The sequence below is a fragment of the Lepidothrix coronata genome, unplaced genomic scaffold (genome assembly GCF_001604755.1).
Source record: "Lepidothrix coronata isolate B3197 unplaced genomic scaffold, Lepidothrix_coronata-1.0 Scaffold164, whole genome shotgun sequence".
In the NCBI taxonomy this organism is placed as follows: Eukaryota; Metazoa; Chordata; class Aves; order Passeriformes; family Pipridae; genus Lepidothrix; species Lepidothrix coronata.
Window position 1 is genome coordinate 414,027 of NW_016690344.1, and position 144,179 is coordinate 558,205.

The 144,179-nt window shown below is 38.7% G+C and overlaps 1 long non-coding RNA gene across 1 annotated transcript; it reads right to left on the bottom strand.

Annotated features, from left to right (window-relative positions):
* Nucleotides 1-120,159: 120,159 nt before the first annotated feature.
* Nucleotides 120,160-124,300, bottom strand: LOC108504456. The gene is made up of 3 exons (XR_001877115.1): nt 124,129-124,300; nt 123,279-123,389; nt 120,160-120,266 (listed from the first exon to the last, which is right to left on the bottom strand). It is a non-coding gene; the product is annotated as an uncharacterized LOC108504456 (long non-coding RNA).
* Nucleotides 124,301-144,179: the final 19,879 nt, after the last annotated feature.

Here is a 144,179-nt window from a genome sequence, read left to right on the forward strand (position 1 = left end):
TGTTTTACTTTAGTTTTTTTTCTCATTGAATGAAGATATTGGTGTAAAATGGGATCATTGCATTGTCAAATGCTGGGGCATTGTCTCACTCGGCACCCACAAACCGTGGGCTAACTGAATCCTTACCTGATGTAGACTGCCTGCAAATACAACCAAATGGAAATGAACTCTGTCACCCCAATTGTTTTAATGTAGGTTTTTTCAGTGGGGATACCAGTTATTGTTTTCAACTTATGAGCAATCTCTTTGAGTTTAATTTTAAATTCTTGGACAATTGTAAAGATGTTTCATTCAGGTAGCCATAATGAAACTTTTTTAATGTGATATGAAGGCTTTTAAAAACACTTCTTTAAAAAGGAGCCCATTTGCATTAAAGAGAACCTTTTCTCTTACTGCTTCTTTTCTCTTACTGCTTCTGTTCTGAACTCCTTTGAAGTGACAACATCTGAGATCTATGTAAAGCTCAAGTGCTGTGTATGATTGCGTGAATGATGTGATATTAAGTGGTTGACCTACCTATTGTAGACTTTGTAAGGCACAGAAATTTTTATTACACAGTGATAAATATCACACTATGGAGAACTGAAGCTGTTGCTTCCCATTTGAAATGGAACCATTTTTAAGCAAACTGTAATATTTTAAACACAGATATTCTTTGCTTTTTCATTGATCTTTTTTTTTCTCATCTCCTAAAGGTACCAACTAGTATTGCTGAAAATCCTGCTCTATATTTGGATAAATTAAAAAATGTAAGAAAAATTATTTAGCCAAAGCTTGCTTTAGTTTAATGACTTATTCCTCCGAGTGTAAACAGGCAGTGTTAAACATGTTTATAGGACCTTCCAGTCCTCACTATATGTTCTGTTACCAGATAACATAGAAAGAAAGCCTAGGTGAAATAGAATTGTAAATTCTAACATTTTGAAAAACCAGTAGGAGCTATTAGTTGTGAGTTACAGGAAGATTTTTAAAAAATAAATTAAGAAAATAAATATTGTCCCATAAAACACTTTGGCATATACACTAAGACCAAAATTGTATAAAAAGAGCCACTGTGCCAGCTGGGTACTGAAGACTCCTGCTCATTCCTCTGGGAGAGGCACCAGGTTCTTCAGTTTGCGGGCTACGAGGGGCAGCAATGAGAAAGAGAAATTTTTGTAAGTGGGGAATTGGAGACATGGAAGGAGAAGGCCAGCTGTGAAATTATTGCAGTCTGTGAGTTTGTGCACGTTTATAAAGGCATCGAAGTCTAAGTCGTACAAAACAGCAGGAGTTCCTTTCCTGCTTTGCGATTTAAAGTTCCCCAGAGATCTGCTGAGCCCTTACAGTCACAGGCATGCAGAGTAAAAAAAGGAGTAAATAACGAAAAGCAGGTGATTCTGCCCTGAGTTTTCCTCAGGGAAAATTAGTTTGAAAAATTTTCCTGTTGTGTTATTCTGGTAGAATCTTTTATGACATCCCTTTCAAATTGTATAGCAGTATTTAAGGTCAAAACACGGAAAAAAAATGTTATATTTTTTTTTTCTGGACAGCAAATCTCTTAAAAGTTCTAACTTTAGTGGAAGTTATTACAAAGTGTGATATGCAGATGAACACAGCTTAAAGGGTTCCTGCAGGTTAGACATTTTCATAGATGAAATTTCTGCTAAATTTTCTGGAACTTCTTTATGCTGGATGTGAAGTGGAAAACAAGTATTAACAATTAGCAAACAGTTAAGTACTAGGGAAAACCTTTCATTAATCAGGATATCTTTTGCATTTCATTCCCATCTTTCAAAAGCTCAGAGAAAGAAAACAAACATGCATAAATGTTCATGGAAAGGACCATAGAAAACCTGATGTAAATGGATAGGTGTCTATATGTGTCTTACGGTAATTTCTCTCTACATTTATAGAATTTAAAGCAAAACCTCCTTTTATTCTGTCCTATTACTTTTAATAAGTAATCATATATCCCACAGTCAGGTTGATTTAATGATTATTTGAAAATGTTATCACTCTGTATCACAATTTTTAATGTTACCAGCCTGAATTTGGAACACGTTAATTATGCATAAGTGAAAACACATTGGTAAGTAATGCAAATCATACCCAGACCATTAAACATAGAAGTAAACTAAAATATTATTTTAGCGTTTGTATTGATATAATGAATTCTTTATTTGCAATAACAGATTTTGAAAAAAGCTACAGCAGCTTGGGAAAAAACCTCAACTTTTAACGGTAAATCTATGTACCAGTTAACAGGATGCCAATGGGAAAACACCACCTGTATCTCATTAATCTTAGCACTCTTTGTCAGTTCTGTCATATAGTGGATTTTCTTTGCATTGAAGTGGAGAAATATTGAATCTGTTGCATGTGCAGGACTGACTACTGCCTAGTTCATGTTTCTGGCCCACAGGTCCTCTTCTGTCTATATAGAGTAGAAGGTGTCTCCTGCTGGTAAATGGGGGATTTGAAAAAGAGCCAAAGTCCAAATGAGAGCATTTTATCAATGAGGCTGGACTCTTGGGGAATTTTTCCTCTCACCTTTGTAGTGCTGTGCTTAATTCTTTTCCTACAGTCATCTGGGAATTGTATTTAACCAATTCACTGTAGAATAAAGACCTAAAACACTGGTGTGGTTTCTTCTGTTTCTTCATGTTAGTTGGAGTCGTAGGTTTTGGTTTTTGGTTAGTTTTAGAGTTGAGGAAAGCTTTCTGGTGAGTGGTCTACATCCATGACCTGTGGCCTGTCCTGACTGATTGCCTGTAATTGTGGGAACCCCTTTTGGAATGAATCCTATCTCAGACTCTTTGAGTGATGGAATTTCCCCAGGCAGAGGAATTTTCTTTAGTGTTTTTGTTTTCTCCCCTTCTGTCTCATATGAAGGATTTGAAAATGAATGCAAGTCTTTAGGCCTAAGCAAGGAAGATGTCTGTCTTGTTCAGAAGTAATGTGTTTTGTGGGAATGTTTACTTCCTTTCTGCTGCACATTTACCACCTACTATGAGCGGCAGCAATGGAAATTCATAGACAAAGTTATGAGCTGTTAATTAGAACAGAAACTGTGGCAGTTCTTTTGCCTTGGATGTGCTTTGCAAATTCACTTTGTATAGATGTCACATTCAGAACTGTTAGGAGCCCTGTTTTTATTGTGTTCTATTTTGTCTCTGAAACATTAAAGGTGAACATCGTACTTAGCTGAGAAAAAAAGATGTTCATGTTCATGGTGGATGTGAGTTCAACTGTATTTTGATTTAATTTCATTTTTTAAAATAAATCAAAAGAACAATGTGCCCTCTAAGAGTTAATGAAATGGTGTAATAATGTATCCTGTACCATTGTGGAATTCACAGTTTCCATTCTTGCTTGCAAGGTCCAATCATGCAGCTCAGAAAAAGTAAAGGAATTTATTTATGTGTACCTTAAAAACCAAGTTTTTTGCTTCCCACAAAACGAGACTTTAACATTGCCTACAGTTGGTGTGAATAGTAAAAGGAACAGGAAACAAAAAAATCCTTTGGAGCTCGGTTCAAGGGGGTCTGACACACTACAAGAGATCCACATGACATCTGCACATTTTTCTGTATGTTAGCACTGGAAAGAGGATAGAATTACCAGGAAATGTTGCCCTGTGGTTTCTGTATTGAAGTGGCTCCATCTGTGCCACCTGTGGATGACATGATTGGAGCATTAGTTCTTGCTCTGCCTTAGCACTATTGATAACTCTGCTTAACATCACCACAGGGGAGGCTTTGTTGGAGGCTGCAGTCACTTTGCCTGAGCAATGGTGTACATTGGCTCCTTCATTCAACTCTTTTTTCTGACATTATCGCATTTCAATGGGCCACCAGTGAAGCCATTCAGTGAGAACATGCAGCGGGGCTCCTGGGTGGCCTGGGACTGAGCCCAGCACCCCCTTTAATGGACTGCCGTCCGCAGCCCATTGAGCTCCATGAACTCCCTGACCAAAGAGAAGTGAGACAAAGATGTCCCTCAGTGCAATGTGTAGGTCAGGGCTGGACAAAGGCAGATAGTGATAATCAAACCTGTTTGATTGCCCCAGTGAAAGGGGATGACTACCACCATGGACCACCGTTCCCGCTGGGGTTGCGCCCTGCGCTCTGCTCCGCCCATCACCTGGGCCTGGGGGTTGCAGCTCTGAGCACTTAGCTGAGTTCTTGCTCTGCTCACAGAGGGCTTTGCATTCCCTTTATGCTTGCAATAGGTGTAAGAATCACTGCAGTTTGCTTATAAACATGCATATAACCCTCTTGTTTCCTGTTCACCTATACAGCATGTACACACTTGTATGGGCGTGAAATGTCAGAAGCAGCTGAATGAGTTAAGTGCAGAATGAAATTTCTCTCATCTGGCTATTTGTGCCTATGATTTTGATACAAGTAACAATCTTTTTCAAATGTTGACCCAAGATTGGTAAATTCAAGATGGAAAATGCCAGATACTTCGTTGTGTCACTCCCTTAAATAACAAATATGCTCAATATAAAAATCCCTTCTGTTGGAAGAGGGTGTTCATTGTTTTTTGCCAGCAATTACAATTTTTTTTTTTTATTTTTTGTTGTTGTTGTTTTGCTTCTAACTTACATCTGCTGGAACTTGCAATTGTTAAAACTACTCTTAAGTTAGCTGAACAACAGTTGGTAGTGATAGCTTTATTTCTAACAGTCAAGGAAAAAAGGTGGAGGTGGGAGTTGGCGGCTCTGAGGTCTGTACTGGCCTACATCTAGGATAATCTGATTTGGATCAGTGTCTTGGGAGCTGTTCCTTCGCTTGGAATACGGATAGTATGCAAGACTACGCCTGTCTTTACATCTCTGTGTGCTCTCCCTCAAGTCCTTTAGACAAGGAGTTATGGTTTTCCATGAAGATTGACAGAACCACATTAGAGCAGATAACAGAGCTGTGAGAAACATCCTGAACGTCAGGTAGAGGTTGTGAGCTCAGTTGTCAAATTTGCTCATTTGATGAACTGTTTGGTGATACATCTCTGCTATTTGTCTGTGTGGATCTTTGCTTTCAACACTGTGAAAATATCCACTCAAAAATTTGTATGGGTGATAAATACCCTGCTGCTAAGGGGAACCATGTATATGCCACTATATGTTATGTATCTTGCATCTCATTTCCTGCTTTCTTCAGGAAATACACTTGGGACTGAGTGATTTGATACCCAGATTATGTGTACTTGTTCCGTGATCCATCTTTCACAGAACTAACCTTGCCTTTTCTAAATCACTTCTCCTGTCTTTGCTGTGCATGTGAGTTTTTCTGTAGCAGCAGACCATATGACAAACTCTTAGCTTCTTGTAAATATCAGATTTCCATTTTGATTGAAGATGAAGGACAGGAAAGAAATGAGTAATTTTCTTTCCTTGAGATTATAGTGCCTTACAGCAAATATTCTCTACTAGGGCTTTTTCAATTTTGTTTTTTTACCAAAATTAAGACAAAATGGACCTAGCCTAAAAAACCTCAGGGAGAAAATGGGAGGCATGTGCATGTAGAGGCGGGAAGAGGATGCTAAAGTGGCAAAAATTAGTTAAAAAACATGGTGGGCATCTCAACTCCATACTTCAATTTTTTCGAATAGACTTTGATTTCAGGGCTGTGAAACATACAGTTGAAATCAATAATATGAGAAGAGGGCTCTACAAAGAAAAGACATGAATTGGAAAGAAGTCCTTTCAGAATGCTCAGGTTGGTTAAAAAGACAAGGGGAAAAGGGTGCCAAAATAAAGAGAGGGAGCCAGGTGAAACAACGGACCAGGAAGGAGATACTTGAGACTGATTTTCTCAGAGGGGATTAGAGAGATCTAATTAAAAACCCCAAATATATGTAGAGTGGCAGGAATGACTGAGCCAGTGTGTCAGCCGTGAGTGTTTGAACCCAGGGGTCTTACTTCCCAGTCCTGTTTTTTTAGTGATAAAACTATTTCCTACATTACATAAACATCCATAACTTTGTATACCTTTCGGCGCCATTGCAGTTGTGCTAATTTACTGCTTTTTCAGGACCAAACAAGAACTCAAACAGCTAGAGAAGCTTTGGAAGAATGAGTGGGAAGACTTCCTTACCTTAGTGCGTTTTGATGATTGCTAAGCAGGTAAGCTAAGGTGCCATAAAATCTCATGTTATTTTCTTAAAACACAAACACAAAGAAGCAGTATGTGGAGCATGTGATTCTGTATGAGAAAACAATAAATGTCAAAATTTGTTTTTATAACTGCAGGTAAATTGGTAACTTCAGATACAGAATAACAAAAACCATATGTCACCCATTGCCTTTAGAATGAGATTTCAGCATCATCAGTAAAGAAAATGATTCCTTTTCCTCAAATGGCTAGTGAAGCCTACAACAGCTCATAACTGACTAGATCAGAGCTGTTTGGGCCTAGGGCAAAGCAAGGACACAAGATTTTGCTACCGATACTAAAAAAGTCATTGTTAAGAGAAGAAATCAATGCAGTCTCTGGGGGGCAGCACACTACCACCTCCCGTGCCTGGATCTAACAACCACTTCAACTTCACACATGATCTTAGAATAATTGCTTCTATTGCTAAGTCTTCAGAAAACTTGGATTTATTTCACCAGGCTTCCTACAGTAAGTACCTTGCATTTATTTTTATACATTGATTATAGGACTATGTTACTTAACATGTGGTGACTTTGCAAATATTACCAGTTTTATGTGTGCTCAGCAGTATCAGTTTACTTCTTCCGTTGTGCCCTTGTCTCCTGTAACCCCTCTGGTATAAAATTATCTTGACGAAAAATGGTTCTGGCCATTTTTTCCCTGCTTCCTGCCACATTGTTTCCATCACTGTAAAGGGTCCTGATTCATGGAAGAGCAGTGCTTTAGAAAGGATGCTTTTTTTTTTTGCTTCTTGCCAAGTTGTTTCTGTATTGGGTGCTATGGGATCTCTTCTGCACACATTACTGGAATCCCAGAGGGGTAGCTTATCTGCTTGACATTCCATAAACCTAGTTAGAATAAAATGGGCCTATGGGATTCCAAGCATATATTTGTTCCTATGATGTTATCAGTAATCTAGAACTGTGCAATGAATAATGAAGAGCCCAGGGGCTGATTTTTCCGAATTTTTTTTTTTGGTTATTAACTGTATTCGAACATGTGTGCTACAATTGAAAAGAACAGGAGAGTAAGGAGCAGAATTTCTCTTCATTCTTCAGTAGTTTCTACAGTAAAATATCCTACTATAAAAGTAGGAAGTAGAACTGTCTTTGTACCTAGATGTTTCTTCAGTTACTAGTAGTGTTTCTCACAACTGAAAATGACCACATAAGAATGATTTCTCTAATTTGATTGATAATTTATATGCCCAATAGGATAGTTTTTTCAGTAGAAAGTTTCAAGAGAAAGGAAAAACTTTGTACAGTCCAGTGAAATTTTATCCATTGGTTTTGGTTGAATACAAATTTTAGGGGTTTAGGGACCATTCACAAGAAGAGCAAGGAAAAACCTCCTAAAACTATAATCAGTAACAAAGACTCCACCAAGTTTGTATAAACCTACATTCAGATCTCCATGTTGTTTGATTTAGGAAAAAAGTTGCAAACCAGGTCTCCTGCACTGGAAGCTTGTATAAAATTCTCTCTTGGATATATGAAAGCTACAGAGATTTTCTTCAGAAAATGTGATGGACTCAGAATTGTTCTTTTCTTTAAAAAAATATTGCATTTCAACACGCAAATTAATTTTTAAATAATTAAAAATTGTCCTGTATAAAACTTTCTGCATCTCTTCTTTTGCTGTGAATGATTGTAAGAATACCCCTTCTGTTGTGAGATCAAGGAAAGATAAGAAATAATTTGTGCTTTAAAAAGTGGACTTTATCTGCATGTGCAGTCACTAAAATCCCCCATCATCTATGAGCCCCTTTTCAGCTGTGGAGATTTTTTGTTTTCTCATGGTCTGCCATAGCATCAATTTTTATACTTTTAAGAACAAATTATCAAAAGGCTATGCTAAAATTCTAATCTTCCATATCACTTCATGGAACAGCTGCAGGTCTCTTAACTTGGCCTTGACAACCATATTTGCCAAATCAGAATCTAATGATTATTAGCTCATGTTATTTCAGAACCTTCAATAGGAAAAAAAAAAAAAGCTTATAACAATACCCTAGATATCTTCACATATTTGGAGTTATTTCAAATGTTACTTACCCTGATTTTGCAAGGGTTTATAAAGCCTGATTTTTAGAATGGTTACAATTCAGCCCTGTAATGATTATATCCCAAGTCACTGCTGCAGGCATCTTAACTTCAGCTCTATCTTTCTGTAGTTTTTATGAAATCCCATGTTTGAATGAAGCAAAGAAGTGAGGACAAACAGAATATTTATAAGGCTTTTATAAATCTAGACCATGACACCTCTTTATTGCTCATCACCAATCTTGACTATAGAACTGTTTATATCCAGGAGTAGTTTTTCCATATATGTTCTATGGTTATAAGCCAAGACTTCAACTTTAAGAGCATGTGAGGGGATTTAGCATTGTGAGAACAGACATATGGTAAAGAAGTTTGTAGAATGTGTCAAAGAAGAGAAGAAGGATGTATAAGGGTCAAAAGTTAGACTGGCAGTGTGAGAAAAGCATGAAAACAGGACTAGAGAGGGTTTGAGAAGAAGGACAGGCAGCAATCATTATTGCAAGTAATTTGTGGGGGGTAGATAGGTATTTATACTGGGAAAGAGATTATGATGCCAGGTTCTGTCACAGTGGACATCAGAGCAAGCAGGGTAAACCACAAGTAATAATTTTGGTTAAAGTAAGAAGACAACATTATATTTGTTACTGAATTAGCAGCTTTTCAAACACTAAATCCCACAATTCATGAAGCAAAAATCCTTCTGAATGCTAAACAACTGCTATAGGCAATTATTTTTGCAAACAAACCCACAAAACAAAATTTCCCAATCACCTCAAACTGCTGCTTTGTGTAACTCACAAAAGCTGGTTTTAATAAGCAGCCTGCCAGTAGGGAGAGCCTCAGAGAATCAGCATACCACATGTTAGCGTGGTGGTTGCAGGTTTTTTCCAACCAGAGACTTGGTGAGCCTGACTAGGTTGGGTTGCAAGCTGCGTAGGATAGTTTGGGGAAGCTGATGTGTAGAGTCTATTAGTTGTATTTAGTACTGCACACTAGTGTATTAGTACAACTAATTAGTGATTAGTTGTATCAGATTGAGAATGTTATTTTAAGCAGGGCTTTCTTTGCCGTCCCCGCTCTGATGATACACCTCCAAGTGGGAAGCCAAAGCAATGTATCCTGCTGGAAGCCCTGGTACTTGACAGGAATTCTGTGAGGGGCATCTGATAGAGGAAACTGTTCGTGAAATGTAAGCCCAGGGTGCCCAGTTTGAGCTCTAGGAAAGATGAGATAAATCAATTAGGGGGTCTAGAAGAAACTGATCATTCACATTTCAATGGAGAGGTGCGTCTTTGTGTCAGAGATAAGGCCATGCCTGAATTCAAAATCACCAGTAAGTCAACTAACATACAGACAAAATCTAGGCTCCATGACATACTTGAGATGAGCTTCCAAGAGAAGGCACAAAGAGATTTTTATTTTGCTTGTCCTTGGTTCTACCTCAACAGCACACTTACGTGCGGCATGTCTGAGTACAGCATTCCTGGCCCATCAGTGTCACACACATAATTTCCCCTTGTAGCAAGACAAAATGTTTCAGACAAAGGATGTGACATCAAGTGCCACGAAGACAAAGAGGATTTACAGTTAGCTTGGATTCTGACTTCTGTATCCCCATACCAACAGTCTCTGCCCCACTCACTGGTGCTGTATGAGCATGAGGACAGCAGCATGGAGCTGTCTCAGGGAGTACAAGAGGGTTTGCTCTCCTGACTCTCCTGGTTTCTATAGGCAATGAGGTCATGACCTAAAAACTCTTTCTGTGGACCATTTTTCGTGGGGGGACAGACTCACACACAGCACTCTTACAAATGTCCAGCAAGGAATTTTTAGCAAGCTTTGTAGCATTTTCATTATTTAGGAAACAAAAAAGTTAACATACTTTTTTTTACAAAATGTTCTGTGGTAGTCTGGAGAATGAGAGTTTATGTTAGTGGCACTCTTGTAGTTTTTTTTGTGGTAACATTTCCTCATGTGCCTGACCGTGAATGTAAACGAGGACAAAGATCAGTGTTTCTCGGGGAACACCGAGTTCAGAGCTCTCCTGTCCCTCTGAGAACCTCTTTTGGAAAGCGATGGCTAAAATATGCTGGTAGACTGTGGCAATGCAACCTCTCCCTATTGGCAGCTTCTTAAGTTTCCAAGGGGTTTTTCCAAACTGTAAAATAAAAGTGTAAAACCAGGAAGAACAGAACTGTTGTAAACAAGTTGGGAAAAGCTCAAGCAGCCTAGCTCTTTCTTGGGACAAAGGAGCCACCATAACCAAATTCAGTGGTTCCGAATTTGTAGAGGAGAAAAATAAAGTGCCAAAGCTCTTTTGGGACAAAGTTCTTGGGTGGATTTGATATGTCACTGCCTCACTGTGGTGTGCAGGACTGATGCGAAAGGTGAGTTGGCAGAGCAGCACTGCACACCGGGTCCTCAGCAGAAGGACCAGGTCCAGCAGACCAGGTTCTCAGAAAGAACATGGGATCAGGAGCACCTGGAGGAGGACAGGGTCACGGAAATTGCTAGAAGCTCTGTTGAGGTGTGATGTTGCTTGTTGTGAATGGTTGGTATATGTTTTTATTTTTCTTTTTAAATTTTGCTTCCAATTAAACAAAGTCTGTTTAGGTCTGCACATCCCACTCTCTGCTTGATAGTGGATAGTGGATTGTCCAGAACTCAAATGGGCCAATTTCATGATGGTATTTGATGAATATTCCCTTGTTTCCTGTGTTGCAGTCTGCTCTGTGGTGGTTTTAGCATGCGTTTCTAAATTTTGTGGGATTTGGAAACTAAAATAGATGTTTTGAGTGGCAGGGTAGCTATTTTCTTGAGCTCAGTCCTGCCTGGCCCCAGCAGAGTGCCCCAGTGTCATTGCAGGGGAGGAGCGGGCTGGGGTGAGCCTGCAAGGCACAGGACGGGCTCCATGTGGCACTGTTGCTATCTCTCGGGCGGTGGCCTTCCTGTGCCAGGTTTCTGGGGAAAACAGGGTGAGATAGGCTTATTTTAAGTGTTTCAGTGATTTAGGAATCGAGCCTGGCCCACACGGCTGTGAGGCAGCAGTGTCAGAACGATTACACAGAAAACTGAATCACTCTGTTGAAAGACCTCCTTAAACGGTTTCGTTCCTCCTGTCAGTGCAAGGGCAGCAAGGCAGGGGATATCGGCTGTAAACCCAGCATGGGAGGTACTTGTTCCACCTTCACTGCACTTTGAGAGTGGAAAAGTTTGGCTTTCCTCTTTAATTTACTGCTCTGTAGCAGTGAAGGGAGATGTTTTGCCCATGTTACCCTCTTTGATCTATTCTGAGTAATTTGCTGCTCTCTGCTGAATCACGAGTATAAATTTCTTTTTTATGACTGTAACCCTAATTTTTTCCATCTAACTCTTTATTTGATTTAACTTATTGAACCATTATTGAATTTGTACTATGTAAACATCTATCTTGGAACTCAAATCTGACAGAAGAGAAATCAATTAGGGTAGGAAAAAACTCTACTTGAGGAGTCTTGAAGGACACTCAGCTATATTTAATATCCATTGTGGGCAGGGAAGCTTCTATAAGGTGACTATTCCCTGACATTGGGAGTGTATTTGCCATTAAATCATAATTGGAATAAGAGATTGTGTTTTATTATCCAGAACTGTTAAAATGTAGAAAGATTTTATTTCTACTGCAGGTCAAAAAGGTGTAATAGGAGGTCATACATATTTGAACATTTATATCTTGAAAAGTGTAGATAGCAAATATTTTTAAATACTTTTCTTCCATATAATACATTGAAGACAAACAACATTATACTAGGTTCATCTGTATTCACAAAAGGGGCTGTATGTTTACTTGAAGCTTTGAATTTGCATGGCATATATCCTATGCAGCCTTATAGAAGAAATATTTCCATTTTAGAATTCAACTTTTGTAACCTTTGGCAACATGTAGTATCAATGGCTCTTTGTTGCTTAAAAAAAGTGAAACTGTAAGCTATCCACAAGGATATGCAGGGCATTGCTATAGCAACACAGCCTCCTTCCCAGCACTAAGAGAGAAGTCATGAATAAAAGATGGGGTTCTAAAGACAACAAAATAGAAAAGGTTGTTTCAACCCTTCTAATACCTGACATTTGCAGTTATTTTGTTAAATGCAAACCAAAAAAAAAAATGTTGGGAAAGGGCATGCTTTTGTTGAAAATATGCGTTTATATATTGGGAATGTCACCAAGTAGATATACACTTTTTGCATACATCAGCTTAGAGAAAGGAGGAGAAATCAGTAGCTGAAGCTGACAGCACGCAATTTCTTAAAATTTACATTAAAAAATAAGTGTCTTAAGTATCTATCTGACTTGAAAAACAGTGTTTGCTTTCTATCTGAATTAACATAATGAAAATATAATGTTGGAAAAACATCACCCATTTTCTGACCAGTACTTGATTTTTTTTTTAAATTGAAATGGAAATTGTACTTCAGAAAAAGAAAAATTCTCAGTCTCAACAAATTTGTATTTTCCTTTAGCTCAATAGATATTATAATGAAAGTAATGCTCAATCTCATTTTTCTCTGTTCCCTGCTCCACTTTCTGGCCCTTAGTATTTTTCATGGAAATTATTAATTAATTAACTGTGAGGCGTAAGGACAGCTGTATGGTTTGAAAGAGTCTTCTTAAAAATGCATGTTATTTGTTGCTGCATTTCAATTCAGATTAAGTCCAAGAGGGACAACAAGACCATTTCCTGAATATGGTCTTGTTTACTAAAATATTCTCATAAAAAATACCCTTGCTTTAGAGAAAAAATATATTACTCATAAAGCACTTTATTTGAAAAGCAGAGGAACATTTACGTATTATAGTATTGTTTTATTTACTCTTTGGAATAATTTGCGGTGTGTATCTGCACTTGGATTTATTTTATTTGAAATGATATCATAGTGAGAGATGACTGTTGGTTATGCTGGCAAATTTTCACTGAGCAATTGTAAATGTGGTGGAGGAAGCAATGTGATCCAGTAGTGGTGTTAAAACCCCCTCATCTGTCAGTCCCACATCTTGACTTCAAAGTGGGTAAACTCACTTCCTTCAGCACTTTTGTTTGCTTTGGAGGTACACTTTGCTTAAAATTATGTCTTTCCACTGTGCAATACACGTATGAGAAAAGATACAGAATAACATTGCTCCTCGCTATTAGAAAACCCAACTGTTTGTTCCCTGCCCCATCCCCATTCCAATCCAGTCACTTTTCTGCCCTTTGATATAGAGCAAACAGACGAGACATCATCCCAGAGGATCCCGAGAAATGCTTTGAGCAATTCTATAGCCTTTAAATATGGCATGAATGATCTTTGGGCTTGCCAAAAAAAAGCTTCTGCAGGGAGCTTGTTAGTTTGGTGTTTCTTTGCATTTGTGCTGCTGCAGAGCTGCTGGTTGTTACCATTGCTCCAAATCCTCTTTGTTCTGCTGGTGGTTCTGCGGTGTGTCACATGTCGCACTGAAAGCCTTCCCTTGGCGAGACCTGTAGCTCTTTCATAGCCCTGGACACAGTCCTCTGTCTCCCTGCGGAATTCTGGTTTGGTTCAAGAGATGTACTGTAAGACAAACTGGAATGGAAAAAGGATATATCTGCATTTAATAATTTTGGAAATATTCTGCCAGTAAATTTGTTTCAGTTTGGACATCTCAGGACATTTCCTTTGATCACAAAACCTGTAAAAAATGTGCTTTTCCAAAGAAATATCTCACCATCTTCTATCACAGATAACCTTCACTTACACTATTGAAGTTTTTCTAAATGAAAAGAGGCACCTCCCTTCCAACTCTGTTCAGCAATACTGTTATGTGACAGTATTACCTTGCAAGATGAGGTGAGGGGGAAAGACAAAATATCATTGACAGTATTTTGGGGAGAATTAAAATTTGCAGGTGTTAGCATACTATTATTCTGATCAGCAAAACTGTTAAGTGCCACTGCCACAAACAGTTACCAATATGATCCCATGCCAAGTTGTTAAGGGTATTTAGTACCATTTTTAGTGCAATTTCATAATGATGCCTTTCTGCAGCCCTTCAGGTGACGGGCATGCTCGGACAAAGAGGAACCATTTCATGTTCTCTTTGCCACTTTGAACAAACCTGTAGTTACCTAATCCTACCATGCCATGATAGAACGCTTTGATTTTTGGACAGCAACTTTAAATTTCCAAGATAATTCTTTGCTATGAATGTCAAAATTAGCCTGTTTTGACTATGCTGTCAAGATTTAGTTTTGTTTTGAGCAGATGTCTGTCTAATGCACACTAAAAGTGATCTGTTTATTTTTTCCTCTAGAGATAATGAGAATGTTTTTGTGTTTATCTTCTACTGTTCTATTACAACTGCGACTAAAGTTGCTCGTACCTATTTTGTGACTTTTTATAGAGAAGATACATGTTTTTCACTTGCTGTGTCCTCTTTTTCTGGCCTGTCTGCCTACACAGGGTCTCTTCAGCACTGAGAATGGTCACTGCTGTGATCCCACTGTCTGTGTACCTGAACACTAGGAAAAGACAAACTACCTGTAAGCATTGAAGGGGACGAACAGATTCCTTCTCATGTTGGCAATTGCTGCACAAATGGATTTTGCAACTCTCTTCATGGGAAAAATGATTAACATTCATCAAACCGTTCCTCGCTGCTACTCGGTGAGCCAGTTCCAATATATGTTCCAATAGTGCTTCTTAAATCATGCATCACTGTCCTAGTTTTTAGTTGCCTCCTTTTGAAGGCCTTTAGAAGATGTGATATGGTTTATTTTTGTCTGATCCCTCATGCACATTCATTCAGTACTGACCTCTCTAAAATTGTGTGAGGCAGCTGCTTCCTCCACTGGGTCCAGGACTGTGTGCTCTTGACCAGAGCAACTTTCTTACTGTGATTATTTAACCAATTAGTAAATAAATTTATTTAAAGCTGCATAAATAACAAGTAATGAAGGCCATGCAGTACATAGCATTGCCTTAACTCTTAATGGCAAGGAAGTTGCAGTCTAAACAAGCTGGATAAATGTGCAGAGAAGAATAAAGAGAGAACCGTGAACATAAAGAGAGAACAACGAAGTTATTCCCAGTAGAATTCATGGTTATTTTTGTTATTAATTAAAACATTTCTGAAGAAGAAATCTCTTGCTTACAGGAATTTCATTCATTCTTAATGAAAAAATAACTAATAATTAGATAAACTGGAAACTGGACTATTCTACTGTTTTCACACACTAAAAAGAGCACATTGTAATGTATTTCTCAATTCATGAATTTGTGGTTTTTTTGGCTAAGAGAAACACTTTTGCCTATATGTAGACAAATCCAGAGTTTCTCAAGCTCATGTGCTTCTGGGATATAGGATTCGTCACATGCTAAGGCAGTTTTTCAAGAACTTCATGGAGAAAAAATTGGCAGAGTATGATTGAGAAGGTTTCATGAATGCCTTGCTAGCACTCTGTTAAAAGAGCCTCCTCTCCTCATCAATAGGTTTTAATACAATTGAAGTTAAATATTTAAGTTGCAGAAAGTGGAGCAAACACCTGTTAGCTTTTGTGCATACATGTGTATCCAACAAAAAAAACTTTCGTTATAATGTTTTACAGACAGACAAAGTCTCTTCAGAGCTTTGCAGCTACACATCCTATTGATTACACTGTGAGTTAATTAGAGGCAAGAGTACTAGGGTGTAGTGTTGTTCTTCAAAAACTCACGATGTTGGCAAGAAAAGGTGTGCAAATGATTGTTTAATACCTGGATAACTTCCCTGGTTTTTGGCTCAACTGGAATCTGGGTCTATATGTGTGCAAAGTTCTTTGAGGACTGCGTTTTCAAGCATTTCACTGATGTTAACATTTTTTAATATTCATCACAGGCCATCTATTTATAAATCCCTCTATGAATTCCATGAAACCACAAATAATGTTCAGGTGGTAAAACTGTAAAATAGGATTTGCAAGATAAATGTGATTTTCACTCTTCTTTCACGGCCCCATGTTCCCCTGGTTGCTGTGCATGAGAAGTACCTCTGTTACAGATGAGTGGTCCAGCACGGCAGAGATGGAAGGAGAAGACAGGAAGAATGACTTGGAGAAAAAAGATATCCACTTTTGTTTTACTTTTACAACAAGATACTGTTGAACAAAACAAGTGCAAAACCAGAGTAAGAAGAAGCTAGCACAGTAAGATATCTGCTGTTTTCTGTAAACTGTAAACAGGCGTGAAGATCCCTAAGCCATTAAGTTTTCTATTCTTATTATTTTAAGGTGACTCCATGACAAGATTGTGTTTGGATACTGAGATATCAGGGGAAAAGGCCTTTATGCCCTGGACACCCTCTTACGAAAGAAATGGGTGTGAACTAGCTGAGGTTGGCTTAGACAGAGGCTGTGTTCCAGGTACCACTGCTACTTGAACACAAAGAAATAAATCAAGAGGGGCTAGAAAGAGGAGGGAAACCAGGTAGATGAATAAAAGAAAACACATGGATATGGAGGAAGAGGAAAAGAATGTAAAAAAAAATCAGGAAAATATCAACAGAGAAAGGTGTAGCAGGAAGGAGAAAAATTGTATTAATTTTGAAAAGGGTAAAAAGGAAAAAAAGGTAATTTTTTGTTCTCTTTAACGAAAAGTTTGTTGCAAAAATATATTTACATATTCTTGAAATTATTTTCAGTGTTGTGTGCACAGATTTGTGGATGCTTGTCTATATCTTAGATTGACTAAATTTGATTTCTCTACAGTCTTGCATGAGGTAGTTGTGTGTAACATTTTATTATATTTTAAGAATATGTGAAAGAAAAATATTGCTTTTCTGTGTGAAGTGCATAGAAGGGGGCTTTGGTTGCAATCCATGTAATTACAGGATGGAAAATTCCTCTTGGCAGTGGCGCTGACATTCTTCAGTTCCTATCATTTAAATTTCAGACGGTCCTGGAAACGGTTGCTAGTTTCATACTCACTTAAGAAAGCAAGAGGCCCAAACATGGTCTTTAGTCACCTTTATTCACCCTTGAATTCTGTTCAAAATTTGCTTTATGGCACAGTGGTTTTAGATCACTCAATATATGTTTACTTATAGGAAACTCTTTTCCCATCCCCTGACTATTTCTGACTGTGCTGGGGTGGTCTTAGTGAATCTGGGTTAAATGAGCAGAGCTTCATTCTGCTCTTGTTTCAGGGGAGCTCACTGAGCTGGGGAAAAAAAAATTGTGGGTAAAAAAAGAGAGAAAAAATTATAAAGCACCATAAAATTATATCCTTGAACAAATTTCATTGTGATCTGGGTGATCCTGATTAACTGGGGAGGTCTCGGATGGCTGGAAGTTAGGCAATGTTATGCTCCTCTACAAGAAAGGTTAGAAGGAGGATCTGGGGAACTACAGGCTTCCAGCTTGACCTTGGTGCTGCAGAAGGTTATGGAACAGATCATCTTGAGTGTATCACAAGGCACATACAGGACAACCAGAGGATCAGGCCCAGACCTCAAGGGTTTAGGACCAACCTGCTTGACCAACCTGACCAGTTCATCCACCTAGTGGGTGAGGGAAAGGTTGTGGATGTAGTCTACCTGGACTTCAGTAAAGCTTTCAATATTGTCTCCCATAGCAGTCTCCTGGAGAAGGTGGCAGCCCATGGCTTGAATAGATGCATTGTTTGCTGGGTTAAAAACTGGCTGAACAGCTGAGCCCAGAGAGAGGAGGTAAATGGTGCTCCATCCAGTTGGTGGCCAGTCACTATTGGGGTTCCCCAGAGCTCAGTATTGGGGCCAGTCCTGTTTAATATCTTTATCAATGATCTGGATGAGGGGATTGAGTGCACCTCACTCAGTTTGCAGACAAGCTGGGTGGGAGTGTAGATCTGCTGGAGGGCAGGAAGGCTTTATAGAGGGATCTGGACAGGCTGGATCCATGGGACGAGGCCAGTTTTGTGAAGTTCAAAAAGGCAAAGTGTCGAGTCCTGCACTTGGGTCACAACAACCCCATGCAGCACTACAGTCTTGGGGAAGAGGGATTGGAAAGCTGCCTGGCAGAAAAGGGTCTGACGATGTTGGTTGACATCGGCTGAGCATGAGCCACAGTGTGCCCAGGTAGCCAAAAAGGCCAATGACATCCTGACTTGTAGCAGAAATAGTGTGGCCAGCAGGGCTAGGGAAGTGATTGTCCCCCTGTCTTCAGCACTGGTGAGGCCACACCTGGAATACTGTGTCCAGTTGTGGACCCCTCACTACGAGAAAGACATTGAAGTTCTGGAGCTTGTCCAGAGAAGGGCAACAGAGCTGGTGAAGAGCCTAAAGAGTAAGTCATATGAGGAGCAGCTGAGGGAGCTGGGGTTGTTTAGCCTGAAGAAGAGGAGGCTTAGGAGAGACCTTTTTGCTCTCTACTAGTACATGAAAGGGGGTTGTAGCAAGGTAGGGGTGAATCTCTTCTCCCAGGCCACTAGTGACAGGAGAGGAGGACATAGCTTGGGTCCAGGGGAGGTTCAGGTTGGACATCAGGAAGAATTTCTTCACCAAAAGAGTGGTCAGGCATTGGAATAGGCTGCCCAGGGAAGTGATGGAGTCACCTGAAAGTGACTGAAAGTGTTCGAGAAACAACTGGATGTGACACATAGTGCTATAGTTTAGTTGACATGGTGGTGTGTGGGCAAAGATTGGCCTCAATGATCTTGGAAGTTTTTTCCAACTTTAATTATTCTGTGATTCTTTGATTTGAAGACTTTGCTTATGCCAAGCTGAGTCATTTGCTGACTTTGACTCATTACAGCAACTCTCAGTAATGTAAAATGTCAAAAAAAGTGAAACACTATTTATATAATATTGAGATTTCCAAACTTTTGAACCTCTTTTCTTTTTTAAATAAGGCACATTGAATTGAAATATATCTTGTTAAAACATTGTTCTTGAAATTTTCACCTGCAGCCTTTGTTTTGCTCCAAATTTACCAAAAGTGACTTTTGTTGTGCTCATACGCAGGGTAGTTTTCTTCAGATAACTTGAGATCTGTCACAGTCATTCATAAAACATGGACAGAGACGACTGATGCTGTTTAGCACTTTATATAAGCAAAAATTTGGTATGATCAACCAAAACTAACAGTCTGTTAAATATTATTATGGCCAGTACAATGTGGCAATTACTGTCACAGAAGAAACATTAGTTTGGTAATTCTTTTTTGGTTATTTTGCCTTTGGATATGCTTGAAAATGAGAGTGCAAAGGTATTTCTGATAAAAAGGTACTGAACCTTTCACACTATGTGCAAAAAGTGAGAACAAATTGCTGACAGATTGAAATAATTTCCATGAGGTCACTCATGTCAATAGGAATATGCAGAATTTTTTGTTGTTTTAATAAGAATTTCTTTTAAACTGTTAAATAGGAAACTGCAATTATATTTTTTTTGCCTTTTTTTTTTTCTTTTTGGTAGCGCAAATGGTAATTAACTGTTAGGTCTGTTTTTCAGTTCAATAACCTGGGAAACAGAGATTGCTGACATGATAACAAGATTCTCTTTTCCTTGCAAGATTTTTGTATATTCATTGAATGATAAAATGCAGTGTTTAATATTTAGCCCAGATGAAATGTTCTGCAATTCCATGAAAAAGGCAGGCTTAGTCAGATTCAGAAACTAAATTACTTTCTAGAACAACAGCAATGAAAACCCTAGAATAATAGATTAAGATGATTATAATATAATATTTCACAAATAATCCCAGATAGCACATGCTTTATTTCACTTTCTTCTTTAATGGAAAGGATTTAAATTATATTTTTATGTTAACTATGTGCCCTACAGTGCACTTATCCATCAGTATTTCCAATTCTTAAGGCTGTATCTTAATCCACAACAGATTATTAAAAATAATAATGAAAATAAAATTAATTTTATCCTTGCAATTATTTTCTAAAATCATAATGATGATCTGTCCTTCAATACTGGCCACAGTGTTCTCAAATTCAATATTGCAGAAGGCAGAAAACCCACAACTTTTTACCCATCTGCCCACCATAATGCAATTTACAACTAGAAAGTACATACAAATGAATAACCTTTCTCAAGAAAAAACAAGTGAAGTCGCCCAAAGGGTAGAATCCTTGCAGAAGACAGTTTAAAGCTATTAGAGATGTCTAAGACACTGGAACTTCTATCAAAATAAGAAAATAGAACACCCTGGCAAGATAACATAAAACTGTTAAGAAATAGATAAAAAAAAAGTTGTTGAGCTTTAACTTGCTAAAAAGCATTAGGACAAGTAATAACAGCATTTAAAATAAAAGTAGAGAATCTGACTCTAGTTCTGACAAAGTGTAAAAGAAACATTCAAGAAAGATAAGGTTTTAGCAAAAAAACCCCAGACAACCCTAAATGAAAGAAGAAAAAGCAAAAAAGAGGTGTGGTTGTTTTATGTATTTTTCTTTTTTTTCAGTGGAGCCTTTCCGTGTGCAGAACAAACTAAGGACCTTTGACTTAGTCATGGAAAAGGTTTAGAACAAAATTATATATGTATAGTAACAAACCAACAGAAATAAATTGTGTTAATCTGAGAAGTCTACCAGAAATCAAAACTAAACTGTTGAATACATCCTGTGAAGGATAACTATGACTGACATCAGCCCTGATACCTGAGGAGTGTAAAGGTGATAGCTGTGAAGCCAAGTTTTTTAAGGAACCTGTACGGTGTGAGATTTAAGTTTGTTAGTGTGTCTGGACTTCACAGTGAGGAGATTGGATAAAATTATTAAAAAGATCAGAGTTAGTATGGTACAAGTGTTTCAATGTATTATAACAGAGAAGTGGCACAACTGGGATATTTAATAGGTGTCTCACCAATGGCTAACAAATTGGACATGGAATAAATTTCTTCCTGAATTAACAATGGGTTAAAGAACAGGGAAAAAAAAAAGGATAATTTTTTTTCCTAAAAGATTTAGTAGGTGAATGGATGTAACTGTATATGTTATTCAACATATTCTTAACTAGACTAGCAAAGGGTGTGAATAAAGAGACAATTTTTGGCTGATATGAAATTATTGAATAGCCAAATCTTACTGTAAAGAGTTATGTAAGGATATTAGTGTTGAGTGGTTGGATGAGAAAAGACCAAATTAATCCAAAATAATCCTCCCAAGGGAAAGACAGTTTTAATAATGAAGCTCACAGTGGTGGGCTCTAAATTAGCAAAGATCTTGAAATTTTCCGATTAATTTTTTTAAGACATAAAGCCAATTATCAGTAGCCATCCAAAGAAAAACAGATTATGAAGCATCAGGAAAAGCATGGCAATTAAAAAAAGAATCGGAAAGCTTGATTATGTATATACTGATGAAATGGGAACATAGTGAATGGTTTGTGGAAGCATAGAGGGAAATAGACCTAGAAAGAGCAGAGAGAAGAGCAGAGGGGAAGATTAGAGATATGGGACAACTTCTGTGTGAGAGATATAACTGTACCAGTACTCTTCAGCTTGGCAAGGAGACAACAAAAGGTGGGTCTGATAGAGGAATGCAAAATTATGAATGACAGGAAGAAACTGAATAGGGAATGATTACTCACTGTGGGGTACCCAAGGAAACTGTTAGGAGCGGGTTTAAAACAAACAAAAGAAAGCCCTTTCCTGCATAACAATATTGCACTTTGAGATTCATTTCCATGGAATGCCAAAACTACAAATAAGTTCAAAAACTGATTAATGATTAAACAATTTCATAAAGGAAAGACCACGAAGAGCTATTAAACATGAGATGGATGATTTTGAACAGAAGTAGCTGGCAACTACTGCTCTACATTCCCTCTTTCATGTGTTCTTTTTTCCTAAACATCAACTGCTGATCACTAGCTGAGAAAAATCTTTTAGTTTTTAGTTTGATCTAGCATATCTGTTTTTATGGGAAACAATATAGAAAATAAGGTTTATTCAATACTAAATATGTAAGCTCTCATTCTGCTATCCTTAAGCAGAATAATAAGCTGCCCAGGCTTATTGCCAGTATTAAAGTTAACAAGGTTTCATTTGGGTGACATGATTAAATGTCATATAACTGAGCACTTCCGAATCAATAACATTTTAATAATAATCCAACCAAACCCTTCCATTAAATGATCCTTTTTAGCCATTTATTATATATCTAGTGGTGTACAAATATTTTCTATGTTGCTAAGAAGAAGTGAAAAAAATAGAATATACAGCTTAAGACTCAATAATTATGGTGTGGATTAGGGACAAATAAGAGAGATATATCTCCACAATCCAGCAAGGGAAGCTAATTCAGTTTTTCTATAGTCTTGCTTTAGTGAAGCAAAAATGAGGAAGGAAGGAATGGTTAAGTATTTTCAATATCTTTATGTTTACAAAATAGTACCAAAAGAACAGTAATCCAGGTGCTTGTTGTACTTTATTACTTTATGAATGTGGAGACTTCCATTCACTTCAAGGGCTGCCCCCACTAAATGTGTTTCTGCAGGAGCAGAAAACAGCCTGGTTGGAGAACATGGGTGTCATCATGGATCTGCAAAGCTAAAGTAACACTGATCCTTTCTCTGTCAAGGTCCAACATGAACAAAACCTATACCCTGGAATCAGTACATGAAAGGTCTACAAAATGTTAGCAGGGTTTTCCTCCTTCCTTTTCTGAGGAGAGAAAATGAGATTCTTCTGCCTGCAAAGATGAGAAAATTACAGTTTGAATTTGCTTTACTGATTGAGAGTATTCTGAAAAAAAAATCCATAAATATTTGAGGAAGAATGAAGCCCTTAGAGCTCATGCAACGGGAGAAATGAGAGAAAATGCAAAGGCTGACTGTTAAAGTTGACATCAGCAACTGAAATATTGAGTTGAACTGTCAAGAATCAAGTGTTCTCTCATTTATTTAAAATTTATAAATAGGTACAATTGTATTATCTGTAATATTCACTTCTGAAAGCTGAAGAATGACAGAGCCCATTTGAGTGGGTGCCCCATCACTCAGTCAGCTTCCTAATGGAGCTGGGACTTGTATTGCCACTTGTTTCCAGGATAAGACGTCTGATAATGTTAAACTCGACACTGGCTTCATGTGACAATGCATGTGCACCTGGACAGGCTCCAGCTGTAAGAGCAGCATGTCTTCTGTGTCAAGTTGGACTGGCTGGAAATACCATGTGGAGGTGGATATTTGTGGTGTCGGATATATTGCACAATGGTAATGGGCTGAATGGTCCTGTCAGGATGTAAGCCTGGTGTATAAGTACTGTCTTGAGCACTATATCAACATCCCAACCTTTGAGACTTGGACAGACACTAAGAACCTTTTCTCTTTCTCCCTGAGCAGGGCTCAGGTGCTGTTGCACATGCTCCAATGTCCATGTTTAGGTGTTTTGAGGAATTTGTGTCAAAAATGAGATGCAAATTGAAAGCAGGTATCAGGGAGGATTAGATTTCAAAATTACTGTCTTGAACTTTCACATTTAAGTTCTTATCTGCTCTGGTATGCTTGATGCATAGTGGTCACTGCCAATTGCTTTCTGATTACATTTGATGTATGTTTGCAGCTGGTGGAATCAAGTAGTTATTTGCAGAAACGTGCTGAAGTCACTTCTTGAACTCCTGGAATGACAGTTTGATGAAACCAGAATAGAAATGGGATCTGCATTTATGCTGGAGTAGGAAAACTCAAAATGGAAAAATTCCTCACGTGCAGTCTAGATGACACAGTATCAATGTAGGTTTGATTTCTGTGGGCTAGTGGAGAGAAAGTGTTGGGGGAAATGAAAGAGCAGGATTCAGTTCCTGTTGTTACTCTGCAATTTTGAATAAAATATACAAGACCCACAGGCTTTGATTCTTCATGCTGCTAAAATGCAGGTAGTAAACCTTGGCCGTATTTGAAAATGATTTTGTATTTAAGACTGATTATACAATTTGGAAATTATTTTAACAAAGAAAATCAGTATTATTAGTACTTCCCCAAAAGTTTAAGAATTGTAAAATAAAAACTTGTCTTCTTGGTGACTTATGTCTGCAAGTTTGCACTGGACTCCTGAAAAGAGTCTGTTTTTTGGGTTGTACAGTCACAGAAATGCTGGCCAACTGAGGTGAATCTGATATAAGTAAGGTATGAACAATAGCTCCCCTCCTACCAAGATAGAAAATACTTAAAAAAGTCATTGTCAATTCTCTTAGCAATATGCAGATTGTAATATTTGAAAATATTTGCTCTCTTTCCCAGCAACACAGTTTCTGCTATCAGAATTAAGATTTTCAAGAAAACAGAGTTGATAGAATTTTTTTCTGAAGTATCCATCCAAAATTGATGCATTAAACAAAGCACTTCTTCTTTCCATTTGCTAGGATAAAAATGGTGGAGATATGGTGCAAAATATTCTTCATGTTAATACTGATTATGCTTTCCCTTACTTTTTCATGTATGGAACACATTTTAACACACATAATCCTCTGTTAATTGTGTGACATTTCAATGGGGCAGTAGAACAATAACGGTGTTGAAGAGTGTGACAGGGAATGGTGTTTTTTTCATCCCCCAGTATTCTCTGGCAAGGTCACTGTCTGAATGGATCACCTTTTGTGTTGTACAAATAAGAGATTTTGTGATGCAGTTGTCAGAAATTATTAAAAAGTTAAATTAAATTTTCTAAATTTGAACACAGGTTTTCTGGCCTTCCTTGTGCGTCTGCATTTTTGATAGTCTTCAGATTTGTTTCTTGATTTGAAAACATGATTTCTGATATATTTCCTCTCTCACTGTGTGTGGTAGTAGTGTTATGTTTTCCTGAAGCTGTTGTTGTTTGTGATGAATAGGAACTATTGGAATAATCCATAATGATGTTAATTCACATTCATTTGTAGTGCTGCTGCCTAGATACATAGCAATCGTTCCAGGAGCCTCCATTCTGATAAGGAAATATATTCATGATGAAGAAATCGCTGATTTTTAACTCATTTGTTCTTTAAGCTCAGAATTACACCATTTTTTTTCCTAATGAAGAGAAGAGAAAGGACAGGTATATGGATAGAGGTTCTGAGGATAAATACGTATGATTTTAGTAACCCCACAGTACTCTGACACATTGGTTGAACACACGACATATATTGTTTTAAACTGAATTTTTTATGCCACAATGTATTTAAATGATGAATGTCTTGGATATCACAATACCAGCATATCACCTATTGCAACACTCCCTGTTCATCCCCAGCCTTTTAAAGTGCTGATTTTTCATGGCAGTAGCCTTTATTTTATCATATTAACAAAATGTTGAGAAGTGATAGCTTTTGGGATTCCCAAAAACTCCAGAACCAGTGACTACACAGACATCAATTTATTTGGGTAGAATAGCTGATGAAGAAATTGACCTGCAAAAGATTGTAGATGGAGTAACTTCAGAATCTATTTCAAATGGATACATTGTGCTTTCCCAAATTATTCTCAGGTTTCGCTAGAGTCTGTGCTGTCTACACATCCAGATGAGATTCACCTAAGAGTATTGAGGAAGCTGATGGAATTGCTCACCGAAACACTTTCCATTATTTTTCATCAGTCCTGGCTAACCAGGGAGGTACCAGACAACTGGAGGTTGGCCAGTGTGGTGTCCATCTACAAGAAGGGTTGGAAGGAGGATCTGGGGAACTACAGGCCTGTCAGCCTGACCTTGGTGCCAGGGAAGGCTATGAAACAGAGTATCTTGAGTGTGTCACAAGACACATACAGGACAACCAGAGGATCAGGCCCAGCCAGCATGGGTTCAAAAAGTCAGGTCCTGCTTGACCAATCTGACCTCCTTTTATGACCACCTAGTGGATGCCCACCCAGTGGATGAGAGAAAGGCTATGGATGTAGTCTACCTGGACTTCAGTAAAGCCTTTGATATTATCTCCCACAGCATTCTCCTGGAGAAGGTGACAGCCCATGACTTGGATGGGTGCCCTGTTTATTGGGTAAAAAACTGGCTGAATGGCCAGGCCCAGAGAGTGGTGGTGAATGGAATTAAGTCCAGCTTGTGGCTGGTCGCTAGTGGTGACCAGGGCTCAGCATAGGGGCCAGTTCTGTTTAGTATCCTTATCAATGATCTGTATGAGGAGATTGAGATTGAGTGCACTCTCAGTCAGTTTGCAGGTGACACCAAGTTGAGTGGGAGTGTGGGTCTGCTGGAGGGTAGGAAGGATCTGCAGCGGAATCCGGACAGGCTGGATCAGTGGGTTGAGGCCAGTTGTATGAGGTTCAAAAAGGTAAAGTATCAAGTCCTGCACTTGGGTCACAACAACCTCATGCAGCACTATAGGCTTGAGCCAGAGTGGCTGGAAAGCTGACTGGTGTAATACAGCCTAGGAATGCTGCTTGACAGTCAGCTGAACTTGAGTCAGCAGTGTGCTCAGGTGGTCAAGAAGGCCAAAGGCACCCTGGTTTGTATCAAAAATGGTGTGGCAAGTGGGGCTAGGGAAATGATCGTCCCTCTGTACTTGACACTGGTAAGGCTGCACGTCGATTCCTGTGTTCAGTTTTGGGCCCACTACTACAAGGACTGACATGCTAGAGCATGTCCAGAGAAGGGCAACAGAGCTGTTGAAATGTCTAGAGAGTAAGTCCCATGAGGAGTGGCTGATGGAGCTGGGATTGTTTAGGCTGGACAAAAGGAGGCTCGGGGGGACCTCTCTACAGCTACCTCAAAGGGGGTTGTAGGAATGTGGGGGTCAGACTCTTTGTCCAGGTAACAAGCAACAGGATGAGAGAAAACAGCTTCAAGTTATGCCATGGGAGGTTAAAGTTCGATATTAGGAAAAATTTTTTCACTGAAAGGTTGTCAAGCACTAGAACAGGCTGCCTAGGGAAGTGGTGGAAACACCATCCCTGAAAGTGTTAAAAAAAGTGTAGATGTGGCACTTGGGTACATGATTTGGTTGTAACTGGCAGTGCTAGGTTAATGGTTGGACACGATGATCTTAGAGGTCTTTTCCAACCTTAACTATTTCATGATTCTATGATTTTACTTTTTGGAGAATGGTATTAATAAAACTGAATCAATTTCTAATCTTCCCTATGAAATCACAGTCTTTTTAGGTAAGAAACTTAGAGCCCATAAACTTTTCCTTTTCCAAAAGTGGCTTTGGAAAATACAAACTCATGAGAACTAAGTAGCCAACTCACTTCAGAGGTCTCTACAATGCAGGTAATATTCTCAGTAAGATAATTACCAGATAATATTCTAAACATAAAGAATATAAAAATAGAAGAACTCGAGAGACCATACTCACATTAACAGAAAATAAGTGTGCAAGACAACAGCAAGCCCTGATACATACCAGGAGGAGCTGAGTACTTGCGTTGCCTCAACACGTGATACAACTGTGGTCATGCAGTTCTGCAGTCCCCACTCTGACTGCTGCCTGAATCCCACACTGACACTTCCAACTATTTCAGCACAGTGTTTTCTCCCCCAGTTCTTTCCACATGTGGCTTCTACTTCCATTTTCCACAGGACTTCCCCTATTTCTTCCTGCACAAACATGGCAAAATGTGATTTGACCTTTTTTCCTCCTCTGTTCTGCCTTTCTCACTGTTCTAGGCTAGCGAGCCTTCCGTCCTCCTTTGTGCTTTACCTGGTGACCACATTTGTACTCTCCACAACATCATCCATAACTTCACACTCTTTCCTTGCAATAAAAGCATGTTTTAGAGTCTATAATGTTCTAAAGTGTTTTATAATGATGAGATTTTCCTTCCCATCTACTTCTTCTCTTCTTTTTGTCTCATATAGATGCTCTGTTACTAAATTCCCTTTCTGTCTTCCAGTTCTGCCCTTGATCCCCTTCATCTGGTTTTATGGTCTGCATTTCACTGATATTTCTTTCTATCACTACAGCTCCTCTTTTGATAGATTTAGTGAACAAGTATTCCACCCCTATCCCTTGAACTTGTTATTCCCTCTCAGCCTTTCATTTGCTCAGATCCTGTTCTATTCTGACTCCTTCTTACCACTGAATGCTCTGGGAAGTATTCCCTTAGAGAAGTTGTCTGATTTGCCTTTCTTACAATTTTTATATCAGTTCTGTATGAACTATATCTGTTTTCCTTAACCGTATTTCTGCGTATCTGCCTGTGAAAACTTGAATTTTAGAACCTTTTAGAAAAGACCTCAAAAACCTGTCTCTCAACTCCAGTTTCGGCTGAATTTGTCCAGATTAGAATCTTAGGCCAACTTTCTTGTATAGCCTCAAAGAGGTCTGTGAACTCATGTTCGATTCAGAGACAGCTACTAACCTTTGATTCTAATTCCAGCCTACAATTTAATTTTACAAGTATAAATGTTGCTAGACCTGTGTGTCAGTGACACACATAGCATGGATTTGCTATGGGTTGTTTTTCCCATTCAGGCTATCTTGATGATTCTTTCTGCAATATTTCAAATCTTTCCTGTCTTTCTACGTAGCAGAAGTTGGCATTATTTTGTGACTCTGTTACTATGGCATACTTTTTGTCTTTCGTTGTAATTTTATTCCTCTGACTATTCTTCGTGTTGCTGCAAAGATCTTACTTCCTGTATTTTTCTTATGTTTAATTCCCTTGCTTTGCAATATCCGTGCCCCTTTGCTTCACTAAACCTAATCTGTTGATTAATTCTCAAGGCTTTTCACAACTGTAGCACAGTTAGGACCTTATCTTCAAGACTGAGGGTGAACACCAAGCTCCAGTTAGCTGTGGAACAATTGCTATGTATCTAGGTAGCAGTACTACAAGTGAATGTGAATTAGCATCATTACAGGTTATTCTAATAATTCCTATCTGTCACGAACAACAACAGCTTCAGGAAAACATAACACTACCACATGCAACCAGACAGGGAATATATCAGAAAGCTTGTTATCAAATTAAGAAACAGATCTGAAGACTATCAAAAATGCAGATGCAGAAGGCAGGCTAGAAAACATGTGCTCAAATTTTGAAAATTTATTAGAAGCTCATCCTTCTTCATCTACTTGTTGAATTTTCTGGCAGACACATTTGTTTTTCTCACCATAGTATTTGTATACCTCTTCCTAAGCTGGAAAAGGGGAATATCCTCATAAGCAGACCCAAACTACTCTATTATCCTCCAAATCCCTGCTTAATATGCTTCTTAACTAAGACTAATACATGACAGTATGAGCAGAGTCTTCTGAGATCAAGCTGAGCAAAGCTGATTGCTTTATCTTCCCCACTGATGTCTGCACTAATTTCCTCTGTACTTTGCAAAGTAAGTTGTCTGAGGCAGAGGCAAGTAGCATAAACAAAGTGCTACAGCAGTGCTGTTGATATGTAATGATTTTTGAAGGCTAGCACTTCTAAGAGATTTTGGGTGGTGGCCTACTGTATGTGAATGCTACAGAACATGTACCTCTGGCTGAAGAATGAAGTGTTACGAGATTGACTTTTGATTTCCTTACTTCTGTGAAAGGTTTATTTTATTTGTATAATAATGGTGTGTATGGATAACACAGGATGATAAATATTGAAATGAGATGAGGAAGTGATTCATATTTCATGGAGTCTGGTCATGACCTTCTTACAATTACTCGAACAAATTACATTAATTACATCAAATTACATGACAGGCAAAGGAAGTTGTCATTAGTATCCATTACATAAAGCAATATAGAAAGAAACTGCCTAATTTTCTGTGGTAGTTGACTGTAAATATGACCACTCTTACAGAACAGCAATACATATTCAGGAGGTGATGTTAGTTTTGTTTGTGTAGTTTTCATAAACTTACATATTTCAGAATAAAAAAGTTGTCCCTGAGTGATAAAGTCAAGGAAGCCTGGATTCCTATGGATTAGAGTCTACTGTGCCCACTGTTGTAGCACCTTTTCCACTTCCCTCTAGGTCTTCTGTAGTATCCTAAAATAAGCAGTTATGTGGGTGCCATACACTGACCTCCTGTCAGTGTGTTAGCACCAGCTGTGTCAGCGTGGAGTGATACAAGAGGAGTTATTAAACTGAAGTAAAACGTTAAAATAATAATAGTAATAATAACGATAATGATAATAAGGAGGAGGAAAAGGAAGAGGAAGAGGAGGAAAAGGGGCATAACAAAAAGAGAGAGGGTAATAAAACGAAAGGAAAGAAATACACAATACAATTCTCACCACCCACTGACCGACGTGCAGCCTGTCCTCGAACAGTGCTCAGTCCCTCCTCGCCAGCTCACCCATGGCATTTTATGGTATGTAACATCCCTTTGGCTGGTTCAGTCAGCTGTTCTGACCAGGCTCTCTCCCAGCTTTTTGTTCAGATCCTCACTGGCAGAGCATGAGACACTGAAAAGTCCTTGACTTAGGGTAAGCACCACTTAGCAACAACCAAAACATCAGTGTGTTACCAACATTATTGTCATGCAAAATCCAAAACACAGCACTGTACCAGCTACTAGGAAGAAAATTAACTCCATCCCAGTCAAAACCAGGACAGACATGTACAAGTTTTCCTAATGCCTGACATAGTTGAATTTTTTACTAGGCACAATGGAAATTCACATTTCAACAAAAATAATTTATTCTTAATTTTTTTTCAGTGGGAGAAAGAAGCTGAAAGACACAGATAAGATCTTGTTCCTCCTTCACTTTGTTTTATAAAGCCTTTCATTTTTTCTTCCCTGTAGTGCTTGAGGTGTGTGTTTTGCTTTTGCTCTTCTTTTTTGTTCCATTATTCATTCTTTAAAAATTTTATCTCCATTGTTATTTTCTGTTAAGAAAAAGAATTTTAATTAAAATCTTTCAAGGTAATATTATTTTAAAAAAGGGAGAAAAATGTATGAAAATAATTGAATAACTCCCTCCTAATACTTTTAAAAAAAGTTTCTGATTGTCTGTGAAGAGTTTAGAGAATGTGACAATAATAATATGTTCTAGAGACTGGTTTAATCCATTATCTCTGTTATTTCATTCTTTTGTAAACAATTTTTAGTCAGCTGAAAGTTTAAGTAGCTTAATAAAAATGGAGACAACTTCCTTTTCTGTATGTCTGAGCAGAGCAGACTCTGAATGTAATTTATACATTAACTTTTAAATTATTGGCAGACTTTTTCTTTAAATGCGGAGCCAGATTTTTTGTCTAGCGCTTGGACTTACGGGCAGTAGATCCCTCAATACCTCTGAGGAGTGGGGTCTGAGACTCTGCTAAATTAACTGACTCTTGGGAGACCATTGTAGCAGCTTCATGAAGGACCATGTGCACAAATAGCATGTACAGGTATTTGCTTGCACATACATAGTTTTTTTCATGCAGTAGGCACGCTAAAAATAAATCAAACTGCTTTCATAAACTCCTGTTTGTTTCCTAGGTAGTTGAATGTACAATTTGATATGTGTAAAAAAACCCAGCCATTAACAACAAATGGGTCTTACTTCAAAAACTGCAATTAATCCCCTAGGTGAGTGATGAAGCAGTCATTATTTGCACATAAGCTCTTTATTTTCAAAAAAGAAATTAAATCTCAAAAAACCTAATATTCAAAAATCAAATAAGATCTCATAAATTAAGTCAGGAATACAATCAAGAAATTAACATGCCCCAAATCTTTGCAAAAGAGACAACAGAATCTTTTGGAGAAGACAGGAAAGGAAAGGTTTGAATGAAGAATTAAAGAAACCAAAAACCAATAAGTTAAGCCTTTAAGAAAAGGATGAAAGGGGTAAGTGCACAGCGGTACTCCAATGCAGCATCATCAGAGGGAGTGGTGTGATTAGCATGGGTGCCTGTGACCTTCTATCCCCCCCCCCCCGGGGCATCTTTGGCATCAGCCCAGGATCAGCCTCAAATTGGGGATGTCAACTCCTCTGTCACCATTATCTAGAAAGCATCTTTAAAAAATTCAAGATTTGTGTATGATTAAAAAAAATTCCCTCTTGTTGTTCAATCGAACACTTTAAAATGATGGCCCAGCACTCGAGTTTGCAGAATAAATAACATATTTCTGCTAGAGGTGCACTGTGTCATCAAGACGGAAGATGCTAAGACAGTCCTGAGGCTGGTGACAGTTGTATTGTGTATTATGAGATTTCTGCAGGAGCTAAATATTGTAGAGATCATAAGAATGGAAAACCTGAAGAAAAGTGTAAGGTTTGTGCTTTGCCTTGCACTGTTTGAAGCATTTGCTGAATTTGTGCAGAGGAAGCTTTTCGTTTCGAGGCTGCCTAACACAACAGGAGAACTTGCCTTGCAAGTGTAATCAGAATTTACAATGGTTTCTATATTATTACCTTTTAAACTATGGTGTTAAAATCCGAGCCTTCAACAGCATAGACTGAAATGTCATATGTACATCTATGATGCATATGACAAAACATGCATATGCACATCTATGATGTGCCTATGACACAAGATACAGGGAGAGTATGGGGCACAGAATTTAGCCATTTCACAGTAAATTAAATAGGACTTCTGAAACCTTTTGAAACTGTATTTTTTTAATTTTATGATTTTTAGCTTGCTTTATAAATGTTAAGACTTGCTGTCCTTTTCCTGGAAATCTATGACACGAAAAGAAAATCTACTTGTTTGATATGTTATTACAATTTTTCTCCAAGGTAGCATTGAACTTTAGTACTTAGTACTATCTGCTACTGTATAATAATTTAAATCCACTTTAATGACTTTTGTAACATAAATGTTTTAAGTATAATAACAATTATTTGAACAAGTGTTTCCTGATTCCAGGCATGTGTAAAGAAGATGGAGTATGTAATATGTCTGACCAGATAACTGCTTTTACAAATTATATTCATTCTTCTTTATTTAGCTGCAAAATGAAGAGAGTTCAGTGTAGTTCAAGGAAAGCATTGTGGTAAACAGACAGCTTAAATGTGAGCAGTGTAAAGAGCAGCAGCTTGCAGAAATATTGCTATAGATACTAAGACCGTATCCTGCCTCGCTACGGACCACACATAATTGAATCATGTTCAATAGAAGGCCATTACAAAACAGTGCTGATTTGCAATGCTAATATGGTGAAGACAGCTGTCACTGGGAATTAAATATGATCATTCAAAGCCTGAATAAATGAGGTACCCATTATCTTCTGGCTCTGCTGCAGCCTGCTTAAAGAACACAAATAAATGATACTGTCTCAATAACCAGCTCAGTTTTTCCTTCTAGCCATAGAAATATGAAGAAGACAGAGGAAAGAGGGAGGGCAGACAACAACATCAACAACAAAAAGCAGAGTCAATTTACAAAGCCACACAGAGAACCAATGCCCTACGACTTCATTTGCAACAGAACAGTATTTGTGGAAATACAGAGAAAAAGCTCTTTAACCAAGCTAACGTGTTCTACTGCAGAGCAGGCATACTTATTTACAAAAAAAAAAACAGTGAAAACCCCCCAAGTGTCTGAAAATCTCAGGCACTGATTTTCCAAAAGAAATCCATTAGAGATGCCAAAATGTCAGATGCACTGGAACAGAGTCTGCCAAGAGTGATAAAGGATAGATTAAGGTAAATTCCTTTTCTTTTTGCCATTCAGTATTTTTAATGGCATAAGGTATTTCAATTCAATTTCAGTAAGAACCATAATCTATTCACACGTAAAATGCTGATCAAGGTAGAAGAAATTTGCATTTGTTCGAAGAAAAAATTTGTGGGAAGTTTGTGCTGTTTCACAGACAGCAAAAACCCCAACAGTGGTAATAAGAAGGAAAAAGAAAAGTTAATATAAAAATGAAGGGTATTTCTACTTCAGATAAGAATGTCACAGCCAATTACTAGTCCCTCATGTAGTTAGTTTAGTCCTAAGTGGAATCTGCCTGTTTGGAGCTGCAGCTGGGCAGTGCATTGAAGAAAACGAATCCAAGTGAGAGCTGTGCAGGGCCGGGGTCTGCATTCCACAGGTAGCACCCTCTGGCTAGTCTGCTCTGTGTCTTGGTTGAGCAGCTGCCTGGGCTGTGGTGCTAGGATGCTGGCAGAGGGGAGCACTGGCAGCTGCGTGACAAGCAATGCCTTGTATGGTATCTAATTACCAACTCAAGCCTATAGGAAATGCAGTGTAAAATTTGCACTTTAAAGGAGAAAGGAGAAAGAAGACAAAGCAGTAACTCCCAGAAATCCTACAGACAGCAGGTATGCATGTGTGCAAGCGCTTCTTTAGATCTGTGATATCCTCAGAGGATAGCAACATATGAAGGACTATAGAGTTGTTTTTCTTCCATTGAAGTATTTGCCCACCCACTGCCACTTCAAAATGTTTTACATTTTCCAATAGGAAAAACAGCTTTTAGAGCCTATAAATAGCCAAAATAAGCTGGGCAAAGTAGGAGGAAAGGAGTTGAGAATAATGATGACCCAGGCCACTGTGTCTTGTAATGCCAGGTCTCAGAGCAAGTGACCATTCTGGGACCTTTGACAGCCCTGTGTAGGTACTAAACAGGCAACAATTTTCGCAGTGGAGTTGGCTGTACAAGTGAGAACATATGCTGGTCTAGAATGGTGAACTAACTGCAAAGAAAATAAAAGTATGAGCACAAGATTAACACATTCACTACATAAAACCAGAAAAAAAAAGGTTTAGGAGGTATATGACTGAAAAATTGCATCTGACATAAGATTAAATACCAGCAAGTGTAAGGTCATATATATGGCACAGAAAAACAAATCAATACGATGGGTACAAAGTGGGGATTATCTCTTTAGAAGTCAGCAAGTTTAGGAATGGGTGGAGTTTTAAAGATAAGAAAAATAAATGTGAAGTTGCAACTGGAAGCACAGTGAATGGTGCTGGTGAAACATATTGTGAGGCAGTGCATGAATGAAAAGCAACAGTGTTTGCAAGACCCATGGCATTAATGCATCTGCACTTGAAATGCTGTGTTTGCTTATATCCTCATATGTACTAAAATGCTTATGAAGTCAACAAGAAGGACATTTAATAGGGGAGAAAAACATAATACAAAGTACATGTGTAATGATGATTAGCACCATATCTCTCTTCTTTAGAAATAGGAGGATTCAGATACACAAATAAGCTAAGCTATGCCTGAAGAATATTTATATTTTTGAAAGAGATCATGAATGTATGAGATACCAGTGTAAAGCAGGTGTGAGAGGATTTTCAAGGCTGGAATCCTTTGGTATCTAAGCATTTTGAAGATAAACTTCACTTGTGAAATAAAATAGAGCAAGGCCAGAGAAATACAGATTTGAAATCACTATTTTAAGTTCCTTCATCTGTCATTTACTTGATAACTATGCGGTTTGCAAACCCATTATCTGTGAGCCACTAAATAGAAGGTCTGTTGTGCCCTACTGTGTGAATATCTTTAATGAATTCTCTATTTTTGTAGTTTCACTTGGGGTTTAGTATTTTTCCTGTTTTAAAGCCCAGGGAGGGAAAATCTTGTACTAAGTGTTTTGAAACTCTGTGGGTGCAATACAGTAGCTGTACATTTAATATCAAAGCCTTTGATTATGTTTAACTGAGGGGTTCTTCTTCCCTACCCTATTCCTTCCAGTGTCTCACATATTTCCTGCAGATTTATGCATTTTACCACTTAAAGAATTTCAAAATACATTTTAATTGCTAGGTAACTTTGTCTGTAGGACTCTGACTGATGCAGGTTTGTTGTTTTTTTTTAAATGTGACTGGAAAGGCCACAGGTGAAACACAGCCAGAGAATTAACCAAGGAACAAGAAAATTGTCACACAATGCATGATCCCACAGTGCTGTGCTTGTGAGTATAACACCTCTCACAGATAAGTGGAATATGTATAGCAAGGCCTTTCAATTCCTCTTCTCTGACTCTGGTCCTTTTGTGGTGAGATTTGGAGCAGGATTCTTCCCATATTTCTTCATTCATTCCATCTCATGAACTCCATGGCCACAGTATTATCTTGTCCTTCTTCTCCTTTTTATTAGGTACTTTTACTACCAGACAGATTATTATGTCCATGTAATCAGCAACTTTACTGCCAATACTACTGCATTTTTATGTAGAGGCTACTGTGTTTGTTTCACAGCAGTAAATGCAAGACTCTTTTGATAGCTTTCTTCTCGGGAAGGCCTTCATGTGCCACTGGATATATGAACAATCTTGATCCTTTACAAAGAAAAGGTAGGATAATTCACAATTCTCCATTGTCAGTAAAGCACTCAGTATTCTCACGTGTTGTAATCACAGATGTAGATGTGGCAAATGGTGAGCAATTCATCCACAAAGTATCCTGCTAGCACTGTAAAATCAACTTTAGTGGTGCCAAATAAATGACTGTTCTATTAATAAATTATTGTTCTATGCCAAAGTGACTAGTGTAGTAGATGAGGGAAAGACTGTGGATGTATTCTACCTGGACTTCAATAAAGCTTTTGATATTGTCTCCCACATCATTCTCCTGGAGAAACTGGCTGTTCATCGTTTGGACAGGTGCACCATTTGCTGAGTATAGAACTGTCTGAATGGGCTGTGCCAAAGAGTGGTGTTAAATGGAGTTACATCCAATTGGCACACAATCACTAGTGGTGTTCCCCAGGGCTCATTATGGGTTCAATCCTCTTTAGTATCTTTATTGATGATGTGGACAAGCAGATTAAGTGCACCCTCACTCAGTTTGCAGACAAGCTGGGTAGGAGTGTAGATCTGCTGGAGGGCAGGAAGACTTCATAGAGGGATCTGGACAGGCTGGATCCATGGGACGAGGCCAATTTTGTGAAGTTCAAAAAGGCAAAGTGTCAAGTCCTGCACTTGGGTCACAACAACCCCATGCAGCACTACAGTCTCGGAGCAGAGGGATTGGAAAGCTGCCTGGCAGAAAAGGGTCTGACGATGTTGGTTGACATCGGCTGAGCATGAGCCACAGTGTGCCCAGGTAGCCAAAAAGGCCAATGACATCCTGACTTGTAGCAGAAATAGTGTGGCCAGCAGGGCTAGGGAAGTGATTGTCCCCCTGTCTTCAGCACTGGTGAGGCCACACCTGGAATACTATGTCCAGTTGTGGGCCCCTTACTACAAGGAAGACATTGGGGTGCTGGAGCTTGTCCAGAGAAGGGCAGTGGAGCTGGGGAAGGGTCAAGAGTACAAGTTTTGTGGGGAGTGGCTGAGAGAGGTGGGAGGTTCAGGGGGGCATTATTGCTTTCTATAACTACATGAAAGGAAGTTGTAGCATGGTGGAGATCAATCTCTCAGCAACAGGACAACAGGAAATGGCCTCTAATTGCACCATGGGAGGTTTAGATTGGATATTAGAAATTTTTTTTCACTGAAGTGCTGGTCAAACATATGAACAAGCTGCCCAGACAAGTGGTTGAGCTACCACCCCTGAAGGTATTTAAAAGACGTGTAGGTGCGGTGCTTAGGGACATGGTTTAGTGGTAGACTTGGTAAACAGTTGAACTCAACGATCTTAGAGGTTTTTTTCCTAACCTAAATGATTCTAAATATCCTCTTGTAGCTAATTTATCAATTTAGGTTTATATTGTTTCAGCATAGAGAGAAATAAAGAATCATAAAGCACTTTATTAAAGTAAGTAAATTTAAATTGGCTCTACCATGTATCAGGAATCAAGCATGTAAGGTGCTTGGAAGAAATGAAACAAACGTTATTGTAATTGTAAGATATATATTTGATTTGTACCAAAGGCGTTCCAAGAAAACTAAAGGTATGCATAACCTAGGCAAAAATTAAAAAAAAACACAGGAAACTGCATGGACATGTTCTTCAGAAGGCAAGGGGTTTGTCCCCATCAATCTGCCTCCCTTTTTACATAAATTACGGAGCTAGTGAATCTTGATTTCAAAAAATTTTGGCCTTATGCTTGACTGTGATACCCTAAGTCCTTCCTATTCCACTTCTATCTCCCTACACTGTTGAAAGAAAAGGGACAAAGCATACATAAACACAGTATTTACCTTTTGACTTAAAATGAAAACACTTGTAACTAAAGACCAGGGAAAAGGTGAGAGGAATGGAGAAACAGGTGATCTTACTATCGGTAGCTGGAGCACTTTCTGCATATTTCAATTCCAAGCTAGGCTGAATACTGTCACGTTCTTGCTATTAGCTCTATTTATTTCAAATTCCTCTTGAATGCTGCTGAAATCCATAGGAAAATTCCTGTTAATTTCCAGACTTTAACTACATTTATTTTCCTGTCTTTTACTCATCTTAGAGTACTAGAATCTAAATTTTCTGAAATACCTTCTTCATGATGCCTAGATCTTATTTCATTTCCTATTTTATCTAGGTATCTAGAACAATTAAAAAAGTAGAGTACAGATAATGGTGATATTGCTTTCACTTAGGAATGGAATAAAATCCCCTTTGGATTATCTTCTTATTGCAATTAAGGAATGCAGCTTGTGTCTATGATGGAAACATAGTGAGGTTTGGTGTTTGTGGGTTTTTTTCAGACTTGCACAACTCACAGATTAAACCAATGTTTGCCATAGTAAATGGTAAGTCATTGATGGAGACTAATTGTGCTGCCCCATAAACAAAGATTGTTGTTAAATTTTGATTTTTATTTCTTAATCTTTACCTATCACTGCAGAACTCTCTGAGAGTTCACTTTTCATGATAAGGCAAGCTTCACTGTTTCCTAAATTCCTAGTGGTGTACTGTCTCATAGCTTGGCATCAGGGCTTCAGGTATTGCCCAGATCTTATTATCATGGTATGCAAGAGATGCACTGCAAAGTGAGTGGAACTTTATAAAATCTTCGAAACCTTTAAGTTAGAGACCTATGTGCTTAGATCTCTACATAGCCTCGCAATTATTGCTCTTTTCCTGCTATATGTGGATGGGTGCAATTGGGCTAATTAAAACCCAGCATCAAAACACTGAGTAGGTTGAATATATTTGTTTGAACTTCTGTTGTTAATCCTGTGCATAAACTGTAATTTATTTCCTTTTCTCATTATGCGTTAGACTGAATGGAATAAGTGTTGTGCTCAAGTGTTTGCACCATGTTGATAAGGTTGGAAACATAGCTATGAGCTGTGTTGCACAGCAACGAGGGTATTATTTTTACATTATGAGACCACAGTAATTTTTGTATGTTATACTCAAAATAGTAAAAGAAACGGTAGGTGAAGCTCTCTCTTCAGTAGAGCTTTGTTTTCATTTTGTATTTTTCAGTCATTTTGTGTCTTTCCCAAATGGTCTAAACTGTATTATTCTTCCTTTCAAATTTAATAACAAAAACCCCCAACAACTTTATACTAATTATCCGATTAGGGGACATAACATGTTCTTTCCGTCCCTCTCTATTTTTATTCTTGTTTATTTTTGAAGTGTGAATGGGGTATAAAATCTATCCAATAAAAGGGAGATGGAGATAATCGAACTCTTTTCATACAGTCCCAGGTAGAAATCAAATCCAAGACCCAGAGGTGAAAGTTGAACTCTGTAACTACTTTACCAAACTATTCTTGGTAATTATCAGCATGAGCATAATTATTAACGTTTCAATTATACCCACAGTATTGCATCTCTCCAAGGGGTTTAACTCCACTGATTTTCATTTTGTCTTATTTTTTTGGTAGACATCCAGTTGGAACGAAGTTGCTGAATAATATTTTTAACACAAAAGGGTAACATACTTTTCAAAATACAGGATCTATATGTTTTGTCCTCAATGACACTTGTATGTTTCCAGATTTTAATTGCTTAGTAACACTGCTTGGCATAGTGAGTAGATTTAAATAGATTTAAATAACTTATTACACAGGAAATAAAAAACTGTATCCAAACTCCTCTCTAAAAAACATAAAGTTTGAAATTGAGATCTTGATTAATAATACTTTATCCTTTAATTTAAAAGTATTATTCACTCTTTGTCCGCTGCTTAATAACTTTTTACATATGTTTCTTAAAATTTACTTGGCCAATGGATGAAGTCAAATAATTTATCTATTTTAAAATATTTTTGGTTATATTTCTAAACTTTTTCTGAATAGTCAAACTTAAAATGCTTAGTAAAATCAGGATTTGTGATGTGGGAACCACATGAGCTATTTCTGTGCCTTTGTTAATTCTATATAATCATCTTTAGTGCTTGTACATTATGGTTGAGTTTGAGTTACTTGGTATGTGAGCATCTCTGAGTAAAGGTACCATATTGTTCTCTATTTATAGGAGTTGTACTTTCAGGAAAGGCTTATGAGAGAGACCAGCCTATCTGGAAGAGGAACGGAGATTTCAACTTGAAGGCTGAGTATAACAGAAGAAGTGATTCTCATCCTAGAGACGTGAACTCTATCATTTTAGCTAACTAGGCAAGCATTTGTTGAAAAACATTTAGATGATAACTTGTAACAGTAATTTAAAAAAATAATTTGAATGAAGGAAAAGTTGTGTAAGTAAGTGTGAAGGATTAGCAAATTTGTGAGAATGTGTTTAGAATATTTTATATGGGCAAATGAACACTAAAATATGCAAAGCTGTTGAGCTCTTGTATCTGCTAAAAACACAGGTCAACTCAGAAAAATTCTTGATAATTGCAACAGAAAATGCAAGTTTGGACCAAAGTGATTATACATTTTTTTCTGTAAATTTGAAAAAGATTTGTGCTAGCCCAAATTTCCCTGAAATAGATTTATTAGAAAACACTACAGCTAGAGAAGTGATTATGTATCTTGAATCTATTGTTCTTTGTCGTCTATAGGTCTATTACCTGCCAGCAAGTCACACTATTATGGGCAGGAGTTCAAGCAGCTGGCAGAACTGTGCAATCTCAAATAGGTATATGGTGCCTCTGAATCATTCTCAGCCTAGCTACCAGGGAAAATGGCATACAAAATTGTATTTTCAACAGTGCCCAGACACAGATTGCATACTGTGTTTGTGACCGATGAAATGGCACATAACCACTACGTCAGCAGAGGATTCATCATGAACCTGGTGGTAATGGGGGACATGAGCTGAAGAACCAATTTATGGGGATTTTGTCACGAAATTTTAACATATACACACTGTATGATACCATTTTACGGCTGTAGCCATTTTGTCTCTCCTGACAGTAAATGCATGCTCACTCCTTGACCCGTCATCTGTGTGTGAGTGCAATGCTGCCTGTCTCCAGGGTGCCTATGCTTAGGAGAATGTTGCAGAGTTGCTGTACTCCACATGGAGAAGTTGCACTGTTCCCAAAACTCACTCATGAGATGAAGGTTAGCAAGGATCTGCTAAAAAAAAAGGCCAGGGGTAAATGATAATGATAGCTGCCTGAAACAGGAACCAGAGCAAATGGACTGACCCTCTCCTAGTAGTACTGATATATGATGGGCAGGGTTTGAGCACATTGGGTGATTACACAAGGCACTTCAGACTATCTGAAAAGTTGTTAAGAAAATTCAGTTGATAGTATAGGTGACATAGTTATTTGTATCATATTCATATATTTTTCTTTTACTGCCTTTTTTTTTTTTTTTCTCTGAAAGGACATCATGACACTGGGAACTTGACACCTAGGGGTAAATGGTGCTATGGAGATCTGTTTAGTTATAGCTCACTAGAAATGGTCAAAGAATAAATTCATTCTTTTGCAAGAACTCTGTTAAAAAACATGACTGAACTAGTGCACAAGAAGTTAGAGTCAAATTGTTCTGTGGCCTTCAGAGAGGCCTTAAGTCAAGCCTATTTTAAAGCATATGATGATCTTGTGCTAGGACTCACCTTTGAGCAAATAAGGACACCTGCCTTATTTAGACAAAACTTCAGTGTTTTCAGCGGGTTTTGCACTGTGGTAACTGCAAAAATCTGCCTGTTGGTAGCAACTGATGTAAAGAAGTTCAGTATTTGCTCTGATATTTTCTTAATTTTAAACCAACCAACCCACCAAAAAAAAAAGCTATCTCCCTTGTTCTGTCAATGTTACAGTGTTATAGCGCATATTCTGATTACATTATGTCATTTATCTGCACAGAAAAAGAGAGTGTGAGGAACTTAGAGAACACACGCCCTGATGTTAGCTAATGTACAGTTATGTTGCTGCTCTAGATGGTTTGGCTATGTATCCATGTGAAACATGGGTTTTGACAGTACATATTTATTTATGTGTTATATTTGATCCTGAAGCAGCAATATATTAAGAAATGACAAGTGATTTACCTGTATGAGTAAAGGGATGAAAACAATATGCTTGGATGACTGGAAAAACATACAGAGGTACTCAGAGCTCTCAGCTCTTCCCATTGTCATTGACAGGAGCTGGTGGTGTTCTGGGTATTTGTTCTTAACCCCCAAACCATAAAAAACTAGACTTGTCATATAATTATACTGGATGAGAACATACAGCAAAATTCAATAATCATCTTCATTTTTTTTTCTAATTTCAACTAATTCTTCTGAACAAGTAGGTATTTAAATAACACAGACTGTAAAAACAGCAGCAATAAGCCAGAGTGTATGTGTCTAGAAACTCTCTTATATAAATTATTGCCTTTTAAAAATCACTGTAAACCATGTTTTCTATAATTATGGCAAACCCTAGAGTTTTACCCAGGTAATAGTAAATTTAGTGTCTTCACCATTATTTTCCTTTTTATTTATTTAACTATGACTAACTTAAGCAGACATGTTAAGTGGGGAAACAGATGTTGTTAAATAACCTGTAATTATGCCTTTAGTCATCTGTTACCATCACAAGGCTTGTCCTGCTACTATGACCAGAAAAAGTGACCTGACTGATTTCACCAGTAGCCTTGCCAGTATCTGATGTAGAATAGATGGCCTTATTAAGCAATCAGAAAAAAATAAATAAAAATCAACCATTACAGTGGAATAGTAATCATCAGTGTTTATAGTAGCCCCACAATGCACAATCAGAACCATGAATTCTGCTAATTGTGTACCTTCTGCATCCAGAGGTGCCTGCAATAGTAAACAAAAGGGACTTGAAAATTAGTGTTTGTAGCAATTAGTTTCTGTCTACAGGCATAGCCCAGTTCACGGAAGCCATGATTCAAACAGGGATTATTATAGTAACTATGGTATTTAAATGTCCTCTGTCATTATTCAGCATCAAATTTAGCATTGCAGGACTAATTTGGATTTACTCTTTAAAATATGTTTGTAGGGAATTTTTAAAGTCACAAACTGCAAACCATTTATTTTACTCTTTTTTATGTTTCCCACATCAGTTGTTTCCTTTTAAAGATTATGAGCCTGTATCAGATTCACTGTGGATGTAAGTGTGTGTGCTACTGAATAGATGAGACTTATGAATGACATAGCGGAGAGTGTTGGACTATTATTTTTCACAGAATGATCTATAATATATGGCATGTTGAGGGATTTCATACTTCATACAAATGTAAGAACTGGAAGTTTATTTTTTATAAACACAGCTACAAATTCACACCAGAGAGCCGTGATATACAAGTGCTTTAGAAGAGAAATTTAGGTATGTAATTTTCTGAGTAAACTGCTAGTGTATTTTCAGATGGACCTCAGTGAAAGCTCAGTAGATTATATTAAGTTGGTTACAAAAAGCCTTTTACCCTTTTCTTTCCTTTGAATCTTTAGCATTTCTGACTTAATAATCTGATAGACAAATCTGTGTTCTTCAGTCCTTACCATTATAAACTCCCTGCTGTAGGTGCTTAAGGGGTAAATTAACAGTAGTACAATTCAAGTAACCTCTTCACCTTTGTATCAAAGCATTAGCTGCATGTTCTTGCTTTGCTAAAGCTGTCCATATGGTTACAGCAGACCTGTGACAAAAGCATACAAAAAATGCTTAGAATTCAGGAAAAGAAACCACGGGAAGATATAGGAAAAAGGAGGCAAAAAGTCTTTAAGTCAATCCTCAGTCTTAGCTCTGGTCTTTAAAGGTTATACTGAATAACGGAAATGTATCATCTGCAATTATTAATAAGTTGCATCCTCATTAGTTAACTACTGTTTAATCCATATGTGATTAACTGTGTGACCTTAAAAGATTGTTATTAATACAAAACATTGCATTATGAAACTATTAAGTTATAGGAAAATATTGGTACTTTGAAGACAATCAGAATGATAAGTGTGATAGTTTTTAGAGATACTATACCAACATTTCCTCTGACTGATTGCATTACATATTGATATTAGCAAGTATCAGTACGTAGTGCAATCAGTCAGTGGAAAATGAGTGAAATGTGAACTAATGAGAGCTAATTGTCTCATATAATAGCAAGGACACAGAATTCTATCAATTAAATTAGTCTGAGTTGAAACAACTATCAGTGTAATAATGTTGATAATATCAACCAAATTAGATGTAATGAAATAAATGGTATGCTAAAGATCAAGGATACCCACCGGCTTCGATTCCTACCTCCTGCTAACTGGTGAGAGATCCTCATGACTTTGGGCTCAGTTTGCTTCAAGTTCTGCCTAATGCACAGCCTGAAACATGCAGTTCTGTACTCAGGGCATAGGTAATGCGGGCTTTGTTTTGATTATCGTATTTTGCATCTGGCAAATGGGGGAAGCCCTCTGGGAGGTTGAGACAGTGAACAAATAGTAGAGATATGTTATTAAAGACTATTGCTATCTTCAGGATAGCTGTTGGTGAAAGCAGGAGATGTGATGGGTGAGAAGTGCTGGCTTGAGCATGCAAGATGTTGAGGCTTTTGTTTTTTCCTTTGGAAACTACTTAAAATGAACATCTGTATTGTATAATTGGTAATGATCTCATCATACTCAACACTGTTTTTTCCCTCCTTGCTTCGTCCCATTATTTCCAGATGCTGTTAGGCAAGGCTCCCAAAGCTGTTCCAAAGTTGTTCACAAACAACTAAATCCACATGGGGACTGATTGGTGAGGACTAGGTTTTCAGAGATACTGAGAACACAGCAGCTCCCACGGAGGCTGAGGGAAGCATTGGGATCATCAGTCTTTCAGTCCTGGTATTTAGGAACTCAAATGGACCTAAAAGCCTAACATCACCCACTTCTAATGATCCAGCTTCTGAAATTTCTGCTTCACTCTGTATTACTGTTTCACCTCCTCACTGATGTCATTCTTTCTAATTCTGTGATTTAGTTCTTGTGACCAAGAGATGCCCATTTAAGGGCCAAATAAATCTATCAGTCACTCCTGTAACAGGATTTGGGATTATTAACAATATGAATTCTCAAAATGAATAGAGAACATTGATCTGAGTTTATGCAATGAGGCAGAAATGCATTTAATTGATTAAAGCAGTCCTGATAACCTGATCACTGCAAATCCCTCCTCAGTTAACATCTTAGAAACATAATCTGATAAAATAAAAAAACAATCCAGAAATTGAATGTTCAATGGATAGTGACATTTTTAAATTTAGAAAGTGAAACAACTTGATATCCAGACCAAGTCTGAACACTGTGAAGGATTCAAAGGTGAAAAAAACAAATTAACTTTGTGATGCAGTGAAATATTATCTATAAAGCCCACTTTCTGCTGCAAGGCCTTTGGACCATGCTATCATGAAAGTATTTGAGCTGGTGAGATACAGTAAAAAGAAACTTACACAAAGAAAGAAGATACAGGAGAGAGACCATAGAATCAAGTGGGCAAAACAAGAGAGAGCAAATGCATGCAACTTCTGAAGTAAAGAAAGGAGAAGTAATGAAAAAAGGTTTGTGTGGCCCTACTTACCACAGCCTTTTTTTTTTTTTTGCTGAATATAGTAAAAAGTAATAGTTTGCACTTATGCAGTGTTTGCTTTGCCAACATTCATTCCTCCCTAGAGCTACTCACAGTTCAGAATAACAGAAACACAGAAAAAAGTCAGGGCCACACAGACTATAGGTACTACCAGGATTGCAATGCATACCTATCTGAAAGTGCAGCTTGGGAAAGCACTACAGAAAGAGAATGCCCCAGCAAAATTGCAAAATTTGGCTGATGACTTTCAGGCTGATCTTGTGAAAATCTGCAACTGTGTATGAATGTTTAAAAATTGGCCATTTTTGACTGGATGGAGGGAATTTTTTTCTCCATGACAACAAAAGCGGACATAAGAGTGTTACAGTTGAACCATCTCACTGATATCTCTTTCAAGAAAAAGTAATTTCCTTGTATTACACAGTCACAGGAAGCAAACGCTGCAAATACCACCATGCTACAGAAAGCTTGTGTCAGAGGAGAGTACGGCACCTAAACCATACACAGTGCTGAAACCACATCACTGAAAAAACTTTATCATCCACTAACAGTGTATTTTATTTATTATTTAGAAAGCATTTGACACCTCTCTATCTCAAAGGTTTGGGAGAATGGTGACAGATTCAACAGCATGTCACTGTACTCACCACAGACCTCTATCATCAGAATCAAACCACAGTGTGAAGAACAAGTGTTAGGGCTGGCTTCCATTAGACTGGGCATGAAAAAACGCCATTTCAACAGAAATATTGAATTTATTTTGAAACTGCTGTGAAAAGATTTTGAAAGATGGAAGGAACAGAAGTTTCCACTGGTATGGCTGTCTTAACTGATCTCTGATGATGACCTGTACTACAGTGATCCCTTCACTTAAGAGTTGGACTTGATGATCTTTGTGGGTCCCTTCCAACTCAGAATACTCTGTGACTCTGTGACTGATGCAATACAGTCAGTTCTGGAGGTGAGAATGGGCAGCTAACCAGGAACATGAACTAACCAGGAACTGTCCTAAATATGTTGAAAATAACAAACACATACACTGACATAAGTCCTAAAGATAAAATGCTATTTAATAGTAGAAATAGAGTAAAAGCAAAAGGGACTCTCAAAAACCTGCTGGCAATCTTATTTAAATTTTGTATGGACGGAAAAAATGTTCAGGAAAGAAATTACAGAAACATTGAGGGAGCAATAGCATAGAGAAGGCTAGTCAACATGAAGATCAGACAGATGATGGATGGACCGGTGAGGTTACAAAGATACTAGTCAAACTAGAGAAGCATCTGGGAACTCTGCTATGACATCATCACAGGTCATGTGTAAATGTGCAGATGTACTTTTTGAAGTTATAATAATGAGTGAATAAATTTGACAGCTAATTATCCTAATACATAAGGATAAATAAAATATTTAAATTGTGTAAATAATTAAATTGTAAATTTAAATTGCATAAATAAACATTTAAATTGTAGAGTCTTATGTGTTTACCAATGGCTGTTTTTAGTGGACCTTCCAGTTCCTTTTTTCCTTTTATTTTTCATTTAGCAAGACTATTATCTCACCCATTTTTGAGTTACCATTAAATTCACCCCCCTCATCTGCCAATAAACTTTCTTTCTCTTTCGTGTTTACTTCCCTATCCATAAAAGCCTTTTTAATTCTCCCAAGCCCCTTTTTATTTATTCTGGACTTGACTGTAATGCTACACTGTGCCCTGGATAAGTAGTTATATTGCCCTAGGAGCAGGCCAGATAATTAAGTAGAACTTGGAGCTCTGGTCTCGCCCTGTGCTTTGCTCCTGAAGACAGAGCTGGATTGTGGTTGCGTGTATGCACTCTAACCAGGAACTTTTTCTGACAAATCAGAGGGAAAACCATTTTGTAGATACAGTGACTGATTTCCCTGCTGATCTACATGCAGGCAATGGGTCCTGCTCTCCATGTCAAACTTCTTGCTAGTCAAGAGAGCAACATGCAGCAGGTAAAGTAATACTTCACTACCTCTGTGAGCCTCAGCTTCAACGCTTGTAATTTTCTTAGCCTTGAGCTAGACAAGAAGTTCTCAATGCTGTGGTGGCCAGCAGGCATATAGGTACTGTCAAAGTGTCATGGTCAGGCAGCCTAGGCAGGGAAACAGCATCACATCTTGGTGCATCATCAGTGGAGTAATGTCTAGGATAGTCCATACTTCTAGTTTTTGTCTCCCCATGTCAGCTTTCTCTAATTGACTCTGAATGTTTTAGACTTGCTTGCTGAGGAAATGGCCCTTCTAGGATTTTAATATATATGTGTGTATATGTCTCCCTGCTACATTTCCTTTCTCCCTTTCTCTTCTTCCCCCTCCTTTATAATTTTTCAGCCTATTTTCCAAATCCACACAGAGGAATACAGAATTCAAAGATGTTTGGAACGTAGGTGGTCAGGTAAGGAAAAGAAAGAAATCCTGTGAATGCCACCTTGAGGAAAATGCTGCAGCCTGTGCTCAGCCTCCATCAGGCATGAAAAAATCCACTGCTTGGTGAAGTTTTCCCTCCCATATGGGTTCTCTGGTATCTAATGAAGGAAAAATTCTGGTTGAAGCATTTCCCATAACTGGGTCATGGGTAAGGGCTTATACATATGCCTTCTCTAATGTCAAGTAAGCTCATGCTGTATGTTAATGTTAACTCAGTCAAAAGAGCAATCATCTATGACACAAAAATCTGTCAGCTTCTTTAATTTAGTTTCACTGTATGCTGAACCACTGCTTTCTTCTTCACTTCTTTTACCTATCTTTATAATCTCAGATATGTCAGTAATACTTCACAAAGCCAGTGTTTAGGTTTCTTTTTCACAGAATCCATCTGTGGCACATACACTAATTCAAATCAATAGCTGCCTTTTTTGAGGGCTCCCTTTCCATCTTTAGGTTATTTTTTAATCAGGGACCCTTTCATTTATGTCTTACTGTTCTGTTTTCAGATAGCTTCTGACTGCTGTTTCTTTATTTTTCTCTACGAATTAGCAGGGTTTCTTGTTCTGGTTAATAAAAGTTTGTAACTTGAGAACCTTCTTATTACATGCGTGATTGTATTTGTTATCCAACAGAGAGATGGGAGGTCAGGTTCTCTCCATAATGGTTTTTACAGGCTGGAGAAATAATTATCCATCCTTGACTGTGTGCTTTGTCGTCAGACCTGTTCTTCCCTCCAGGTTTGCTCAGTATGTGTCCTTCCCCATGCTCAGTGGGGCAGGAAGGTTGCCATATGTGGCCAGTAGTCTGCCCTTGTATAACATTCAGCCTGTTGCACTGTATTGCCATAAAAACCTAAAGCATTTTCTACTTAACTGATGCAACTTACAAGTCAAACCAGTGGGACTAGTTGATCTGTAGAAGGAGAGAGGAGAAACTAATCAGATGTTTTCTCCATAGTCGATACTAATCAAAAATGATGGTATGGGAATGTGTCAGAATATTTGTCAAAATGTAGGATAAAATGCCAGATAATCTTTCCTATATTTTTGCCTCTAGCCTTCTGTCCTGAATACTCTTGTGAAAAAAAAACCAAAAAACCAGCAGGTATGACATCTGACTATGATTTAATGACCTAAAAATATGCTATTGTCAACAACTGTAACCGCTTTCATGGAACCTTCACATTTGGCTGCTGCTGTTTTATCATGTATGTTGTGACTCATTTTGGTTTTTTTCCTACCTTTGCTTTTGTATTACTTTAAAAAGACAACAGAACATGCTGTGAGCTAATGTTTCGCTTGTAAAAGGTTATGGATTAAGCTCAGCTGGTTTCTCAGCCTAACACAGGGTTCATGATTAGAAGAATGAAAACAAACATGAATTGAAAATGTCACTAACCTTTATTGGGCCCTGAAAATCCCTGAGCCTGCATGACAGGAGGCTTTCCTGTTTTCAACAGGATAAAAAAGATTGAAACAAAACAGCACAGATCTTGGCTATTTACATCTTTTAATGAATGCTCTTCACGTTGGGGTCTCTTTGTCAATCTCCCAGTTTTCAAGGGTTTAGCTGTGAAAAGTGCGGATGGTATCACATACTCTTATGGAGTAGACATCTGTCTAGGATGTTTTTCCTCCAAATTATGCCTACTGTAAAGGACAACATTTTAAGCTTCATTTACAGCTATGCATGTATGAGGTAGCCAATTATCCAGTCTGAGTGTTCAATTGCAGAAAAGCTGAATAAAAGCGTCTCTAAATAATGTAACAATTTTATTTCAATAAATTCAATCAGAAAAAATATTTTTGTAAATTCTAGATGACAGAGTTGTTTGAACTTTTAAACTGTTTATTGAAAAAAACCCAACAAAACCCAAACCCCCAGCCCTTTCACTTAAAAAAAATAATCAGTTCTTGCTCTAGTTGCTGTGGAAGAACATGCTCTGTCTTACCAAGGGAAGGAGGAGCACAAAGCCAACTCAAACCGGCCAGAGTGGAAACCAAAAATGCCACTGATCCGGGATCCTTTGCTCTGTCAAAAGTACAGATCCAGGCTCAATATCTTAGATGTACAAACTGAAGGAGACTATTGCATGGTATGATTGCCCTTCCTCAGCACTAACTCTTCCCATGAATTAGGGAAGAATCAAGCATCATGTCTGCCCTTACAAACCCAGATATTCCCTGCTTCCTTATTATCTTACACTGCTCAGCTGACTTTTTTTCCCAGTCAAGCTACCAAAACCACAAAAGAATTACCAAATGTTTTTTCATCTAGAAAGAAGCAAGATATATGTTTCCCTTCATTTCAATTTTTTTAGCTGCATATTTTTTTAGCTGTACCATTGCTTCACTGATTTCATAGGTAACCTGAGAAAATACTTTATGGAGGAAAAACACCAGGGGATCCTGCAACCAAACTGATTTCGTTCACCTGATCTATAAATGTCTGGTGGATATGGAATTTTTCCTCACAAAATCACATTTACCTTTCTCACAAAGCAAAGTGAGGCAATATAAACCCACGCTTAGTACATAATTATTTAACATATCCTACCATTTCATGGTGGAACTCTGACCTGTAACTGAGATTTAATGAAGTGCTTTGGCAGAGAATTAATATTAGGGGGAACATAAACCTGCAATTTTTTTAGTCTCACTTCATCCAATTATAGTTTGTTCTTATATTACATAATCTACTTTACAGTTTTGTTGTAGAGACAAGAGTGAGATCTTACAATAATTTAATGAGGACTAGGGTTTGTAATCTCTAACTCTTTTAGTCTTGCAAATATTGAGGAAAGTCATATTTGATAAAACTTCCTAAGGTTTCTTAATAATTTAGGACCCTAATCCACACCTTCAAAATCAACTGAGGCCTCAGTATCTAAAGATACGTGGACATGTGAGTTCTGTTTATTAAAAGTGATAAACCAGATTAACTGAAAATTAAATAAATGGCTCAAAAACTAGAGTGTTAACTCCTTAAACAGTTGAGCTTAGTTTGAGAAAGGAAGATTTGCAAGGCAGAATACAACGTCCAAGTGTCTTGCCGCACAGTGAATACACATCTACAATCCCACATTCTTTAAGTGGATGAAAAAGGTAGGGAGTATGGTAGAGAGCTACCTAATTACCCATGGGAAGAAATAATTAGGAGCATTAGGAACATGACTACATATCTCATACTGTCAGATGAGTATCATGCCTTGCCAGTTACTAAATTGGCTCTCTGTCATCTCTCCAAAGTCAACTTGGAGAGAAGGAATATGAGTCTCTATAACCCTGTAAATCCGTAATTGTATGTGAAGGGTGGAATGTATCTCTGATGAGCTTCTACAGAACAAGGCAGTTTGATGCAGCTTGACGGTTAAGATGCTGACACGGAAAACAGAAGTTTAAAGGGGATTTGATCCTGCATCCCAGGGAAGCACTTTTGGAATGAGGGAATGGCTGGCTTCTCCTCCTGGCTGTGATTTGTCTGAGGTTAGACATCCTTGGGGTACATCTGACATGTCAGCTCTTGAAAATGGGACAGGTATTAGAAAACATTGTCTGGGAATATCGGTGAGTTTAGATGTGAGATAGACATCAAATTGCTGAGTGCTTTCAGGACTCAAGCACTTCTGCTCACTCTATGCAAAAACTTGGTCTCCTAGGAGATTTCTCTTGTGGAAACTTGAGGAAGTTTTGAGGATCTGAATTTTTGATTTGGGTGCCTAAAGTGGTATCAAGATGCCTGCATACTCCTCTTGAATTCTAATTCATGGAGGCAACTGTTTAAAGATAGTGTGTGAAAGTGCATGAAAGTGCTTTATTTTGATTTGTCAAAGGTTACATGGGCAATTCACTTTATTTTGGTACGCTTTGTCCAGGACACATAGGATTTTCAGTATAAATAGGTTAGAATTAGATTATTGGGCTGTTCAGTAACCTTTATCTATCTATCTATCTATCTATCTATCTATCTATCTATCTATCTATCTATTTGCCTTAATATATTTTTAAACACTGAATATATGTGAAACTAACTAGCCATAAAAGCCCAATGGGCTGAGGTTCCAAAATCACTTATTCATCTCTGTAGGGTTTTTTTTAATGTCATTTTACTGCTGCATTACCTGTGGTGTGGTAATAGAAATGCAGAAAATAAAAAAGTGCTGGCTTTTTCATTTTGTCTTCGGCTATAATAGTTAAAATCTCATGTTAGTTTTCTGGGAAAAAAAGAAAAAGAAAAACATGCTGAGAGCATTTGGAGCAATGTAAAATTGTTTAGTTTAATTTGATAAGCTCTTGAGAGCAGTTTCACTTATTACATGGTGCTATATAATGTCTTGGCGTAGTTTGGACTGTGTGAGAGTGAAGCATGAATTCAGGCATAACTCAGTGACCATTGTTTTCAGTCTTAAAAATACATGAGCACACCTGATTCATAATCAAAGCAAGGAGCTAGCGATACTTGGCATGTGGAAATTACTATTTAACTTGGTGCCAGTTTCTGCTAAGCTTTCCCAATGTACTTTTGTCTCGGCCTGACCACTTTTGACTGTTCAGGGAGAAAGGTTCCCTTCAGCAGAGAACTGAGCCAACTGTTTAAAGAGTGTTTTTTCCCTAATAAAATTTTACAGAACTTTTATGTGAATTTAGTGTTTGTGAAAGGCCCTGCACTGACAGCCCAGGGAACAGAGGCCCTAAGCTCGTTGACAGACCATGTGCAGTGCAGACAGGGGTGGTACCAATGCTCTGGCCCTTCCATACTCACATGTGTTCTTCACAGCCCAAACGTGATTACCTGTGGTAGATAAAAGGTTGATGAGGTCTCTCTCTCTCTCTCTTCTGTCATTTGACTTTCATCTGAGACTGCCACAGGACTGCAGCCAGATTCCAGATGTAGAGAGCTTTCGTGGTGTGGATGCCCGAACATAATCTTCCTCTTCACAAATGTAGTGGGAGTGCTACAGGTGGTGGAGCTGTGGCCCCTGTGGCCCGTGGTGAATACCATGGTGGAGCAGCTGTGCCCCTGCAGCCCATTGAGGACCATCAGGGTTCAGAGACCCACCTGCAGCCCATGGAGGAGCCCATGCTGGAGCAGGTGGATGCATAAAGGAGGCTGTGACCCCGTGGGAGGCCCAGGATGGAGCAGGGTTCTGCTGGAGACCTGTGGAGAGGGAAGCCCATGCTGGAGCAGGATTCTCCCGGGTAGGACCTGTGGCCCCTGTGGCGGACCCACATCAGTACAGCTCATTCGTGAAGGACTGCACCCCATGGAGGAGTGACCCATGGGACAGCAGTTTGGGAAGAGCTGCTGCTAGAGGGATGGACTCATGTTGGAGAGGTCCATCAAGGACTATCTCCTGTGGGAGGGACCCCACGGGAGCAGGGGAAGGACTCCTCTCTCTGAGCAGTGGCAGAAACAACAACTGACTGCAACACCTATTCCCCGTCCCCCTGCACCACCGAGTGGGAGGAGGGAGAACATGGAAGGAAGGAGGGGTGGAAGGAAGGAGGGGTGGGAGGAAGGTGTTTTTAAGACTGTTTTATTTCTCACTCTTTGGCTCTTATCCTGTTAGTAATTAATATAAGTACTATCCCCACTTTGAGTCTTGTTTTGCTCATGAAGGTAATCAGTCACTGACATCTCCCAACATCTCTACTCATGAATTCTTAGCTGGTTTTTTTCTCTCTCCTCTGTCCAGTTGCAGAGGGAGAGTGAGAGAGTGGCTTTAGTGGGTACCTGGTATCTGGCTAGGGTCAACCCACTACAACAAAGTATACAATAACTTTTACCAAGTAGTCTTCTTTTATTGTAATACTGAAACCAGTTCTATAATTTCTTACATTATAGAATTAGAATAGAAATGCTTATGTAGGCATCACCAACACTAGTTCTAACACAAAATGTTGGGTAAATTTGTATTAAAATCACTTGCACCTCAGAAGCTGCATACAGTGTATTCAAATTCTATAATTCAAGACAGCAAAGGTGTTAGGGACTAGAAGCCGTGTCAGGATTATCTTGACAGCACATACACTGAGGCTTTGCGTTTGACATACATACCCTCTTGCATGAGCTGGACAGGCTGTCCCACTGAAGCCCCATCCTGATCTGAGAAGGTCACATCACTCTTTTCCTCTAAAATGAGAAGAGGATTGCTGCTGTTCATTGAACAGCCCAATGCTGGGAGTGATGCCCAGGAATGGGGGAAGAGGCATTGTCACCACCGCCAGATGAGGAAGGCCGTGGGGGATTGAGCAGACCTATCACCCTGGGCTCAGCAGGAAAAGAGGATCAAGCATTTCGGGCAGTTTTAGGCAGGAAAAATAGTACAGGTGATTCAGCAAAGATGTCCTACCTTTAGGTATAAAACCTAGCACAGCTCTGAGTATCCAGAACACTTTTTTACAGATATCTTGAAGGTTTAAGCATTGAAAACTGTTTCAAATTATGGCTGAGTTTTGTGGACTGCTTTTAGGAAGTTAAGAGGAGAAATACTGCCATTTTTCACTTTATTTTGTCTTCTTGTTGAGCATTTTTGAAATTACATGAATTATGATCTGTGAAACAGTTATGGTGAGTTAATTAACATTTTCACTGGGGCTTTAAAACACAGGAGGAATAAAACACCTAGGAATGGAAAATGCACTTTTCCCATGGGCATTTACTGGAGCTCCAAGGAACACTTTCTAAGGAAAAAAACCATCTAAAACACTTATTATTTGTAAGAGTAACATGAAGATTACTGGTTCTCTCGAGGATCTGTCCCATTGTGATCTGAGATTAAGTGCCTTCATATTTTTGTGGTGATTCAACTCTGAGGGACTTGAGTCTTCATTACTAGTTTCCCCTAAATAATAATTTAAAAAGATTAAACCTCAAATAATTTGAATTCAGTACAGCTAACTATGTTTAGAATTAAATGCAACAATTCAATGATATAAATGTATTTTGGGATGATGCTATTTCAATGTATACACAAAAATATTGCTGAATATTTCCTTATTTTTATATGCTCTGTTTGTACTTCTGAAAGACCTACTGTAATCTTATATTAATTTATTAATATTAATTTTGTTGATATTGAGAATTGGGAGAAGAAGAGTTTGAGAAAATTAATGTGATGTCCCTCATTCACCTGTCCACCAAAATCCCACCTATAAAGCAATTCTTCCTGTATGGCACTGAAATGTCTATGTGTTTCCAAGCAGCAACTTATCTTAAACAAGTTGGTTTCATTGCATTTCATGTCATGGTTCCCTCCAAATGCTTCATACACAGTACTTATACATATTTTGTCATTTAGAAAGTCTTCCTAGGTAGTTAAGGTATTTCAAATAATTCTGTTCATGATCCACATCAGGATTATTATTGACTGATGCATAACAGTATCTTGTACTCCTGATGGAACAACATTGATAGGATATGAACCTGCATACACATGCAGTAATGGGAGGCTAATTGCATTTGCTTTAACAAACTAGTTTATTGAAACAGGCTTATTATCAGGCCCATAATTTCCAACCTGAGTTTAATGAGTTCCTTTCTCTTTATTTATCTTTTCTCTCTCTTCTTTCTCACCCTCTACCTTGCACTCTCCTTTCTCTTTCTTGCTCTTTCTGTCTCATCCTCTTACTCACCCCTGCCCTCTTTCTGTCCCTCTGTCTCTCCCTGAAATCATGGACAAGTAGCAGGAGCTTGAGCTACCATCTCTGCTACTGTTTGAAAGATGAGAATGTGCAGATGACACTCCCTTGGATTTGTGTAGCATGATCAGTGACTTTTGAGGCCTCTGTGGCATGCACTGTCCTTGGAATAGTGTCACTGAGGGAGAACTGTCATAAATCTGGGCCATCTAAAAATAGGGCAGCCACTCAGTGACTAAGCTTTCACTGTGCTTTGCTCCCCGTAAGGAGTGCTTACCTGTATTAGGGGCAGCAAAAAGTCCCAGTGCACTACTTACGACCTCAAAATAGAGCTTACCCTGCAAATAAGTGGCTCCAAAGACTTATTCTAGCCCTCTATGCTGGAATAACTGTCTTGCGGCATGAGTGCAATGACTGCATCCTGATGAGGAGTGGTGTCATCTGATGCTAAATGACAAGGGAGCAAACCAAACACAGGAAGGTCTTTGCTGCAACAGCTGCTCCCGCTGCTAATTGAGGCTATGTATCTGTGGCATCATCTCAGTGCCTATTTTAGGCTGTTTCCAGCTGTGAAGGTTTTTGTCTCACAGCTAGTGGTATCTGTGCAGCTGGCAGAGTGAGGTAAAAATAAACACAACGAATTCAGCAAAGCAATGAGAAAAACGTACAAAGAACGTAAAAATAATATAAGCCAAGGTTATTTGGGAGAGACATCTGAGTTTGAGTGGAGAATGACTGATCTTGCATGGAAAAGGGTTGATCACCTTCCTGTGACTGTCAAGAAAAGCAGAAGATATTAATCTGAATTTTGGGTTTATTAAATGTGTTGAAAGCTGAAATTTTCCAATGGCCCTTTCGACAATTCCTCTGCAATGTTCTACACATATGTTTAAATATTAGCTGTGAGGGAAGCATTTTGAAGAATGAGAATATATTTATTCATTTATTATTTTCTATAAACTCCTTGCCTCTTTCCTGAATAATAGTTAAGCAACTACTGCTAGTTAGAGGGCTCTTTGTTCCTCTTTTAGTTTGGATAGTTCTCCTTAAAACCAAAAATTAGTACCATCAAACTCACTTCTTCCATTTTCCCACCTCTCTTCCAGTAATACCCATGTTAGCCCTGTTAAAACTGCATTAGGGGTGGCTGCATAAGTACTGGGCAGATATGTGAGACCCTAACTATGCACTTCCCTTATTTGCAAGGCAAGACAAAACCAACCGATTTTCTCCTGCAGTTTAACATATAACCTGTTTGAGTCCAGCCCCTATGCAGGCAATTTTAGGGGGAAAATTCGAAATGGATTTCCTGATAATCTTTTACAATATTGAAACTTTCTGATTATTGTAAGAACCTTGACTTTGGGAAATTGTCATGAAAAGAGAAAATTTGAGACACAAAAAAACCTATTCAGTGGGTACCGTGTTTATGTACTTTTAAGTATCTTACCTGCTGGTCAAAACAGCTATAAATATGTATAACCAGAATTATTTTAGAATCCACTAAGCTTTTTAATGTATGTAGTTCTGGAAATTTGTCTTGAATTTTAGTGACAAGAAATGTAGATACTTATACAGTTATTCCAACAAATCTCTCCTGTTTTAAGTCTCAACTAAATCAAGGGTGTTTTCCTCTTTGAAATAGAATTTGATCTATTTTATTTCAGTAAGGTTTTCCAAAGGTATTTGTATTTATTTTAAATGCTTTTAGTTGGCTACTGTTTTGTGAAAAATGTAGGTCATGTGTTAATGCCAAAACCATCATGTAGTTTCACTAACTTAGAAAATTAATTTTAGTTTTCCAGAGGGAAAATTCCAACTACAACATGGATAAAATACTTTTAATTTCCTACTGAATTCCCTACTTTTTCTCCCCCTTTACTTCCACGTTTCTAAGTGTTTATTTTTACTGATTTGCCACAGAGTTTTGGATATACCACCACTACTGTGCAGCATTTCCATGGGTGTGGAGCCTGCTCTAACAGTGCCACATTCTAGCCTGGAAATACTGACTTCTGCTCCCTTCAAATATTCAATAAATTTATTCCTGCCTGAACTTAGGGAACTGGCATTCCCAAGTCAGTCACATTACCTAGAATGCAAATATGTGCTACTTACAGACAGACATGAACTAACAGAAAGTTAAAATAAATGAACCTTACTTGCTTTTATCAAGTTGCTTAACTTGATAGCCTTGCTCAACCATTCTATTTACAATGTTATTAAGTGTTTTCTTAGTGCGTTCTGATCTGGTCTGTTTCGCAAGGAGAGACGGTACCTAGAAACACAGAAACAAACATTGCAACAGATTTAAAACAAGTTCATAAAGTAATATTTAGTTAATCTGCAAGTATAGAGAAGTCCTTATTTTGTCTCTTTGTTTCAGGATATCCATTTCTCACAGATTCCTGTAAGACTGGTGTAGAGGTATATTAATATTTTTATATGGCAGTAGAATATATGAAATCATATCTCCTTATATAAGCTTTAAATTGAAGCAGTTTGTCCAACATCACCAAATTAGATTAATTTTAATATAAAATAAAAGCTTTAAAAGTTGCTAAAATGCAGTTGAGTTTAATGGTCTACCACAGTGTCAACCCCGAAACAGTACTGAGTAAAGAAAGAAACTTGTCACACTTCACTCAAAAGAATATTTTAATGTTCTCATTTAGGAACAGCTCAATTATAGATATATTTGTAAATAAGTAGAAGCTTTATATCCACTCTTATCTCACATTCAAACATCTTCAGCTTTAAAAAAAATCCTTTTTCAATTTTACAGAAAAGTATATGAGTGAAGCTCATTATACATGGATTTACACTCAATAAACCCTGAACTAGTAATGGGACTTTGTGTCTTGAGGAAAGATTATGCAGTGGTTAAGATCTCAAAGACATCTGTTAAAAATATTTGCCTTGCTCTGGATTCCTGATTTTTTTTCCAGCACATTTTTTGAAATGTGTGCATTTTTTCAAAATGTGTGGATTTTTTAAAAACCTAGACAACAATGTTATACCTGTGAATGAAGCTTTCTAGAATACTTGTTTGCACAGCCAGAGGATAGATGACATCTATTTAGTGCTAGAGGAGGTTTTGTCATTGACTCTGCTGAGACCAGGGTTTTATTCAGTTAGTTTGCATTTAGTTTTAGAATGGAGCAGTAGAGTCGAGACCTCACATAAGGATGCAGCTCCTGTAGAAGTCCCTCGTTGCCTGCCAGGCTGCTGCTTTGCAGCCTGCAAGAAACACCACTGCCATTATGCACAGAAAAGCATCAAAGTGTAACCTACACAACTCCCTAATTTCTGACTTCTGTTCACAATGCTTTTCCAAATCCTGTATCTGATGAGGTTGCATCTCACCAGCTTATGCCTGATGGCCAAAATCCAACAGGGAGATTTCTACCATCTTTGCCCACTAGCCTGAAATTGCTGCAGTGGAACGAGTGCTGCTGAACAACAGGTCTCCCCATTGCTAAAACACTATCCTCAATGCATCTCCTCTCAAATAACTCACTCAGATTGCTTTCCACGGATGTCCTACGTAAAGGGACAGTGATCCAAGGAGAAAAAAGCCTGACAGTTGAGGAGAAGAAAAACTTTCTGTGATAAATAAGAATCAATGATTTTTTTTTTCTTTTTTCCTCAGAGCATCCCATTTCTTTTATCAAGCCACCTAGGTAGATTCTTGAATCTGCCTCCTGTAAAGGAGGCATAAACCTGCTGCCTGAGCTGTCTTAAGAGCTTGATCAAGCAGTGAGGTAAGTGCCTTTTACTACATGGGAACTACAAGGTCAGAAGGGGAAAAAGTACTGACAAGATGATTATGAGCATTAATCATAATAATATCGAGGTCTTATATAGCACTTTTCATCAGGAAATTTTAAAGCACTGTACAAAAGAGATGAGTCTCATTATCTCTCTGTTTTAGACCTGAAATGTGGCCTCCAATACCTCAAGATTTGTTCTCTGAAGGGAAAAAAAAAAGACTTCTGGAATCAACAATACCTATTCTGTGTTAAATTTTTAATAATCATAAGAATATTTTTAAATCTACTTGTTCTGTGGACTCTGTAATGGAATTTTAATTACTTTACTACCAACTTGAGATAAGAATTATGTTTATTCATTTGTTCTATCAGGATGTTGCCAGCAGCAGATTGAACCAGTATACTGACATTTGCAGGACATATTCTGAAAATCATGTTAGCACACTCAATTATGTTGCTGGTTACTGCTTCATTTGTTGGGTATTGGTAATTGAATATTACGTGTGTTGTGATGCACAGTAAAATGGATCAGGGTAAACCACCTTCAAAGAGGGTTTACGCCAATCCTTCTCCTTTGCCTTTGCATAAACCTTTCAGAGCATCCTAGCTCAGATCTTTCACACTAACTAGCAACTGAGAGGTGTTTTTTTCTATTAAAAGAGCCTAATGCTACCAGAAACAACTAACTATGTCCTGAATGGCCCACAGTGGAGTTATGCTCTACAAAACAGGAATATTACTGTAAGCTGTTACTGAAGGGCAAATTTTTACCTTCTGCTGTCAGGAAAATACTTATGTTTTATTGTGTTAGAAGATAGACCTTGACATCTATCAGCAGAATTTTATCCTAGGAGAAAAGATTTATGGCTGCAGAACCTCAGAGAACAAAACCTGGTGCTCATCTCTCTGCAATGGCTTTGGTGCAGGGAAGCTCAAGCATTTCTTTGGGATTTCGTTTCTCTCTGGGGCCAAGGATGATCTGTACAAGTGAATCTTAACAAGAAGAGAGATCTTCCAGAGTTGTGAGGAGTTTTAAATATCCAAGAGAAAAGTCAGAAATATAAATAAAAATATATATTTATCTGTGTTGAGACAAATGGAATTAGTGAGGCAGCATTTGAGAAAGTTTAAGGTCACCCTATAGAAAATGCAAGTTTGAGACCTGACTCCTTGGAAACTTTTGTGGAATGATGTTGCTACTTAGAAGGAGGTCAGTTTTGAACCGTATTGTGGACACTGACTGTCAGTTTCTGCTTCTACTGTAGGGCTTGGCCTGTTTTCATTTATGCAAATAAGATTTGAGATGTGAAATACATACAGGGAAAAAAAGCAAAACTACTGAAACATGCTGCATTTCAGGGCATTACCTGTCTTTCTACAAAGGGCGAGACCTTTTCGTATAGTAACTGAAAAAATGTTTATCTAATAGCAAACTATCATGTATTCTCCTTTTGTCTAAAAATAGCTCTAATGCCAGACACAATGGCTGAAGTACTATATGCTCAGTTTTATTTCTCTTTCATTTGTTTTTTTTCTTTGTTTGCAGTCATGATAAGGAATAAATAAGACTGATAACTTTAAGTTCACTTAAAGCATCAGACTTGTCAGCTCTGTTGGATATAGATCTAACAGATCCTGCACCAGCTGAATTTAATGCTGTTCATGAACTTCATGTTTCCTGACTCTGATGAAATTAGATTGTTTTTCTTAGAACTTTATCTCAAAAAGGTCTTACCTACGCGAAAGATCAAAGATATTCAAAACCCCATACCAAATTGCCCCCAAACACTGGACCAATATTAGTTCTAGTTGCATAAAGCTTAATAGTTTTAAAAAGAAAATTCAAGCTTGCACTTCAAATATGTATCATGACAAACTAAATCTGAATTTGCTAAAGAATTCAATACAAGTTTTTTAATATATTTGGTTTTGTTCTATTTTTGGTCATATACTGTTTGCCAACAATCTTCAAATACATTGGTTCTTCTAAAGCATTTGCAGAACAGATAACAATTTTTAATTTTAAATTCCTTCAGGTGAGATTTTTGGTATTACAGGTCTGTACTATTTTGACAAAATTTACTAATTACTTATTTGGGTTCCTAGATGGATAATTGCAAATTTAAAGAACCAAGTTTCTCATTAAAATTCACATTATTTTGAACATCATACTGTGGCTATACATTATAAGGAAATAATTAGCAAATTTCTTTGCAAGAATAGTAATACTGGATATGCTACGACAAAGTGAATGTCTTTTAAATTTTTAGAAAGTCCTGCAGGGATTTTTTTCCATATCTGTCCCTATAATAGTACCTATATATAAGATGGGTTTGCTTAACATGTGTGATTTAATTTCCAAGTAGAAAGAGTGTAGGAACAAAGCACTCACTGAAGCAGCTTTACATTCCTGGAGTAAGTATGTACTAAATTTATATCAAAAGACTTGGAGGAATAGGACAGTTTATGGCTTACTCATATGTTGTGCTGACTTCTGTCAGCTTTCAGGAGTCACTGAACTGAGAAAGTCAGCATTTCCTACGACTCAGCACCAGATGAATGCCACTAATCCAATTACTTCCTTCCAGCCTCTCCCAAATGTTTGTGAACTTGTCGTCCATCAAAATAAAGAAGGAAAGAAAAAGTAGCATCTGTATAGCAACAAGGTGAACAGAAGCAGATGGGCATACGAAAGACACACTGCTTGTGCCACGTAAAAAAAAAATCCATCACCATCCAGCAGCCTTTGACAGTCCCTTCAAGTAAGACTCTGGAGGTTTTGAACTAGCTGTGGAGTCAAGAGGCCCACTGGGGTTTCTCCAGGCTTTTGTACAGCCCCTGTTTCTGTGAACAGACAGCCCTGTTTCAGAGAGGGGATTAGCCTGATTGCACATAAGGCAAAAGAAAACTGCAAAAGATGTAGTGAGGATGGAAGGACTGAATGCAAGAAACAAGAGTGAAAAAGAGTGAGGCAAACAGGGTGCTAGATTTTTTGTTAGCAATTGTTGTGATTTAACCCAGCAAGGAGCTGAACACCACACATTTGCTCACTCACTCCTGCTACTCTCAGTGGGATGAGGGAGAGAATTGGGGAAAAAAATAGTAAAATTCATGGTTTGAGTCAAAGACAGTTTAATATGACAGAAATGGAACATAAAATAATAATAATAATAATAATAATAATAATAATAATAATAATAATAATAATAATAATAATAATAATAATAATAATAATAATGGTAGAGGGAACAGGAGTACAGGTTCTTCCTCTGTTCTTCTGGTACCAAGAAATAATACTGATAGGAAGAGGTAGATCCATCAGGTCAATGAGTGACTCCAAGTTGGAGTAATTAGAAAAGTTTTGGTTTTTTGACCACGGGATGATCTACTCAGCACCTGATCTATTGACACCTTTGTCAGAGGGACTGAAGAGTTTTAGCACAGGGGAGCTGGTGGGACTGGTTGGCAGAGCTTTAAACTAGCTTGGAAAGGGGATGGGGACAAAACCAGGCTTGCCAGTGATGAGCAATTGGATGGTGTGCCAAAACATGAGAAAACCAGCCCTCGTGGGATCACTCAATCTACTTCATGAGGTGTTGGCTACAATGTACCACACCTGAAATGTTTCTACACCAATGCACACAGCATGAGGAACAAGAGGACCTCAAAGCTTTGACCCATCCCTGAGACTCGACATCATAGGCATAAGTGAAACCTGGTGGGATAAGACCTATGACTGGAGTGCCCTGTTGGACAAATACAGGCTCTTCAGGAGAGATAAACAGGGCAGAAGAGGCAGAGGGGTAGTGTATGTAGCACTGTATGTAGCAGAAGGGTTAGAACTTATGGAGCTCACAGCTGGCAATGGCACAGTTGAGAGACTCTGGGTAAGAACCAAGGGGCAAACAAATAATGTGGATGTCATTGTGAGAGTCTTCTATAGACCTCACAGACAGGATGATGATGCCAACAAATTATTCTTAGAGGAACCAAGGGACACTTCCAAGTCAACTGCCCTTGTCTTTAGGGGGGACTTCAGCTTGCCAGAATCAACTGGGAGCATCACATAGCTGGTACAACCTGGACCAGGAGATTCCTAAAAAACCTGGATGACAACTTTATGGAACATGTCATAAGGGAGCCAACTTGGAAAGATGCTCTCCTTGATTTGCTGCTTGTCAACAGAGTGGATCTTGTGAGTGAAGGGGAGATTGGTGGCCGTCTTGGTCACAGTGACCAAAAAGTGATCAAATTTAAAATCTCTCTTGAGAGGAGGAAAAGTGCCAACAAAACCTCAGTTCTGGACATGAGGAGAGCAGACTGCAGGCTACTCAGGGAATTAGTAAGTAAGATCTCTAGGGAAAATGATTTTGCAGGTGCTGGGATCCATCAGCGTTTGTCACTCTTCAAACACCACCTCCCAAGGGCACAGGAGCAGGCAATTCCCAAATGTCAGAAGTCAAGCAGGGGAGGCAGAAGGCCAGCTTGGCTGAGCAGGGATCTTCTCTTGGAAATAAGGCAAAAAAGGAAGGTGTATGCGCAGTGGAAGCAAGGTCAAGTGACATGGGAAGAATACAGACATGCTGCTTCCTGCTGTAGGGAGAAAATTCATGTGGCCAAAGCTCAGCTGGAGTTGAAGTTGGCCAGAAATGTCGGGGACAATAAAAAGAGTGTTTTCAAATACATTAATGGCAATAGGCAGTACAGAAATATCGTCAGCCTGTTACAGGATAAGTATGGTCACCTCACAAACAGGAACAGAGACAAGGCAGAGTTGTTTAATGCTTAATGTTTAATGTTTAATGTTGTCCTGTTTTTTCAAGAAGGGCAAGAAAGAAGATCCTGGAAACTAGGGGGTTGTCAGTCTCACTTCAGTGCCTGGTAAGACATATTCTGTTTGCTCAATCCATTTAATTACAGATTTAAAATATCAAAGAAATGTGCAGTGCACATGCACCTCAGGTAACTTTGGGAAAAAAAATTAATATCTTCAAGTCTGAAAAGGAAAGTTGGGTCCTTTCAGACCAGGTTTGGAAATCCCCAAAGATTCTTACAGAAATCCTTCCACAGTTTGTTGTGCAGTCAAAGACCTCAGGACCTGGTCAAGACTAGACATACTTAAGTTGCTGATCTACAGGATGAAGATGTTAAGAGAAGTTATTGTACACAACTCTAAATAATGCTGCAACAGGTTTTGAGCAAAAGAGAAAAAAAAATTGAAATTATCTGTACACATGTTGGAATTTCTGTTTAACAGTGCCTTTAAAATGATTGAAATAGCTGGATAAAGTTTAGGAAAAAAGCTTTATGAGAAACTCAGTCTGAATCCTGTGCAGCACCCAAAATTGCTTTTCTACCACTTTTTCCTTTCTTTGACAAGCAAGCAAATTAACGATGAGGGCTATATTTTCTTCCAAAAGGGTTTTGGAAAATTCATTTTTAGGACAAAATTTATGAGAAATAAACATATTTCTTCATCATGTACTGCTGTACAATAAAGATTTTCTGGGGTTTTTTTTCTCTCCTGTTCCTCTGCTTTCTAAGGTTCCCTACCCCTCTTAGCAGACAACAGATTGCTAAGATACCTGATTGCTTTTCTAATTTGGGGAAAATCAGGTAGATTGATCTTCTGGGTGCTGAAGAAACGCAATGTGAGTTTTCACACCACTAAAACCCCTTCTGAGAGTCAATCCATTTCTTGAGACTGAACACCCCAGTTAATTCACTGCAATTGATACTACTAGCGTTTTGCCTTTCTACATCTTTTCTCCAGTTGCAATCAGCTGCTTTGTAATCATTTGTTTCAAAGTGAAATGGATGTAACTTTTTTCTTTATTACTATTTATTTATTTATTTATTTATTTATTTGTCACTGTGTGCTACCATTCCAAATACCAGCAAAATGCTTGCCAGTGCCACAGAGGTATTTTGGTGGTTCTTCAAAGGAGAAAATGCGATGGGCATTGGAAAATACATTATTATAGGACTCACTAAAGGAAAAAACCACTAAACTTTCTTCTTTTAACATTTTTCATTAATACATTTGCAATTTAAACTAAACAGCAGAAGCCTACTTTATTGCACAACTGACCATATGAAAATAAAATACAAATAAAGTTCTTTTGAAAACTTCAACCTACAGAAAAAAGTGTATTGTAGTGTGGAAATTGTCATGGAAAAACTGTACAGGGTGTCTCCATACTCCAGCTTGAGCTGCACCAGGAAACATTGTCTGTTGAAGGCAGACAATGAAACCAGACAGGGATATTTTACCCTATAACACCAAAAGCATTACACTGCTGTATTTAAAGGGATCAAAGCATCCCATCATCTTTGGTTCAACAGCAGAATGGAACAGAAACTGAAATAAAAAGCAATCTTATATGTGGGAGACTTGTCAAGTTTGTGTTATTCAATTTTTTCTGTTACTCTCCAGCATAGCTCTTGAATACGTTCAACCTCTAATAGCATGAGAGACTCTTTATTCACTGAGGAGGTGTTGATTAATCAAATTATGCTTGGAGTTGTCTGAATTTTCTTCTTAGAATTCAAATACTCCAATGCAATTATTCTGTGAAAAATTTACACATTTTCACTGGCACTGATCACTGCTGTGGTTGATATGCTCTGATAAAGTCCAGTGTTTCTAGGAATATACTTAGGTCTACATTTTTCTAATGATTAATAAAGATTTGGAAGCTCATAGTCCTAATACCAAGATTTTTTTGACGATTAACCGGAAATAAGCTATAATCACGGTAACCCTTCTAATATTTTTTATGTCTTACATTTGGTCAGCTGAGCCTGGCTGGTTCCTGAGCTGGCTAAGCCAGCCAGGAACAGGGAGCTAAGCTAATCAAAGTAGTGATACCTTTGACTAGAGCTTGGGAGACCTGGAAAGGCATGGTGAGGATCAGTTGACTAAAGAGTTATGTAGTCCTGGAGGAGGTGCTGAGGGCCTGGTCCTGCCAAAAGGTGCAAGCAAGCACTGCACTGCCCGCACTGGGATGCCTGGGCTATCTGAAGGTCTCTCAACTAGAACTGGTCTTCTACTGGTGCTCTCAGTATTCAGCATTATTCATGGTCAGACCTTTTATTGTGTGTATCTCCTTAAAAGAGCAGTGAAACGGCCAAAATCTTAATTTGATGACAGTTTTGTTTTGGTTGATTTTAGAAAATAAGTGGAAAGCAAAAATATAGAAAGTGATGTACACCTAGTGTTTATTCTCTACACACTACTTTGTTTTTAAAAGAAACTGAGTTCTCACAGGATTTTTCTCTTCTTATGAATGATGGTGCCCTTTTGAAGTTTTCCAATACCAGGCAGAGGAACATATCTGAAGTATTTTTACTAGGGTCCAATCTCAGTAGAAATAAAATAGAAGGTAAAGGTTTTGAATAATATTTGAATGCTACAAGTTTTATGGAGAATTTTGTTTTTCTTTTGTTGGTGAAGTTTCTTACATTCATCTGCTTAATGCAACGTCAATAACTGAACCTCTTTTTCTTTTTAATCTCCACAGTGTGACTTCCTGTAACTATTTTGTTGAATTTATGAGATTATAAACCAAATATAAAACCTTATCAGAGCAGAAATAGAAGACTAGGAAAAGAGTTGGCCAAAAATGGGGAATTTCCACTCCATAAGAAATTCAGATATTTTGAGATTTGGTTTTGTATCTAACACTCTAATACTAAAAAAAATTACATTTGTTTCTTTTGGATTAAATATTATTCTATATATTTGCAAAGTTTTCAAACACTCCTGCCCCGATCACTTCTATTGCTTGTGGTACTTACAGACCTAGGCTTCTCTGGACATCTTGTGAAATGCAACCCAATGGCTGGAAGTCCCCTACGTGAAGGGACATAGGGGCTACAAGCAACTGATCTGTACTTCCTGTGAAGCACAACGTTAACCTGAACCGATGCATAGATGCATATTTGATATGAAATACAATGTTTGTTTGCAAAAAACCAAACCAAAGAATTTGTGTATTTTGACTGGAACCAGCCTGAGCCTCAGAGAAATCCCTTTCAGGGGAAAACTGAGAATGACAACAGGATTGAAGCAATTAAGCTAATTCCAGTTCTGCAAAACAGATGTTTTCAAAAAGAGTAGTATGTATAGGGAAATGTCTGAGCAGATCTTTGTTGTCTTCATGGCACGACATATCTAAACTTTATAAACGGATGGAATGTTTTGCCCCAAAAACTGTGTAGTTTTATGTTTTATAAACAGTCCCATTGTCCTGAGAGGTGAAAAATAACAGTAAAATACAAACCAAGGGTAGAGTTGGAGACGTAAATCTTATCCTAAGTTTATACACAATGGAGGGAAATGAAGAAAACACACAAATACAGTAGGAACCATATGAATCTCTTCTTTTAAAGTTTAAACCAAAATCACTTGGATTTTGTCTCAGGCAAAACTGACATTATAACCTTAAATAAGGGTAAGTCATGTGAGTGTATATATACATTATCTATCTATCTATCTATCTATCTATCTATCTATCTATCTATCTATCTATCTAGATATGTCTCCAAATACACTAAGTAAAATTTAGGAGGTGGAAAGAGAGAGACACTACTAGCATGCATGTTTGCCTACTATCAGGTGGAATTCAAAGTTATATTTATTTGACTTGGGAAATGTGATCTTTCTCTTTAAGTTCATCCTTAATTTTAAAGCATAATTTGTTTTGATTGAATTTCTAATGTTAATTAGTGAGGCTTGCACCATTAAAGACATCAAGAACATATAATTATGTTCCTTATAATTATACCATAATTGTTTTAGTATGTTAAATGATCTAATAGATTTTTTCCTGTTTCAACAGCAGCACTACTACCATCTCTGTTTTATGAAATAACTGGCAAGCATTCAGTAGGTGCTTTCAAGCATTTCAAGTAAAGTTTTGATGGGTATTCATCTACTAATGAAATATTCATGCATTATATTTTTCTCTATGACAAGTGACTTTCGCTGAAGCGCCTAATGCTTGGTTTGCTTAGACAGATATAACATTCAATCAAACTAATGGAAACTGTGGAGTACTGTTATACTGGTTATTATTAAATCAAATTCTCTTGATAAATATTGAGTCTCTGATGTTAAAAAGCATTTCTAGCATGATGCATGGGTAGTAAGGCAATAATCTGGCCCCTTGTTAAAAATGTTAATGTTACAGCTGTCATCATTTAACAATTAACATGATTTCTGAAGTGCAGAAATGCCTTAGAGTATTAAAAAATACAATCTGAATGCTGTTTGAGATTTTTCTATATTGTGTAAGCATTCACTCCCAATGTAGAACAATTGGACAAGTTTATATTACCAGCAAAGCATAAATATTTTGTCTGCTTAAAATTTAGTATTTCCTTCAAGAATCATTACTTGCACCCATGTCAATATGAAGAGATCAGTTTTGGTAATTTCCCAGTACCTCTCCCAGAAAGCTGGAGAGAGCCTTTTTATAAAGGCATGCAGTGATTGGACTAGGGGGTAATGGCTTTAAGCTGAAAGAGGGTAGGTTTAGATTAGAGGTTAGGAAAAGCTCTTTACTGTAAGGGTGGTGACTAAGACAGGTTGCCCAGAGAAGGTGGGGATGACTCATCCGTGGAAGTGTTTAAGGCTGGTTGGATGGGGCCCTGGGCAACCTGCATAAGTGGAAGGTGCCCCTGCTTGTGGCAAGGGTCTTGGTTAAGGGCCTTTCCAACTCAAACCATCCTATGATTCTATGAACTTTAAGTTCATTACTTTTTGAATGACACTGTATTGGCTTCTTCTGGGAATCTGAAGGGACTTGGTAAAAGAGTCAGCTCAACGGGGAAAGTACCAAAGGAATGCTGGCAGAGAAGATGCAGAGATGATCAGTAATGACATTGCACTGTTGATACCAATTAAAGGAGTGACCAAATATGTAAAAATATTTCACCCATTATTTGATCTGTTCCAAGGCACCCAGAAAATAGACACTGTAAGTCACACTCTCTATAAATAGGTAGGATTCACAGACCCTGGTACAAAAAATGGTCCTCTCTCATCACATGTCATGAAGGCATATGATTCTCTGCCTTCACAAAAGAATTTACAATGTGTGGATGCTGTGTGGATGCAATGAACGATATTCTGGGATCAGGTAACCTTTGCTCAAAGCTAAAAATAAGATCCAGATGCATTCTGAGGTCTGTATGAATGACTTTGAAAAACTGCCTAAAATCTAAACTAAACTACTGAGTCACCAGTATGTAGTGGCCTCCTTTGTCACCCTCCAGGCTGTTGAAACTGTGAAAAGATGTCAACACCAGGAGGACTGAAGCTTATTCCTTCTTGTGGGCCAATTCTGCCAGCTTTACACTGAGTTATTTGATTTAAAATACTACTATACAGTATTCAGGATCAGCTAAATTATTCTTTTGAGATTGCTGTTTTATTTTCTTTTTTTTTACATTTAAATTTTGAAGGGCAAAGCATGGTGCTAGGAAAATTAAGGAATGTGTATAAAATTAAGGAGCAGTGACTCTGTAGGGAAAATGTTTACTCTGCAGGCTTTTCTCTTTAAAACATAACTGCTTTAAAGTATCACATTAAATTCTAATGTGTGTGTATTTAAAGAAACTACAATATATGTGAAAAAAAACCATGAAGTGCATAAGGTGGGGCTGCCGTGGCTAAGCACTCCTTCTACCAGAATACTACAGTGAAATCCTACGTAAGTGGTCAGAACACAAGTAAGAGATGCCTGTGGGTAGTCCCAACCTATTCACAAACCCTTTTGAACAATTCTCCTACTTTTTTAAATACTGTTTTTGGCAAACATTTGATACTTGAAATACAAAATGCATGAGTCACCTACTGAGATGGGCACAGTATGTGGTTCATTGAATTTAGCTAAATTGTGAGTCATCTATCAATGGTCCTCATAGTGAACATACTTGTAATAATTTCACACATTACAAACAAGAGTAGGTATGATTTTTCAGGATTTCATCCAAGCATTTTTCACTCGGAGTTTTTACTCTTTTTATTGTGCTCCATTTGATGTTGTAGGAAACTGCTAACTTTTTAGTGATGGAGGATAAAAAGAATAGGTCATTTGTTGCTCATCAGTTTAAGCAACAAAGAACCAGAAATGCAAAACACAACATATCATAAAATACTGTCTGACAAAGCAAAGTCAGCAACATGAAATCGAATGAATACAGATTCTTATATAGCTATTGAAATTTATTCTTCTACCATAGCATACCAATTTATAAATAATTTTAAAATTCAGAAGCAGTGGTTCTGAAGGAGAGAGCTGCAAATTACCACAGATCCTGACTTGCCAAAGACACATGGTAAATTTTTGTGGTTTGTTTTGCCTTTTTGATTGTTTCTTGGTTTAGGGTTTTTTTTGGCATAGATTGTTTTCTTTTTTTTTTTTCCCATAAGAGGAACACTAATTAGTAGAAGAAAAAAAAGATGAAAAGTATGTGTGTATAAAATAGCTTCATAAATGTGGTCTGTTGGATACAGGGAATATGGTCTCTTTGCAGCAGAAAAACAAGAACATTCAGGCACAAAAGGTTTGAGCAGTTTTTTAAACGAATTCCTTAGAGGAACAGGAATTCAGCATCTCTATGATGAAAGTGGTTGGGTGGTCAGCCCCAAAATACTTTACTTTAGCGCCAGTCTTTGATAAGAATCTTTCCCTGAATGTTTTCATGAGCATGAATGATGACATAGGCATTTAAATATGCCCCTGAAGTGGTTATTTCAGTAGCTATTTGAGACTTGGAGGCTGTGAACCCCCCGTGCTCACAGCACAGGAACTGGCCCCTGCTCGGCTCTCTCTTCTTGTGCCCTATATTTTGTTCTTGGAGCGACCAGGAGGCTCCCGGAGCTTCCCGTGCCCGAATCTGACGATGGAATAACTAGTCTGTTATGACAAACCTGTATCTTGCGACTAAATCCCTCCGGAATTACACTTTACTCTGGAAAAAAACCCAACAAAACAAAACAACCCACAAAATTAGCCTTTTCTCCTGCCTCAGCCCTGGCATATCCAGCGAAGCTCTGCTGCGTCACCTTTAGAGCCATTCCCATTCTCTTGGCCTGCAGGTTACCTGACACCGCAGGAGACGGTGGTGCTGCTGGAGGAGCCGGGCCCCGGGGCTCCCCGCTGCTCCCCAGCTTCTCGGGACTCCCCGGCTCCCGGGCGTTCGGCGCGGAGAGAGAGGAGTGCTGGCGGCGCTGCCCGCCGCTCCCGCCAGATGGTGCCCGTGCACAAGGGACACTGCGGAGCCGGAGCGGGGCCGGGGCGGCGGGAGCGGGGCCGGGGATCGGGAGCTGGAGCGGGGCTGGGGCGGCGGGAGCGGTGTCCCTGCCACTGCCCGGTGGGGTGGCAGTGCCTAACCCAGCGGCGGCACAAAGACCCGGCGCTTCTCTTACGCGACTTTAACATCTCCCAAAGTCTGCAGCTCCGCCTTTGGCCCCGGCCCCGCCGGGCTCTCCACAGCGGCCTTACAGAGCTCGTAGAGGCATTCGTCCGGCCTCCACCGCCTGGCACTCGGCTTTTCCTTCCAAAATTATGGGATACTTGTTAATGTGGAACAGGAGCGATTTGGCAGCGGGGGTGGATGAGCCTGAAAATGAGACCATGCGGCTGTACCAAAGCGCTGGTACAAAGGAAATGTAGGGAGGAGCAGGAGGGGCGCACACAGCCGGAGGTGTGAGCTGTGCGCACCAGGGTGGCACCTCTACGCACACCCACCTGTCCTGCTTGTTTTAACAAGTTTAACGAAAATAAATAAATATAAAGTTCTTGTAGTCACTGTTAAAGAAGATGTCATTGTGTACTGGTGCAATTTCCTGACCAGAATGTTACTACTGAATTGCTAGTGTTCCATATTCTTTCTCTCTACAACTCATCAGAAGGAACTTCTGGTTATAATATGAGTCAAATCATGAGTGTTTGGGGTTTTTTGTGGGTTTTTGGTTGGTTGGTTGGTTGGTTTTTTGTGTTTCTTTGTTTTAAGAATAAATAACTATTTGGCTTGTGTGCACACATGAATACCTCTGCAATCCAATGACAGAGAAACTTAAGCAAATATAACTATTCCTGCGGATCCTGTAGCCACCAGCCTTGGAACCTGAATGTCGTCTGAGCAGGTCAGAAAAAAGCAACACGAACTTCTCCCCCCTTGTTTCCTATTTAACCTCATTTTTTAACTCTCTTAAGAGTTATGCATTTTTTGGCACAAATTATCATCTGGACAAAATGCTTTACCTTTGTTAAGCAGCATGAAGATAGCATTGGGACCTGGAAGACCATGATTAGATAAGCTGTTTGAAAACTCTATTTTAAGAATTTGGTGAAGCTGGCTTTTACATTTGCAGGCTTTACATTTTGAATGCTTATTTCTCATTTCATGATGTTTATGAGTTGCAATGAAGTAAAGCTTGAGGAGACAGAGAGTTATTTTCTGCTAAATCTTAATAAATGGCTAAGTCAAAAATATAAAATTCAAATATCGTGGTGTTAAAGGCACATGTCTCTAGCTAACTTCGGTGGATTTATGTCACTAATTAAGAACCTGGCTGACAAAAGTTTTGAATTGCATACTGTGGAAAACAGGAGAGGACAGACATGGAAAAATTTAATGAAACCATGGCAACAAAGGGGCTCAATAGCTCTATACAGGTAAGAAATGCAGGAAATGTATCTGTAAGATAAAGAGGCTTAGGAAAAGAAAACTCTGCAGCCATAGGGAACGAGGGAAGCTTATCTGCCTGACAGATAAGATCAAGAGAAAAAAGATTATCTTTCCTTAGAGTGATTAATTACTAAGAAAACTTCTCACAACATCTCTTTCCCACTCAGAATTTACATCTGTGGTGTCTTGGGTGTGTTGTGAAAACTGTAAAGTATCAGTGCTTAGTTACTTTGCTGGTCAGAATATCAGAGCAAAGGGCCATGGAATGAGTACCAATGCTCCAGCCTTTCCCAGACGTATGGAACAAGAAGAGTCTGGAAAAGTTCTACTGGAATTTATTGGACAAATAATGGGACTTATAGGGACAAACAGGTGACTAATCCTCATGGAGAAAAGGTCCATTTGGAAGGACTCCTACAAGATCCCTTGATCTTTAACTTCTTCATTAGCTGTGCTTAAGGGAACTATGTAGCTTGTCAGTCCTTAAAATTTATTAAAAATGTTTTAAATCAGCATATTCATGGCTTCATAGCATCCTTTCAGGTTGTCTGGTGTGAATTTATTTTTTTGGACTCTATCTTGTGAGGAATGTATTGTCTTCTTTGAGTACTCATTTATGTGGATCCAGAGGCACATGTATGTTTTGTTTATGAGAAATTAGAATTCTGAACATCAGGATCTTTCTAGAACATATATATAAACCCTGATTTTCTTGCCTCCAGGCAAGGCTATAAAGCACAGAGAATTAATGGCTTTTCCCCAGCACTCTTCAGATGCAACCCAATGACTGCTCAGCTCATCCTTTTTGCGAACCTTAAAACCTGTAAAACCTTTCGTCAGAGGTGTGAAGAGCTTTTTTTCTTTCCTTATTTGAAATGAATTTTTTTTTTAAGGCTATATCTGGCAGCCCTGTCCAATAGTGTTTTACATCCATGATGTCTTCTATGCCAAATTCTGAACCTTTGGGATTAATGTACAGGCATAGTCTGTCCTACACAGGGAAAGTCAGGCCCCAGAGAAGTGTTCAGCATGTTTGTGTCTCTCTGTGAATGCAAATGTTTGGGTATTCTTGGCTTAACATCCTTAACACTGGTCATTTCATGTAATTTTAACAACTGCAGTGCTGATAATGTCAGACTAATTCCCAAGCTCATGACATCGAAGTCTCCGTGAGGGAGCCTCTGGTGGAAAATAAATATGGTTCCAAAAAACTTCATGGGATTCTTCAAAAAGAGGACCAAGAACATTATATTGCTTGATGTCCTCTCTTACCTCTTGCATGGAGATGCAGGATACACTGCTAGGTGATGTATGCAAAGGAAACCTCTGTAATAATCTCAACATCACTATCCATACTGATAAACCAATTAAGGAACAGTGGTGCATCCAAATAGGTGATTAAACACCTTGTCAAACAGTGTCCTCTACAAGGAATCAGCAGTTAACACTGATGTTTGTAGCAGCTGAGTCACTTCATAAAACCACATCTCTTCAACCCCACTCAACTAATTGCTTTCACTGGTTTCAATTGAAAAATCTTCCTTTTTGTGGACAGGAACCTTGAGAAAAATTCTGTTGTATCACACTAGAGTGATACTGCAGATGACCATTGTGGCTACTAAGGATTCATGACCATTACTGCACACCAAGGAAGTGATGCTACTGTCCACCAGCATCTTCAGCCATAGATGATCTACACTAAAGTCAAGCACCATCCTTCTGTGCATGAGCTGGATGAACTGTTTTTGTCAGTCATCCGTAGTAAGATCTACTCACACACGGAGTAATCATTTATCCTACGGTACTGTTCTGAGATGCTACAGCCAGTCTGGACACCCACCCATACCACTGTAAATTCTGAGGGGTTTTCAGGAACTTCCTATACAATAATGGAGATCCTCAGAGTCCATCACCCACCCCAGTGAATGTAAGTCCTGGAAAGACCTCATTATCCTACACACCTACAAGGCCATGAGATTCTAAGGAGTGCCTGTTACAGCTGGGCAATTTACCACTCTCCCGGTGTTGTACACCAGCTGTACTGCCTGACCAACATTGAGGAACTGAACAGGAGAGAAGTCATGGAAGTTGTTCATCAATTGCAATTGCACCAGCAGAGGCTGATAACCATTGTCATAAAATGCTGCAGGTCAGAAATGGTCTGAAACCACAGAAAATTCAAGTGAAGCAATTGAAAACTTTAGAAGAAAAAAACAAGCTTAAACAAGCCAGAGGCTGCAAAATCACAGGGAAAAGAAAACCTTACTTCTTTACACTGGATTCTGATTTGAATAAAAACAGCGTTCAAGGCTTGCTACAAAGGATCAAAGAGATCAGATGACTAACTGGCAAGAGTGAAAATGAGGATTAGAAGTGGCAGACGGGAACCTGAACCGGAACACAAACCAAAGCTTTCTGCAGCTGAAGAGGCTTGGCAAAAAGGATCAAACCATCATGGAGAACGAAAGCTTCAGGCACAATGAAGATGAAATAATGCTTGCAAAATCCCAGGTTGTGATAAAGGAGACCAACTGCCTAAAACCACACTTAAAGTGCCCGTTTCTGCTATCTAGCTTTTTGTGGAGTATTTTTGATTAATTAAGTTTTGGTTAACATACAGCACTGAAATTTAGATGATGCACTAGATAATATATTTTCTTGGAATTTAAATGATTTAAATCATATATAAGTCAGAACCAATTCCATCTGTTACAAGTACAAAATTTCAAGGGACTGATGGTGTTTGAGGGGATGGAAACTGGGCAGCAATTGGGTCTAATGAACACCTTCATGAATACGATATGTGCCACTCTCTTTTCATAGGCAACATAATCCAGGCAGTGTAGGGGAACTGAGCTGTCATCAGCTCTGTTGATTCAGTTCCTCTTTAGACAGTTGGTGCTGCTGAGTTGGTACTTGCCTTTTACCAGAAAAGCTGCTAAGGTATTTATCCTTGCAGAGTTGTATACAAGTGTGATGAAGCAAGTCAGGGATCGCTGCTGACTGCTCAGCTGCTCCTACCCAGATTGTCACTTTTACCCCAGCTAATGTATTTATCTCAAATAGGCCAGCATAGATTCACTGGAGATCTTCCTTGCTTCTAGTGTCATTAATAGGCATAAAGTCCATGGGATCACCAAAATGTTTGCAAGCTATTTGAATTATGGCTTTCTTCAGCTTTGAGCCCTCCTTCTGGCTGTGGAGGCAATCAGCTCTATGCCCAGGTTTTGCTGAGCTTTGACAGCTCTGTGGTGTGCTGTCATCTGCAGTGCTTCTGGGCTCTTTTTCAAGTGCTAGTCACTGCTTCATCTTTCTGGTGTTGTAACCTCATGCTTTCTGGGATGTTGTAGGAAGCTTCCATGGCTAGCCGGGGTCACAGATAAGCAGAAGAATGTGACAATGAACCTCAGAGATCTCAGCAGAGGCTGGGAAATCATGGAAACACTCACATGAGCGGGCGCGGGACCATCTCTGTTTGCACAGCAGTACCTGGACCTGCAGATAGCCATTTCCCTGCAGAAATAGCAAAGTCATACTGTTTATCCTCAAATATCATTGTAGTGATTTGAGAAGCAGAATTCATAACAGATAGCCCATTACAGGAAGAAACAGGACTTTGGTCTTCTCTGATGTTTCAGGCATATCTTTGACCCTTTCTGCAGGATTTTATACCATTTCCAGTCCCAGATGTGGTGACCTTGCATAGGTCTTGTTCTTCCCTGCTTCCTTCTGCATTTGGTATGCTGTGGTGGGAAGAAGTGAGTTCATCCTGCTTCTTCATTTCAGTGTCCTGCCTTTGATAGGACAGCCATCTGAGGCTCCTTCCAGATAAGTAATTCAGAAAAACTTCTCTAAATTGTTCTGAAGGCCAAATTAGCTCTTTGCTTTTTACTGTGGGAAAGATGTGGATGGATAACAAGGGTGGCAGCAAATTACCTTTTTCTTATCCCTTGATCTGGTCCTGGGTATAGCTTGGCTATAACTGTGCAGTAAAAATGGCGTTGCAATTGATTGCAAGTTAATAAAATCTTTCTGTAAAAAGATTTCTGAGGTGAGCCAGATGTGTTTCAGCAAGAGGGGAAGAAATGGAAGAAAGAGTAGTTGCTTCTTGTGGGGTTCTTTTGTATATTTAAAGTATCTCTAAATACAGTTGCAGAGGCTGGGTCACAAATCCTGCGGTCAGGTGAAATATAAACCAATGTGAATAACAGAGTGAGTATAAATAAATATTCTTTATAAGACTGGTTGAAAACATTTGCCCAGAAAATTCTTTGACATCAAATAAGGCAGATAATCATAAAATTATGGGGTTATTTCTTCTCATAATACAGGCTTTTCTTAACAATATTGAAATTTCTCACCCACAACAGGGATTTGAAAAGCTGCCTTTTTAGTGACTGAAGTTGTTGAGGCTGGAGTTGAACAAAACTTCAGAATAAGTAGAAAGTTCTAGCTGGAGCTGAACAAACCTTCAGAATAAGTAGAAAGTTGTAGCTTTGGTTGGACCAAAACCAGACCTTACGACCAGAATTATGCACCCAGTAATTCCCACCTGGAAACTATGGGGTTTTTTGTCTACTTTTCTGTCTGAGCTCGACACTCTTATCTGGATGTAGGGCACATATTATCAAGGCTAGGAGTGATGACTTTTTCAGCTGGAAGGAAAACCACCTTGTACTGAGCCTGGGAAGCCATGGCGAGTGGCAACAAAAGTCACAGGGGCAACATTTCCAAATATTAATTTTTTGTATTTGGCCAAAAGAATGAAACTAAAATTTCTTTTTACTCTTAAATTGAAATTGAAAAAATGATCCAGGGAAAATGCAGTTAAACAAGTTCCTTTTTTTCATCCTAGTATTCCAGACTCCCTTGCAGTCTCTATCAAGATTTCTGTATTCCTTGCAGCTAAAATGTCTGTCTTCATCCATTAAAAAGCAGAGAAATGAGTGGAAATGCTGCCATATTGTTGTGGTGTGCTCTGCTCTGGCTGCAGGCTGCTGCTGCTATGTGCCAGTTACCTGGGAGTTGTGGGACCAGCAAGTCCTCTGGGGCCAGCAGGATGCTGCAGCTGAGACCAGCACGTACCACTGACCCAATGCAAGTTTCCTTAACCTGAGAGTTGCTTTCTGGTAGCACCATAAAAAAAGGCATAGAACTTCTAGAAATTTTGGAGAAGCCAGCTTATGCTACTGTATTACTCCAAAGTTAAAATCCTTCTGCTTACAGTTTGTTGGTCATCCCATTTTTGAGGCTGGCTGGCGTTGCTCTTTGTTCTGAACACTAACCCAACTTTGTGGCAGGATCAACACCTCCTTGGATATGGGAACCTCCTTTAGTGAGAATAGTTTTTCTTCCTCCTCCAAAACACAAATGAAGGGTTGCTCTCTTCTGCTTGAGGTATCTTTGGCCATCTGATCCCTTGGTATTTTTCAGTGACGTCCTGGGTCCTTGACTTGACCTATTGGGGTGTCTTTGATTTTGGTTTATGTGTGTACAAGATGTATTGTCCCATATAAAATATATATAGTATGAGAAGGGCTAAACTTCTAGTTTAAGTGATACATGAGACGAAGGTCTGTGCCTTTCAGAATGACTAATTATGTTCTAATGGTTCAGTTGACTTGGAAATAGTGACAGGGACACATAAAAGGAGAAGGATAAGGAAGATGTGTTTGTGGGTAAACAGAGCCATACAGGCTTGCAGGTTTCCTGATTTAAATAGAGACAATGTGGTTTGATATCACTAGGACTGGTGGAGTGTTTTTGGAGTTATTTTTCCCACCATTCTGACAATGACTTACTATGTGCCCTGGGGTAAGTAACTTTCTGAATTTCTTTCCCTTTCTACTTTGCATTTGCTATTTGGATTGCAGACTCACTGGCGAAATGGAGCTTCTCCCCTGACATATTTGTGCAGCATTGAACTCAGTAGAACTGTGTCTTAATTAGTGTGTTCAAATATGGATGTAATGCAAATAATAATAATAATTAATTAAACATTTAGTCATCATCTGTGTTTGCAAAACATTGCTGGCATTTCATGCAAATGTTTTATCTAAATATTTTGTGGGAGTTTTCCCATGTATTCTCTTCAAAATAGTGCTATAAATCTTCATAAGGGAGAAAAAAAATGTATTTTTTATTGTTTAGGATCATTATCTCTCTCTCTCTTTTAAAATATTCTCTATTGCAGCTAATAATTTTTTTCCAACCATTTGAAAAGGCTGTATTTGGTTTAAGGATATTGGACATTAGACAATAACTAGTCTTTCTTTTATGATAGTCCCTGTCCTCATAGAAGCTCTTTAAGTAACCTACAGTGTAGGTTTCCACAAAGAATATCTTGCAGATGCTGAAATGCACAGATTTATTTAGTTGTTTTTTATATAGTTTAACCAGCTGATTCTGTATAGCACGAACTTAATTACAACAAGCTGAGTATGGTGTTATCCCAAAAGTTTAGTTAGTCCATGCTGTTGCTAACACTGGTGAAAAGAGTGCTCAGAAGTGTCAGATCTCAGGCTGGTGGTCAAACTTGAAAATGATTCATATATATAGCATCCCTCTGTAGTTGAAAAAAAAAGAGACTTAAAACATGAGAAGAAATAATGCCAGCACTATAAATGGCAAGGTCTTATGAAATACAAAGCTATACATGGCATATTGCCAGGGCAAAAGCAGTTTTGACTATTGATCTAAAACTGGTGGCAGAGTTACCACCCTGTGCCTTGTCCTGGGTTCTACATTACCACTGGATAGCAAACCAGGTTCTGTTATTGCCAATACAACACAGAAGAAACATTGTCTCTGAACAACGTTCAGAAGGCAAAAAAGCTACAGGTTTAATTATTGCAAGTTGAGTTTGAATCTGAAAGCTGCCTAGCTGGCCAGCTGCTGGAGTAGTGGGGTGTGAGAACACACCCAGGGACCTACAAGGCTCTTTGCCCTCTCTCTACAAATCTGTGTGGTCTGTAGGTAGTTCCCAATACCCCAGCACAGAGTCAGTGGTCAAAGCCATCTGATCTGAAGCAAGACAGAAAGAGATTGCTGTGGCTGTCCTCTTGTGACAGAGAAGTCACTCTTAGCAGTACTGCCCACCAGAAAACACTGTCCTTCTCAGTGCTACCTAATTGGGTCTCTCACTTGGAGACTAGACTGATTTCCAGAATAAAAGACTCCATGTATTAGTTGTAGTTCCAACCAGTGCATAGGAGTGACATTCATGGAGAAGAGAGAGAAAGGAGATCTTCCTGTTCCTTCTCCCTTGTTTTTTAGGTAAGAAGCTGCTTGGGGAAAGCTTCATATTACTTCGTCCTTCTGCAGAGTTTTTCAAAGAACCTAGAAACATTGTAGTCACTAAAAGATTGTCCCTCCCTAATTTTTCCAATGCTTGCCAGCTGGTCTTTGGTTAACCTGGGCAACAATATTTTTTTCTCTGCAGAACCGCAATTCAGTTCTTGCAGGAATGTTACACATGTTCTTGGAATGTATGCACCCTCCGAGTGTGTGAGGCACCTGTGCTACTGGGTGGCCCTGCTTTATCACATTTAAGTTAGGAAAAGTAATTTCACTTCATTCTGTTAAGATAAGGAGTAAATAATACGGGGTCTGTAATCATGGGGACAAATACGAAGGACAAGACAATACAGTTATGTTTTTTAAACAAGACCCTTTTTTTCTTGTTGTTGTTTTATTACTTCAGCAATCTTGGCCAGTTTGAAAGCTGGCTATTAGCTTCTCCATCCTACCCTGGAGTGGATGGATAAGCACTCCTGGGGCAATTTTCTCTCTACCAGGGCATCTTTTCACCTTCCGTGCACTAGAGTATCTGACTTCCAAAACCCCTCATAGTAACTGGGAAACTTCACCAGTTATTGTGGTGGATTGATCTTTTCTTCAAGCTTTCTGATAAAAAGCTGTTATTGTGCTGCTTAATTTGTATGTCTTCCCTTGCCTGGCTGTCTTTTCTTGTTAAAATTTCCTATAAGCAATGATAAAATTTCCTGGATTGTGGATCTTGAAAAATAATTGGGTTTTTTAGACTTTTACTCACTTTGGTATAGGCATCATTAGAAGACAAAACATGATTCAAGGCACAGTGACATGACTAAAAGGATATTTGGGTGGAGAAAAGACTGTGCACTGTTCATTAAGTGGAGATGAATCAGAGATGTGTTCCACAAGAGATCTCTGTTCCGTATTCCACTTGGATAATGAACAGGTCTGTGACATTGAAGGGAATGGCTTTCAGCAAGCTTATTTTTGGCAATACAAGCTATTTGGCACACTGGTTCTCTTAATTTCAACTCAACCAAAAAATGTAGTCAAATTCCTTTATGAAAGCAAACCAGGAAAAAAGAGAAGTCTGTGTCCAAAGCAAAAAATAACTAGAAGTACGAAAGACTCAGGTGGTGATTTTTTGGGGAGGGGGGTGGGATTACCACTGTTTGGTAATGCAGGGAAGTGCAGTGGGTGGAACACAGCTGTGGGTGTTTACTCTGGAAGTAGAAAGGCAAGAGCTGCAGCAGGGGAGACAGGAGAACTCAGAGTAGCACTATCTGTTAGATGAAGCCAAGACCAAGCTTCTTGTGAGCAGGTTGGTGTTTGAAAAGGCAAGCTGGGAAGCATATCCAGATGAACTGTTTCTTGTCTGTTCCTATTGTGCTCTAGAAAGAAGAATGATGTGTACATTCATTGTGGATAAAAAGAGTTGTAGCAAAGAAATACCTGATTCAGATCACAAGCTTTGCCACCTAATAGAAACAGTTCAGAAATCTCAAGTGCTGGCTGATTATGACTAGAAGGGGAAACAATAGAATAAGCAGATATATATAGGTATGGCTTTTCCATTGGAACAGTCTATTGCTTGAAAACACTGTTTCTACAGCATGAATGATTTTCATTAGAAAACTTTTTTTTTTCTATGTGAATGTAAATGTTTTAACAAGGGTTGGTTTGACTCTGGAGCATTCTGTTTCATGTTGGTTTGATAAAATATAAACCTAAATTTCCATGGCATGAATTGCCTTAAGGAGTAAATGTTCAAGTCCCCACTAGCCCTCTATTGCATCAGCTTACTGGAGGACTACATCTTTCCTCAGTCTATCTCACTGTGAGTTGCACAGCTTTGCATTTACACATTCCTCCTGCTCCCTCCCTCTGCCTCATGAGAAAAAAAGTCTTTTCAAAGTCTCTTTCCCAGAGAAAACTGTGTTCAAAGAAATTTAGGTTGAGCTGATGCGCTAGGAAGTGCTTTTTAGGCATTTTGTAATGGATTTTCAAGACAGTGGAAACATCTTCCTTCATTTAGAAATTTCAAAACTTTTGGCATTTTAAATCAGACATTTCTTAGAGGTTCAGCATTAGAGAAAATATAATTATTCAACATGGATTGTCCTGAGCTTGGATGAAATCTGTCTCTTCCTTCAGGATAAACATTTCAAGTTGCAATAAAAGTACTTAAATCCTTGTCTTCCCGACACATCTTGTATATTCTTCGCTGGTTTGTCTGCAAACACTTCAGGGAAGGAAGCATCATTTTTCTTTACCATCTGAGCTGCCATTAAAGCTCTGTCAACAACAGTAGTGGTAAGAATGGTGTCATTATTTGCCTCTCTCCTGCCTTCTCCCTCTTTTTCTCAGGCATTTTGTGTCATTTGACTTTTCTTTTAACCATGTTGGAAGGAGGCATCTGTTAAGTTTAAAGCTGATGTGGAAGGTTGAAAAGGAAGTCCATCAGTGTTGCCCAGCATGAACACCAGGGAAGCAGAGGGCTTTTTTTCTTCATATGTGGACACTAAAACTCATTCCAGATGGCAGGGACAGTTTCCTATAGTACCTATTAACAGAAGTTTCAAGTCCTGATTCAAAGACGTATAAATGAATTCTTAGTTGAGTTGTCTTAAAATCTACTGATGGTTCAGAGCATTATGTAGGTGCCTCTAAGGCTGAAGATGGAAATGCTCAGCTCCCATCTTCTAGGACAGTGACCTAACCACTGAGAAACACGGGGCTCTCCTTTTTCTTTTGTTGTTTAGCTGGTCCACTGTGCCAAAATAAATGCAAGATTCTTGGCATCCAATAAAGCAGTGGCCAGAAGCTTGATGGAGCAGGAAAATGGCCAGTTCTTATCAGTATCAGTAAACTGCTACCATGCAAAATTGTCTGTGTTGGATTTTTGACCACTAGCCTCTCTGTTTAAATGAGGTTGCAGATTGTTTAAACTAGACTAACACTGCAATGACATAAGGAAAATTGCAGTTCTTGGAAAACCTCTTGCCCCCTATCCTCCATATAGTTGTCTTTTGTATTAGCCTTTACTAGATCATTAAAATTCATAGATTAATAGAATCATAGAATGTTTGGGGGTTGGAAGGGACCTTAAAGATCATCTAGTTCCCACCCCCTGAGCAGGGAACCTTCCTCTAGACCAGGTTACTCAGAGCCCCATCCAACTTGACCTTGAACACCTTCAGGAATGAGGAGTCCACAACTTCTCTGAGCAACCTGTACCAGTGTCTCATCATCCTTAAAGTAAAGAGTTTCTTCCTAATATCGAATCTAAACCTACCCTCCTTCAGCTTAAGACCTTGTCCTACTACTCGTGCAAGGTCCCTCTCCAGTCTTCTTGTAAATTCCCTTAAGGTACTGGAAGGCTGCTATAAGGTCTCCCCATAGCCTTCTCTTCTGTGTACTGAACAACCCCAACTCTTTCAGCCTGTCTTCAAAGGAGAGGTGTTCCAGCTCTGTGATCAGCTTAGTGGGTTTCCTCTGGACTCATTCCAACAGGTTAACATCTTTCTTGTGTTAGAGGCCCCAGAGCTGGATGCAGTACTCCAGGTGAGGGTCTCACAAGAGCAGAGGGGAAGAATTACCTCCCTTGACTTGCTGGCCACAATTCTTTTGATGCGGGCCAAGACAGAGTGGGCTTTCTGGGCTGTAAACACTCATTACTGAGTCATCTTGAGCTTTTCGCCCACAAACACCTCTGTGTCTTTCTCCTCAATCCGTTCTCCTCTCAGACTGTACTTGTGCTTGACATTGCCCTGACCCAGGTGCAGGACCTTGTACTTGGCCTTGTTGAACTTCATGAGCTTTGCACAGATCCACTTCTCAAGCCTGTCAAGGTTCCTCTGGATGGTATCCTTTCCATTCAGCATGTTGGCAGCACCACATAGCTTGGTGTTGCTGGCAAACTTACTGAGGATACATTCAGTCCCACTGTCCATGTCATCAACAAAGATGTTAAACAAAACCAGTCCCAATACTGACCCCTGAGGAACACCACTCATGACTGCTCTCTACTTTGACATTGCATCATTGATCACAACTCTTTGAGGGTGATCATCCAGCCTATTTTTTTATCCAGCGAGTCATCCATCCATCAAATCCATGTCTCTACAGTTTAGAGTCAAGGGTGTTGTGCAGGATAGTGTCAAATGCTTTTCACAAGTCCAGGTAGATGACTTATGTTGCCCTTCCCTTGTCCACCACTGCTGTAACCCAATCCTAAAAAGCCACCAAAGTTGTCAGACACGATTTGCCTTCAGTGAAGCCATACTCTCTGACACAAATCAGCTCCTTATTTTCCATGTGTTTTAGCATACTTTCCAGGAGGATCTGCTCTATGATCTTGCCAGGCACTTAGGTGAGACTGATCAGGCTGTAGCTCCCTGGGTCTTCCTTATTACCCTTTTCAAAAATGGGCATTATGTTTCCCCTTTTCCAGTCAATGGGAACTTCACCAGACTGCCATGACTTCTCAAATAAGAATGGGTAGTGGCTTAGCCACTTCCTCAGCCAGTTCCTTCAGGACCCACGGATGTATCTCATCAGGTCCCATGAACTTGTGCACCTCTAGGTTTCTTAGATATTCTCGAGCCTGGTCTTCTCCTACAGTGGGCAGTTCTTCATTGTCCCAATTCCTCCTTTCAAGAAGCAGTGATTGTTCAAGAAGGCCTTTTTTTTGTGTGTGTGTAGAAGGAGAACTACAGTACTAAAAAAAATAAGTGTATTGAGACTTCTTTCTTCTTCAGATCCTGAACAATTTTAAGCAATCTCTATTCCCACAAAAATCATAACTGCCCAAATCTACTTCAAACACATCTCACCTTTCTTCTAGGATTTACAGCCAGGCAGTAGTGAACATTACATTTGCTGAAAATAGAACATTGGGGGATAGGAATCAGAACTTCCTATAAAATTAGCTCAAAATAGGTGATGAGTTTGCACAATAAAAAAAGGCAGAAAAGAAGTTGAAATTCTTTCAGTATTTTAAAAATTAATTTGATGTCTCATTTTAAAACTGATTTCAGAGTCAAATTGCTGAACCTGGAAGTGAGTTTTAAAAATAGGCTACAAAAGACAAGCCTCTAAAAACCAAAATGGAACCCTTTCCCCCATGTTTCAGTTCAGTCACTGAACTGGAAAAACACAATTGATTTTGGTAGTCTGAATCTGGTACTGTTGTCCCTGAAAACAGTATGCAACCTTAGCAGGCGTTTCTTACCATCTGAAATTGTGTGTTGCCTAAAAGAAAACTCAGGGAGAAAAAAAACTCCGGGGGAACTTAATTTTGGAGGTAAGGTGAGGGAAGGTTTTAATGATGCCTCCCAGGCATTGGGGTTACAACTTATGCACGCTACTCCCCAATCCAGTATTACAATTTTTTTAATAATGTCCATCCAATCCCTGAATTGTCCACCCTCTGGCCTTTGCCCCGTTCCACCCCCTGATCTGCCCCTCAGGAATTGGATCTGGGGTTGTTTTGGGACCACTCCTTCATCATCTTCCTCGTCTTCGGACACACAGTGCACACAGAGCACACAGTCCTTGGTTATATCTTGCAGTTCAGGCTAGGGAGCAGATGTTCTTAAACAGTAGAAGACCTACCTTGAAAGAAGACTAAATATGCTAAATGGAATTTAAGGGGGAATTGATATGGAGAACATGGAATGGGTTAAGAGGGTTGGGGATCTGCATAGCTGCTGTGCTAAAGGGTGAGGGAATGAACGCAGCTGCTTCTAAAAGCTATGTTGCTATATAACTACTTCTAAAACTTATAAAAATTGGAATCAAAAAACCTTAAGGCAACAAATGAGTCTAACAATTTTAGATGTATAATAATTATTCTTTCTGACATTCTGTCTGACATATAAACTGAATAGCAAGGCTGTACCTACTTGGCCCTCAGCCTCTACCTTTTTCACAAGCCTGGCAGGAGCTTAGTGGGCATGGGTGAGGTCTCATCAGTCTAGAGAAGAGAAGACTGAGGGGGATTGCCAGTAATGTATATAAATATCTCAGAGGTGGGTGTCAAGAGGATGGTGCCAGACTCTTTTCAGTGGTGCCCAGAGACAGAATGAGGAGCAATGTCCATAAATGGGCTAGATGATCTCCAGACGTCCCTTCTAGCCCTAAAAATTCTGTGATTCATTTTCCCTGCTCTCAAGCTACCAGCTGGACATCGCTGTCCCCAGACCACCCCAGGCCTGGGCCAGGGGTCCCCTTCCTTAACCTGATATCTGCCTTCCGTGTGGCCTGGGACCCTTTAATTTTCCTCAGCTAATGGCCTTGGTTAATGAAGTGTTTCCTCCAACTCCTTTATCTAAAATAAAGCTGAAGCTGTTACTGATACTGCTTCTTTAGGTGTTTTCAGCTATTATAAGGACATTTCCAGAACTAGCTCAGTGATTTAGTGTAAGCACTTGCTCTGGGGAGACAGGTGGAGTTAAATTAGATCTTTTATTATTGTTCAAGTTATAGATTTTGTTGTTTTGATGAGTTTAATAGTCTCAGCAGCTGTCGAAAAAGCTGTAAGCAATTAAAAACTGATTCTATTAAAACCTCTTCTATGCCTATTAATGTTAAGTTTCTATTTAAGATCGAGGTGAAAAGAACTTTGTGGTAAAGTTCAGTTTTTACGCTATTTGCTGCAAAGTGGGCTTTGCTAGTGATGTTAATATTTACTAATGACAGTGCCAGTTATTCCTGATGTTCTGGAATTATTAGTTTGTTCTAAATGAACTAGAGATTACAAATAGCTAATTTTTTGCTAATGGTTAATCTAAGACTTTAATATGAGAAAAATCCATTTAATATGAGAAAAATCCATTCTCTTTAATATGAGAAAAATCCATTGTAAATCCATTTACAAGTAAGAATCAGACTAGATTTATCCACTGCATCAGAATAGATCCCAGTGGTGATCATTAGTGAAAGATTTTAAAAAGCAGTAGAAATGGAAAAGATTTGGAGGGATCCTTGCAGAAAAAGGGGCAGACTTCATTCTGAGAGGTGTTAATGGGAGTGTAAGGTCATGGATGTGAGAGGTGCGTATTCCTGTCGAGTACTGTGTCCAGCTTTGGACATGGTACTTCCAGAACAAAGCAGGTCTTTGGAGAGAGAGGCTGCAGGAATAATAAAGAAATTATACTTGCTAAACTATGTGGAAAGCACAATATATCTGTATCAGTTTGTGCTAAATAAAGAGAAATACAAAAGGGAACAAGACACAGTTCTTTCAGTATGTCACATATGTCTATTAGTAGAACGACAATCTGTTATTCCTTATGTCCCCTGCAAGGAGGACAAGGAATTAAATGGGTTTTCCTCAAATGGGTCAGTGATAATATCTGCATATACCCAGAAGTCTGAAGCATAACCTGAACACTATTTGCAATAGATTTACCTGCTTTTTCAGCTTTTGTGTATTCTGTTAATATGTTATTTCATAACCTTAATGTTTAATCTTCCTTGCTTTTGTAACTACCAGTTTTATTGATAATTCCATCAATTATTTGTATTGTTATTCATAGTATGAATATTTATTCTCGCCCAAGACATGTTGGAAATTTTTCTTAGACTCACCCAGATAACTAACAACTGTGCCATCATTCTCATTTTAGGGTGGCACTCACAGAGCTACTAGAAGTGGCCGCTACCACTGTGTGGTGAGTGGTGGTTCATAGCACATGAACCAGAGCATCATGGCACCATCATTCCTACTCCTTATGCTCAGGTGGGCAGAGGTGGATGCTCAACACCCCATTGTGCAGAGCATGGATGTTCAAGATATACAGAGGAACTGGTCCTAAATGTTGAGCAATGAGATTTGACAACAAAAAGTAATAGTCACAGTCTATGTGACAAGGATTATAAGCATTTATACCAAGAGTAAGATTCTATGTACCTCTGTATTTTATTAAAAGATAGCTCATACATAACATTTCACAGAGTAACATTCCACATGATAATTCCATGCAATATGACCACCTTAAGTAAAATGTAGAAGAAGAAGCACATTTTATTAAAAAAATGAATATCAGAAAATTGAATTACAACTGATACACTAGGTGATCTTTTTTTGGAGATGATTAATTCCATGTGACCAGGCTGAACATAGGCTGTACAAATAATACTGAATGTTAAAGAACTCAGTTAAAAAGGCTAGTATCTGTAAAAAAAAACCACTGAAAAAATTACACATGGCATAAAACCCCTGGAACAAAAGTACTTCATTTGTGCCAATGCAAATCTTTTCATTCACTTCAGTGAAGGCAGGTTTTATCTACCATTTCACCTCACATTATCTTATAATGTGAAAATAAGATTCTGCTACCAATGTAACTAGAGAATTAGAGTACAAGATAATCTTCTCTGTAAAATGGCAGGCTTTTGTTCAAAATGTCCACAATCATTGGTTTTATCTGCCTTATCATCTCTTTTCCTCTCTGATGAATGCAAACTGTTTGGGTAATTTGCTTTGACCAGATCTGTGTCTGTGAGATCTTAAGTGGAAAAACTATTTGCATACTTAAGAATCCTGAGAACAGAGAGCGGCATTATAGTTTGGGATTTAGTTGGGGTTTTTTATCCCCTGTGCTGGGCCAAGAGAGACACTTTACATTTATATGTAGCAATTACCATTCCTAATTTTTGTAATTAAACTGTCTTGTGAAAAATTTAACATATAAAGTAGAGGCTGCCGGGCTAAGCTTCCTGCTGTTTCCTTCCTTCATTTTTAATATATCAGGCCATAAAAGTTTGGCTATCTTTTTCCCTCTTTTCTTCTCCTCTGACCTTGTTTCAAAGTTGTTTTGCAAAGTATCTTCTCTCAAAAAATGTGGTCTCCAAAGTAAAGGTAGTTCACTGGAACTGTTATGCAGAAATACTAAGGGGTTGATTCCAGTATTTTTTCTAAATTAGTTGCAGAAATTAAGTATTTCACACACACACAAAATTGTAATAGATTGGAAATTGCAGCTGCTACCTTATGCCATTTTTTGGTTGAAAATATCAGCACTGCTTAAGATGACTGACAAAGAAGCACTGACAAAAATGAAATCTATGCAAAAATACATGTCATAACAGTAGTTACTGAACTGGTTATATGTGTGTGTGTATATGTGTGTTTGACAAAATGCACAAATCTGCTTACAGGCAGGACCTTCGTCCTGATGGCAAGAGTGATGTGATAAATAAAGCACACCACTGTGGCTACATCAGTACAGAGAAGCCCGTAGAAAATGACCACACCCCTTTTGCCTATAGAAAATTTTATTTTAAAAAATCCAAACAAGCACATGTTATTAGCAATTTGTTTTCATTTGTATTCAATCATCCAAGGGTAATTCAGAGGCTGAAAGAGAAGCAGTGCTAATTGGAAGTATTCTCTCTGCAAAAACTGCAAAGCAGAGAGTAATACACTCAAATGGGAAGTGGGAGAATGCTTTTACTGATAATACTCATGTACAGTTCTTTATCCTTTTTGACCCCTGGTTGCTGGAAAAATGTAAAACCTATGGTTAAAAATATGTATTTTTTTATATTAAAAAAAAAAAAATGGCTGTTGATGGTAAGAACTGAAACAGATGCATTATCTTCCACTAATAAGTTCTCACTTTTTCACAGGGCTGCAGTGTTGTTTAAAGAATATGGAAATAAAACTTGCATTTCTCTCTGTCTCTTATGGTGGTGTTTCAGATTATTTACAAATAAATATATTTTAAATAATGCTTTGAACTTGTGCAGCTACTCTCACTCAGGAGTGAGATACTGTAGTTCTGGGAATTCTACTTCAGGATATTTCAAAGCAAATGCCAAATTATTACATTTTAGACTATAATCTAGTTAGAAACTCACATAACATTTCTATGATGTATAAAAAAATTATTATTAATTTCCATTATCAATAATGTAGCATGTGTGACCCCTAATGTGGATTTATGATGTTTAAAATTTTACAGATATTAATTCATAGTTCCTTCATTTTGTGAATTTCAGTAAAAGTGCAGCATTCTACGTGAATTTTAGCATTAATTTTTTCAGGTTGCTCAGACTCACAGTAAAGAATTTGCTTGCTAATTCTGTAAAATAGAACTGCCTGTATCAGTAAGCAAAGAAGATCTTATGTCCAGATGCTTTATAATTTATATGTGTTTTTTAAACTATTGAAAAAGTGCAGCCTGTGGGCAGGGAAATCTCATTACTTAAAATTTGCAGTTCAAGAGAATTTAAAGTTGTACAAATGGATTTTAACTTTGATAAGAAAATTGATTGGAGATTGTACATTGTGAATACATTAGGTTTATAAAGACAAAACATGCATGAAGGGCAATTACTGCTAGTGTTGCTATATTAGTATGAATGTTAATAGCATGTTTGTTTTTGAAATGGGTTATGCATTCTGGTAAATGTCTGCTTGAATCTAGTCATCTGTGTATCACTTGTCTAAGTACTCTCATTTAAGATGCCATATCCCTTCTTGTAGCAATAAAGGGGTAAAGCAACATTAATATTAAATAATTAGAAAAACAAAAGGGGAATGATTAAACATATTTACATAATTGAAATAACACTGAGTCGCAGTGGGAAATCGGGACAATGTTGTCTCCTTTCAAAGTAATTCATAATTCAGATTTTTAATTATGGCATATTCATTCATTTAAAGATGATTCTGGATGAGAGGGCCACTAATGAAATACAATCATTAGCATCTAAACAAAGTAATTTAGAAAGTCTCCTTTCGGGGAAAAGATTTCTAGAACATCATCAATCACACAAGATATGCAAAAACAAGCAATTAAACCACACACAAGAACTACAACAACCTTATATATTAGTAATGTACACATGAAAACATAACTGATTACAATGATTAGAGTAGGGTAGTGTGGTTAATTTGTATGTTATGTAGCAATTTCATGGAAGAATGTACCAGGACAGACACATCTCAAAAAAAATAAATGCCATGTCATTGATATATGTATTAAATATACTAATGTCATTGTAGTCACTGTCAAGTTATCAATAAAAAATCCAGTGACGAGAATCTGGAATCATGTTCTTCAAAGACACGTGAACTGTGGGATATGGTTTTGGTTGAATTTTATTTGTTTGGGTTTTTATTCTGGTTTGTTTTTTTGAATTTTTTTTTTAATTTTTTTCCCCCTATTTGTATTGTATTTGATTTTGTCAAATTGGCAAAATATAGGCTTAGGAAGATATTTCACGAGAGAAGCAGGTGCTACATTAGTTTCTCATTAACTACTCAAATCCTGCTTTGGGCTTATAGCAACAAAGAGTTCATAGACATAAATGGGTCAGTGATTTACAGGGTCTTTCCATATACACAATTACAATTCATTAAACATGCAGCAGCATTAAATGAACAGAGTAATTCTGCACGACTTTTAGTGCCTCTGTGCAGTGTCCTGTTAAAGGGACACAAAAAAGACTGGCTTTAAACACCTTCTTCTTTGAGTTAAATTATAATCTGGTTGTAAAGCCATACCATTTCCGCCTCTCATGTAAAGAAAAGGCAGGAACAGTGGTGTGTGGGTGCAAGGAGCATCCTACCGCAGTGAGGCAGGAGCGGCTGGTGTAGCTGTGCTGCCTTTGATAACCACCAGGCTTAGAAGCCAAAATATGTTCTATTGATACTCAAAAGATAAAAATACTGGTTAATTTTCAACAGTGCTCCTTCATTTGACTTTACAATTTATAGCAGTGAACATTAATGCAAGAATAGCTTGGTTGAGGAGGAGTTTAAAATTAGAGCACCTCTTCTCATTAGCCCCAGCAGCCTGACCCAGGGTGAACAGAGAAGTAATTTGCTGCCAGATCCTCATTTTGCTTCTGTTATCACTCCTTGTAAATGAAGCGCAGCAATTTATTGTAGCACCTCAAGGAGTCAAGAACATAATGTGTAAAATACATACAAAAAAAATCTTTCTTCACATTCATTAACACCCAGCACATAGAGGCTGTTCACTTTTCACTCTAATGAAGGAGGGGGATCTTAAATCTAAAGCTTTCCAGGCTGTGAAGAAGGCCTCTTCAGGTCATTAGACAGAAGCTGAGTTGGACTGAAGAAAGGTCATTGACAAAAAAGGGAGAATGGCAATATGATGAAAAATAGAAAATGGATAAAAGAAGAGACTTTAGAAAGCTCAGAGAATGGAAAGTACATTTTTGGCATCAGTGATCAACCCTTCTTGTCTCTATGTTCATTTTCTGTTGTCAGTGAAGAAAATAATATCTGGCTTTTTATTTAGCTGGGAATTGCTCTTGTGTTTGGTCAATTCTCATTTCATCACCCTTGATCTGACCTTGCAGGAAGCATTCAAAGGCCTATTTTTAAGGGACCTTTGTCTGCTGGCTATAAATTCAGCCCTTCATTTTGCTGTTTTTTATTAAAAACCTGCAGCCTACCAGATTTAATGTATTCTGATTATGATTATGTAACTGACACTTTCCCCTTAGGGAGATCATTTGTCTCGCTAGTCCTCATTAACACTTTGAGTTTATAGCTGTACGTTAACACCACATTCAGGAATATTAGGAAACTTCTATATGCAAAATCATTTATATTGGTAATAGAAATAGCAGAACTTAAAGAGAAGTTGGGAGCCTCCTTGAACATGTGCTGAATGCAGAACATTAACATGTACTTAGGGGTGAAAGGTACCTAAGCCAAGAGGCATAGAAACTCATGCAAAACACCCTTTTGTTATTTACCCAGTCTCCAGTGGCAGAAAGGTTGAATTCTGCAGTTCTGCAGCAGTCACCATTACGGGTTTTTTCGCAGATGCATATAACTTGCATTGGTATAACCAGGTTTTGACATGTATACATATTTGAGGATAAGGATACAACAAAGTAGGGGATTTTCTCTGTGTTACCATTTTTGTTGTTATGGACAAACAAATATTCTTTTTCTCATAATATATTTTCTTAAGTTTGCCCACATCCCATTGCTGGATCTTCCCTTTGTACAAGCTAATCTCATAAATTAGAGTGTATATATTTTACAGTAAATGCTTTCCCATTTAGTTAACAGCATGAGACCATTATCTTGTGACAAAACTCTGTTCCAGTGAAGACTCTTCATTAAATAAGTAATCATCCTTTACATACAATGAAAGCTGGAATTAGTAGTATATAAATATACCATGCTAGAAAGCCATCATTTGACAACAACATGACCTACATCAAATTATGCCTTATTCTCTTAATCCTTCTGGAAACTGGTATGCAGTTATAACCTTTGGATAGTCATAGACCAAAAACTCCCAATACAAATGAGCAGTCAACATATTCACCGTATCAAAGAGAAAGTAGAGTTTATTTTGGAACTCCACAAGGATTTGGTTTTACTTTCCTCTAAGAAGCACCCTCTTGAATTATGCATGCAAATGATGCTGCAGATTGCTTTATTTGCTGCTGAGCTGGAACAGCAGCTTGCCCAAAACTTATTCTTCGCTGTACCTCCAGTTTTCTCAGCTTTGTTGTTCAGCCACTGTCTTGGTATTAGGTTGTGCTATTTTTTTAAATTCAGATAGCTTGGCAGATAGAAGTTAGGGAATGGTCAGATGAATGGTCAGACAGACAGAGTCTCTGGATTGTTAGCACTGAAAACCATACTTAGGTGAAGAAGCCCGAACCCCCCCAAAATCCATTCACTAGCCATTAGAAAAAATTGTCTGCTTGTTCAAGTAATTTACTTCACCTTACTGCTCATTATCAAGCAGAATATAACTGAAGGGAATAGACATGAAGTCTTTTTGTTGAGTTGAAAGGAGTGTGTCCTGGACCACCAGAGGCCAGAGCTCAACTGGCTGGAGGGAAGAGAGGGGATATTATCTGTGGTGTACCTAAATGTCCAGAATAGCCAGCTCCAATTGGCAAACCATTGTTGTTCACACTGCTCTTCATATGGCTCTGGATGTTTATATCACATTCTCTAAGAAGATGACAACACAATAGCTGCAATACTGATATCTGTCCAGTGGTACAAGAGTACATTTACAAGACATACAAGACATACATTTGCAATGGCACAGAGCCATTACAGACAACCTCAGGGATTTGTAGAGCAAATTTGAAGCTGGGTATTCAGTGAAATACCCACACATCCAGTCCCTCATATTGGCTATCTAACATTTAGCCAAAAAGAAACAGGGCATCTCTCCATAACTGGAGATGGAGAAGAGTGGTCACATTGCACCTGCATGCCAGGAGCCTGAAGGTGTCACGAACATATGCTGCACTCCGAAAGAAAGCGCTCCTACCTGATGGTGCAAACACCTTGACAAGTCTAAGTTGGTAAAAGACTCACCAAACTAAAAACCTCTTTCTTCTTTTTCCGTGCTGAAAGGTACAAAAGTTGAGCTGACATTATATCAATTGGGTTTTTAAAAATACCCCATGAACAATGTGATCTGAGACAACTTTAAATGGATGTAATACTTATTCATAACTCACTAAGGTGAGTCTACAGCATTCTTTTACCTGCCGTCCAAATATCAACATTTTACTTCCTTCAACCACTTCCTACTTTCCTAAAAGGTGATGAGACATCTCATGTAACATATACCTGAGATATACATCTCATTTCTATAGCTACAAGTGGACTATATGTAGTGGTTTCACTCATCTGGCCTCCCCTGGGGCTGGAAATGGTTAATCCCAAGTAAATTTCCAGTGCAGGGGCCAATGGAGAGTTGCGTTTTTGCCCCTGTGAAATTAGCATATTACCACAGCCGGAGAGGAAGTTGTTGGTAGAGAGAATCGGAGCCACGAGGGGTGGCCGAGGGGGGCCCCGAACCCAGGGTCCCCCTTGGCCTCCACGGCCTTGGCTTGACCAGGGCCGGGGCAGTTTCCTTGCCGTCTCCCCCCACGGCAAGTGGGGGTAGCGGCGATTGTAAAGCAGAGCTGGAAGAATTCCAGGCAGAGAAGAGAAAAACTTCAAGCAGTCTCGTTACCACCTCCCCCACAATGGCGGGGGGAGGGAGCAACTCAAGCTGAGACTGGAGCAACAGAGAGATGGGCCAAGGGGCTCAGAGGTGCCCTACGTGAGGTTTGGACTAGGGCAGCCGAAAACTGAAGGACGAGGAATGGGGGGGAATGCTCCCCCCTTGCCACATGGAAGTCGAGCTGATGCAGCAGCTGAGACAGAGAGGAGCCAAGCCAAGCAGGCTTTTTCTGGGTAAGGACTTTGATGGAAGCTATTTGGGGTATAAGACTGAGCAAAAACCCAGAAAATCCTGCAACCTGGGGAGAACAGTGGACCCGAAGTGGAGAAGTCCCTAAAATCTTACTCCCTGGGAGGAACCTTCACGAAGCAGGGGGAAAGGATTCAGAAGCTGACTCCCTGTAGCTCGTGATGAAAATCTGATGAAGCAAGTGTTCCCTTGCAGTTCAGGAAGAGACCTCAGCAAAGGCAGAGCAGTTGGTGGGAGTGCAAAAGACCCCTTCCCCGGTACCCCAATGAGAGAGAGACTTTAGCTTTCGTCCTGAAGGTTCTTCTTCTGGATTGACGTGGGAGGCCCCTGGAGGTGGTAGAAATTGTATTAATACTGTGTATTTATTTGCTTTTTAGTTTCTATAGTTTTTATTCTGTTAGTAATAAATTGTGATATAATTCCCCCATGCTGAGTTTTGCCTGTCTGAAAACTTCTCTTTCACATTGAGGCAAATTGTGGGGGAACTTGGAAACTGGATTTTTTGGGAACTTTCAAACCACTACACTATAGCAGTTCAGACAATAATTAACAATGTTGAATCAGGAACAGTGACATTTCATAGAATATTCACTTATTGAATAGTTTGTTGAAACCAAATAAACAAAATGATCAAGAAAGGAGAGACTGACTAGTTTCAAAGTCCTGAAACCTTTGTTCAACAGGTATCCAAATGAAAGATTTTTTCTTTTTTTTTTGAAAATATTCTAGAAAATATCTCAAAATTTCACTTGTGAAATTCCTTGGCGATGTTTTGGTCTTTCCTTTCCTGGCCCTTTACTTGAAATTGATGAAAAAAAGGGAAAAAAGGGACATGGAAAGCAAAACCAAGACAATCGTAACCTCTCATTTCTCATAGTATGGTTATGTAAAAAGACAAGATTTCCAAAGCCCAATACTTTTTTTTATATAAGAGGCTTGGTCTTTTTAAGGTCCTAAAGATTTGTTACTGAAAACTGCCAGTGAAGTTCTAGAAACAGATTTTTTTCTTATCATCAGTGTAAAACCAACTATTTTGACTGTGTATTCTAGCCATGTGTATTGTATGTACATTAAAGAAGTATGTATATACTTGCTTTAGTTTTCTTGTACAGTCATTTCTAATTCTTGCCTCCATTCAGTCCTCCTCTTCCTCCACTCTCTTTTCATCCGGTTCTGTTTTTCTATATTTTTTACTCACCTTGAGGTTTAAAATAGTGAAGGCTGTCTTCTGGTTTTTACTGGAGAGGGGGACACAAAGAGCTTTTATGCTGATTGTCACTCTGTGTGGTGAGGAAGGAAGAGCGAAACGGTAGAGGTGAGACAACCAATGCGCAGAATGGGGAGATGGTCCTGCTCCTGCCCTCTATAATTTGCAGACTATTTTAGACACTAAAATTGTGACAGCTTGCTCTTGTGATAAAGATGTTAACAAGAAGAGAAAATGACATTAATTTAATCTATTCTTGCAGGTCATGCTGAAATAAGACTGTGATGATACAAAATTATAATAATAAATATGGTAGTAATTTCACAATTCTTTACAGATAGTATTCACTATCTTTTCACATGCAAATGTCCTGTCTCCTCCTTCACAACAGTGATTTTTGGTGCCATCCAGACTCTAATTCAACATCTTCTAATAGTTGATTCCATAATTACTTTATATGTCAAGAACAACGTGAAATACTATTCTGGATTAAGATCTCAAGATGGCTTTACTTTTACTACTCTTTCCCCTGAGCCTTCCCCTCAGGAACATTTCAGATTTAGACATTTTTCATGTTTTCAGAAGCAAATTAGGTCACCAGTATTCTCAGCTCATAGTATATTAATAACCAAACAGTTTACCAAACACAAAGTATTGTAAAAAAAAATTTAAAGTTATTTTTGTATGAATGAAAGTGGTGATTTGATTTGTTGGTATTTTTAGTAGCCAGACAAACCTGACACATTAACTCCCAAATCCTGAAAACTTTATGGGCAAATGATTATTTTAATCTGAAAGGGATATAGCTGCTTAAAATTCAGCACTTTTAGAAGTTCCTCATTCAAAGAAATACCATCTCTTCTAGAGACCAATTCAAACAGCAGTATTAAAATTATTGAAAAAAATTCTAATCTAATCTAAAATTTCAATTCCAGTCTAATTATAAAAATGAGAATTGTGTCATCACAGTATCTCTATTTTTTTCCAGATTAGTTTATTTTAGAATGATTTCCAGTAAACAGTATTTATGACATACACTGGCATTGTCATCTCTATTGAACTAAAACTACTGAGTGACACCTCACAGGCAGGAGCATTACTTTGCTCAACAATGAGCCCTTCTAGTGTAGCTTCAGCAGCACCATCCCCACCATGTGTTTTGTTGAGTTTACACCTTCTGTGTAATCTGATAGATACAGAGGGTGGAGCTCAGCCCCTGCATTCTGCTTAATAGCCTCAATTACAGGTGGAAAAGCATACAGTATGTAAATCAGTACACACTAGATGTGATATAATTGCAAGGTCAGTGTGGACAATGTTTTGCTGAAGTGCTGCTGTAAGTGAATAATTTCAATGATGAAAGTGTATTTTTTCATATTTGAGAGCTAACATACTGAACTGGTCTTTCATAAACCTTGCTCCAATTGCACTGTAATGTTAGACTGCAGAGAAATAGTAACAGCTAGACTTCCCCAACTTCAACAATAAATACCTAACTCAGCAGGTAATGTGACATGTAGCTACTCATAATTGTACTAGGATTTGAAATGCAGTGCTCTTACATTTAGTATGGGGAGTCATAGGAGAGGACACTGGAAAGATTTGACAGTCCTAAGCAAAGATGGTAAGAGAGTAGTATCTGTTCACCTGGGACACTGAAAGTATTGAAGAAGAGTGCTGAAATATAACACAGTTGGTGGGCCCTGGTCCATGTACCTCCTTCAAGAGCAAAGTTTCAGGATCCTATATGTGTTTTGAAAAGATAATTATGCTTTTCTGTAACAATTAAATTGATTTCAACTATTAATATGAGCCATATGTAATCCATCCAATTTAGCTTTCATCTAATATCAGGATTTATTTGAGTTTACAACTTGCACTGACTTATCAATTAAGATCTTATCTGATGTATTCAGGCAGAAATTGTCAAGATATTGAATTTAAAATGCTTTTAGACATTTTTACAGGAGATTTGCAGAAAGGTCCCTTGCTCTACTTTGAAGCACTGATTATTCCCAGAAAACAATTAAGCATCAATTTGTTCTTTCATTTAAGTGTAAAGTAGGTGATTCAGTGAACAGTTGCTTACAGACTTAAATGCAGAAGTACTAATGATTTTAGCAGAATTGCTCTTTTCATCAGAGAAATACATATAATAATGAAGAACCACAGCAGTCAAGAGTCAAGATATAAAATCTGGCAAGATCGTAACAAAGGGATAAACAAAGAATATTAACTGTATATAAATAAGTCTGTGATCATGTGGCATATTTGAGAGCAACATCTAGCAACATCTTTCATTATCTGCAGCTGTCTTTTTCATCATTGTGATTTGCGGCGTGAAGACTCTGAGATAACTATTTAAATTAATTTATTCTGTTTTCATAGTTCTGATTTATTGAGGTATGTTGAATTAAGCTGGTTACTACCCAATAACTTCTGCTGAACACCACAGTTACTCTTTCGCTTAACTTTGCTGTTCCACATAGTTTGTTTCCTGTTCCACACATATTACTTCTGATTTATTGTGAAATTCAAGAATGTAAGTATCTGGGTAAAAAGGGTGTTTATGAGCAAGGACTTAATTTACTACACATAAGTGCCATTAGTCATTACTACTCTTATGCTGCAAAAGACTTGAGTTAGCCTTTCAAGTAACACCATTTGTAACTAGATAGAGAAGGTCAGGAAAAAAAACTCAGCTCACTATTCAAACCAGTGGTATCAGGAACCATTCCTGGAAGGAAGCAGCCAATGTGACCTGGTATGGTTACCTTCCTTCCTTTTCCTCCTTCCCATTTGCTTTTCACTGCAATGCAATGACTTTTCCTTTAGTGGCTGGGAGAGCAGGAGGAAACCAAGCCCCACAGGAAGCTCTATCAGACATGTTATATGCACTGTGATGAAATAAATGAATTTAATAACATAAAACTAAACAAATTAGTTTCAGTTATAAAAGCCTGTGGAAAGTTTCTGCTTTTACAGGAAAAGTTGAGAGGGGATTTTTAAAGAAATTTTACTTCTTTTCTTAAAGCTCAGCTTACTGGTTTTTAATGCAAGACCAAAATTTTCAAATTTTGCAGAAGAAACCCTTCTTTAATCAAAAGAGAAAAATGTGCATAGTGAATTGACATCTCTTTCAGATTAGCTTCCTTTCTATTTCAACTGTTTAGTTGGGAACAAGTATATTATGCGCTATGATTACAGACAAGAACAGTGACATTGAAAAAATAAATAGCTAATTGAGCAAGGTGGTTTTTTACACTATGGCTCAAACAGTGAAAACAAAGAACCCCTGAAAACATCCTGCTGGCATCAGTATTCCCTTCTGCATGACAGCAAGACTCACACTCTTCCCAGCTCAAGGAAGGTGATGCTCTCTCTTAAACCCACGCACCATTCTTTGTTCTATTGATATTTAAATAATAGTAATTTATGCAAAATAAAATTGATTTTCATGATCTTTTATAGATCGATAATGGGAATCACTGGAAGAGAGAGAAAGACAGCTAGAGACACCAGAAGCCCTATAGTGGCCATTGAACATTGAACATCATGTCTGCACGGACACAAAGGATGCCCCCGTGGCTAGTAAGAAATGTTTAAAGTAGTTACTTGCATGTTATTACTGCATTACAAGGAGGAATACATCTGAGTACTAATTTTATTAATGCATTTGGATAAACAAATTTTAAAATTATCTATTCTTCTGTTGATATGAGCCTCCTCCAGACAGAAGAAAAGATTTTCTTAAAATGACAGTAATAACAAGAGTAAAACAAATTTGCCACATAAATGAAATAATTGTAATCAAAGAGTGGAGTTATCACACTAAGAGCATTTCAGTGAACAGGTGAATTCTGTGTATAACATAATCAAATTGTCAACATTGTTTAGTCTAGTCCTACTTTTATTAATTTCCTGGATGTTCTGAATAATTTAAATCATCATTAATTGAGTAATGAAACATTCAGGAAAGTTCAACTGGAATAAAAATTTTCTAGACACAATTTCCACTTGTACTTGTTAATACAGATTACATTAGATTCAAAACATTAGTAAAAAGTCTGAAAGACTATCAGAAGAAAACTGGTATTTATGAGTGAGTGGTGCTTAAACTCCGATGTTACTTTAAAGGGCTTGGTAACACCTAGTATCAAAGTGCCAATGAGATTCCTTTTATACAAATTACACAAGAAATAGAAACCTGGGGAATTTTCCAAAGAGGAATATCCAAGGTCTAGGAGAAAGAGGTGTCTCTTTTATAGAAGATTATTCCTTGTGAACATTTGATTTGCTGATATCACTGAGTGACAGTGAGGAAAAGCTGGTAGCAAATAAAAGTTTATTATGTTGTCCTTGTCCATCAGCTTTTGTCTTCTTCAAGTTCAGTGATCCTATTTGGGTCCAGGGAATCTATTCATGTTCAATTAGGCCCAGCCCAGGCTCAGGAAAAGAACCAATTCTTGCAGGCGGGGCAGGCAGCCAGTCATGGTGAGGAGGGCAGCAACAAATATTGCAAAATGAGACAAAGAACATCTGTTTGCACAGGGTGGGCAGGCACCCAGAAGGCTACCAGCATCTGACTGGTAATTGTAAACAGACCCTGCAGTCCAGCAGGTTGATTAAGTTAACTCTTTGCTGGAAATATTGCTCTTGGTCATTAATTGTGATCTTACTTTTTGTTCAGATTTATTTTTTTCTGTGAGAACTTAATCAATCTTAAAGAATAGCCATTCCAACTATGCAGCTGCTTTTTCTTTATCTTACTTTATATTGACAGACTGGTCTTAACAATGTGCGCTACAAAGGGGAGAATAGGAAACAATAGGTTTAACCAGATGTTCTGATAAAAGATAACATTGAAAAAATTATAATTCTTTAAAATAGAAGCTGATGAAGAAAAAACGGACAGTCTAAATAACATCACTCCAAATGGTAGAGGTGGATAAATGATGCTAGAGTACATTATTCCCCTCCACTGGATGAAGTGACTTTCAAGGACTGATTAGCTCTGTGTCTGAGAGGGTTAACCCCCTGCCTGTTATAACAAGTGCTTCTGAAAGGGAGAGCTGATCCGACAACTAACTATGCCAACCATGAAGTTATTTCAATACTTTCTCTGCTAACAAATTCATTAATCCCATCATCATTTTGAAAATCCATTTTATATTGAATAAATCATACTCTAATAAAGAGCATTTAGGAGATGTAAAACTTTGACTTCTTCTCAATGATGCTATCAGCTCCTCTGCAAATTTTACCATTTCTGGCTCTCTGCAAGTTCTGTGTGCTGAAGATGATGTTTTTTCACACTGACTGAAAAGCCTAATTTTAAAAATAAAGTTTTTAATATCCTAGTGGCAAAGTCACATTATGAATCTTCTGCAGTGAAAACATACCAATTTTACTGTAAACACCAATGTTAAATGACTCCATTATTTCTATTCTTTCTCCTCATTTTTCCCCTTGCTACTATTATTAAGCCAAATGTGATACAAAGAAATGACTGCTGCCTCTGAGACCACATGACAAATATCACAATGCACAAGGGAAAGTTCAAACAGAATGTTTTGTATTTGCAACATCACCTAATTGTTTGGACCATGTAGACAGCCAGTGAGGAAGAAAAGAGGCTCCAGTTATCTAGGGAAAGTTCTTGTTTATGCACTCAGAAATGCAAAGATTTGGAAAATACAGTGGAATTGGAATAAGGCAAATTATAAACGTCACAATAAGCATTTTGTTTTTGTAGCACAGTTCCTATAATGACATAACCTTTAAAACCATCCTGAAACCCATGAAAAATAATGCAAAGAAAAAGGCAAATCTCTATTTTTAATAATATAAGTCCAGAATTTCATGTACATTTAAATACAAATTGCTCTTTAGGGCATGGCTATTTTGTAATGAGGAGTTGTTAGCCTAATAACTTAGAAGATATAAACCCAGACAAAATTAATAAGTAGCATATCAGAGAGAAAAGGGTACATCAGTAACAATCAGAAAGGTTGAAATCCCTATATTGTACATAACTGATAAAACTATATAAATCAAATATATCCCTGGGATTTGGGAAGTGGAGATGTTCTTTCTTTAACTTTCATTTGCCTGCACTAAAAGAGGGGTCCTTTAGCTTACAGTAGTTGTGAACCCTTGAAAAAAACCTCTCATGGATATTCTGGTTATGCCACACTTCTTATTCACAAGTGAGGTGTCAGCCCATGTATCAAGGAGGGAGGTTGGAGGGTGAAGAGATGAATGGCCAGTCAGACTGGGACAGTTCAGTTCATCTGGAAATTGAGGTTTCATAGATGCAAAGGCTTCAGGTACTTATGCAAAGCCCTTCTCTTGGTAGAAATGAGAGTTTCATCCCCTAGTGGGTTATTTTCACTGTTTAATTTTCCCCAAGCACAGAAAGCGTTTTTACCTTGCCTTCCAAAGGGACAGTAGTCTATCAGAGAGCAGTGTGGATGACACCATTGCAACTGCCTGTTGCGTATGTGGGGGAAACAAGTGTAGAAAGGGGAGATCGACTTTACAGAAGCCCAAGTAGTATTCAAAGATGTAGCCACAAAAGATGTCCTTCTTGCAGAGATGGGCCTTTTCTCATATGTGCAGTGTAATTATAGGAAACATGTCCTTGGACCACTGTGGATAAATAAGTCTACACCACTTATCAACCAGCTAGAGAGAGAAGTATCTTGGTGGTGGGCTAGTGGGAACGGGAAAAGCAGAATAACTTAATTTTTGTCTTCCTTGCCTATTGTGGGCATCTCTACTAATCTTTTTGTTGTCTGTTTATGAGTTTGGGAATAAATAATTGCATTTGCTTGTACTAGCAGTGATTTCAAAGTGACCCATTTCTACTTGTGGTGTGCCTTAAATCTGTGGTCCTGAGGTAACTCTGAAGCACATTGTTCCAAGCAATAAACCATGCAATTGAAGACACCTTCCTTCACCTACAAGTCAGCAGCAGTTCTAAAGGGACAATCTTCTCGTCACTGTGAAGAGTCAGGAGAAGGTGTCCTGACCAAAAGAGGTCGTGGTGTATACTTGTGAACCTTGAGGACCTGAGATATTCCTCTGTAATGGTTTCAGCTTTGCTTTAATCTGGGTAAGAGGGCTTTAGTAAGAAAGATTTTGGAGCACCAACAATTTTTTTTCCTCTACCTTACATTCAAGAAATTACCACTCCAACAATCCCTTGTGTGAAATTCTGAATCTATGCCATGTTTTACTGTAAAGTCCATGCAACATCACAGGCTCTGTTGCAATAACCTTGGAACAAGGCTCGTGTCCTTTTTCCTCTCTTGTTTCTTTATTATCAGATAAAGCGTCCTACAGATAGGCATCAAGTCACAGCCTGGACTCAGGTCTGTCCTCTGCCTAAGGGAATTCAAGCCCAGAGTATTTTTAAGTTTTTTAAGGTATTCAATTAGTTAAGCAAGATACTATTTACCTGGAACTCTGAAAATTTTTATGGTATGAATGTGGAGACATTCCACTAAGGGCTATTTTGCATTTTTAAGATCTCATATTCTTAACTAGCCTTTTTCAGGGGATGAACACACCTAGTTAAATACATATTTTCTTTTCTTAAAATTTAATTATGAATGTGTTTCATTTGTCCTATCTTGTACTTCTTAAACTAGAGGAAAGGAGCACTATCACAGTAATAGCCATGACTAGAAAAGAAGAAAATAAAAGCTGGAAGTTCTAATCAAAACTGTAATCAGAAAGATGACAAATGGTGAAGACTATTAAATTTTCTTTGCTCCCTTGATGAATTTAATAAAGAACTAATCAAAGATCATTAGAGGGCTTTTGTGCTTGGTGTGCATTGTAACCAGATTGCAATTGGAATTTATGTTTTAGTGGTTATCTAGTGCTGAATTGGACCTTTAAATACAGAAAAGGGACATTTTTAGCATTTTTCTTTGAAAATATTTATTTTAAAATGTCAAACCACGGTATGTTGCTTCTATGCTTTACACAGTAAAGCAGAGCCTAGTTCCTTGTGGTTAGAAATTTTAAAATTAGTTTCAGTGTTTAGTTTGAATTTTCTGGTGATCTTTGATTATTTCTTCCTTTAATTTTGAAGGAAAATTAGAAAAGAGACATTCCCTTACCAGGCAGTTATGTAAGTAATCTGATTTCTAGGACTATTGACAACCTATAGAATTCCATAATAGCATGGAAGTTAACTTTTTGCAAATCTGTAGGGTTAATTTAGCATTCTTAAATTTTAAAGTGTGCTTTTTTGACCTTATTTTCGTATTCCATATTTGATGCTGAAGTAATAATACTTAGTAGATGCAGCAACTGAAGGTGTTGCAGCAACTGAAGGTGTATTTTTTTTTCTTCTGACTCTTGATATCTGCAGTCTTAGGTTGGATGATGAAAGAGAGATTGTAGTTTCCTTTGTTTGAAATATAATTAAAAGAATACTTGAATATGCTGGAAGAATGTGTACACTTCAAATACCTAATTTATAGATAGCAAGAGTAATGATATGAAAAAAAATCTTCAAGCTCTTTTTAAAGTAACTCTTTGGAGGGTCTAGTTAGCTGGTGATCTATAGCCAACTGGTTGGTTATGACAAGGGATAGGAGCTAACTGTTGATTTCATCTCCACTCACCCTTTGTGTCACCTGGGCAGTTTCTGAATCACTAGTTGGAAAGTGCCTAGAGTAGTGTGCTTATAATAACTGACCTCAACATCTGATCCCTAAATTAGGGAGATTTCTTGCAGTAATGTGCAAATATTAAATTAACAAAAGAATTAAGAGCTGTGGATCTGCTGTTACAGAATAATGTGGGATCTAAAGTGGTCTAATATGACACTTCATCATTTCTGTGGGAACAACATAGGTATTTGAAGTAAAATTTTTAAGATTGTGATGGACATATGAAAATTTGTATATATATAAATGCAGAAACAGATCAGCTGTTCAGGTAATCAGAAAGAAACCACATTATCCTGCAATATCTAACACAGATGCAACTATATCCTGTTGTTTGAATGTACAATGTCCAAAAGTATGCATAGGCTTTTCAATAGAAAAATTGTTAAAGGAAAATGGGATATTAGCCTCCAAAATAAGTGCATGATAGTTTTTGGAATAACTCTGTCTAAGACTAATAAGATGTAAGATCAGGATCAGACTTCACAGTTAGCTTTGGCTTGATTCCATATTTTTGAGAAATTGAAAGTAAGAGAAAGCTTGGCCTCTGTGAATTAGCATGGGATGTAAATTACTACCTGTGTAATGAATAGGTCAATAATTTCAAAGCTAATGTAACTCAACCACATCATCAAATCTACAGACATTGGATAATGTCAGATAATGGTGAAATCCTAGCAGAAACACCTTCTGGCCTTCAATCTGCATAAACTGTAATTGTCTGCAAGCAATAAATAATTTCAGTCTTTTTCACAGTGAAAGAGCAGATTTTTGAGAATTACAGACTTATTTGGATGTGAAGGTCCACTCAAGTACAGGGGCAGCCCCTGACCCTTCAGCGACCCATGCAGAAATGCTTGCACCCATTCTGCCTTCTCTGCTTCCCACTAGGAGCTTGATCTGTGCAGGGCACAAACCATGGAGTGACCTGTGCCATGAGCACTGCTTGAATTTCTTCTTGGAGTGACCTGTGAGGTTGTGCTGAAGAGGGGTCCATGAGCAAGTGAGGGTGGCTGCATGTGGTTAGCTGGGGGGCACAGGAGGGACACAGGGAGTGGGGTTACACTCAGCACAGTGTTCGGGTCCCATTGTGAGCAGAAGAGGAGAGGGAAAGACCGCAAACCAAATACCTCACTTACCTTCCTCACTACAGATGTTTTAACTACTTTTTGTGCTCTGTGGTGTTGAACATATATGTGAACTGCTCTATAACCCTACATTTTGCCGTCCTGTCTTAAAGATTGTGGAACAAGCTAAAAAAGAGGTTTTACATTCCAAATGTGGGAATATTGACAATGGGAAAATAATGCCATGAAAACCGCGGTTTGGGTTTTTTCTAGAAACGCTGTAAAATTCACTATTCAAGCACCAGTATTTTTCCAAATGTGCTCTTAAAAATAGAATCACAGAATCATTTAGGTTGGAAGAGACCTTTAAAACCATCGAGTGCAACCACTAATGGATCACTGCCAAGTCCACCACTAAACCATGTCCCTAAGTGCCACATCTACACGTCTTTTGAATACCTTCAGGGATGGTAACTCAACCACTTCCCTGAGCAGCCTGTTCCAAAGCTTGACAACTCTTTTGATGAAGAAATTTTTACTAATATCCAATCTAAACCTCCCCTGGCACAACTTGAGGCCATTTCCTTTTGTCCAATAATTTATTACTTAGGACAAGAGACCAACTCCCACCTTGCTGAAACCTCCTTTCAGGTAGTTGTAGAGAGCAATAAGGTCCCCCTGATTCTCTTTTTCTTCAGGCTAAACAACTCAAGCTCTTTCAGCTGCTCCTGACCCTTCACTGGCTCTGTTGCCCTTCTCTGGACACGCTCCAGCATGTCAATGTCTTCTTTGTTGTGAGGGGCCCAAAACTGAACACAGGATTCAAGGTGCCACCACTGCTGAGTATGGAGGGACAATCACTTCCCTAGTCCTGTAGGCCACAGGATTTCTGATACAAGCCAGAATGCCATTGGTCTTCTTGGCCACCTGGTCACACTGCTGGTTTATGTTCAGTCAGTTGTCGATCAGCTGCTCTAGATCCTTTTCCACCAGGCAGCCTTCCAACCTCTCTATCCAAGACTGTAGTACTGCCTGGGATTATTGTGAGCCAAGGGCAGGACACAGCACTTAGTCTTGTTGAACCTCATACAATAGCCCTCAGTCCATGGATCCAGCCTGTCCAGATCTTTCTGTAGAGCCTTCCTGCCCTCCAGCGGATCAACACTTCCACCCAGCTTGGTATCATCTGCAAACTGACTGAGGTGCACTCAATCCCCTTGTCCAGATCATTCATAAAGATACTAAACAGAACTGGCCCCAATACTTAGCCTTGGGGAACACCTCTAGTGACTGGTCATCAGCTGGATTTATCTCCATTCACCACCACTCTCTGTGCCTGGCCATCTAGCCAGTTTTTTACCCAGTGAGCAGTACACCCATCCGAGCCATGAGCAGCCAGTTTCTCCAGAATGTTGTGGGAAATGATGTCAAATGCTTTACAGAAGTCCAGGTAGACACACACACACAGTCTTCCCCTCATCCACTAAATGAGTCACCCTGTCATAAAAGAGGTTAGTTTAGTCAAACAGTACCTACCTTTTGTAAACCCGTACTGGCTGGGCCTGACTCCCTGGTTGCCCTGTACATGTCATATGATGGAACTCAGGATGATCTGCTCTATGACCTTCTCTGGCACTGAGGTCAGCCTGACAGGCCTGTAGTGCTCCAGATCCTCCTTCTGACTCATTTCTGTAGGTAGACATCACATTTACCAACCTCCAGTCATCTGGGACCTCTCCAGTTAACCAGGACTGCTGGCAAAAGATGAAAAGTGGCTCAGTGAACACTTCCACCAGATCCCTTGGTACCCCTAGATGGATCCCATCTGCCCCCATAGATGTATGTGGGGTAGCTGAGGAAAAGACTGGGGTACTTAATGTCTTCTTTGCCTCAGTTTTTTTTTAGTAAGACCAGTTGCTCTCTGGGTACCCAGGCCCCTGAGCTTTAGGCTTTCTAATTTTCTCCCTGCATAACCTCACAACATCTTTGTAGTTCTCCTGAGTTGCTCGCCCCTTCTTCTAATGGTCATAAACTAACTCTCCTTTTTTTCCTGAGTTCCAGCCAAAGCTTTGTTCATCCAGGTTGGTCATCTTCCCTGATAGCTTGTCTTTTGGCACATAGGGACAACCTGCTCATGTGCCTTTCAGATTTCCTTTCTGAAGAATATCCAGCCTTCCTGGACCCCTTTGCCCTTCAGGACTGTCTCCCAAGGGACTCTGTCAACCAGGCCCCTAAACAGGCCAAAGCCTTCCCTCCAGAATTCCAAGGTGTCAGTTCTGCTGGCACCCCTCCTTACTTCTCTGAGAATCAAAGGTTCTCATCACTTCAGGATCACTGTGCCCAAACCAGCCTCCAATCATCACACCACCCACAAGTCCTACTCTGTTTTCAAACAACAGGTCTAGTGTGGCACCATCTAGTTGACTCCCTCACCAGCTGTGTTATCTTCCACACAATCCAGAAATCCCCTAGATTGCTTCCTCTCTGCTGTGTTATATTTCCAGCAGACATTTGGTAAGTTGAATAATAGAATCATAGAATCATAGAACCATTTGGTTCAGTAGGTGACTATGAATATCACAGAATAGCAGAATATGCTGAGTTAGAAGGGACCCACAAGGATCATCAAGTGCAACCCTTAGCCCTGCACAGGGCCATCCCCAAGAGTCACACCATGTGCTTGATTGTCCAAATGCTTCTTGAATTCTAGCAGGCTTAGTGCTGTGATCACTTCCCTGGGGAACCTGTTCCAGCATCCAACCACCCTCTGGGTGAAGAACCTCTTTCTAATATCTAACTTAAACCCCCCTGACACAACTTCAAGCCATTTCCTTAGGTAAGATCATCTAGTTCCAACCCCCCTGCTGTGGACAGGAACCCTTTCAACTAGACCAGGTTGCTCAGAGGCCCATCCAACCCGGCCTTGAACATCTCCAGGGATGGGGCATCCAGAGCTTCTCTGGGCAACCTGTTTCAGTGCCTCACCACCCTCACATAAGGAATTTCTTCCTAATATCTGATCTAAACCAACTCTCAATTTGAACCCATTCCCCTTTGTTCTGTCCCTATATGCTCTCATAAATGGTCTTGCCCCTTCTTTTCTGTAAGTTCCCTTCAGGTACTGAAAGGCTGCAATTTGCTCACCCAGAAGTCTTCTCAAAGGAGAGGTGCTCTGTCCCTCTGATCAGCTTGGTGGTCCTCCTCTGGACTTGCTCCAACAGGACAATGCATTTCCTGTGTTGAGGACCCCAGAGCTGGACACACCATTCCACGTGAGGTCTCACCAGAGCTGAACAGTGGGGCAGAATCACCTCCCTTGACATGCTGGCCACACTTCTTTTTTATGTAGCCCAGGATACATTTGGCTTTTTGGGTTGCAAATGTACATTGCCTGCTCATATCCAGTCTCTTGTCTACCAGCACTCTCAAGTCCTTCTCCGCAGGGCTGCTCTTGACCTATTCATCCTCCAGCCTCTATTGATGCCAGGAGTTGCCCTGAGAAATGTGCAACACCTTTCATTCGGTCTTGTTAAACTGCATGAGATTCCCAAGGATGCACTTCTTGAGCCTGTCTAGGTCCCGCTGGATGACATTCCATCCTTCAAGTGTGTCAACAGCAACACTCAGTGTCATCTGCAAATTTGCTGAGGGTGCACTCAATCCCTCTATATTATTAATGAAGATATTAAGTAAGACTCGCTTCAGACCCTTGAGAAACACCACTCTTCACTGATGCCCACTGGGACTCTGAGCCATTGACCATTACTGTCTGGATGTGACCATCCAACCAATTCCTAATCCATCTAACGGTCCACTGCTCAATCCATCACTCTCTAATTTGGAGAGAAGGATATTGTGGGGGGCCATGTTTTACAGAAGTCCAGATAAATAACATCTGTAGCTCTTCACTTATCCACTGAGGCGGTTACTCCATTGTAGAAAGCCACTAGGTTGGTCAGACAGGATTTCCGCCCCTGGTGAAACCAGACTGGCTGTCTCAAATCACCTCCCTGTTCTCTCTGTGCCTTAGCATAGCTTCTAGGAGGATCTTTTCCATGATCTTCCCAGGCACAGAGGCTGACAGGTCAGTAGTTTCCAGGGTCACCCTTTCTTTCACTTTTTTCTCTTTTTCCAGTCACCCAGGACTTCCCTTGACTGCCATGACTTTTTGAATATTGTGGAGAGTAGCTTGGCAACTACATCAGCCAATTCCTTCAGGACTCTGGGATGCATCTCATTGGATGCCTCTCACTGAGTGCCACAGGCTTGTGGACATTCAGGTTCCTCAGGTGGTCACGAACCTGATTTTCACTTACAGTGGGAGGGACTTAGCTCTCCCAATCCCCATCCTGTTGCCCATCCACTCAAGAGATGTGGAAAGAGAGGCTGTCATTGAAGAGTGAGGCGAAAAAGTTAAGTACCTCAGCTGCCTTCTCATCCCTTGTTGCCTGTTCATAAGCATTGTTTATCAGAGGGGGTATGCCTTCTTTAACCTTCCTTTTTGGATTAATATACCTGTAGAAGCCCCTTCTGTTATTCTTTGCATCCCTTGCCAGGTTTGGTTCCATGAAGTCCCCCACGAGACTTATCCCAGCCGCTTATAGAAGATTTTGCTTGTCTCTTTGCCCTGTTTGCATAGTCTGTAAAAGACTCCCACCAGGATAGCTGCAGTATGGAGATAATCACATTCCTATCAACAGTAATAAGCATGGTACATCACCATTTATGCTTGTTTGCAAGTTATTTGAATGACTGTACTCACCACATGGCACAGTACTACAGAATAGGTTTTAAGGAAGCAGTATCTTTTAGGTGTTCTTTCCCATGTAGAAGGAACACTGAACCAGAGACATAGTTCCTTCTAGTTTATAATCCATGAATCTAGAAGACATGGAGTGAAGCAGTTATAGTGTGTGGGCAACTGCATCATGCTCCTGAGTCCTGTAATGTGCCAAGTGAAAAGAAGGTCTGTGATGAGTGTAGGCTAGGTTGTTGTAGCAGACCTACAATGTGAAATCCTGCCTACAGAGTACAGAACTGCTGCAGGGTTCCTCTGAACGACACCTAGATGGAATCTGAGCATGTTCCCAAGAAAGCACAGTCAAGCTTGCTTTTATAATTCCCAGAGAGCCACCACTATCCTCAGCAAAGTCTTTCAGTGGCTAATTAACATCATTATGGAAGAGTCATACATCATTTTAAGCTTGAATTTGCCTTGGTTCAACTGCCAGCAGTTGGAGGTTGTTGTACCTTTCCTTGGCAGACTCCAGAGGTCTTTATTACATTTTTGATTCCTAGACAGACACTTGTAGATAGTGATGAAGGTACCCCTTAATATCTACAGTTATCTGCAGTTAGCTAAATGTCATTCTGCTAGGTTACAGAGAAGGAAAGAGAGGGAATTCCCATGTTTTTAAATCCTGGGAGATGTACAGCATATTTAGTCTTTTGCTCTAGAACATATTTATCACCCTTTATTTATGAAAATCTTTTCTTTAAGTCCCAGGTCTTGTGTACATTCCTTCTATTTTGACTAAAAAATCCAATAAGGAATTATAGACCTGCATCTATTATTCACTTCTATTTTACTGGGGGATTTTCTAAGTGCACCTGAATGTACAGACACTGTGGAGGCCAAGGACTGAATACACCCTGAATTTGAGATGTTAACAGATTGATTTTATTTTCTTTTTTTATATAACTGTCATTACTTTAAATCCATTCGGTCTTCTTTTCAAGAGAAACAAAGGTCATTCCAACTCTCCCTAAGAAATCAAGGGCTTCCAAAGGAAACAAAGTCATAGATGATGCAAAATAAAACATCCTCACCTTGCAGCAGCAGGAGAGGCTCAGTGTGTTTGTGTGTGCAGCTGTGCCCTCCTGAATCATGCACATCACTCCTGCAGCAGTGCTGGCACCACTCATGCTCCCAGATCCTTTTGGAGGCAGAGGAATGAGGGATAGGAGCTGATGACAGAGGAGGGGAAAAGCCTCTCCCTGCAACAGTGGTAAGGAAGAACAAAATCATTGCCCTGGATCTGCACTCCGTGTCAGGTTTGCTTTTGATGTGCTGGAGATGGAGGCTGCATGCTGCTTTGAGCTCAGGCTGCTGTGTGAAACCATCCTCTCAGCAGGCAAACATGCCCCTGGCTGTGGAAAGCATCCCGCATCCCTGTTTTGGGTACCTGCACTGTTGTATGCCATTTCCTATGCCATTCCCACTGTTAAATTAGGGCTTTCTCTTCCTTCAATGAGAATGGAAAAAACAGTTCAGGATCATGCCCGACTGCTATAGTGCTTTCCATCTGGAAATCTCAGGGTTCCTTACCAGGGTCACCTTCACAGGTTAAACCTAGATTTAACTGGCAACAAAACCCCGGTCCTACCTTACTGTTAGTTTTATGACGGATGATTATTTAATGTCTCCTCTATTGTTCACCTAGGATTGTATTGCAATGCAGTAAGTATAAGCACAGCTACTTATGGATATAGCAGGAAAGGGATTTGTACCTACTCAGTATTTATTTCCAATCACTGTAATATTTTTAATTAGAGAAAATAATTAGAGAGCAAAAATAATTAGGAGACAAAAAACTAGTAAAATTAGTTTTCTAGGCCTCTGTCATTATATCTAGGCAAAATAAGCCATGGTTGGAGAGAAAAGTCTATCTTCAGATTTCCCTCAAAACACAGAGAAAGTAAAAAGGCATGGGACAAGTGAGAGGAAGCAGGTGCAATGTTGTAGATTTCTTCCTATGCGTGGGAAACTGCTGCTGCGGAAGATATGTCTGTGTTGGAGTCAAAGGTGTAATGGCAGCAGGAGCTCCAAGTTGCTGCTCAGATTGCAAGGGGCTGGGATATACTCTTGTTCCTGGACTGCATAGTCATGATGTCTTTGTTGCCAGAGCCAGCTATTTTAAAGCTGGAGTGGGTGTGTTTCTGTACACTACAACGCTCATGTTGCTCACAGACATACGCACACGTGTGCACACATGCACACACACATGTACATATATACAGGCAGAGCTGCAATTTACCTACCCCTGCCTGCAGCCAGCGCTCATCAGTTTTGCTAACAGCATTGCACAAACAGGCTGAGGAGTCATACTTACTATGCTGACCTTACTATGCAAAACCAGTTATCTATACAATATGGAGTATATTGTTTAAAACTGCTCTTGTATTAAAAATCATCAGAGAACTCATTCAGACACAATTCTACAGTGAAATCAGTTGTGGGTTTGGTAGTCTGTTGTCTTGCATCATTTGTAACAGAGCAGAATTAATGCAAGATGCAACTTTTTCATTTTGTTTTGTTGTTTTTCTTTTTAATACATGGAGAGGTGCCTTTCTCTCTCACTTCCTCTCCAGTTTGTGGGCCTCCTGGTACTACACAGCAGTAAATAAGTGTCTGTTGTTCAGATATTATTCACCTTTCCCTTTTGTTCTAGACAATTTTGTTGATACAGTGTGAGAAAACAACTCGAGATAGGGTTATAATGTTCGTTTTTAAGAGCCGTAGTTAAGTGTTACATTTGTACTTCTGACTTGTTGTCTTCTATTGCATAATAAAAAGTGAAGAAGCCAAGTACTTTGTTGTATGAGTAGAAAATACTTGTGCCCACAATTTAACTCTTCAAACAATGTATAGGAATTAAAGCATAATACATGTAGTTTTTCAAATTATTGAAGCCATTGTAGTACAACTTAAGTACACTGTAGTACTTCCTATAGTTCTGTGTCCCCAGCAAGATGTTTTTCAAATATATCTTACTGCTTTATACATTTAACTAACTTTTCTTTACTCAACAATTTATAGAAGCATAGCATGCTCAGCCTGTTCATAAATTAGGCAGTATAACTTTAATAGAAACCATGAAGAGGCTTGAACTGAATGTTCTCACTCATGTTTTAAAAATTACTGTAATTGAGCGTGCAGTATTAGTAAGCATCTAATGGCCATTGAAGGCATTTTTTCTTACTTGTCTCCTTAAATATCTTGGTTAAATTATGCAGACAAAATTAGATACCAGCCCTCTGCATAAACTCTGAAGAAATAATTAAGGAGTCAAATTAAATACTCCTGTTGAAAATAGGAAGAGTCTTGTCTGGTTTTAATATAAAATATCTTCACATTTACAAATCTTCTGGGAAAAAAATAGAAAATATTTTTTTGAACTTCTATCCTGTTGGTACATCAGGTACAACTTTAACACAATTCATCAGAGTAATTTGCTATTTACCATTTAAACCATGACAAAAGTATCTTAAAACTTCTTTTGTGCTCTTACCATTTTTTAAGGAGCACATTTATACACAAATTGCTTGGTATCTCTGTATCAAGGCTTTGATCTATGGCACTATCAATTGTTGGCTCAGGTACAAGAGACTGTAAAATATACAAAGCTGTCTCCTTTAGACTCCAGTTGAGGTTATAAAGGAGTCTGTTTATACACAGCCACTCGTTAGCTAAGTCAGTCAATATTTACATGTTACAAATATAATGCCTTCTTTATGTTAGATAAATTATTTAATTCAACCTCTACGAAACTTCCTTTCAAGAGACTAACATTTGCAAATAAATAACTTTTTAGTTCCTCAAATATAATCATAGGCTGAATAGGATCCTTTCCTTCCTCTCTTTTTTATCCCAACTACTTTGACAAAACATTGAGTGCTTTAGAAATGATACAGAAAACCATTTATGATGTGTTGCCATACAATGTATTTTTTTGAAAATGTCATCAAGCTGGGAAGCCAGCTTGTTACATATATTTTCCAAGTTTGCTGTTAATGCTATGTGCTGTAGTCTTAGTATACTATCATCCAAGAACTAAAATTCAAGCCCATAAGACTTGGTAGCTACTAGCATTACCAGCATGTGTCGTGCTGATAGAAATGCATATTGACGCATTACATGACATATGACTCTTGCTTAATGGCTTGGTTGTGACTCTTGTTTCTTGATTAATGCTTTCCAATATATTAGAGCTAGAAGCAACAGTGCCTTTCTCCATTTGTGCCTCACTTTCTGTAAGTACTTCTTGTTGATCTCTACAGAACTCTGTGTCTTCTCATTATTTTAGTACTTGAGATGACACATAAATGTCGTGATTGCAGATGATTATGACAATAAACAAGACAGTAGCAGCATCTCTCAGAAAGAACAGGGAATGAGGGGGAAAGGATTTCTGACCTTAAGTGAACACAAGAAAATACAGACGGGTGTTCATCATGTTTCCTGATACAGAGGGTGTTAAATCCTGAGCTCTAGTTAGGTTTCCAACATTCTAAAAAAATAGTGTGGGTTTGGGGGTTGGGGTGTTTTTTGCATTAAAGTAAATTCAGACTGCTTTCATTATGTGACTAAGAATCTTTTTTTTTCTTTTTGTATATGCACATAAAGAAAAATGTTTTCCTGATATTAAGTATTTCTAGCAATTTTTTATATAGTCCTGTCATCCTTGTAACACTTCTGTGGCAAATTATGTCAGTGACACTTTTGTGTAAGTGTTTCAAGACATTTCAGAGATGTAAGAATGCAAGTGACATTATTTACGGATGTCACCTCTGACAATTTTAGAATTTTTATGTGTTTCTTCAGTGGCTCTAGTAATGACTGTTATCTTGAGTATTATTGTATCCAATAGCTTATTGTATATAGCCATTATTTCCTTAGTGAAAGTCCTTAGCACTATGACAATAATCCTGTATATGTCCTAAATGGATACATGAAAAGTGTTTTGTATGGGAAATGCAGACACAGATTAGGTTTCCTAATGCAAACAGACATACTCTACAGAGTAGAGTAGAACATAAAGCAGTATTTTCCATTTTGTGTCCCTTAAAAAAAGGAGAGAAAAATATTGTTAGTCTTGCCTCATCCTGAATCTTCTGTTTGTGAATATTCCTAGAAATTCCACTGTTGCTAGTGATTTATCGACACTTGAAAGATTTATGACCCACCTACTTTTCATTTTCTTTTGCAATTTATCCACTTACTGAAATAGAAACCCAGGAAAGAAGCATAAAATTAAACATATGCAGGTGAATTGTCAGAAGGAGGAATGTAACCAAAAGAGCATGGTCCAATTGACTTGGCATGCTCCTGAGATATCTGAAGACCTGAGGCAAACCTCCCTCACAAAGGTTTACTGGTTCCTAGCAAGCTGAAAGGATCACTTGTGTGACCTGCAAACATAGTGAGTCCTACCCTCGTCCCTCAGGAGGTCATGTCTCTGGTCTGGGTCCCCCCTCCACCAGCCTGCTGTCACCACTCACAGACCCCAGACACAGCAGGCAATGCATTGCTATGGTTAAAGGCTCTTTGCTTCCTACTCAGCTTGTAAGGGTGAAATCAGGCAGGGTGAAGGAAGTTTGTGAGACTAAATGAAATAGGATGGGCAAAAAAATCTTGTGTATAGTGAGGGGTAAGAAAGGAAAGAGGAGGGAGGAGGACATAGGGGAAAGAAGGATTATTTTGAGGTTGTCTGTAAATCTGCAGTGATTTGGTGTTTGAGACTTATCTCCTATCAAAATTGTTGCTTGGAAAAAGGTTACAAACTTTGTGTTGGTGTGAGTGGTTAGTCTTCTCAATAGAGCACACAGCATTCCCTAGCTCAGATCACAACACTGTGAGCATCTCACTGCCCACCTGCATCAGGCATGGGCAGAGGTCCTTTTCAACCACCTGAAATGCCCCCCCCTTTTTGTTTTCTTTGTGGATACCTAATGCCAATATTTGATTTCTGTCCAGCCTCAGTGTCGAGTGAGCTTCACAGAGGCCGAGTGTGGGAAGCCTGAGCCAGCACAGGGTACTAAACCGGGACATACCTCTCCTCCACTTAAGAGGTCGGAGTGGTCGAGCTGACTCATACCTTGTAGCCATCAGGCTCCTGGGGGCTGCAGTTACTCTGGAGCCTATGTACTTGATTTTAAAGTGGGAGAGAGCTGCAAGATCCTCTCTTCACACAGCATTTCCTTCTTGAAGTGGTATTACTGTTAGCTCTAAAGAAAGAATGTTCTCATACTAAAGATTACACTAAGCCCTACTATGTTTTATTTATAGAGTAGTTCCCAGGGAATATTTCCTAATTTGAAGATTGTGGATTGTGGATTTTTGAAGTCCAAAAGATTTTCTACTCATTTGACCACTCATTTTCTACTCATATTTGACTACTTTAAAATGATTTCCTACAATTAACATAAAAGCGATCTTTTGTGCTATTGCTCCTTTTGCCTAAAAATGTGAAAGTAGAAGTTTAAAGTGTCCTGTGAAGGAAAACAGTATCATCCATTAAGACCTTTACCTTAATGATCCCGTGGGATTCAGACCTGTGCTGTGTGATGAAATGTAATAATGTTCTTTACATTTCATTTATGTGAAAAAATACCATTTTTTTTCATGCATTACAGCTGGGTAGCTGGGAGGTTTGGGTTATTTCTCACAACCCCTATGTACTGCATACTGTCTGTGAAAGCAGAGGAGCATAATTTTAAGTTGTGTGGACACTACATCAGAGAATCTCCCCATGCTACCAATTAATCTCATAAAACGTTAATGTAATCCCTTCACAAATATGTAAATGCAGTACCACTATGGGTCTGGCAAATAATAAACAATACGCATCTTATCCTGGGCTTTCCTTCATGTAATTCTCAGCAATAATTTAGTCCTTGTCTTCCATTCTGAAGGATTTAAATGGAATGACCTTAATTCTGGTTTTGTTTGCTCTTTATCTACTAAGCAGCTGCAGTGAAGACGAAGATAAACAGTAAATTAACAGTGGTACCTTTTATAGGGCTGATTAGTCTTAAAATATGCTCAGTGGAAACAAAAAAAGCATAAAATGAGGTCTGAGAGAGAGGTTTGCACTCTTTTCATTGAAACTGCTGTATTTCTTTCGGTAAGCCACAAATACCGACTTTTCATTAAAATATGTTCTTGGAGAGAGGTTGTTTTTGCCAGCACAGCCTGTGTAATACTTCAGAAGGGCAAGGTATGTACCTCCAAAATAATTTTACATTCTTGATTTTTCTGGTTCAGATGAGAACTTTGTGGGGAGTTAATTAAAAATATTTACTGATATTTCATATGATCCATTTTTTGGTGTTTATATATATAATCAGTTGTTAAAACCAATGCTAGAATTGATACAGGTGATAGTTATAGTGGGTGCAGCTGGCATTCCTGCAGTTTATAAGTACTTTGCAGAAATACATTTTTAATATATACAAAGTCCGTAGAAGAGAAGTGGCTTGAGACAATGGGTGAATAGCATGGTTTATGGCATGGCTTAACGGCATCTGACAACACCCTGCAAATTTTAGGACTGGATGTGGGAAACAGGTTATCCATCAGTCAATAAGGCAAAATGTACTTACCTTAACTGATGTCAGTTAAAGCCACCACCAGATAAAAGGATAAAAAAACACCTTGAATGGAATTTCTTGCATTACATGTATGTCTCCTGAAAGGTTACCCTGCCGGCATCACATGGTCTGCTCCCTTTACTCCTTACTGAAGTGGAGGGGAGAGCAAGCTTGCTGATTTAGCCAGCTTGCTAAATCACCCACATCCCCTTTCTGAAGCACCTAGGCATTCCTTATATGTCTCCCATCGAAATCCTGACCCAGCCTGACCCTGCTTATCAAGCATTTGTTGTTCTTTCAAAGATTTGAAAGGATTACAGCAGATTAGCTAACACAGTCTTTTCCCTATATTGTTCTGTGTGACAGTAAATTCTATAATAAAAATAAAGTAGAAATTTTGAAGGAAGTTTTAAGAGTAGGCATACTGCTAATATGCTGAATCTCGCATTGTGGTACAGTTGAATTATATTTTGCATTTTTTTAATCTGTGTTTATCAACAGCTACCTAGTTTCCCTTCCCCATTTTTTTCTGGATCTGGTTTAGTTGTAATGAAATTCACCTCATGTCTAGTAAAAGTCAAACCTGTGAGAAGACATTTTCCCATCTGATGTAAAAATGTATGTTTGTGTTTGATATAAAATATGCATAAATACAGTTTTCATGTTGTTCTCATGCCTATTTTGATTTTTAATTTTTTATAGAAATGTTCAGGTACTAATACATTAAATAGTAACCACAAAGTATTTGGACATTAAAAAAATGGGTTCCCAAGAAGAACTCAGTTTTGAATTGGGACTGAAATCACATGAGAGGGATCCAAACCAAATTTCTTCAGGGGTGGGAGGGTGGGAAAAAGAAACAAAATAAAATAGAGGCAGAAAGGAAAAAAGCAGCTGCTACAAAGCTGGAATAAAGGCATCAACAAAAGGAAATTCTAAGGGAAAGACAAGCTCCCAAGCAAGTCACAAGCCTCATCTACTGAGTTTGCAATAATGTTGAGTTTAAAAGAAGAAAGCCAGCTTGGACAGTAACTTCAAAGCCTGTCTCTCCAATGAGAGCTGAAGAGCTGACGTCCCGGAGCTGCGAGTAGAAAACAACAGAACAATATGACACCAGTTCCCTTTTAAAAAACTAATAAATTGTTTCTTTAATTTCTATCTTACATTTGGTTTTGACTCAGTGAAATTTCTCCTCATTTGTCATGAATGTTTATCATCCTGAGAAGTTTAATGTATTTTTTCTGGCATCAGTAAATTTCTTAAGGTCAGGTTGGAAAACAGGAAGCACTCCAGCACAAAATTCAATGTCAAATATTGAGCCTTGTTTGAATGTGTGTCCAAGGGTGGCTTTGAGGTGAGCAGGCTTTGATGGCCACCACACCTTCTGCCTACAGAGCACCAGTGGCTCTCAGCTCAGTGCATGGCCCATGCTGGTCAACCCATCCTGCCACCCAGATGGGCACATCCTGTGCTCAACCATGCCCATTCCTGGCCTGTAGATCTGGCCTTATGGGAGACTATGGGCCAGTGACTCAGAGTTTAGTCCTGCATCTCAGTGTTGCACAAATGGTTGTAACAAACTCTTGTCCTTTTGTACCAACCTCCCTCTTCATTTTTTTTTTCTTTTAGAATAAAATTTCCTTTGAACTTTATTTTAATCTCTCTAGTCAAAGAGAACTCCACCTGCTCTGGAGAACTGTCAAGTGTTTTTCATCCTCACTGTCTTCAGTGCCACTGGTCTCTGTATTGTTTTTGCAAGGCACAGAGCCATGTAGGACTAGGGGCTCATGTGTGTCTTCTGCTTGTATTAGGAGATTTTAGAGGTTTGAGAAATTCTGGAAGGGGAGTCACTTCTATTTAGAAGTTGAATTGTGGGTTTGAGAGTTGAAATGTTGTCAGTAAGGTCTGAAATCACCTTTTGGGCTTGAGTAGCTGCATGGCAGACAATGGTTAACCACCTGCCTGAATTGGTGGGGCAAGTTACACATCATTTGTCCTGCACTTCAAGTTACAGAGAAGTGAAACAACTCTGGCCTGGAAACTGCACAGCCAGAATAGCTGTGTCACTGTGCTCAGACCTAACTCTGCTGAGTTACGGAAACACAGATTTGGCAGTTCTGTTATTTTTGTTGACCTCTGTCTGGAGCAAGTCCCCTTTCTTTCTCTCTGTCACTTGTGACTGTTAGGTACGGAGAACAAACGCTGCTTTTCTTTTTGTTGCCAAGTTATTAATTGATGTTCAGGAGAGGATGGGAGGAAAAAAGCTTTGTCTGGCTCTGAAAAGCACCAGATGTGCTTTTTTGAATTGAGGAGAGGAATTAATTAAAATGAGGTAATAATATTAATCTGTCGACTGCAGTTAATATTGGCTGTAACAGGAGGGGGAGCTCTCAGCGCATCAGGCAGGAGAAAGGGGTTGGTGGGGAGCTCAGCCGTCCCAAACCAGACGAGTGCTGGGGATCCTCCTGCGATGCAGCAGGAATGGGGGGAGGGATGTCTTGTCACCCCCTTCACCGAAATACCTGCATAGCTGGGCTGCTGCCACATGCAACCCAAAGACAGAAGCAGGAATGAATATTCAGTGATGAATGCGAGTGGAAATGCTGACGGGAAGAATTAAGGACAAATTAAGAAGCATTGGGATTCTTATTAAAGTGTGTCTGTTTTGATTGCTTTTTCTGTAGATTTTTGCTATGTATTATATTGTTTAACAGAGCAAAAGAAAAACAGAATACATGTTTACTGTGTACTAAGCTGTAAGTACCTTTTTCAGACATCAGTAATCATCCTTTCCAGCTGAGAAGGCAATACACTTGCAATAGAGCTCTCCAAAAAACAGCAATTGTCCTATATTAGTGTTTCTGAAGCTATCCCTTATGGAAAAGCTCTCCTGAATTTAATAAGGGTAAAATGAACTGGGCTATATAGTAATTTCATAGAATTAAAAGAGAATTAGGAATTTAGCATGAATTATACCTCTGCCATAGATGAGGCTGGCAGTAGTTGACACGAGGCTGTGTGCAGACCTGCCTCTGCTTTGTGAGTAAATAATCCGTGTCCATGTATGTGAGCTTGATAAATCCTGTTTTACTACCCAGTCTCAGAGGTGCTTGCATGCACATTCTTGGAGATGCTGGGCATATGCCCAGAACACCTCAGAGTAGAGGAGCACAGAAAGGCAGGATTGCTGCTGTGTTCAGCAAGTGCTTGTGAAATGCAGGGCCAGCTGGAGTCCAAGGCAAACTCTAAGTAAGAGAGTCACTGTACTTCAATGTTCTTTGGCAAATTATATAAAGGCTACCAATTTCTCTAGCTTTCAAAAGTAATTTCCGAGAAAACCAGAAATGACAAGGGATTTGTGGAGGTAATACCCGTGGGAAGTCATGCCCAAGATGCCCAAGTGATTTTGTTATTGTGAAATCCCCAATCTCAAGGTTTAAAAACACAAACTTCATGCTATAACATTTTTTTTCCCAAAGGACAACCCATTTTTCTGTTACACATAATAGCTATCTATTAAAAAGTTTTATATTCATGGCAAATTTTTTTCTTCTTCACCTAAATTATCCTGACATTATTCAAAGAGCTACTCCTAGGATTACGTGTTTGTATAGATTCCCCTGCAAGGAAATCTGCACCTCCTACCGTTTCTTTTTAGATTCCCAATCTGACACATGGAGGAACTGAGCACCTGAGAAGCAAAAACTTCTTTCAGGTGTTGTGTGTACCACCAGCAGTCCTGAGTGCAGGAGGCACATGGGGTATGGGAAAGTCCCAGTCTGCTGGGTTCAATAAACAGTCTAGAAAAAAACCTCACTAAATAAAGAAGAAAATAGAAAATGTCATTCTCATTTTACAGGCTTAAAGGGGGGAAATATATGTCAACATGTATTACAACCCGAATTAAGCCACTCTGTGCACTTTTTCGACTGCCTGTGCTAGCAGTTGTAAACCTCTCCTCTCTCCAGGTGTGTGAGATATTGGGCAGCTGAAAGCCACAGCATGTGAACCTCAGTGGCAACCACAGTGCACGTTCTGGCCTTGCCAGCTTTATAGGAAAGCTGGGTTACCTGTAATACTCATTTTTGCTTACCTTTTTTAAGACTCTTGAGTTTTATTGATAAAATAGTGCTGTTTTGCCTGCAAATTCATGGAACTTTGGTGACATCCAGTGACAGGTTCTTCTGAAAGGTGGTTTTTCTCCCTGGAATGATGGGAGAGAAATATTGGTACCCTCCTTGTTTCCCTTACTGGGATCAGCAGATAAATTTGAGCATGGGCTGAAAATTAGATTCTCAAACCATATGCTATTTTTTTAAGGCAGTTGGGATTTACATTTGGTTCACTTTCAATATTTAATGTGTAAGTTGCTGTTGGAAAAGTGTTAATTAATTACAGTTTAAAGCCAATATTCTGTCTGGAAATCCATTTAAGTAAGCTAAGGCTTTTTGAAGAACTTTCTCAGGGTTTCTCCCCTAATTTTTCTGAGATGGCTTTTAAAGAAATTATCTGAATGTCAAAGTCAGACCTGTGAATAGTGCCTGTTGTTTTAATTTTTTTTTCAGACAATTGAATTAATATTAGAGTAAAACCTCATTTTATGGGGGAAAAAAAAGAAAACCAGTGATTACATACTGTGATGATGGTATAAAATGTAATAAACTGTGGTAGCTTACTTCAAAGCTCGCCATTCCCAGATTAAATTTTAGAAACAAAATAATTGCATTCAACTCCTACAGTGTAGTGTTTTAAACTAAATAGAATCTGAGGTTAAATGACATTTCAAGCTGGAGAAATGAATATTTAAAAACTATATTCAAGCTAAATTGCCAGATGGTTACCCTTGTATAGTAACATCCAAATCATGGCAATTGTTCTTCTAATAAATATAATTTCTATAGCATTTTCTTTGATTATTCAGTTAACCGCCAGTGCTGTTTTACCTCTTTATAGTAATGTGTGCTTTCTTTTTTTAAAAAAAATAAAGAAGGAAAAAAAAAGAACTTGGTTATTTCTTTGGTCAGGGCCTATTTGCTCCTTTTTTATGTGAGATTTTCAATACTCGGCAATGATGCCGAGCAAAAAAGGTCCATCCACTTCACTTGTGATGCCTCGTGCATTACCTAAAGCACAACAGAACAATGGCAGACAACAGAGCCTTTCTCCCCACTAACAATGCAGTCACCATGACAACCAGCAGAAGAACGTTTGGCCAGGAAAAGCTGGGAGCTTGGCGGACCAGCCTAATCAAAAAATGGAATAACATGACAACAATTACACTGATGAGTGAGAGGGAAGCTACCGATGCATTCAGACACCTATGGCACTGTTGGCTGGATGCATTCAGCATTATTTTTTTGTTTTGTTTTGTTTAGTGTCTTCTGTTTTTTAAGAGCTGGTAAATAGACAAGATGGAATTGTGTAACAGAATGTCAGTGCTCTAGTTAAACTGAAAATTCCTTTTCTTTTGCTGTGCTACTTCAAGCACACTGAAGAGGCTTTAGGAGAGATGAGGTTTTGAAGTGAAATATGTAATAGATACAATATGAGTGTCACAAGGCAACTTTATTTAGCTTTAAAAATGTAAACTTGGATTTTCAAATGTGTGGATGCAAATAAATATGACCAGATTGTGTAATGAATAATTAGCCTCACCTTTCATTGGAGTTTCAGAAAACTGGACACATGTCAAGCATTGATTGGAAGTCATGGTTTTTTGGTTTTAGACTACTGCATATTAGTATTCATCCTAAAATTTATCATGGCATTTTGTGCAGATCTCTCTTCCAGCTCCAGGGAAATTTGAACCGGAACTGTACATGTGCCACAAATAAGCGACAGACATAATGATGTACTTCTCTGAAACACCTTGAATTTAGTGTTGTGTTAATAGCATTCTATTATAAGCTCCCAATTGTATGGTAGAAGTTCTGGTATTTTCTTTATAGGAAAGGGGTGAAGGAAATTTGTGCTGTATTACTGACAAATGAGTCTGTGATTTCTACTGCTGAAAACAATTTATACATTTTAGGGAAGGGAATGGACAAGGAAACCTGCAATTTTAGAATGCTGAGGTATTTAGGGATAGCCCGGAGGTGTTATAACAGTTTGAAGACAGCAGTGAGCACAAAACTCTGGACATTTCTTTGTGTTTTATCTGATAATAGCATTGTGGAGTCATCTGGCCAGTCCTTTCCATATTACCCACTGCCTTAGCCAAAACTGCTTCTATTCTCCATCCTGCCCCCTTTCATGCCCTTGCTGGCTCCTGGGCAAATCTTGCAGCCAGACTTAGATAAGATATCAGGCAGAATTATTAATTATTTTATTGTATAATTAAAATAGTTGTCTAAAAAAATGCTCAGGAAAACCCTTGCCTATGTTTGAAGCCCTTTTAACTTGACTGATTGTATAAAGGAGCCTCAGCCATTGCAAAGAGAAAGGCCAGCTGCAAATCTTTGCTTGGCACAGCCATCAGCATTCATTGTTGATCTTCCACCACATAAAACAGAGAGATTGCTGCATGCCAGGCGTGGCCCATGCACAGCTCATCAAACTGAGGGTGGAATATAAACTGACAGCAAAGCCAGGCAGCCATCATCACACACTGGCATCATCTCCTTATGGTAGCTGTACAAGAGATTTTAGGCTACTAACTCTACTTCTCTACCACTTTCCCATTAAATTCTACTCTCCCACTCTCCCACCAGATTCCTAGCATCAACTTCATATCTGAATTCAGTACTCAGCTAGAGATAGCTCCATAGAGATCCTTACCCCTTATGCTTCTTGTTTTGTACATGTACAAAATTCTTTCCCTCTTGCCCTCTGAGATGATTGCATTTCATTCAGACAGTGATGCTGATCATCCCCAGACTACCATCAGCACTGAAAATGCCTTCAGCCTAGCTGATCTCAGGCTTCTTGGAAGTAAAGTTCCCAGATCAGCAATGAGCTCATCTCTCAAACATCTCTCATCTTGGAGCTGTAAATATCAGTACTACAAAGAGGGATACAGGCAAGTTAGGTTAGATTGTTTGCTGAACACCATTTAGACTAAATTGAATGAGGTGTTGGACAGATTAGAATAACTCTGGGTGATAATGGCAAAACTTAGCAGAAACCTTAGGAATAAGGTCGAAAGGGGAGAAAATGGAGAGATTAAGAGACTAGAGATTACATTGAAGACAACTTCAGCCATACCTAGGTTGGGGATTGGGCATAGAGGACACATTAATCCAGAGGATGTTAGAAGAAGGCTAGGGCCATCATCAGGGTTGTATAGCAAAATATCATGCTTACCCTGGCATTCTGTTGACCTTGGATTTGTCCCATCCTCTTACACCTGTACTGTTGTTGCTGCACTTGGCCTTCTCCTGCTTGCCTATTGAATGCTAAATATTAGAGGACCTGGTTTTTTTCATCTTTTCTACTTTCAGTTTTTTATTCTTTCCACATAAGGGCATGCCTCCTTGCTCTACTTCTGACTGTACAACACATGAAATATCCTCAGGCATCCATGAGGGGAGGCACAGAAAGAAGATACATCATAGGGAAGTGGGCCTTCTTTCTACTAGAAGTGGCACAGCAAATCCTCCACCTGCCTGTGCATGGCCTCTGAGGTAACTTGAACAGACTGGTATATCTGTAGGGTGGGCTATTTACTTTAAAATCTAACTCTGTAAGAGAACTGTAAAGGTAGAGACAAGTGCCTACTCAGGAGATGGGCGACCCTGAGAAGATCCCAGGGTGGGTTGGGTGGTAATAATATCTCAGGGGAACACTACAACATGTGCTGGTACATCAAGTCAAAAGAATAAGTGTATCACAAGTGTAGGAATTGAAGGCATGCAGAAGGAGGAAATTACAAGTCAAAAAGACTTATGGTCCCCTTGCAAATCCCTGAGAAAGCAGAGGACAAATCAGGAGCTGATAGAGGTAGCTGCAGCCATGCTGATGATAAGTGTGAGGTGCTAACACTGTAATACATCTGCACTCAAGATAGAGCCACTCACTGGTCTGGCCTCCTGTTTCCCTGACTCTCGCAGTGAAGAAGGGAGCGGGGAGACAGTGGGCTATGGAGGTGTGCCATGTTGGTTTGGTGTGCCACTCATGCAAAAAATTGTCTTTATTAGCTCTGCAGGGTATTACTTATACTTCAGACTTTACATATCATTAAAGGAAAAATTACATGTAATAATTTGAAAGGCTAATTCTGGAGGAATTCTGTCAATAACATGCAGCTAGCCCCAAGTTGCATTTTCAAATGTTTTCAAACTTTATATATCTATTTTTTTTTCTTGGGTATAACCCATATATCAGACAACCATCAACATTTAAAATTACAGTACTCCAACACTAGGTGCCCAGGTAACCCAATCTCATTGAGTAATGTGTTAGTTAATATACATGAAAATACAGTATCAGCTGCTTTTGTATGCAAAAGGGGAGGAAGGGAAGGGAAGGGAAGGGGAGGGAAGGGGAGACAAGAGGGCACCAGGATAAAGTGCTGGGTAGAAGAAAACTATACAGCAAGGGGGATCCAAAGCCTGCCAAAGACAGGAATAAGGAATGGGGAAGGAATATCCTCAGAAGGGTCTGAAGAGGACATTTATTCCAGAAGGCTCTCTTTCGGACCTGAGTTGCCTATTTACTTCAAGTAAACAAACACTTTTATTGCTTGCACATGTTAGCAACCCAAGAGGATGCTCCATAGCACAAAAAAGAAAAAAAAGGTATATCATTTATGCACATTGAAATGTGGTATTTGCTTCCCTTAAAGTGCACTGGAAAGCTTTACATGCTACTGAGATCAGGCTACTACTGGTCTGTTCTAGCTCAGGGCACTTTTTTTTCTGTTTTAGATACAGGTGTTATACTTGCTCTTTTTCAGTCTCACAATCCCTCTCTGACTTGTTAGATTTTTAGTTTTACTCCTTTTTATAGCGCTCACAATTTCATATGTCAGTCCTTTCAATAGTCTGGGATGAAGATTACCTACTGTACCTTTCCTGAACACATTGAGCTCTTTGAAATCTTTTCCCAGCTGACATAGAAAATTATATTCTAACCATTTCTAGACACTTTTCTCATTACCCAATCTGCTTTTGTTCCCAGCTCCTACTTTGTTATTGTAAATGAAACCTAATGTAAAATAATAATTTAGTTTGGGGACCATACAGATGTTATTTTTAACATCATCTTCTTTTCTTTGTTCTTTCTTCTCTTTTTATTGTTGAGAACAGAGAACATTTTGATAGACAGTTTCCACTTCCTTTGTAAAAACATTTTGGGTAAAACCCTGACTTTGGTCTTCCCATGACTTCAACATCATGAAAATATTTGCTTTCTCTTTAATGTATTGTAAATAAGAGATTTTCAAAACATGCTGCTTGATTATGCATGATTTTACTGAGCATTTTTAACAAAGTGTGTATTTTTTAGCATGGTATAATCTTTAAATTGCTGTGGGGGCTTGTGGGGTTCAAACATCTCATTTCTTTTTAATTTCTCTTTCCCTGGTATTTAAAAATTATGATAACTGATAACTTTCGTGAACTTGAGAAGAAACATTGGGTTTGAGTTAGAAATAGAAGGTTGATTAGCATGTTAAGGAAACAAATGGTAATGTTTACACAGTATACTTATTCTTTCACTTCAAGTTTTCCTTCCTGCTTTTTATGTTTATTCTTTCCATATAGTAGCCATATTCTGATCTGAGTTGCTTTTTTAGGCTCATGATGTTTTATCATCCATAATTAATATTACTCTAATAATCTTTAGGAATGACTCAATGTACTACCCTTCACTATGAGTTGTTCAAGGCTATTTTTATGCCCTAGTACACTGTTAGCAAGGGGACAGTCTGCACTCAGAGCTACTTGGAGTACAGCAAAACTTTTTCAACTTTTTCTTCTCCCCACTCTGCTCCTCTCTGTTTGCTGTCCCCCACTGACAGCACGATCACCCAGGCAGGATTTTCCTTCTTTGTAGTGTCCCACTCCATTTCCATCCTTAGGACAAAATGAGGGGAGAACTCACCGAACTGCAGTTGACAGGGGTATTTGCAGACATCTGGAGGACAATATGAGTCTCCATTCATCAACTGATAATTGGCTGAATATTGCATTGCATTTTCAGGGTTGGGTTGTTTGGGGTTTTTTTAACTTTCTGCCCCTCTTATGTATTCACCCTGTCCTGTCCTGATCACTCATCTTCTCCTCCTTGTCCAAGGCCCCTCACTTTTCTTTCCATGATCCTCTTGTAACTAACATACCCATAAGTAAAGTTGTGCCCCTTGCAGCCTGACCCGGACAGTCTAGCTGAGATAAAACCTAAGCCAGCCTTACTTAAGGAGTGTGTTCTGTGTAAACAGCTGAGAGATCTTTGTTATCAAGGGCTACCAGAAAAGTGGTTCCTGTTTCTGAATGTGCAACAACAAAGTTTCCACTCACTGTATCCAGAAGAAATGTCCTTTACGTTCAGTGAACAAGCTTTCTAGAGGAAAGACAAGACAATAGTCTTACATAGCACGAGGAAAGCTGGCAAGCAAACCAACCCTGAATCTGAGAAGTGGTTGAAATGAAACAATATGAAAAGGCTGGAAACTTGATACAGTCTTTACTTTTTTTTTCTTCCCTCCCCCCCCTTCCCCCCCAAGGATAAAGGGAAAAGATGGATGATATTCAGCTGACAGAATATCACCAACAGAAACAGTTGCTCAGGCTCTTACAGAAGATATCTTTTTACTTAATGCAGGACTGGGAATATTTCTCTCCAAAAAACATAAAACCTTCAATAAAACCTCATGCAACAAAACGGCAATTTGAACTGTGAATTGTTTTCCACTATCTGGCTATAGAGACATATAGTCATTGGTGTTGCATTCTTACATTGAAGTTAAAAAAGATGAATAAAGAACTAATATCTAAATGGATATCAGTGGAAAATAGGATTATTTGAGGGGACTCATCTCCTAGGTGGATAAAAATAAGATATTCAGGTAATTTTCAAAATGCAAAGCTATCTTATACAATGGAGACAGCTAAAAAATACCATTTGCTAGCCTGCAGAGAATGATTCGTAGTCATCAGGATCCTGCGGGTAATTGAGGATATCTGCATTGGCATATTCTGCACTACTGCAAGCATGTTATTGTAGTGAAATGATGCACATGTACGAATGTAATTGCCCTCTAGTGCATAGCCCTGGAACTGATCCCAGCTGGGACATAGGACTACACTGCTCAAGAAAGGAAAAAGATCCTGAAAAAAAGTTTGAAATTACTTAAGACAAAACCAAACCCTAGTGGTATCAGGAGGCTCTGAGAAGACATGGATGTGATCAGGAAGGGAATCCAATATGCAGCAAAACCATCCTGTCATCTGAACCAACACACAGTAAGTGGGGATGACTGGGGGATTTGCTTCAAAATCTCAGGGCTCCTCCTAACCCAAATGCTAACACAGACATGGCCATTAGGAGCCTAAATAACCATAGGCCTCTTGTTCTGCATCACTTCCAGTTGTTTGTACAGGGTCATGTTTCACAGGAGGCTCAGGGTGCAGTTCCATAGCCTTTCGGTAAATCTGTTATTTCTGTTAGTGCTGACAAAAAATGAAATGTTCTGAAGGTGCTAATTCTTTCCCCAGGTGTGCAAGAGAATGAGCCCTGCATTTCACATGTAAATCACAAGCAAAATACTCACTGTGCTAGTAAGAAAACCTTGAATGAAAGTCCCCCGACTCCACATTGGATATTTTTTTTTTGTTACTACTTACTACATGAGATGTAATGATATTGCACAGCAAAATATCTTGACGGGAATTAATTATTTGTCGACTTGTCTAGTTCACATACATGTCTCACTAGTAGTTTGTTCACAAATATGAACGCTCTGTTGGTCCTGTTACTGTGTCTGGTGTTCTAGGTAATGTCCCTCACTGCACTTCCCTATAACAAGCTGGGTTCAAGTTGTTGAAACTTCTTAAGGTCTTTCCAGTATGGGATAAAGTCTGGATTCCTTTTAAGTCAGTGGTGAAATTCCTACTGACTTGCACAGAATTTTGGCCATATTGATCTCAGTATATGGCATCTCTTCACTATTTGTTTTTGTATAAGACCTCATCAAAGTTTTAAATCTGCAAAGTTGTATCTGAGAGTTTACATCCTTAATAATAAGATCTACATATTTTCTAGTCATCAACTTAAAAGAAAAAAGTCAGGTTTTGCAGATCATTTTGCTGTTTTTCCCACCGTTGTCCTTCCTTTCAGAAAGAATAAATACATTTCCAGTGCCATAGAGCCTTTCCACAACACCATCTAAGAAGTGGCCTCCGTGACCAGACATTTGCAGCAAAACTGTGTTGCTACATTTAAATTTCCAAGACTCAGTGGCAAGTAAGTTAGTAGAGTTCTATTATAGTTGTGATGCATGAACTGCACATTGTTATGGTAATGACATTTTTCTTTCTTTGCTTTGAAGTAGCAGAGTAAATACAAAGAGTATCATGTTGGTCTTGGAATGATAACTCCTTTGCCTCCATTCTGCATAAGTGTGCAGTAATCAGAATTGCATGTGAAAAAATTAAACCACTATATGGTTCATTCAGTGTTTCTGGCTTAACAAAGGTCAAAACTAAACCAAAGCATCTGTAAGCATTAACTTCAAATTAAGAGAATGGAAATATACATAAAACTTTACCTAGCCATCAGCCATGATACCTAGGAAGTTTATCTTCTGGTTCAAGGATGGCCTTGAAGCAGGATCCAGACCAGCACAACTGTGCTCTGGAAGCATCATGGTGGTTTACAGTGGCAGTAAAAATACAGTATTATTTCTTCGCACAATCATCATAAAATATTACAGCTGACCAGATGGTGGAGCAATTACATTTCCATAGTTCTAAATGGCTATTTAGCTTATTCACTTGTGAACTGTTAATTAAATTGGAAAATATATCATTTATATTCAAAGGGAAGACGTAACTATAGGGGACATGCTTAAACAAGACTCAAAAATTTTATTAAACCAGAGATCCATTTCCTTCTCCTCCCCACTCAAACTAATAATCAATAAACAAAAAGTCTTTGATAATAGACTGTGTTGTAAACAGATGAAAGGCAGGAAACTTGGGGAGCTGAACTGTGATTAGAGCACACATGCAACACGTCAGTTGTTTGCTGCAAAAGATCTGAACCCCTCCAGCTATGTGGGTGAACACATGCTGCACTGAGGATCCCTCTCACACACATGGAGAGATGATGTGCTGTGCGAAAGTAACCCCCTCCTCCAGAACCAGACAGCACTGACAAAACACCCTGTGCATCAGATCAAGTTTGTGTGGCTATTTGTCTTAATTCAGCTGCAACAGCTTGTGAGTTCAGCTTTATGCAATAGCTAATCAATATGATATTAAATTCTATTGCAAACTAAGGTTTAATTTAGCCAAAAAGACATACAATTCAAAATCCTTATCTATTAGTACAATGATACATTTCTCTATTGTTATATATTCCTATTGTTACAAAGTGAATTTTTGCATCATTACCTTGATATGGGTACACAGGAGTTAATTCCTTAACAAACAAAGGAGTCTGAGGATTGAAGTGAAAAAGGCAGGGAAGGTTTTTAGGAAGAAGCAATATCTTTTATTGGACAATCTAACTTCAATGGAAAAAGAACAGTTAATACTTCTTTATGACTGAAACAGATGAGAGCAGAGAAGAGTTTAATGTAGCTTAATGCATTTTCTTTAAATCTCTCTCTTTAGTTAATTCAGCTTTCCTGAGTGTCTCTGCATAGACTAACCCTCAGGCTTCTGAGTACAGAACTACGAAGTGTTGGGAGTGCTCAGCTCCCACCCAGCCCCCAGATGAACGTATTTGTGTCTCAGTCCTTCTGTGGTATCACGCCCTTGAAAGGGTAAGGCACCCCACCATCTCTATCCCACAGCCATGGTGTGCCTTGTGGTACTGGAGGGCAAGGAGGATGTATATGCTCTCTGCTGTAGCGTGTGCTGTGCCTTGTCTCCCTTTCCCCTCTCCTGGTGAATTAGGATTCTAATTCTGATGGACAACTACAACTGCCCTAAGCCTGTTGGGCTTCTCTCTGCCCAGGGATCAGGAAAGCACAGTCTGCTTTTATTGTCCATGAGGTTAAAAATACCTAAACCAGCTTGATCAAGAAAATGTAAAGGAAAAAAAAACAAGGAACGGAGACCTATGTCTCATCTACCGTACAATGACTTCAGGCACCAGATGACCTTGGTGACCTGGGTTTGTTGAGGCAAAGCAGACTTCCAAAACTGGAGTTTGATGTAATTTAAAAAAAATTAACATACTAAATGAGTTTATGGTATGTCTACCAGGGGTGTTCATACACATAGCTGATCATTTCTGTCCATTTGATTTGTCAGTAATTTTCAAATCTTCCTCATGTTAAATGTAAAATATTTGTGAGAACTGCAGGAGAAGGGACTCAGACACACCTATACCACGGTAGCTGCAACACTGACATTTAGGAGGAATCATCCAAGTACATAATTCACAATTTTTCTTCTTCAAAGGGTTTCGGAAGTGTCTCATGTTAAAGTAGCCTATGACAGTACCTTAAAATCTATGAAATTACATGTTAGAAGTAGTATTCCTAACCATTATGTAATATCTATAACTTAAATTCTCTCTCATAAAGACCACCCTTTAAGACTTGTCTCCTCTTTTCAATGGGAAGCTCACAACTTTGTGCCTGCCCTTGCTCTAGACCCCCAAGCTCTGCTGCACCATCACTCTCATGAAGCCTGGCTGGAGGGGAGACGACAGCATGGCTCTTAGTTCAGTGAGCAAGAGCACTGCTCTTTTAGAGGACAGGCATGATACTTGACTCTCTGGGTGATCTCCAGGGCAGTAATTGATGGTGAATAAAATGGCAAATGATCAGCCAAGGCAATCTGTTTTTCTCCCTGCTGTGGCAGTTTCCAAATGCAGACCCAGAGCAAGGGCTTCTCTTCACACCTCCTGGCTCCTCAGCTAGAACCTCCATAAGGTTATTTCTTGATGATTCCTTGGACTTCCTTTGTCATTTCCTGGTTCCTGTATCCCTTCCTTTTAACATTGTGGTTGTTCTATAAAAGTATTTCAGGTAGTTTAAACTCTGTCATGGATGGCACTACCAGCGTGTAGTGGACTAGCATCCATATTCATATCTAAAGTCCTGGATAGTCTTGTACAGCCAACCCTCAAGCCAATTTTTGCCTCCATGTCTTTACTCCCCCCTTAGTGAAAGCTAGCACATGATGTAAATATGAAGAACTGGATTTCTTAACAGCATTAGAAGGCATGTGCTCTCAATGAAAAATAAGGGACAAAACTAGAACTAGCTGCTGCCTCTTTTTTTGAGCCAAGTCCGTAATACTCCATTAAAGGAAAAGAGAGTCTGAGCTTTGAGAGCAAAGCCAGTTCAAGCCGTCGCACTAGGGAAGGAGAAGTGTATTGGTTTCTAACATTTTGTTTATAGTGAAAAACAAGTGTGTTGGGTCTAGGTCATATTACAGATAAGGCATCTTTAGGTGAGAACCATACAAAACAAACTCAAAATTCCCAAATTTGAGAGAACTATAGTTAGCATTGTAATTGTATAGTTAGCATAGTAATGCATAAGTGATGCAAACTGCAGGTACTATCCTCACTTTTCTTCATCCAGAGAATCCCAAGCTGCTTCACAGTGAATTACTTCAGGAAGACTTTGTTCAGCAGTTTTTGCGCTCATTTGGCATTTAGTGAAGTGGGGTATCCACATGATACGCTTAGAAGAGACCAACTGAAAACACTGTATCGAGTCTATGGGTATGACCTTTAGCAATATGTTAACAGTCCCACTTGCAGACTATTTGCAGGAATCAGTTTTCCTTTCCTTCACTTCAAAGTTAGATGCTGAATTATACAACTCTCCAATTCTTCTGACTGGTCTTTCTGTTCTCTGGAGATTGACTCATTTCCTGTATTTGAACAAGATAGTAAAAGTGGATATAAAATATTCTTTTGCAATTGTAATCAGAATAGCTCTCAGTGCTGATATTAATAGTGAATTCTAAGATGCTGCCTGATAACAGCCGAGTTTATGGTTTCATGGGCTAGATTCTGCTCTCTTATTTCGTTGTAAACCCAGGGTAACTCCGAGAAGTCAAGGGACTTACTCTGAATTTCTGCAAAGATAGCAGGGGTCTGCCTCTTGCTGTGTTTATTCTATGGTGGGGGAGTTATGTTATCAATCTGGATATGTGAATCAGTGCACAGATGAATCAGACATTCTCTAAACTGAAACCTCTGCTTTTTGGATTCATTTGTATAAAGAGATCCATTATTTGACTGCTTCTCTGACTCAAGTAGATCTTACTTAAGCTCTATCGCCTCTATCAGACCTTCCCTGTCATTTTTTCACTGCAGTCTGTACAATGTTCTCCAAAACATCAAAGCATGAAAACTTGCAGAATTCAAGACAGAGGTACAGAAACAACAAGCAGAAATAGGTATCTTTTATCAATGAGGCATGTGGCTCTTAGTACTTTTAAGGAGAGGCTGCTGAGTAAGAGCTCTTTTGGAATGCAGTTTGTCTGTTAATTCTTGATTTTGCCAGCTGCTATGTTGCTTCAGACTTTGCAGAAGTTGTGGTCATATCCATGTGTGCATTTTTGAAGCAATGTAGGAGGATCTCACACTGAGTCATGTTTTGCTGGTTAGAGTTCAGAGGCTGAACTTCAGAAAAAAAATCTGAAATTCAACTCTTTCATTAATTCCAGTCAGAAATGTTCCTTTGGCAAATCTGCCCTAAGCATACAGAGGAAAAGTATCAAACAAATAACATGTTGGAATTTCATGATCATCCCATGCCAGTTATTTCCTCTTTTGATACAAATATCTATCGTGGCATCTTCAGCTTAAAAAAGGAAGAAAAAACACAAACCTGTCTGGGCTCAGACCAAGGCAAGTAGAGAAGAATTGTTTCTGCCTGCAGGCTGGGCTAAATACTTCAATGCACATTTTTAAGTCTCAGAGAAGTTAGGCATTAAATACGGAGCTTCATATTTCTACATGGCCACCCCAATTCTGCAGCAACTCAAAGATACCTTTGGTGTCTCTTTTGCAGGCTTAAGTATGTGAACTACATTGGTTGTCTACTTGTTTTCTAGTGTGTATGTTTTCCATGTTTCAAAGATTGCCACTTCACATTATAAACCAACTTTCTAGGAGAGACGGGGATGGGAAAAAAAACAAACCAAACCAAACCAAAAGAAAACAAATTGCTAGAAATCTTATGACAAGACACATCAAAGCTGGTACTTACGTAACTTTTCTTATATCAGTATCTTTTCCAGAAATATCATCCTAGATATATGTTAAGAATATCATTGGTCTTTTTTAAGGTTGCAGGAGTTTGATCTCAGTTGTCTGAAGTAACTATAGAAGTTAGGGTTTAGCTACAGTTCAACTTTCCTCTGTACTACTGGGCATTGCAAATGAGCAGATTTGAAGCACGGTTACAGTCTGATTGCTCAAGCTCAATTTGGAAGCAATGCCGTGAGAAGTCTGCATATGTTTAACCTGGTGCTGTGCCCAGATCCAAATCATATCAGTCCTGTGTTTAAACCAACAGGACAGACACAACAATTTAGACACCCGTCTCATGTCCAAGGTTTTGCACATCCTACCCCTGGTGTCTACACACCCAGTGGATTTCAGGAACTTTCATGAGGGAACAACTTTTAGGGAAAATAGAAAAAGATTCTGATCATACGGGCCAAGATTTACAAACATTATGTTTTATTAAGTTTTGGGCTAGACATAGATATGAAATGGAGAAAATCATAGGAAAGTCGTTTATGGGACTCTAGGGTTCACAGAAGCTCCTACAAGGTACCAGAGAGATGAAGCTGTCTGAGTACTCAGATCACCATGCCACAATCTACTGACACCTTTTGAGGGAAAGAAGTGAAAAGGCAGTTTGGTTTTGAGGTCCTGTTAGAGAGCAAATTCAGGGAAGTTCAAGTTATCTCTTGACACACATCAGTAAGTGTGGATGACATACAAATTTCATGACAGCTCAGCTTCTCAGCTGGATATCTGGCTCCTGGGTATCTAGATGATCTTGAGAGCACTACTGGCAAGACTAATGCTAATGCAACTGCCTTAAATCCTTAGCCCAGTGCCTTAACCCATTGCCTGCTTTTGCAGCCCTAACAGCCACCATTCATCTGGCTGAGGGCTCTGGTCCTCTTTGGGAGGAACAATGAATATGCACAACACATGCCAAATAGTAATGAACTACTTGATTACCTAAATGGAACTGTGGGAAGTAGGGCTGATGGACCTAACTGAATGCCAGATTGTTATTAAAGCTGGGTTTAAAAGTGACACCATTTCAGTGTGCCATCTCTTGGCAGACTGCCTGTTCAGAGGACCCTTGCAAGGGATCTCACTGGGGGATGCTGGAGAGTGGAGAGCTGTCAATTCATGTGAGGAGGTCTACAAGGCAGAACTATTTTATTAATGGAGTGTTTGGCTCTTTTGGATGCTGTGGGAGAACAAGGAGGCTTTGTCAGCCCTCTTTTCACCTTGTGTGAGACAGGGCAACTAGAATTGGTCCAGTGCCTGCGGGAGTTTGTAATTGTGGCAGAGGACAGTCAACGTGATGCTTTGCAATATCTCTCGAGGGATTGGGGCACTTCTTGTCCTAAAAGAGAATATCATTATGTGTTTCTTGGATGTCATAGACGTATATAAAATAAAACTTAATTCAGGAAAAGTTTACATGCTAAAATATGTTTGGCACATACAACAAAATGCACTGATGGACATCATCTGACATGGAGTAAATCAGGTGCAGCTACTTTTTAATGATATTTGTCTTCTTTGGTCTTGACTGTGAATATAGTTGTATTTCCAAATATATACTTGCTGATGTTTCATTTCTTCAGTGCTGTTGACATAAAAGATCTTTGCACTGAGTATGCTGTTTGCTGAGGAAAATTCCATTTGAACTCCAGAGGAATCTGAAGAATTCTAACAGAAGGTTTGAGGGGGCAGGATTTTAATTTGCGCTGTCTTGACTTAGGTCTGCTCCCTTTGAAAACAGCCATAAAGCTAACACTGATTTAAATAGATATGTAACTAAATCAAACCCAACTGCTTTGGGAAGCCCTGTCCTGAAAATTCTGAGTTCTCACAACTTCTGATTTTATTTCTAATGTTACATTGTGCCTTAAAGTTAAAAAAAAAAAAAAAACAAAACTGCCTACTTAGATTCTTATTAGTGTGAGTTGAATTCATTAATTATAATCTTTTTTTAATGAGCAGTGTTGTTTCCCATAGATTTATAAAGTCTGGAAAAAGTAATGCTTTCAAGAAATTGCACCCAGGAAAAAGAAAGGCAACACCGTGCTAGTGTTGAAACAACTTGTTTTAATTTTTCGGATTAGGTTTTGATGATGAATTTTATGTGCATTTTAAGAAGCAATATGTAAATAGATACAATGTCAGTTTAAAATAAAAATTTGAATTAAATGTTTAAGTTATTTAAATAAATAATTTTTAACCAGAAACTTTTTTTCTGCCTGAAACTTAATTTGCTGGCTAACTTAAAAAATATTTGTCATCTTTTTGAATTGCATTTTGCAGTTTCCTGGGAAATAGAAAATGCCACTCCTAATAGTTGTTATATTTGCAGAGCTATACTTTAACAAAATTTGTTACAACATGGTCAAAACCCAGGTATTTTCACCTTCTAAAAGAAAGAATGTTGCTCTTATTTTTAAGAAAGGGACATGCATTTTGGAGAAAAGGGTTGATATGATTAGCGCTAAAATAATTGAGTTCTTAGTGTGGGAATTGGCAACTGGGAAGTATTTGGATTGATCGATGGGGAAAAACTAAGTAGAAGGCAGAGCCCTGATTTTAAGTGTTAGTGAGATTGCTACTGGAAGAAGAGAGGGTTTGTCTATCTGCCCTTGAAAAGGACCCTGACATAGGAAGAAATTACAAGAAAAAATCTGGGAAATCTGTCTACACTGAGAAAGTCTGTCTACTGTAAGAGACAGACTGTGTTGCCATTACTTCCAGTTTACAAGAAGATGAAGACCAGGCATGACCATGTTCTGTAGTTTCTACAGAGAAATTATTTCCGATAGCCCAGAGCTCTTGAACTTTGCAGACCAAGACACAAGTAGGTAGAAATAATTCAGACTAAAAATAAAGTGGTTTTATGATAATGCTAATTAACTTTCAGAAAAACTTGCCAAGAGATGGAATAGATTTTCTGTCATTTGAAATCTCAAACAAGAGATTCTCTAGCTGGAAACCTCTGTGTGGTGTCATACAAGGGATGGATTAAGATAGTCCCTTCTGGCTGTAAATCTGTGCATATATATTTTAGATAGAGATGACAAATAAAAGAGGAGGATAGAAAGATGTAGAAGTTGACAGTAGAATTATCTGGTTACTGCAGATATCATGGTTTAATATTCAAACTTTGATTAATTTCTTTCAAGATTGATCTTGAAAAGGCTCAGGGCATTAACATTAAACTAAATCAGAAGAGAATGTAGCTGGAGGGATCTGCCATGCGATGCGTTTTGTAGTAAGGCACATCCGCAGGGGCTGGGGGTGGGGATGAAAAAGTGGAGGATTTGTGAATTAAGAACAGGCAGTCAACCTGCTAATCTTTGATGATTTTTTAAATCTATAGATTCAAAAGGGAGTGCGTTATATTTATATAGATGTATAGAAAGAGGCTTCTGCACTGAGCAGCTCCTAATGCAGGTAAGATCCATGTATGGATCACTTAAAAAAAGTTAAAATAAAAGCAGTTTTTCCCCCATTTCCACACATTGCAGCTTTTGGCCTATCCACTCATAGCTAAAAAAGCATTCTTTCCTGATAATCAAGCTTCAGCTGTCTGAATTTCAGGCCGAGCCTCTCATCTTGAGCTTTGCTGAAGAGCTTCTTTAATTAACCATTATACCACAGATGTTATTGATTTTTTTTTATTTTTTTTCAAATCTGGTTGAAACATCATTGTGTTGGATCGTCGCCAAGACGAAGGCCTGAATTTTTTGTGCGCTGCTTTTACTCCTTCTGCATACCTTATTAGTCTCCAACTCTGTTAAGTGCAACCCTTAGTATTGACTCGGAAAATATAACATTGATTTTTAGCCTTGCAGCCGTGATCTAAGGGCTCCTAATTTGGCATGTGGAAACCAGAGTTCAGTGAGAAGCTATATTACTGTACACTTCCTACAAGTAAGACCTTTCACTTTCTTTACCTTTTTAGCAGACTTTTGATGTGGTTTAAAGTTCTTGGAATCCTTTTGTTGCAAGAGGAATAGAGAGAGCATCATTTCCAAGACATGCCTGCTTCCCTGTGTAAATAAACATATGTTTATATCTATTAAAAAAAATAAGAGTAAACAAAAAGTCTCATCTGTAAAGGTGCAGGTCACCACAGTTTCTAATGAATTCAGCCAGGTTGTGGCAGCTCGGTTCCTCTGCAAACCTGTTTGCTCACCTTTAGCAGCATAAGCGTAATTTAGGGAGAGAAATTTTGCTGCCCAGGTTCCAGTGTTTTGGTGGCATTGTTTTAAATTTGACTGCATTTTTCTCTTTTAGTCTGTCATTGGAATACACATGTCAGTTGTTAGAATTGTGTAACAATTCAGTAGATTTAATTCTTGAATTTAAGGACTCCAATTTGCAATGCTGGAGGGGGGGGAGGGTTTATGCTTTAGCTTGTGGGAAAACTATGTCCAAGCCTTGAGTAATCTCAGTCTTCATAACAACAGCACATTCCGTTCAAAATATGTCTTCCTTTGATGATGAATTCGAGAACTAAAACAACAACAATAGGTTCCCAAATTCTGATAAGATTTCTCGGAGCTTAGCGATACGTTATTTAAACATAATTTGAAGCTTTTAAAATACTGTAATGGCACCTCTTGACCTTTCCAAAATCACATGGAGCAAGAGATGGTGAAAAATGTTTATTTACTCTGCATTAGAAGCTAAATCCCTGTTCCTTCTTAAAACCGGTAGTTCTTTTATGCTGGGTAACTCATGCATGGCACTTCCATTCTTCAAACAAGAGCTAGACAGTCCTACTTGAACTGCAGAAACAATGACCTGCAGTCTATCCTATGCCTGAGTGATAAACAACAATGCAGACCTCTTGACAAGCTCTGGCATCAAGCGCGGAGTCTTGCAGCTCAACATGTCTGCTGAACAGAAGTTAGAAAAAGAAAAGATCATCTTGTAAACAATTAATTAATGTTTGTCATGAATTATCATTTTTACTTCCTTCTCAAGAGGCTCAAAGGGAATAAAAAGGCATTTTTGCAGGTGGTGGCATTCAAAGTAAGGGCAATCAAATGTTTGAGAGCAGTGGCACAGCACTTTGAGTCTCTAAGGGTGAATGGTGCTAGGATTAGAGCACAGCAGGGGGTTGAGGGTTTCAGGTGTGAAGCTTAATGTTTGTGATCAGCAAAAAAAAGTCTTGAATTTATCTAAACTGCTCTTCTGCTAACAGTACTTCTAGCACATAAATGTTCTGAAAGTGACAAGTGTTCTCATTGCTCTTCTAATGCAAACATGATCTGCATTTGAAAGATGCATCCCTTTTGCCTAAATTAGAATGTGCATCACAAAGAGCGTAAGATGATGACCCAAAAACAGTTCTTTACACACACACACAGTCTCTCTCACCCCTCCCCCCACCCCCCTTCAATTCAAGATACAGCCACAAAAATGCAAACTTCCACTCCTTTTTACAAAGCTACAAGAGCTGCCACTCTGTCCATTATTCTGCCTGCACCGCAGGTTTGTAATTAGGATGCTTTACCACCGGTGCTTCAGTTCTTATCTAGCATCATTCACAGAGTTTCGTGTCTTTGCAGCGCTGTGCCGAGCAGCTCAATTTTATTTCGGTCAAGCAGTTTTCAGGGATTTTATGCTGTGCAATCTTAACGCATGCACACTCCTTACCTCCTCCTCCTCCTCCTCCTCCTGCTCATGTTGCTGAGCACCACAGAGAAGACAGCATGATAGGAGTCCTAAGAATAAGTTAAAGCTTTTCTGAAGATATTAATAGATTTAGGACTTGTATAAGACATTTGCTAACCCGGGGGGGGGGGGGGGGGGGAAGGGAGGGGAATGGTTTCAGTAAATAAGACTAATAAACGGATTGTACAGATTATTCTCCATCTCTCCTGGGACCACCTATTCTGCCTTTTTGGAAATATTTTTCCTCTATTTAACGGTAAATAAAATCTTTGTAAGCAGCAGGAAGAATTGCCCCTAAGAGAAAAAGCATTGTGCAACAGAGGGTAGAATTGGAGGCAGCAAGAAAAAAAGTCCTCAAATATATGTACCAGTGTAGGAAAACCTTCATGGATCCTTTTTTTTTTCTCCTTCAAATGTTTTCATGATGCAACATGCTGTTACAATTTAGTATCCAGAGGGAGTGTGCTGCCTTCTAGAATTTGAGAACTATTGAGGTAGACAGTGCAGACAGTAACCATAAAGGTAACTACAAATATATATTCTTACACCTTAATTGAAAAATCGGAATATTATTGTCTAATTATTTACTTTACAGGCCTAAAATGACCTGGAAGATTAGGTGAATAACTTCATCTTTCAGTTAATAGATAAGTTAAACTTATCTATTTGTAAAACAAGATTTTTAATTGGTATGTTGGTAATTATTTAGAGATTTTGATCTTTGTCATCACCTTAAATGAATATAGTAAATTAATGAGATATTATGAGATAAAAAAAGAAAGAGGGATAAAGTAAAATAGTTTAATTTTTTCGAGTCTCTCACATAAACAGATATGAACTGACAATAATTGATTAGTATATGTTTTCATTAGCTAACATCTTAAGTTCAAGGACTAGATTTCTATTCAACCTAAGGTCCTTTCACCTCTCTTTGGCAGAGTGTCAGGGACTGCATGACACAGCACTTTCTCATCAAAAAAAATCTCTATTTGTCAAAACAAATTAGTTCTAATCTGTGCTATGGAAATATCTGTTTCTAGGCAGTGGTGGCAGGAGAACATCTCAGCTCCAGTTCAGCTCGGGGTTATGCTCTGTGGGAGCAACCAATCTCTGGCTCAGAGCTCTCACTCCATTTGATTTAGGCAAGAGTCTGGACATAGTCTTTGCTATTCCTGTGAGTCTCTAAATCCCTTTTTTGAGTGCCCATCAGCTGTGCTGGAGGGAGTCTGTCTCTCTGTTTTGGAGTTGTTCCTTTTTGTGTCACCCCTGACCCTCACTCAGGCAGAGGGCTGATACCCAGAAACCGTTCATGTGCTCTCATCCTTCCTTGCTCATTCTTTCTTGCTTGCTTTATGGAGAAATAACTAAAAAAGTAAGGTCTTGATTAATTACAGTAAGTAAAGGGGAAAGGTTTGCAGCTCAGGAAAAGTTTTCTGTGTAGCTTTGTGCAAGTCCCACACAAAGACAGTTTTGAATAAAGAACCAATGACTTGTGCCTGCACTTTAAGGACCCTTTTACACCTTCAAAGTGACTCAAGAAGTTCCAGTAATGACAGGGCTCTGGTCCAAAGTGTTTCTGCCATATTCCCTTTTGTTGGCTGCTTGTTAAGGTGGAGGTAGGGAATGAAAAATACCAGAAAGTGCTGTGGGGCTGTTCGTTTGTTTGTTTGCTTTTTCCCTCTCTCGTGCTGCCCCTCCTCTCCTGATTTCAAACTCTTCTGAAATAACTCATCCTCCCGCTCTCAGAGGGCCTGATATTTGGGGGGGCTGAACTGGGACCTTTCCTCTCCGTTGGTCAGGCCCCGTGTCAAAACACTCCTGACTCCTGGGAAGTCAGCTCTGCTGAATCCTGGGGTTTGCCAGTGCCAGTCAGCTGCTGTTTGAACTAAGTCCTGACCGCAAAATCAAAAGTGGGTCCAAAGAAAGCTGTAAACAGTGTGCAATGAGCCAT